A 144,179-nucleotide genomic window follows, 5' to 3' on the forward strand; every position below is an offset into this window, starting at 1 on the left:
GCACTGTTTGTGGGAATGTAAATTGATACAGCCCCTATGGAGAACAGTATGGAGGTTCATTAAAAAACTAAAAATAGAATTACCATATGATCCAGCAATCCCACTACTGGGCATATACTGAGAGAAAGCCATAATTCAAAAAGACACATGCACCCCAATGTTCATTGCAGAACTATTTACAATAGCCAGGTCATGGAAGCAACCTAAATGCCCGACAGACAAATGGATAAAGACGATGTGGTACATATATACAATGGTATATTACTCAACCATAAAACGGAACGAAATTGAGTCATTTGTTGAGATGTGGATGGATCTAGAGACTGTCATACAGAGTGAAGTAAGTCAGAAAGAGAAAAATAAATATCGTATATTAATGCATGTATTTGGAACCTAGAAAGATGGTACAGATTAACCCGTTTGCAGGGCAGAAGTTGAGATACAGATGTAGAGAACAAACATATGGACACCAAGGGGGAAAACCGTGGTGGGGTGGGGATGGTGGTATGCTGAATTGGGCGATTGGGATTGACATGTATACACTGATGTGTATAAAATTGATGACTAATAACCTACAGTATAAAAACAAACAAACAAACAAACAAAATCAACTAATACTAAACTTTCTTTTTGTATGGAAATGTGTTAACATAAATGTTTCAGACATTACATGAAATTTCTAAAAATCTTATATGTTCTGGTATAATGTTATAAGTCATAATACTAGTTATTACTTTAAAATGTATATCTCAGAAATAACTAAATTTTCTTGTCAATTGCGTTATTATGAACTTTCATCAAATCTTTAACCGTGGTCATTTTTAAGTCTTTTGTCGTTTACAGACAGTTCTGGGTGTACTCTGATGCTTTTGCAAAAATGTTCCTGTAAAAGGGTTTCATCTTCAAGGAATTCATGGAAAAGACTCTGACAAGTACAGGTTTCTGGTAACTGACTATACTGCTGAACTGAATGAATAAGCATTTTCAGAACTCTAATGGAAAACTGATGAATTCATGAAAGTGCTAACAAAAGATCAAGATGAAAAAAAATTAATTACATGGGACTGAGTGAACTGATAAGGATGATTATAATATTTTTGTGACTTTCTGTTTGAATAATAATAAAAAACGATGTCACACACATGCAATGGAATATTACTCAACCATAAAAATAATGAAATCTTGCCATTGAGACATGGGTGTACCCAGAGGATATTATGCTAAGTGAAATAAGTCAGACAGAGAAAGACAGATACTGTATGATTTCACTTATATGTGGAATATAAAAAAACAAAACAAATGAACAAACATAACAAAACAGAAACAGAGTCATAGATACAGGGAAGAAACAGGTGGTTGCCAGATGGGTGGTGGATGAGAGGATGAGTGAAATGGGTGAGGGAGATTAAGAGGTACAAACTTCCAGTTACAACATAAATGGGCCATAAGGTTGAAATGTATGGAGAATACAGTGAATAATAATGTAATATCTTTTTATGGCAACAGATGGTAACTAAATTATCATGGTGATCATTTTGTAATGTATAGAAATATCAAAACATTGTGTTGTACACCTGAAACTTAACATAGTGTTGTAAGTCAATTATACTTCAAAAAACAAACAAGCAAACTCAAAGTAAAAGAGATCAGATTTGTCCTTACCAGAGGTGGAGGGTGACTGGGTGGGAATTGAATGAAGGCAATCAAAAGGTACAAACTTCCAGTTATAAGATAAGTACTAGGGGTATAATGTACAACATGATTAATATAATTAACATTGCTGTATGTTATATATAAAAGTTGTTAAGAAAGTAAATCCTAAGCGTTCTTGACACAACGAGAAACGATTTTCTTTCTTTTTCTTTTACTTTGTATCTATATGAGATGATGGATATTCACCAAACTTATTGTGGTATTCATTTCATGGTGTATGTAAGTCAAGTCATTATGATGTACACCTTAAACTTATATAGTACTGTATGTGAATTATATCTCGATAAACCTGGAAGAAGGAAAAAAATATTTTGAAACTAATATGTTCAATCTAATACCAACTGAGTATAGCCTTTATCTTGGGATAGTGAGAATAGTAACTAGCAACTTAATATCAAGAAAAAGATTCATAAGATTCTTTACATGGTTACTTGTTGGGCTTTTTTTTTCCACATCAATAATTGTAGGACTAAATTACATTGATACCTAAAATGCCATCAGCTGACCAATGACTCGCGGAAGTGGCAGGTTGCAGGCAAGCATATACAGCTGATTTTGCATGGCACACTTCCAGCCACATGGCTAGTTTGGTGTTGGGCAGGGGGCAGGTGAAATAGTTTGACATGGATGGTTATATCTTTTTTTAACGTTTTGAAAGTTGGCTTTTCTCAATTCCTATTTATGACCATGGGTGGAGGCGATCAATATACTTGATGCTAAATAGAACTCAAGTAATATAATGGTGAATGGCTGAAAAGACAGGTGGGCAGGCAAGTAGGAGGGAAACAGGTAAAGTCTATTTGAGGCACGTATACCTCATCTACATAGAGAATACCCATGAGGAATCCTGCTTCCCACTACCATGCCAGGCTTAGCAGTTCACACTCCCCCTCCTGACTCAGGCACCGACTTAGTGGGGAAAGGGAAACAAGATTCAATTTGGGATAATGTAAATAGGAAATCAGAAGCCCCTATCATTTTTTTTAATTGAAAATGCTAAATCCATCTAATGCACAGCATTGTGATTAGAGTTAACAACACTGTATTGTACTTGAAAGTTGCTAGGAGACTTGATCTTAAATGTTCTCACTACAAACAAGAAATGATAATTTTGTGCCATGATGGAGGTGTTAGCTAACACTACAGTGGTCATCATATTGCAATCTATAAATGAATCAAATCAACACATTGGGAACCTTAAATATATACAATGTTATATGTCAATTATATCTCAGTTTTTTCCAGTTTTATTGACAAATAATTGACACACGTCACTGTGTAAGTTTAAGGTATACAGCATTTACATATTGATTTACATATATTGTGAAATGAAATGATTACCACACTAGGCTTAGTTAACATTTATCATCTCATATAGACACAATAAAAAGAAAAGAGCAATTTTTGAATGTATAATGTTGTAAGAGATGAAGATTTAATATATCCATCTCTCCTTCCTCATCCTCTCTCTAAAACTTTATTATCCTTTTACTTATATCAATAAGTCGTGTTTGCATCACTTATATCTCAATTTAAAAAAGAAAGAAAGAAAACGCCAAATCCTATCAGAGCAATTTGTCATGCAGGTTTCCCCTAAAAATTATGTCTCTAATTTTTGACATGCACACTTCTGATATATGTGACATATAAGTTATGTAAAGTTATATAAAACCTTCAAATTAACCCTGTAGTTTGGGCATTATCTCTCTTTTATAAAACAGGAAAATGAGGTATCATGTAACTTTCCTAAGTGACATACCTAGGAAAAAATGCATTTAGTTAAGTGGAAGTCTTTTGTGCCTTTATAGGGGCAGTAAAATGTCATACAGGAGAATGGGAGGTTGACTGGATAGGGAACTGCAGACCAGCTGAGTTATTAGTGGCCATGAATGCAGTGAGGCCAGTTAGAAGTGCTGCTTGCTCTTCTCCAGCCATATCCAGAGGTGTGGGTACAGACACAGACTTGGAGGCAAGGTGGACATAACCAGAGGGGTGTGATGAAGCAAGACAGTGTAGGGGCCTTGAGGGCACAAGGGATTCCAACAATTGACCATCTAATGAAAGCTTGATGAGGCAGGGAGTGAGAGCATGAGAGGAGGTGGGCTACAGTTAAAGAAGATGACTGAGGCATTAGTGGTTCTATTGCGAGGAGGGTACCAGAGGAAGTGAGCAGTGATGAGGGAGTGGGATGCGTGAAATTTCTGAGAGGTGTTAATACTGGACAGGACATGTCTGGGGTGTGACCACGGGAACAAACAACTGAGGAGACAAGATCATTGGTGGAGAGCTGGGAGGCCACTGTGCTGGAAATACTATCTACCAAGATATTGATCTTACCAAGGATAATGACTAGGGAGTGTTAGAGAAAGTGACAATGATCCAGGAAGTGAAACTTCAAAGAATAAACTCATCTACCCAGACTTTGGTAGATGACTGTGACCACAAGGCTGGTAGGAAAAACAATCTGTGGTTGGACGGAGGGAGCGTGTTCCAGGAAAGCAGCAAGCAGCTGTGGGACTGTGGCCCATGAGAAGCCAGCAGCCAGGACTGGGACATCCCAGTGGTGACTCATCTCAGGGCTGGGTCATTAGTGAGGCCTGAAGTAGGGACATGGGTGATGTCACCAGAACATCTAGGAAGTCACTGACCCCAGACTAAGTTCCTTCCTCTCTCCCTCCTACTGCTCACCCAACTTTGGAGGGAAGTCCAGAGCTTGTCGTGACACCATGGAAGAAGTTGCCTAGACTATGAGGTCAGAACAAAGCCAATGGGTGTTTACAACAAACACTCATTAAATTTCAGTGTTGGCTTTGAAGGTCATCTCATCTAAAAAGACAGCTGGTGAATCATCCCACCTCATGAAAGGGAAAGGGCCCTTTCTACCCCTAAGGCACCTCAACTTTACACTGTTCCAAGGGTCAAGGACCCTCAGACTATAGATGAAATGTGTTTACTCTGTGGCACCTAGCACATATTAAGAACTCAGTAAAGGTTTGTGGAATAAATGGATGAATGGATAAACAATGTCTTCTCAGGGCTTCCCTGGTAGCGCAATTGTTAAGAATCCACCTGCTAATGCAGGCGACACGGGTTTGAGCCCTGGTCCGGGAAGAACCCACATGCCGCGGAGCAATTAAGCCCCTGCGCCACAACTACTAAGCCTGTGCTCTAGAACCCATAAGCCACAACTACTGAGCCTGCGTGCTGCAACTACTGAAGCCTGCGCGCCTAGAGCCCATGCTCCGCAACAAGAGAAGCCACCGTAATGACAAGCCCGTGCACCACAACGAAGAGTAGTCCCCGTTCGCCGCAACTAGAGAAAGCCCGCATGCAGCAATGAAGACCCAATGCAGCCAAAAATAAATAAATAAATAAAATAAATTTATTTTTAAAAATGTCTTCTTGGTAGAATCAGGAGCTGGAGACAGCCATCCGGGTACAAGCAGCAGGAAAGTGTCCCTGGACCTTTAAGTTTATCCTAAGGATCTCACCTCCCCATCACCTCCTCCGTGTTTTAGGAGATTCCAAACAGAACTGCTTCCCCCACCCACGTGCCCTCTAACTGCCTGCAGCCTAGACACAGGCTCTCAGGGGTTTCAGACAAAGTAGATGAAGAGAAGCAGTCTGTCAGTCCTTCCCCCGAGGCCGCCTTCCCAGAGCTTGCTTGTTTCTCACAGAGCATCACATGCCCAGTGCTGGGAAGGGATGAAGAAAGAGCCGAGACCTTCATACACTGGGGCAACATCCCTGCTCTGAATGGAGATCTCTCACAGCTACAGAGCACCATCCTCCCTGCTCCCAAGAAGGGAGGTCCTTCATTCTGGGTTACAGAGTCATGGAGTGACTTAGTGGGTCCCAGGCTGACTTTGCAGCTCTCTTGGAGCAGAAGGCAGCTGGGGCAGCACATCACCCCTTCCTGCTCGTCATATCTCCCAGTGTGGTCTCCCAGGGCCATGGCCACATGGTCAGCTCCCCAAAGGCAGTGAAGCCCTTGCCCCTGATTTTAGCCCAGGTCCTCAGCAGGCCCTCGTGAGAAGCAGCAAAAAAGACAAAGTGCCAATTGACCTTTTTAAATGATGCTGAAAATACTACTAAAGCAGTTCAGTTATTATTATTCCCAAGATGTACAATTCAGTGGAAATAGGCAAATTACAAGCAATAATATACTGTGTGAGCATACACACTCTTCTGTTCAGAGAAAGGTCTGAAATAGCCTAACCAAATCAGTGCCATTTCTCAGGGATAATGTGAGAAAAGGCCTTTACTTTTATTTTGTAGATTTTTGCTTATCTATATTCTAAATTTCCTTAAAGTTGCAAATCAAAAAGACATTTTTAAGCGGAAAAAGAAAATGAGATTGTATCTCACAGTGTACCTTTCATCCAAAGCTCGGAGGTGTTTTTCTGAGAAGCCTGGAAAAGAGCCAACCCCGCCACTCAGACTTGCCAGGTTCTCTGGGGCCCACTCCAGGCATTCAGGAGCATGAGGGCCCTGGCCTGAGCCCACCTACAGGGGACAGACCTGATGTGTTATACTTTGGTCATTTTTATTTATTTGTCCATGCATCACCTGGGGCCTAGTGAGTGCCAGGCTCTGAACCAAGTGTTGGGGTTAAATTCTGTCCTGGTGAAGAGAAGGGTGCTAGGTATTGAATTGTGTCCCTCCAAATCACATTGAAGCCCTAGCCCTCAATGTGATGGTATTTGGAGATGGGATCTTTGGGAAGTACTTAAATTTAGATGAGGTCATGAGGGTGAGATGTCCGCTATGGGATCAGTGCCCTTATAAGAAGAGGAAGAGAAGCTCATTCTCTCTCCAAGAGCACACACCAAAGAAAGAAAGGCCATGTGAGGACCCAAAGAGAAGGTGGCCATCTGCAAGCCAGGAAGAGAGTCTTCACCAGGAACTGATCATGCTGGCACCCTGATCTTGGAATTCCAGCCTCCAGAACTGTGAGAAATAAATTTCTGTTATTTATGCCACCTCTGTCTGTGGTGTTTTGTCATGTCAGCCCAAGCAGACTAAGACAAAGGGCACATAAATCAGAAGTACAAAGCAATGTGCTAAGTGCTGTAGGGGGGGTGATGATGCCAGAAAGTTCTAGATAAACCCCTGCTCTTTTGCAAGCTGCTCAGTGCCCTGGAGCAGGGACATAGCTGGCCATATGGTGAAGGGAAGGCTGCCCAGAAACTGGGTGCAGATGCAGATGGAAGGGAAGGGAGCTTTTTGTGCAGGGTCCCAGGCTAGCCCAGCACACGTGCATGCTGCTGAACTGCGGGACACATACTATTAGTCTGAGTTTCTTGTCAAGGGGACGAGAGAGCAGAGGAAGCCAAAAGACTTGTCCTTTCCTGGTACGGGGCCAAGCTAGGAAAAGTGCTGTTTATTAGTTTCTCTTCTCTTTGGCATCCTCTCAACCCTCCTCTAAATCCTGTAACTGTTTCCCTGCACTCTTGTCCCCCATACTGTCTTGCTGTATAGAGGGCAGGATAAGACCTACTTGTGCTCCAAAATTATCTGCCTGTCCTCCTAGCCAATCAGAACATCCACTCCCTCAGCACCTGCATCAGAAATTAATCCACACTGAGATGCAAATGACTGATTGGATCAAAATCTTACTAGAGAGTTTCCCAGAAAGAGTATGTAGACAAGTGATTTTTTGAAGTTGGACATTCTTCTTTATTACTAATTCCCCAGAGCTTCTGATATGCTGTCGGTCAGAATTTCCAAAGGTGTGGAGTGGGACTGTCTCCCTAACCTTTTACCTAGAGAATGCTTTTATTGTATAACACCTCTTACATCTTACCTTTGTCTCCAGAATTCCATAGTAGGCACTATAAAAACTTTGTCCCGAAGTTTTTGCATTTTAAAAATAGGTCTATGACTCTAATAAACTGCTGTTGGAATTTCTGACTGTGTAACGAAGAGTAAAGGAACTTTCCTGGCTTGTGTGTGTGTGTAGCAGTCAGATCTATGTGATGATGACTCTGAATTGTCTATCTGACATCCTGCTCAGTTCCAGACCAATATATCCAGCCACTCTTAGGACTTTCCTCTTGGGTGTACCCAGACACTTCAGACCAGAGAGGTCCAAAGGGGAAATCACTATATGCCCTCACGTCAGCACACGGCAGGATTATTCACCCAACTGCTCAAGACAGAAACCTAGGAGTCATGATCGACACTGCCCTTCCCCTCACACCATGCAGCCACACCAAGGTCTGCAGGTTCTGTTGCTCAGTATCTTCCAGATCTGAACCTCCCCTCCTCCCCCATCACTCCTGCCAGCACTCATGCTGAAGACCTCATTACTTCTCTCCTGATTGACCAGCAGTCTCTTCTCTGGACAATTGGCGTAATAATGGTATCTGCCTCACTGGGTGGCTGTAAAGAATAAAACACTTAATAAACATAAAGCAACAATCTTCTCACTCCTCGGCTAAATACCCACCCATTCAGTAAATATTACATGTGTGCATTACTTCTGGATCAGTGCTTGGTGCTAATGTTACAGAGTAGATATTTTCTGTTCGCTCAAAGGTCTAAGAGAAGAAGCACACAAAAAGTAACTGAGGTAAAGTGTCCCAGGTGATGAAGACACAAAGGAGGAAGCAAGTGGCCAATTCAATCCCAGGGAATTGGGAAAGAGTCCACGGAGGACAGATGGGGACCTAATGGGTCAGAGCCGTTAAGCAATCAATGTCATGGTCTTGTCCATAAAATTCACTTGACGTGGCACACACCTCCTTCAACGAAGCAAGCAAGTCAGACACTGACCTGTCAGCCCCAAGTAGTTCCTGGCTTCTGCCATCTCTACCTCCTCATCTAGACCTTCTCCAGTTCCAACCAGGAGAGTCTGGGGTCCTTGGGGGTCCAAATATGCTATTTGACGTTTCTACTGACTCACTCATGATGGCTTGCTTGCATGTTTGGCAACTTTTTCATGTACCAATATTTGGCTTGCCTTAATTTGAAGGATGAGAGTGACTTATTCCAAGTGAAATTTGGATTTACTTCTGCAAGGTATCCCAGGGCACGACCAACAAGGAAGTATTTGAAAATCATTTCTCGGTCTGGGTTTTCTGATCATGTGGTAGTGTAAATTCAAACCTGGAAACAGTGTGAGGATAGACCTGTTCTAGGAAGGGGGACCCCTTCCAGGGCCTGAGGGTGGGCTCTTGTCTAACACTCTGAAATGAGTTGTCCGGGGATACACATATGCTGACAAAGCAAGAGACTTTATTGGGAAGGGGCACCCGGGAGGAGAGCAGCAGGGGAAGGGAACCCAGGAGGACTGCTCTGCCATGTGGCTCGCAGTCTCAGGTTTTATGGTGGTGGGGTTAGTTTCTGGGTTGTCTCTGGCCAATCACTCTGACTCAGGGTCCTTCTGGTGGTGTGCACATCGCTCAGCCAAGATGGATTACAACGAGGAGGATTCTGGGGGGTTGGTAGGACATATGGACTGATGTCCCGTCTCTCCTTTTGACCTTTCCATAATTTTTCAGGTTGGTGGTAGCTTGTTAGTTCTGCGTTCCTTACCAGGACCTCCTGTTCTAAGATAACTCATGCAAGTGGCTACTATCTTGCCTGGCCAGGGCAGGTGGTTTCAGTCAGTGTTTCCCCTAACAGACCTATGATTTGAAATTTTAGGGAAGACTTTTCTCCCACTTAACCCTGAGCAGAGGCCTGAGAAACACTGACAGTGATTTGCTGGGAGTCATTAATTTTCTAGATCACCCTTTCACCCAAACTGTAGCCTTTTGGCATCCCTGGCATTTGGAGAGTCTCAGTTCCATCCTCCATCTTGCATGGGCCAAAAACATTATGACCTGTCCCTCCCCGGGGTCTTTGAAATCCACTCTCTAGCTTTCTGGAACAGCAGACTCTTCAGGGTAGCCATAATTTCAATTTTGGTTTTGTCTTTTGTGGGGTTTTCTTGCTTTCTGGAGCATTTATTATTTTAAATAAGTTTATGTTTTGTGGTGAGAAGCTGTTTCAGTGTATCTAATCTGCTATATTTCTGGACATGGAAGTTTCCCTCTGATATAGATAGATAGATAGATAAATGATAGATAGATGATTGATAGATAATAGATAGATAAACCAAACCACACCTTGACTTGATCTTGGACTTCTAGCCTCCAGAACAGTGAGAAAATAAATTTCCGTTGTTTAGACTACTGAGTCTATGGTATTTCATTACGGCACCCCTAGCAGATGAATATAGTAGCCATCAGTCAACTTCAACAATTATTAACATTCTACCATTCTTGTTTCATATCATATCACCACCTCCCCAGCTTTCACTTAATTTTTGGCCGGATTATTACTTTAAAGCAAATCTATGCCATAGTATTATTTTACCTGTAATTGCATCAGTATTTCCAACAGGCAAGAACTTTTTAAACATAGCCACAGTATCCACATGGCTTTTGACTAAGAATTCTAGTTCCAGGAATTTATCCTAGGTACAGTTGCACACGTGCTCCACTTGGCCTTTGGGAGGGAATAGCGTTCGTGTTGCGGCTTGTTCACAAGATCCCCTCTGTCACTGACCACCTTCTAACAGGCCAGGCTTCTGCTGCTCCCAGGAGCTCGCTATGCCCTCAGCAGCCAGCAGCATAGCTCAGGCTGTCTACTGAAGCCCCTTCTTTCACCAAGTCTCCTGCACTGGAGCTGTGCAACCTGCCCCAATCCCATGTGTGTGCAGCGATGGAGCCACTAGTATTCCGCAAGCCTCCCTACTTATCTAGGGGCTGGTTCGGCAGCCCTCCGTACTCTGCCTCAAGGGGAGGAAGTGAGATGCAAGGACCCTGGAATCTCACCTGCTCAATCTCCCTCACTCTTTTTTCCCCACACATGGCTGGCTTGGAAGTGCTTTCTCTTACTTTCCTTTCTTGTTGGGAAGGGATGTCCCGTGCTTCTTCTTTACCAGTGTCCTTGACTCACACCTTCTGTAAGGCCACATGGCAGAACAGTTGCCAGGGAAGATCATTTGAGGCAAAGAAAAATATCTGGAAGTATAATTCCAAACTGTTATCCTATGACAAACTTTCGTATGTTTGAATTTTCTGTTGCATGTGAATATTTAAAAAAAGACCTCAGAAGAAAAAAGAAAATTCAGGTAAAACTCAAGCTTCTGAATTCATTGTGATGTTGTAGTCTTCTATAGGAAAATTCTGTATCTTAAGCCTACTTATTTGATACTAGCAAATTAATGCATGCTTACTTCTTTTTGATCCAGTTATTTATTGTTTTTATTATTATTTTGTGTATGTGAACCCAGTTTGCCTTAAATCAGTCAAACAAACAAGAACAATTACTTTTCATGGCATCGGGCATCTCTGATATCTGACCAGACTGCTTCATTCCAAAGCAGTGCACTGGGCTAGTAGCAGTCCTTACCACAGGTGACCCGAAATGTGCTGAGCAGAGGCTGGCTCATGTCCACCATTAGTCCTCAGCATGACATGGGATCTGATGTGGCACAGAGCTGGGAAGATGTTTGTGGAATGCTGGTGAAATGCAGCCAGCTCTTTTCTGCTCTACAAAAGACAATGGTACCTGCTAAGCTGCACAGAATCCCCCTTTCCTGGAACTGGCTTCCAGGAAGAGAGACAGCGGCCTCCAGCTAGTTCATGTGGAGCCACTGGGGACAGAGACAGCCCTGATGGGCAGTGCTGAGTGGCCACTCTCTCTAGCAGCAAAGGCAGCAGAGACCGCCTCGACTCAGCGATCTGGGTCCCTTTGAGAGAAGCAGGTTTGACTCAGTGACAGCTGGTCAGCTGCCATGATATCTGACATTAATTCGACGAATAAGGAGGAGGTAAAGTACTAAGAGACGAGAGAGAGACAAAGACAGGACTTCCCTGGTGGTGCAGTGGTTAAGAATCCACCTGCCAATGCAGGGGCCACGGGTTCAATTCCTGGTCCAGGAAGATCCCACATGCCATGGAGCAACTAAGCCCATGTTCTAGAACCTGTGAGCCACAACTACTGAGCCCGCATGCTGCAACTACTGAAGCCTGTGTGCTTAGAGCCAGTGCTCCACAACAAGAGAAGCAACTGCAACGAGAAGTCCGTGCACTGCAACAAAGAGTAGCCCCCACTCACCACAACTAGGAAAGCCTGCACACAGCAAAGAAGGCCCAAGACAGCCCTAAATAAATAAACTTATTACAGAGAGAGAGAGAGACAAAGACACGTTTTCCTCCATACTTCTAGAAATACTGGTGTTTTGGTAACTGACATCAACAAAGACTGAAAAAGAATGCATTACCAGGTAGAAGGAGGCAGTCCCAAATTTTTGTCCTTTCCCACTTAATCAACATTTTTGGAAAAGGGATCGCATGACCAGTGTGGCAGGAATAAAGCCTGGCCTGAGCCATTCAGAGGCCCCAAGTGCAGTACTGAGGAGACGGGGAGCCCCTCTCCTAGCTCTCAGAATTTAGGACTTGGGGGATAGACTTCTCCTTAGAGGCTCCCTCATAGCCCCCTTTCTCCAAGATGAATTGCTGGCTACTGCTACTGCCAATCCTCACTTTGTACTTGTGTGGATTCTCTGCTGTTTCATTGATGTGTGTTTCTATCCTTTCACAGTACCACACAGTCTTGATTCCTGAAACTACATTAAGTTTTGAACTCAGGTAGAGTGATTCCTCCCACTTCATTATTTTTCAAAATCGTTTTTAGCTACTCTAGGTCCTTTGCCTTTCCATATAAATTTTAGAATAATCTTGTGTATATCTATAAAATGCTTTGCTGGAAGTACCATAGGACTTGCATTAAAACTGTATATCAGTGTGGGGAAAATCAACACGTTTACTAGAATGAGTCTCCCAATCCATAAACCTGGAATACCCCTCCATTTATTTAGATCTTTGTTTCTTGTGTCAGTATTGAATAGCTTTCAGCATACATGCCCTACATTTTGTTATATTTGTACCTAAGTACTTTTCTTTTTTTAGCAATTGTAAATGGTACTGCATTTTAAATTTTGGTGTCCACATGTACATTGCTAGTATACAGAAGTAGTGTTTTTTTAATGTTGATTTAAAAAAAATTTTTGATTTTTGTATGTTAATCCTCTGGCCTTGCTGAACTCATTTACTAGTTCTATTAGTTTGTTTGTTTGTAGATTCCTTGGGATTTTTCTATGTAGACTATCATGTCATCTGCAAATAGGGACACTTTGATTTCTTCCTTTCCAATCTGTATGCCTTTTCTTTCTTTTTTCCTTTTTTAATCTGTTGCACTGGTTAGAACTTCCAGTACTATGTTGAATAGCACTGGATGGTGGGCATTGTTGTCCTGTTCCCAGTCTTGGGGGAAAGCATTCAATCTTTCACCATTAGTATGATTTCAGTTGTATGTTTTTGTAGATATTCTTTATCAGTTTGAAGAAGTTCTCTATTCCTTTTCTTTTGAGAGATTTTATCAAATGGTGTTGAATTGTGTCAAATGCTTTTTTCTGCATCCATTAATATGCTCATGTCATTTTTCTTTCTTTTTTCTTGCTGTGTTGGGTCTTTTTTGCTGCATGCGGGCTTTCTCTAGTTGTGGTGAGCAGGGGCTACTCTTCGTTGCGGTGCAGGGGCTCAGTAGTTGTGGCTCGCGGGCTCTAGAGCAAAGGTTCAGTAGTTGTGGCTCATGGGCTTAGTTGCTCTGTGGCATGTGGGATCTTCCTGGAGCAGGAATCAAACCCATATCCCCTGCATTGGCAGGAGGATTCTTAAGCACTGTGCCACCAGGGAAGTCCTGCTCATGTCATTTTTCTAATTTAGCCTGTTAATATGGTGAATTACATTGTTTGATTTTCAAATATTATATCAGTTTTGAATCCTTAAAACAAATTCCACTTGTTTGTGGTATATAATTCTATTTCTATATTGCTGAATTCCATTTGCTAACATTTCAAAAGGATTTTTGCATCTACATTCATAAGGAATGTTGGTCCGTAGTTTTTTTTCTTTTCTTGCTTTCTGTTTTAACAAAGTACTGTCTTTTTGGTACTCTCTTCATTTGGTTTTGGTATCAGGGTAATAACTAATAACTAGCTTCCAAGAATGAGATGGAAAAACTTCTATTTTCTAGAAGAGATTTTGTAAAGTTTGTCCTAATTCTTATTTAAACATTTGGTAGAACTCTCTGTTTAAGCCTGGAGATTTCTTTTTCAGGTTTTTAAAATTCAATTTCCTTAATAGTTATAGGGCTATTCAATATACATCTCATTTTGGGTGAGTTGTGGTAGTTTGTGTCTTTCAAGAAATTGGCCCTTTTCATCTAAGTTGTCAATTTTATGTGTAGAGTTTTTCGTAGTATTGCCTGATTATCCTTCTGATGTCTGTTAACAGGACCTGTTTTATTCCTGATATTAATAATTTGTCTTATCTCTTTTTTGTTTGTTTGTTTTGTTTTGTTTTTTGTGGTACGCGGGCCTCTCACTGTTGTGGCCTCTCCCGTTGCAGAGCACAGGCTCCAGACGCGCAGGGTCAGTGGCCATGGCTCACGGGCCCAGGTGCTCCGTGGCATGTGGGATCCTCCTGGACCGGGGCACGAACCCGTGTCCCCTGCATCGGCAGGCGGACTCTCAACCACTGCGCCACCAGGGAAGCCCTTATCTCTTTTTTTTTTTTTTTGCCAGTCTTGGTAGAGGTCTGTCAGTGTTATTGATCTTTTAAAATAACTAGCATTCTATATCATTGATTTTTCTCTATTCTTTTTCTGCTTCCAAATTTACTCATTTATACTCATTATTTCCTTTTTTCTGCTTGCTTTGGGCTTATTTTGATCTTTTCTTTCTAGTTTCTTGAGATGCAAGCTTAGGTTATTGATTTGTTTCCTCTTTTCTAACATACACATTTAGCTGCTATAAATTTCCTTCTCAGCCCTGCTTTTGTTGTATCCCACAAATTTTGGAACATCAGCTAGATCCTGTTGGTTGATATTGTTGAGTTCTTCATATGCCTGCTGTTTTCTGTTTAGTTGTTCTATCAGTTTTTGAGAGGAGATTGCAGTCTCCAACTATGATTGTGTATCTGTTTCAGTTCTAGCAGTTTTTGCTTCACATATTTTGCAACCCTGTTGTTTTTTTGTTTGCATATACACCATTAAGATTGCTGTTTTCTTGGTGTATTGACCCTTTTATCATTATGTGATGTCTCTTTTTTTTTTTTTTTTTTGCGGTACGTAGGTCTCTCACTGTTGTGGCCTCTCCCGTTGTGGAGCACAGGCTCCGGATGCGCAGGCTCAGCGGCCATGGCTCACAGGCCCAGCCGCTCCGTGGCATGTGGGATCTTCCCGGACCACGGCACGAACCCGTGTCCCCTGCATCGGCAGGTGGACTCTCAACCACTGCGCCACCAGGGAAGCCCGTGATGTCTCTTGTTGTCTATGGTAACTTTTGCTCTGATGCCTACCTTAGTTGATATTAATAGCTGTTGTACTTGTCTTTGATTTTTTGCATGGCATATCTTTTTCCGTCCTTTTACTTTCAACCTGCCTTTATCATTACACTTGAGTTTCTTGTCAACAACATATTCACTCTACAAATCTGTCTTTTAACTGGTATGTTTAGTTACATTTAATGTAATTACAGATGTTAAGGCTTAAATGTGCTATTGTGTTTTTTGTTTCTTACTTGTTCTGATATTTTTCTTTGCTTTCTTTTCCCCAACATCCTGTGGGTTACTTGATCATTTTTTTACAATTGCATTTTTATTTGCTTATAGTATTTTGAGTGTATTTCCTTGTATAGCTTTTTTAGTCGTTACTCAACTTATTACCTTTTATATATACAATTTATCAAAGTGTACTGGTGCCATGATTTTACCAATTTGAGTGTAGAAACATCTCCTTTACATGCTTTTCCCTCTCCCAAATACTTCCCCTATATACACTGAGAACCACATTAGGCAGTGTTATAATTTTTGCCTCAAGCATCAAACATAATTTAGAAGACTCAATAGGATAAAGAAATTCTATTGCATTGGCCTGTGTTTTTGCATTTCATCTTACCATTTTCTCTTTAGAGACCTCCCCCTCAGCTCTTCTTTCAGGGTAGGTCTGATGGCAAGAAATTCTCTTAGTTCTCCTTTACCTGATACCTTGATTTCCCCTTCATTTCTAGAGGATATTATTTCTGCTGGATATCGAATTCTGGTTTGGCAGTACTTTCAACACTTGAAAAATGTCATATCCTTCTAGTCTCCATAGTTTCTGAAGAGAAACGTGTTGTTTGGATTGTTTTTCCCCTATAGGTAATGGGTCATTTCTCTCTAGCTGCTTTCAAGACTTTGTCTTTAATTTTCGGAAGCTGACCTACCATGTGTCTTGGTGTGGATTTCATTGGGTTTATTTTGTTTGTGGTTTGCTCAGCTTCTTAAATCTCTAGGTTTACAAGTTAGTTTCCCCCCAAATTTGGGAAATTTACAGCCATTTTTTCTTCAATCTTTCAGCCCCACCCTATTTTTCCTCTTCTCTGGAACTCTGATGACATGTCAAGATTTTTGTTTTAGTCCCACATGTTCCTGAGGTCATGCTCATTTTTTCCCCCAGTCTACTTTCTCTGTTTAGATTAGGTAATTTTTTTTCTGTCTACAAGTTCTCTTATTCTTTCCTCTGTCCTCTTCATTCTGCTGTTGAGCCCATTCACTGACTTTTAAAATTTGTTCATTTTCATTCTAAAATTTTTGTGTGGTTCTTCCTTATATCTTCACTTGAGACCATTTTTCACTTGTTTCAAGTATGTTTCTAATTGCTTGTCAAAGCATTTTCTGACAGCTGCTTTAAAATCCTTGTCAGATAATTCTAACACCTATGTCATCTGTGTTGTCTTTTCTCACATGGTTTGAGATCTTCCTGGTTCTTGGTATGACAAGTGATTATTAATTGAAACCTGGACATTTTTGGTATTATAAGACTCTGAATCTTATTTAAGTCTTGTATTTTTAACAGGCTCCCTCTACCACAGCACTGCCTCATTACTGCCAGGTAGGAGAATGTTCCTGTTGACACCTGGGGACAGGAAGGGCTGGGAGTTCCGGATTCACCCTAGACCTCCTCTGACACCACCCAGTGGGCAGGGGGAGAGGCACCTTGTTACTGCAGGACGGGGATGAAGTCTAGCCTCCCTGTGCAGTCTCCACCAACACTGCAGTGCAGGCAGCTTTGCTACCTCTGTGCAGTGGTGAAAACCCTGATTCTCCATGGGGTCTCCTCTGCTTCCATCCCAGAAAGCAAGGAGGATGGAGTCCAGGCTCCTCACTAGACCTCCTCTGACATCATCCTCGTAGAGGGTTGAGGTGCTAAGTTTAAGTCTGCTTGAGTGGAATCTAGGCTCTCCCCTTAGCCTTAACTTGTGGGGGTGAGGATAGGGTTGCAGTCTTTCCTGAGGTATTTGATTGGAATAGAGCAGTTACTGTCTAATGGATTTCTGTCTTCTTAGGCTGCCTTTTTCCTGGTCCTTTACCTGGAGAGAGCAGGCTTTTGCTGTTTTTTTGTTTTGTTTTGGTTTGGTTTTTGCCTATATCTACTGGTGTTTCCTGGTTGCCAACTTCACCAGTATTGTCTGGGATAGATGAGGCAGATAAGAAAACCCAGGGAACTCACCATTGTTCCTTGAGTCCTGAGGTTCCTAGTTAGTCTGTCTTCTCTTCATCTTTGAGTCTTTTTATGCTTGTTTTGCATATAATTGTTCATATAATGTTCAGGGGTTTTAGCTGTACTGGCAGGAGGAATATGGGAAGTATGTATATTCCATCTTTCTGGAAGAAGTTCAATTTTTCATTATATACATTTTAGTCAAAAAATGAAAAAAACAGTAAGATCCACAATTTTGTTAAAAATAGAACATATCTGCCTAGAAAAAATACCAAATTATAATAATGGTAATATGTGGGTAGTAGACTTCTGGATAATATTTATGTTACTTTTGCTTACCTCTATTTTCCATGTTTAAAATAATGAACATGTGTCACTTTGGAAATAATAAAAAGTCATGTTCCTACAAGTTGATTTCTACTACTGTCTTCCCTTCATATGATGCACCCCAGGTTATGTTCACTTTTGCAACGGGAGTATGGGTTCCATTCAACTAAAAACGAATAGCATTTGAATCCTTATTTTAGTGTGCTTTTTAAAACTCCCTATAAGCTGATACTTTACAGATTTGTGTCCTGCCCCCTACTTTCCAAGTATGGATCCCCTGGGCTCTTTCTGCCCAAGGGAATCAATGGAACCATAGGGGAGAAAAGTTGGTATCTTGGACAAAGGTGTAGGCCCTCTGTGATTGCCACCACTGACAAATGACACTTGTAAGTGGGCTAGTCAGCCCGACAAACATGAGTAACCCCCATCTGCCTGTATGGATACGATGGATACTCTTGAGAGTCAGAGTATTGAGAGAGAGAGAGATATATATATCCATATACATATATTTCCCACCCTACAGCAACATGTTCCAGTCTGGGGATCAGTTCTAACAGCCTTTCTTGTGAGACCTGGCTTATCTTCCAAACACCACATCTGGTTTGTTTTATTCAGATGGAGCTGCAGTACAAATAAAATTTTTTTCAAATAAGCATTTTCAATCGAGATACTAAACATATCCATCACTCCCCCAAATTTCCTCATGCCTTTATAATTCATTCCTCTCTCCCCACTTCACCCCCATTCCTCGGCAAGCACTGATCTGCTATTACTCTAGATTAGTTTTCATTTTCTACAATTTTTTATAAATGAACTCATATGGCATTAAATCCTTTTTTTGTCTTGCCTTTTATACTAAGTAAAATTATTGTTGAGATTCTTCTGCTGTATTGTAGAAGACTGTTGTATTGATAGTTTGTTCCTTTTTTTGTAACCATTCAATTGTTAATGGACATATAGGTTGTTTCCAGTTTGGGACTCTTACAAATGTGCTACTATGAACATTCACATGCAAGTCTTTATATAGACATTGGCTTTCATTTCTTGTGGGTAAACAATTAGGAGTGGAATGGCTGGTTGTATGGTAGGTGTATATTTAACTTAAAAACTGAAAACGGCTCACACATAAGGTCAAAATAAAAATAAAGTCATTGTTCATTCTCTTACAGGTCATATGAGATTTTTTCCCATTTCAGCCCAGAGTAGCACACTAACTAAAAAAAAAAAAAAAAAAAAAAAAAAAAAAAACACACAAAACTGCTACCTGTTCAGATCCAATAACTTACAACAGGAAACCTTCCTAACTGCCAATATAAACCCTACCTCCAAATCTTTACATCTTTTCTTCTCAGTCTTTAGTAGACTAAAGCAGCCATTTACCGTTGTCACCTTCAGATTAGTAACTCTTCCCAGAGACCTCATACATTCAGCTCATTTCCTATGGATATTAACTAGGTGAGATTATTATGAAGCTATTTCGCCTGTTATAAAAAGTATTAAATATGGACATATTGGTGGGCTCCTGACCATTTGAGAAATCTATTTTCTATTTTCAGGAGACTATTACGGGGGAGGGGGGGAGGGATAAATGAAGAATTTTGGATTAAAATATAAACACTACTATATCTAAAATAGATAACCAACAAGTACCTACTGTATAGCACAGGGAACTATACTCAGTATCTTTTAATAACTTATAATGGAAAAGAATCTTAAAAAGTACCATATATATATATATATATATATATATATATATACACACATATATACATATATAAAACTGAATCACTTTGCTGTACACCTGAAACTAACACAACATTGTAAATCAACTATATTTCAATGCAAATTAAAAAAAATAATTTAGTTAATTTAAAAAAGAGAGACTGTTACCACCTCTAATTGATGTAGGCTGATTTTGGCTTTTATTAGTTCTCAGAAATTAAAGTATCTGAGTTTCCTCACTACCAAAGCAAGAAATTGGATTTAAAAAGTTCTCTATATACATGTAAACAGAGCATTTCTAGGAGCCACCCATAGGGTGTGGCTCTATGATCAGAGGTCCAGGTTCCAGGAGTTGAGGACATGCAGGACCTCAGTCTCTCCAATTGCAACTCTCAAGAAAGTTTCTGACAGCTCAAGAACTAGAATCAGCCATAGAAAAAATCAGCCATTGGTTGTTACTCATTGGCTAACCCAAGTTAGATGATGCTGTCCCCTCTCCAATCATCAGCTGCTAGAGGGGCAACAAAGATTCTCAGTACCAGGGAGAGGTGGGGAGACAGGAAAAGTTAGCATAGAAAGTGACGGGCCATAAGGGAGGAAGGGGTTAGAGATGCTGGGAAGGAAGTTACATACTATAAGTTTCAATAAGCAGGTTTCTGAGGTGAGAGTGGAGTCAAATCCTTTTGGGGGCAGCTGATTTCTATCTTTGGCACCAGGTAATAAATTTCCTGTGTGCGTGTGGGATCTGCTACCTTAATGGATAGAGTAACACAGATATAATTCCCTGATGGGCACTCAAAAGACAGAAGGCAAGTATATGTGTATAAAGCACTGGGACAAGCTTCTCTGACAAGCCATCAAAGCAACGTCTTGTTGTTTATATCCTGGACTCACAGACACATAAGTATACAAGGCAAGCAACTAGAAAAGAGAAAAAAAAAAATCTCCTTGGACCAGAAATCAAAACGATGCTGCTGGGTGAATCTAGGGTGGGGTACAATGTCCCTAGTGTTCTTCCAGGCATTAACTGTCAGGTGCCATGATATACTTGGATCTAGACTGAGGTCTTGGAGCCCCTAAGGGAGGCAGCCACAAGACCAGCAGAGAGACTGGAAGAAGGAAGGAAAGACACAGAAACATGATCTTGCATACCAAAACTCCAAAACGCATGAGGCACGAGGAAACTCAAAGCTAAGAAAAAGCCAATAAAATCAAAATGAGAGTTCATTCCAGAACAGCCAGAAAAGGACAAAATAATCAAATAGATTGAAAATGTTCAAAGAGCTAAATGGAAGTTACACTTCCATTTAAAAAAGAACTCTAGTTTTCCCAGCACCACTTATTGAAGAGGCTGTCCTTTCTCCACTGTACATTCCTGCCTCCTTTATCAAAGATAAGGTGACCATATGTGCATGGGTTTATCTCTGGGCTTTCTATCCTGTTCCATTGATCTATATGTCTGTTTTTGTGCCAGTACCATACTGTCTTGATTACTGTAGCTTTGTAGTATAGTTTGAAGTCAGGAAGCCTGATTCCTCCAGCTCCGTTTTTCGTTCTCAAGATTGCTTTGGCTATTCGGGGTCTTTTGTGTTTCCATACAAATTGTGAAATTTTTTGTTCTAGTTCTGTGAAAAATGCCAGTGGTAGTTTGATAGGGATTGCATTGAATCTGTAGATTGCTTTGGGTAGTAGAGTCATTTTCACAATGTTGATTCTTCCCATCCAAGAACATGGTATATCTCTCCATCTATTTGTATCACCTTTAATTTATTTCATCAGTGTCTTATAATTTTCTGCATACAGGGCTTTTGTCTCCTTAGGTAGGTTTATTCCTAGATATTTTATTCTTTTTGTTGCAATGGTAAATGGGAGTGTTTTCTTGATTTCACTTTCAGATTTTTCATCCTTAGTGTATAGGAATGCCAGAGATTTCTGTGCATTAATTTTGTATCCTGCTACTTTACCAAATTCACTGATTAGCTCTAGTAGTTTTCTGGTAGCATCTTTAGGATTCTCTATGTATAGTATCATGTCATCTGCAAACAGTGACAGCTTTACTTCTTCTTTTCCGATTTGGATTCCTTTTATTTCCTTTTCTTCTCTGATTGCTGTGGCTAAAACTTCCAAAACTATGTTGAATAAGAGTGGTGAGAGTGGGCAACCTTGTCTTGTTCCTGATCTTAGCGGAAATGCTTTCAGTTTTTCAGCTACGTGTAAAAGTATGAGATTAGATCACTCCCTAACACCATACACAAAAATAAACTCAAAATGGATTAAAGACCTAAATGTAAGGCCAGAAACTATCAAACTCTTAGAGGAAAACATAGGCAGGACACTATGACATAAATCACAGCAAGGTCCTTTTTGACCCACCTCCTAGAGAAATGGAAATAAAAACAAAAATAAACAAATGGGACCTAATGAAACTTAAAAGCTTTTGCGCAGCAAAGGAAACCATAAACAAGACCAAAAGACAACCCTCAGAATGGGAGAAAATATTTGCAAATGAAGCAACTGACAAAGGATTAATCTTCAAAATTTATAAGCAGCTCATGCAGCTTAAAAACAAAAAAACAAAGAACCCAATCCAAAAATGGGCAGAAGATCTAAATAGACATTTCTCCAAAGAAGATATACAGACTGCCAACAAACACAGGAAAGAATGCTCAACATCACTAATCATTAGAGAAATGCAAATCAAAACTACAATGAGATATCATTTCACACCAGTCAGAATGGCCATCATCAAAAAATCTAGAAACAATAAATGCTGGAGGGGGTGTGGAGAAAAGGGAACCCTCTTACACTGTTGGTGGGAATGTAAATTGATACAGCCACTGTGGAGAACAGTATGGAGGTTCCTTAAAAAACTACAAATAGAACTACCATATGACCCAGCAATCCCACTACTGGGCATATACCCTGAGAAAACCATAATTCAAAAAGAGTCATGTACCAAAATGTTCACTGCAGCTCTATTTACAATAGCCCGGAGATGGAAACAACCTAAGTGTCCATCATCGGATGAATGGATAAAGATGTGGCACATATATACAATGGAATATTACTCAGCCATAAAAAGAAACGAAATTGAGCTATTTGTAATGAGGTGGATAGACCTAGAGTCTGTCATACAGAGTGAAGTAAGTCAGAAAGAGAGAGACAAATACCGTATGCTAACACATATATATGGAATTTAAGAAAAAAAATGTCATGAAAAACCTAGGGGTGAAACAGGAATAAAGACACAGACTTACTAGAGAATGGACTTGAGGCTATGGGGAGGGGGAAGGGTAAACTGTGACAAAGCGAGAGAGAGGCATGGACATATATACACTACCAAACGTAAGGTAGATAGCTAGTGGGAAGCAGCCGCATAGCACAGGGAGATCAGCTCGGTGCTTTGTGACCGCCTGGAGGGGTGGGATAGGGAGGGTGGGAGGGAGGGAGACGCAAGCGGGAAGAGATATGGGAACATATGTATATATATAACTGTTTTATTTTGTTGTGAAGCTGAAACTAACATACCATTGTAAAGCAATAATACTCCAATAAAGATGTTAAAATGAAAAAAAAAAGAACTCTAAATTATTTAATAAAAATGGAAGGGAATGAAATAACATCAGATGGACATAATCAATTAGAAATCTTGCAAATGAAAAATATGTTTTAATATTTAAAATACAATTAACTGAGTAAGCTGGATATAGTGAAAGGGTGAATGAGTGAATTGGAAGACAACATTGAGGAAATCACCCAAAATGCAACATACACACCTCTCAAATTACATGTATAATAGGCGTCTTAAATATTTTTAGCCAAATCACATCTTCAAATCACATCTCTACTAGAAGAAATAAAAGTTGTCAAAGCAGAGCCATTCCAGTTAAAGTGGAGGTGGTAGGACTGATCTATGTCGCTAAATGAGCATTAGGATATAGCTTGGAGACTTTCCTTCTACTGTTCTCTTGGATAACTACTACAATTTTGCATTTTTTAAAATATATATTACCTCAACTAAATAATTAGCATACTGAAAACAGAAGCTAACTTTATTCTACTGCCCAAGCCCTCAACAAATATTTGATTTTGGTTATGTTTTAATGAATATAAGGAAATTCAATGCAAGCAAACTAGTTTGAAACTAAAAAGATTTACACTTTATATAGTGTATACAATATACAGTGCATAGTTCCATTATTATAGAAACAGCAGCTCTTAAGAGTACATATTTTTCTTTCTTTTTTTTTTTAAATTAAAGTTCTTGGGACTTCCCTGGTGGCACAGCGGTTAAGAATCCACCTGCCAATGCAGGGGACACGGGTTCAAGCCCTGGTCTGGGAATATCCCACATGCTGTGGAGCAACTAAGCCCGTGCACCACAACTACTGAGCCTGCACTCTAGAGCCTGTGAGCCACAACTACTGAAGCCTGCATGCCTAGAGCCCATGCTCTGCAACAAGAGAAGCCACCGCAATGAGAAGCCCATGCACAGCAACAAAGATGCAACGCAGCCATAAATAAATAAATAAATAGATAAATAAATAAAATTAAAAAATAAAGTTCTTGTTCCATTTCCATTAAAACAATATTTGTCTAAGATCAGTTCTATTATTCCATTGTATTTAATATTGAGGTAGATTCAACTCAAGAAGGTATAAATAAATCAAAATTAGGTAGAATTTTTAAAACTAAATTTAAGAGAAGTAATGAACAGGCAATAACTAAAGAAGAAACTGTAAGGGCAGTAAAAAACACTTGAAAATATGCACATAGGAGAGTTTACCTAACCTTTCAATGAATAGATGACTCTCACAACATATAAACTGTTTGACAAAATAGAAAAACCTGAAGAGCTTACTCATTTTATAAGGCTATCCCAAAGGTCTCTTAAACTAGACATAATAGCATAAGAAAACTAAGTCAATCTCATTTATGAGTGTAGATAATAAATCCTAAACAAACTAGCAAATCAGAAGTTCATAAATACATTTATACCACTTACTAAAAGGTAATCCAAATTCAGAAAATATATTAGCATCATTCACTACATTAAAATTCACAAATAACAACTAGAATTATATTCTAAATCTTCAAAAACTCACTGGATAAATTCAAAACGTATCCCTTGGGGGTCAAGGGTGGGGGGGGAAGAGATCCTTTAGCAAACTAAGGAGAAAAGGAACATTTCTTAACTTGATAAAGGTCACCTACTAGAAACTTCAGCAGCCATCATACTTACTTCCTATGATAGGCAAGAAAAAAAACAAGGATGCCTACAACTGTTATTAGCTAATGAAACAAGGCAAGATAAAGAGCTGTTACTTAAAATCAGAAAAACACATTTGCAGATCAAATTTATCTATTTAGAAAATCCCAGAGACTTAATACATAACTATTTTGACTAATTGAATTCAGCAAAGTAGCTAGATAAGATAAAAATTAACTGCTAATTATTAGTGAAGAACGTATTTAAGGAAAGTAGTGTTTAAAATAAACTTAAAAAAAGTATACAACACCTAAACAGTATACAACACCTACAGGAGGACATAAAAATTCTGAATGGAAACACACCTGTGCTCTAAATATTTAGATGTCATATTTTTAAATACTAAACCTTCCCTCACATTAATCTAGAAAATCAATCCAACACTGATCAAGATCTCAAGGGGACTTTGTTGGCTTGAAAAGGTGATTCTTGTGTTATTAAACAAAATATGTGAAGTTTTTAAAAATTGAAAAAGGATAAATGGACCACTGACCTATTACATATCATAGTTAAAAGTTGTACTAATCACAAGGAAATAGGAAAATAATGGCACTTACTGAGATACAGCACACTAGAGGAGGTGGGATGGGAGCAGGTTTGGTGAAAGGAGGGGAAAAGAGTTTTGTTGAGGTACATTAAATGTGAGATGCCCATTAGAACTCCAAGTAGAGAAGTGGTGACAGCTGGATATATGAATCTGGAGCTTAGGAGAGGTCTGGGCTGCAGAGAGACACATTTGAAATCATGGGAAGCCATGGAACTTTTACTAGGTTTTAGTTTTCTGTGAAATTATATAATTTGGCTTTGCAAGTAAGTTTCAGAAGTTCACCCATCCCACCTGCGTTTCTGTTTTCTATCTGAGGAAACAAGTAGACGTACGTTTGGATCAATTTAGTAGAGGACTAGACAAGTTAATCTCTGTACTTCTTTTATTATTATTCCTGTACTAATATTACTTTCTTCATTATTTGAAAACACATTTCATCTTAATGTCATTTTCCTTTAAAATCACCAATAAAATTTTATCTCCTGCAAGGATGCAAAGTCTCTGACATCCCAAAATCCTTTCCACTGTTGTGATGGCCCCTTGATCCTCTCTGAACACAATACTACTCTGGCCTGTGAATTTACAAAGGCTGTGCCCCAAACTGCTTCACAACTTCTGACCTCCACCCCATTCTGCAAGGGCTTGAGAGCCTCATGAAGTCTTTGCTCCAATCCATGAGCTCTCCTTCTTACCTCCAACACATACTCCTGTGATGTTAATCACATGCTCTCTTACTTTTTTAAACATTTCACATCCATTTCTCAAACTATATAAACCCACTGAGATATTTCAATAAATTTTCACTCATGAACACCAAATAATGCAGTATTTCTAATATGCATACTTTGCTTTCTACCCCAAAAGCACATGATCCAAACCTAAAACATAAAGGAGTAAATCACTTGTATCCAAATCTAAATTAACAGGACTCCACTGTCAACCTAGAGTACCAAACCAGGAATAATGTGAAAAACAAAATGCAGTCAAGATGTGGTGAGTCAAGGCACAAAGGACAATGATGGTCCCTCAAGACTCATGAAACAGCGCCCCCCCACAGGTCACGCAAGTTCTACCTGAGGCAGTACCTGCTTCACTTAAGGGGCACCGGCTGCAGGATTTAGGTGTACTGCCCTAGAAAGGGACAAGGCCTGGCGGAAAACTGTACCTTATCTGCCACTTATTCCTGTGACTGTCCCCATTCAGCATGGAGTAGAAAATTGGTTGTGGTAACCCCTTAACTATGTGACCCCAAGAAACGGGTAGAGTGAGAACTCCATGTGTAAACATGCCAACGTACATGCACATGCAAGCACACACACTCCAGACAACACGGCCACGCACACCATATGAAAACATATGTATATTGTGAAACAATCTGAGTTAAGAAACTAGGATTGTATTCACCACCATTTATTTATCTAGTTCATAACTAAGTATAGAACACTATGGTAGTGCTAGAAATGCAATGAAGTCCTTGCCCTTAAGGGGCTTACAATCTTATTAGGGAAATATAACAGGCACATAAAAAGTGGGACTACAAGAAAGCATATGCTAAAGAATGCCACAAAAATTCAGAAGGCAGCATTGTATAAGAACACGGGTTTAGGAGTCACAAAGCCCAGTTCTAGTCCCAACCCGGTAAGTCAGTTAACTTGTCTGGGTTTATAACCCAGGCTGAAAATAAAACTGGTAAGATTTAGAGGCTGTCTGTACTTGTTTGCATCATGAGCTGAGGAATGTTTTTTGGAAGAGGTGGCACCTGAGCTGAACGCAGAAGGAAGACAAGGAAAGCGGTGCTGAGGTAGGCCTAAGCATGGGCTTCAGAGGGGAGAAGAAAGACGAGTGTCACAAGGAGCAATGGGAGTGAGGTCACAGGTGGCTGTGGCTGCCCTCAGGCACCACTGACACAGCAATGAGCTGTATTCCTCACATTTACATCCAGGCGGTTACAGTACGTAATTCCGGACAGTGGAATTATCAGAGAACAATGGCAGCATTTTATCAAACATTTCACTCAGTTTCCAGAAAATATAAAATAATTTAACATTATACCTCTACATTTAAAACTGACATCAATGAACTGTTCCAACTGCCAAATGTAAACCAATTCAAACTTTACATTCTTAGTAAACATAACTAAATCTCTTAATTCAAAAAGACATTTGATACAAATTATCCCCACAATTCCAAAGTTTAGTTTCTACTATGTTTCATGCACTGTGGAAATAAAAATTTGTAAGACAAGGTCCCTGCCCCTGAAGTGCCTGCAGCCTGGTGAGACAAACCTCAACTATGTCTACCTAAAGTGTGCTATGATACATGGCATGATCAAGGAATGAACATTGGGCCATGGAGTAGAAAAGGTGGATTCATCCCTTCTTAAGTTTTGGCAAGGGTGCAGCGGAGAGAGGTCAATGAATGGCTTAAGGAGAAATGAGTTTGGCAGGGAGAAAGTATCAAGGAAAAAGAAGGCTTCCAGGCCGAGGTCACATGGCTACAGACAGGAAGTAGTGTAGGAATATGGCGTGGCTAGGGCCTAGCACAGGTACAGTGTAGCTGGAGCAGAGTATACAAGGCAATAGCTAGTGATATGGAAGCCAGGACCTAGTCCTATAAAAACGAGAGCCACTGCTTGCTATGAGTTAATCATCCACTAACCCTGGTGTTTATAAGGTCAGGAAGAGACAGGAAAGAAACTGAGCAGTGAGGTTCTGTCCTTGTCATAAGCAATGGCTGTAAGCTCTTCTCAGCAAATTACACAGTTCAGGAAACTGACCCCCACATCACTTCCTTTCCTGTTTTTTCATGATCTGCAGATCTTCAAAATGGAGCTGGAACTGGAAAGGCACAGGGGAGGAGCAAACAAACACGACTTGAAATACACATATGGCTAATCAAGTTACTGTAAGGTAATGGTAATTGTACTGTACCAGGTCTGCAGATCAAGAAAAGTAATTCTTTTTCAGGAGTTTTCTAAAAGTGCCTAATTCACATCAAGTGATGGAAAATCTCTTTCAACATGAGAAAAGTATATAAAACCCCTGCAGAAGACTCCATTTCCTAAACTATTTTCCATTAAATATCAGTGTTACAAACACAATACCATAGGCTTTTAAAGCCTATCTTCACACAATTTAGATCTGACCAAAGCTGCATTGCTTGGCTTAAAAAAATAAAAAGATACAAATATATAATCCAAGTTTCAGGTTCTCAGCTACTACCAAATCATGTCAATACATGAATAAACTGCCTAGTGAGGAACATGCAATAAAAGGTATATGCAAATAAGCCATCCTTGCAGAGTAGACACTAAATTCCAATTTCTCATAATAATAATATAGAACCAATGCTATAAAAGTAACACCTTCTTGAAATTTCATTTTATAATGAAGAAAATAAATCTGTGTATTTTATTCAACATTCATTCATAAGTTACAGTTATGCCAAAACAATCTGCTTCTAATGAAAGAAACCTTGGTATAATCCTAACGACATGCATATACATTTAATAGAATCTTCTGCATTTCTAAATAAATTACATGCATGATATTCATTAACCAATAAAGAATACCGATATAAGAATTCAGGACATTTATTTTTCTGCACAGAGATTTAACTACCGTACAACACACACACAAAACAAACCCATAAAGCAACGGTGTGTAATAGGTAGTGAGAGACACTTAAGCATATTTAAAATGCCTACAAATAGGCTTTTTTTTTCCTTTTTTTTTTTTTAGGCAAATTATTTTTCTGTCCTTGACACCTTCTCACACTCACCTAGCACCACAGATGCAAGGACTTACAGTAAACGTGTACTACCTCATGCTTAAAACAAAAAGCATGCATTCAACAGAATTCATACATTATCATCTACTGTACTAAGTCTTCAATCCATTCTTTTAATACTTTATACATTAAGTTACCCTGCAGCTTTTTGAAATTTTAATATTTATGCAAAACAACTTTTGAAAGATTTATGAAACAAGTTTTCAAGGATCACCTCTAGGCTATTTACACAGGCATTGGTTTGGTTAAGTGGGGAAATGGCAGCAGCCTCAAGGTTCATACTGAATGAAAATGGTGTGAATGTCAATTCATGTCAAAAATACACAGATGGCACAAAGGTTTGTGCAGTTGGAATCACCAGTGCAAATGCATGCATTTGAGGTACTTATTTTTCCCATGGTCAGGTATAATTATGCATAGTCATGTTCCTTGAGTGCTAAATATTTCAGACCTGATCAAATGAGAAGCTGTAATAAGTGTAAATATGAGATATTTGTATAGTTAATTTCAAAGTGTTATGTTTTTAATGAATATTTGTTTAATATTATAACTTACATATTTAGTTTAAAATATTTACCAACCAATAAATTTTTTCATTGTAAAGAGACTGACTGGTAATTATACCTGGCCAAGTGATTTAAATAGAATACTTGAAATTCTAGCAAGAACTGTAGTGAAATATTAAAATACTTCATTATTGCTTCACTGGACTGAAAACCTAAAAGGCATAGATAAACAATGCTCAGTGATGAAAAGTGAATACCCAGAACAGCGATGCATGCCCCGAATGGTCTCCGCCCAATAAACACTAAGCATTCTCCACATTATCTATGCCATTGGCATCCACATGGATGTCAGGCTCCCCACAAAAAGACGAGGGGACAAAGCGGCTAACAGTGGGACACAAACAGCTCTTAAGCTCTGGCAATTCTTGCTTCAGACGTTCCAACTGCTCCACTTGGAATATATTTGGCTGTTCAGGCATCCAATCATATATCCTGTGATGAAAAAAACACAAAACATAAAATATGGTAATTTTATGGTTTACTTAGGACCTGACTTAACTTTTTCAGGAGAATTTGCTTACCGAATGCCTAAAACACCTATACTAGAGAGTCCTCTTATTTTTTCTTTAAAAGATATAAGCATCAGTTCTATTCAAAAATATTTCTCTTCTCCCAGTCTTTCCAATAATCCAGAAGAGCATCACTGCCTTTTGTACCCCTGAAGCAAAAGAGCTGATTATAAATTGATAGAATGTGAAATCTGTAGATTAGTGATTCTTCAAGTATCTTTTCTCCAAGTTAATCAATCAACAATGCCTCATTTGACGGATGGAAAGTTACTACATGGTAGAGCTGGAATTCATATCCAGTTCTGACTTCAAAGCACTGAAGATCAAGATGAAAAGGACTGCTCGGGACTTCCGTGGAAGTCCCAGTGGTTAACACTCCAAGCTTCCGGATTGGTTCAAGATGGTGGAGGAGAAGGACGTGCACTCACTCTCTCTTGCGACAGCACCAGAAGTACAACTAACTGCTGAACAATTCTCAACAGGAAGACACTGGAACTCACCAAAAAAGACACCCCAAAGACAAAGGAGAAGCTGCAATGAGATGGTAGGAGGGGCTCAATCACAATGAAATCAAATCCCATAATCGCTGGGTGGGCGACTCACAAACTGAACAATTACACCACAGAAGTCCACCCACTGGAGTGAAGGTTCTGAGCCCCATGTCAGGCTTCCCAACCTGGGGGTCTGGCAACGAGAGAAGGAATCCCCTGAGAATCAGACTTTGAAGGCCAGGGGATTTGACTGCAGGACTTCGACAGGACTGGGGAAACAGAGACTCCACTCTTGGGGGGCACACACAAAGTAGTGTGTGCACAAGGACCCAGGGGAAACGAGCAGTAACCTCACAGGAGACTGAATCAGACCCACCTGCTAGAGTTGGGAGGGTGTCCTGCAGAGGCGGGGGGGTGGCTGTGGCTCACCACGGGGACAGGATACTGGGAGCAGAAGTTCTGGGAAGTACTCATTGGTGTGAGCCCTCACAGAGCCCACAATTAGCCGTACCAAAGAGCCTGTAGGCTCCAGTGCTGGGTGGACTCAGGCCGAACAACCAACAGAGAGGGAACTCAGCACCACCCATCAGCAAACAAGTGGATTAAAGTTTTACTGAGCTCTGCCCACCAGAGCAAAACCCAGCTCACTAGTCCCTCCCATCAGGAAGCTTGCACAAGCCTCTTAGATAGCCTCACCCACAAGAGGCAGACAGCAGAAGCAAGAAGAACTACAATCCTGCAGCCTGTGGAAGAAAAACCAATATCAAAGAAAGACAGACAAAATGAAAAGGCAGAGGACTATGTCCCAGTTGAAGGAACAAGATAAAACCCCCGAAAAACAATTTAATGAAGTGGAGACAGGTAACTGTCCAGAAAAAGAATTCAGAATAATGATAGTGAAGATGACCCAGGACCTTGGAAAAAGAATGCAGGCAAAGATTGAGAAGATGCAAGAAATGTTTAACAAAGACCTAGAAGAATTAAAGAACAAACAAACAGAGATGAATACAGTAACTGAAATGAAAAATACACTAGAAGGAATCAATACCAGAATAACTAAGGCAGAAGAACAGATAAGTGACCTAGAAGACAGAAGGGTGAAATTCACCGCCGCGGAACAGAATAAAAAATGAGAAGAAATGAAGACAGCCCAAGAAACCTCTGGTACAACATTAAACGCACCAACATTCTTATTATAGGGGTCCCAAAAGGAGAAGAGAGAAAGAAAGGACCCGAGAAAATATCTGAAGAGATTATAGTCGAAAACTTCCCTAACATGGGAAAGGAAACAGCCTCCCAAGTCCAGGAAGCACAGAGAGTCCCAGGCAGGATAAACCCAAGGAGAAACACACCAAGACACATAGTAATCAAATTGACAAAAACTGACAAGATTTAAAATTTTAAAAATTGACAAAAATTAAAGACAAAGACAAATTACTAAAAGCAACAAGGGAAAACTGACAAATAACATACAAGGGAACTCCCATAAGGTTAACAGCTGATTTCTCAGCAGAAACTCTGGAAGCCAGACGGGAGTGCCACGATATGTTTAAAGTGATAAAAGGGAAGAACCTACAAGCAAGATTACCCAGCAAGGATCTAATTCAGATTTGACAGAGAAATTAAAAGCTTTACAGACAAGCAAAAGCTAAGAGAATTCAGCACCACCAAACCAGCTCTACACAAAGGCTAAAGGAACTTCTCTAAGTGGGAAACACAAGAGAAGAAAAGGACCTACAAAAACAAACCCATAACAATTAAGAAAATGGTAATAGGAACATACATATCGATAATTACCTTAAATGTAAATGGATTAAATGCTGCAAGCAAAAGACACAGGCTTGCTGAATAGATAAAAAATACAAGACTATATATATGCTGCCTACAGGAGACCCACTTCAGACCTAGGCACACATACAGACTGAAAGTGAGGGGATGGAAAAAGATATTCCATGCAAATGGAAATCAAAAGAAAGCTGGAGGAGCAATACTCATATCAGATAAAATAGACTTTAAAATAAAGAATGTTACAAGAGACAAGGAAGGACACTACATAATGATCAAGGGATCAATCCAAGATCAATTACAAATATATACGCACCCAACATAGGAGCACCTCAATACATAAGGCAACTGCTAACAGCTATAAAAGAGGAAATCAACAGTAACACAGTAATAGTGGGGGACTTTAACACCTCACTTACACCAATGGATAGATCATCCAGACAGAAAATTAATAAAGAAACACAATAGGCCAGATAGATTTAATTGATATTTATAGGACATTCCATCTGAAAACAGCAGATTACACTTTCATTTCAAGTGCACATGGAACATTCTGAAGGATAGATCACATCTTCGGTCATAAATCACACCTTGGTAAATTTAAGAAAACTGTAATCATATCAAGCATCTTTTCTGACCATAACACTATGAGATTAGAAATCAATTAGAGGGAAAATATGTAAAAGCCATAAACACACAGAGGCTAAATACTAGTAAATAAACAAGAGATCACTGAAGAAATCAAAGAGGAAATCAAAAAATACATACAGACAAATGAAAACAAAAACACGATGATCCAAAACCTATGGGATGCAGCAAAAGCAGTTCTAAGAGGGAAGTTTATAGCAATATATCCTACCTCAAGAAACAAGAAAAATCTCAAATAAACATCTAACGTTTTACCTAGAGGAACTAGAGAAAGAAGAACAAACAAAACCCAGAGTTAGTAGAAGGAAAGAAATCATTAAGATCAGAGCAGAAATAAATAAAATAGTAACAAAACAATAGCAAAGGGCTTCCCTGGTGGTGCAGTGGTTGAGAGTCCACCTGCTGATGCAGGGGACATGGGTTCATGCTCCGGTCTGGGAAGATCCCACATGCCGTGGAGCGGCTGGGCCTGTGAGCCATGGCTGCTAAGCCTGTGCATCCAGAGCCTGTGCTCAACAGGAGAGGTCACAACAGTGAGAGGGCCGCGTACCACAAAAAAAAAAAAAAAAAAAAAAAAAAAGCAAAGATTAATAAAACTAAAATCTGGTTCTTTGGGAAGATAAAACAACCTTGATAAACCTTTAGCCAGACTCATCAAGAGAGAGAGGACTCAAATCAATAAAATTAGAAATGAAAAAGGAGAAGTTACAACGGACACCACAGAAATAAAAAGCATCATGAGACTACTACAAACAACTATATGCCAATAAAACTGACAACCTGGAGGAAATGGACAAATTCTTAGAAAGGTATAACCTTCCAAGAGTAAACCAGGAAGAAATAGAAAATATGAACAGACCAATCACAAGTAATGAAATTGAAAGTGTGATTAAAAATCTTCCAAGAAACACAAGTCCAGGACCAGATGGCTTCTATCAAACATTTAGAGAAGAGCTAACACCCACCTTTCTCAAACTCTTCCAAAAAACTGCAGAGGAAGGAACACTCCTAAGCTCATTCTAATGAAGCCACCATCACCCTGATACCAAAACCAGACAAGGGTATTACAAAAAAAGAAAATTACAGACCAGTATCACTGATACAGATGCAAAAATCCTCAACAAAATACTAGCAAACAGAATCCAACAAAACATTAAAAGGATCATACACCATGATCAAGTGGGATTTATCCCAGGGATGCAAGGATTCTTCAATATATGCAAATCAATCAATGTGATACACCATATTAACTAATTGAAGGAGAAAAGCCATATGATCATCTCAATAGATGCATGAAAGGCTTTTGCAAAATTCAACACCCATTTATGATAAAAACTCCAGAAAGTGGGCATAGAGAGAAACTACCTCAACATAATAAAGACCATATATGACAAACCCATAGCAAACATCATTCTCAATGGTCAAAAACTGAAAGCATCTCCTCTAAGATCAGGAACAAGACAAGGATGTCCACTCTTGCTACTTTTATTCAACATAGTTTTGGAATTCCTAGCCATGGCAATCAGAGAAGAAAACGAAATAAAAGGAATCCAAATCGGAAAAGAGAAGTAAAACTGTCAGTTTGCAGATGACATGATACTATACACAGAAAATCCTAAAGATGTCACCAGAAAACTATCAGGGCTAATCAATGAGTTTGTTAAAGTAGCAGGATACAAAATTAATGTACAGAAATCTCTTGCACTCCTATACACTAATGATGAAAAAATCAGAAAGAAATTAAGGGAACAATCCCATTCACCACTGCAACAAAAAGAATAAAATACCTAGGAATAAATCTACCTAAGGAGGCAAAAGACTTATACTCACAGAACTATATGACAGTGATGAAAGAAATCAAAGACAACACAAACAGATGGTAAGATATACCATGTTCTTGGATTGGAAGAATCAATATTGTCAAAATGACTATAGTACCCAAAGAAATCCACAGATTCAGTACAATCCCTATCAAATTACCAGTGACATTTTCTACAGAACTAGAACAAAGAATCTTAAAATCTGTATGGAGACACAAAAGACCCCGAATAGCCAAAGCAATCTTGAGGGAAAAAAATGGAGCTGGAGGAATCAGACTCCCTGACTTCAGACTATACTACAAAGCTACAGTAATCAAGACAATATGGTACTGGCACAAAAACAGAAATACAGATCAATGGAACAGGACAGAAAGCCCAGAGATAAACCCACACACCTATGGTCAACTAATCTATGACAAAGGAGGCAAGGATATACAATGGAGAAAAGACACAGTGTCTTCAATAAGTGGTGCTGGGAAAACTGGACAGCTGAATGTAAAAGAATGAAATTAGAACAGTCCCTAACACCATACACAAAAATAAACTCAAAAAGGAATAAAGACGTAAATGTAAGGTCAGACACTATCAAACTCTTAAAGGAAAACAGGCAGAACACTCTATGACATAAATCACAGCAAGACCCTTTTTGACCCAGCTCCTAGAGAAATGGAAATAAAAACAAAATAAATAAATGGGACTTAATGAAACTTCAAAGCTTTTGCACAGCAAAGGAAACCAGAAACAAGACAAAGAAACAACCCTCAGAATGGGAGAAAATATTTGCAAATGAAGCAACTGATAAAGGATTCATCTCCAAGATTTACAAGCAGCTCATGCAGCTCAATAACAAAAAAACAAACAACCCAATCCAAAAATGGGCAGAAGACCTAAATAGACATTTCTCCAAAGAAGATATACAGATTGCCAACAAACACATGAAAGGATGCGCAACGTGACTAATAATTAGAGAAATGCAAATCAAAACTACACTGCTGTATCACCTCACACCAGTCAGAACGGTCATCAAAAAATCTACGAACAATAAATGCTGGAGAGGGTGTGGAAGAAAGGGAACCCTCTTGGACTGTTGGTGGGAATGTAAATTGATACAGCCACTATGGAGAACAGTATGGTGGTTCCTTAAAAAAACTAAAAATAGAACTATCATATGACCCAGCAATCCCACTACTGGGCATATACCCAGAGAAAACCATAATTAAAAAAAAACATGCACCCCAATGTTCACTGCAGCTCTATTTACAATAGCCAGGACATAGAAACAACCTAAGTGTCCATCGACAGATGAATGGGTAAAGAAAATGTGGCACATATATACGATGGAATATTACTCAGAGATAAAAAGGAACGAAACTGGGTCATTTGTAGAGACGTGGATGGACCTTGAGACTGTCATACAGTGTGAAGTTAAGTCAGAAAGAGAAAAACAAATATCATATATTAATGCATATATGTGAAATCTAGAAAAATGGTACAGATGAACCTGTTTTCAGGGCAGAAATAGAGACACAGATGTAGAGAACAAACGTATGGACACCAAGGGGTAAAGCAGGGTGGAGGGGGGTGAATAGGTAGACTGGGATTTACATATATTACTAATATGTATAAAATAGATAATAAGGAACTAAATAAATAAAATACCCACCCTCGCAAAAAAAAGACTCCAAGCTTCCACTGCAGTGGGCACGGGTTTCATCCTTGGTTGGGCAACTAAGACCCTGCATGCCATGCGGTGCCGCCAAAAAAATAATAATAAAATAAAGTAAAATAAAATAAAGGACTTCTCACCAGTGTGAAAATTATGCTAAAGCTATGCAGTACTGGCAGATGTACCTAGAGTTGAGAGTCCAGAAAAAGCCCCAAGTGACAATGGCAGCGCTAGCATTGCCTATCAGCAGAGAAAGAAAGGTCTTTCATGCTTTAAATGTGAAAGCCAGACAATTTATGTGAGGAACTAACTCTTTATGACCTCACAGTAGGGAAGAATTTCTTAAACAAGATTTTTAAAGTATTGATTCTATTAAGTATTTGACTATTCTAATATAAAGACTTCCTGTTAAAGACATACATAAGAAAATGAAAAGTTACCTCTGGGTCAAGGTATCCGACGGAACAAAAGCATCTAAGTTCACCCCCTATATTGTGTTAAAAATAAAATAAAGGTATTAAAAGAAAATTCACTGAACATGAGAAGAACCAAAGAGACAGTACAACAGAATTTTGGAAGCTAGAAAACAGATGGATTAAGTAATAACAAAGTGTTTCAGTTAGCAGAATGGATAGGTCAAACCACAAGCCAGTAGTTGAAAAAATGAAAAGGGTGAGTTAAAAGCAGCCCCAAACTTCTGTAGATCTTGGGGGGGAAGGAAGGGGCTCAAAGAGGAACGATGAGATGAAGCCTTGAGCAGCAGCAAGTGGTTCCCTTCCTCTTACACCCTGCTGCGGAGGCTGCTCTTACCCCACTTGGTTGAGGTTTATTTCCAGAATTAAACAGGAAATCTGGAATGGAGGACAAGACCAGGTTAGAGAGTTTGGGGCATTTTATAAAATGGCCATCAGCATCAGGGATATTAGAGATGGTACAAATACAACACATGCTAAATACAGACATGCCCTCCTTCCCCCATCTCTCTTCCCACACTTGACTCCAAGAAACCAGACCTGTATCCTCTAAGAATATATTATAGCGTCTTCTACGAGGAATCTGACTAGTCAAAAATCAAAGTTTTTTAATCTACTGACAGATGTATGACCAAACAGGTCACCCAGATCACCCCATAGTAAAACCCCATAAGCCCTATTCACACGCTCAGAGCTTCCAACAAGCTTTTTAGATCTTAATTCCTTATCGTAAGAAGCAGCCAAGAATTTCTAAATATCTGAGGAAAGCTTCTAACAGGTAAGATAGTAAGCAAAAGAAAATTTTTTTTAAAAAGTTCCTTAATGCCTTCAAATAGTACTTTCATCAAATGAGAACAGGATTTTTAAACTATATATAGAAAAGAGAATCCAGAGAAAAAAGGACAGTTCTTGAAAATTAAAAACACAATAGCAGATATGAAAAACTCAATAGCATGAGTGGAAGATAAGGTTGAGGAAATCTTTGAAAGTGGAAAAGATAAAGATAGAAAATATGAGAAAAGATAAGAATTTTAAGTCTCGTCCAGGAGTGTATAATATACAACAAAAGGATTCTATAAAGAAAAAAAAAACAAACTCAGAAAAATGGAAGAAATAAAAATCAAAGGAATAATTCACTAACTATTCCACATCTTCAAGGACATGTATCAGTAGACTAAAAGGGCTACCAAGTGTCCAGCACGATGGGTAAAACCAGACCCACAAGACCATCTCTATGAAAGTTTAGAACACTGGTGACGAGAAAAATCTCCAAACTTCCAGAGAAGAAACAAAGAAATCACATGTGAGGGAGTAGGAATCAACATGGTTTCACATTCCTTAACAGCACAATGGAATTGTGAAGAGGATGGAGAAATGCTTTTAAAAGTCTAAAGGAAAATGATTTCTAACATGGAATTTTATGCCTGGCCACAATACTTCCAGACACACAAGACCTCAAAAACACTTACTTTCCATCCTTTCTCAAGAAGATACTGAAGGATGTGTTCCATAAAAATGACAGTAAAGTAAGAGAAAAAGATTTGGACTACAGGAAACAGAAGGTCTGACACAAGAACTGTAGCTCAGCATGGCAGCTGTGCCCAAAGAAGTCAAACAATATGTACTGGAGGAGCCTGCGTGGGTGGGCAGGTATGCTCAGGGCTACCACTCCAGGAGGGCCCCTGCCCACCCCACCAGCTTTGAAACCTACAGACAGAGTGCCCTGAGCCATTTAACATGTGTTGATTCAGTGTCCACTCTACCTGACAGGTTTATTATGGGTGGCCTACTCCTGAGAACTGGTAGGAGGCTCCAATGAGCACAGAACAGCCCACTCCATGTACCCATATTCCTGCTGTGCTTCCAATGCCTGACCCACGGATGGATGTCTTGTCATGCTGAGCTAGAGACCTAGTGGGTCACAAAATCAGTTCAGAAAGTTAAGAAAAGCATTGAAATAGGTGTGAGCCAGTGGCACAATCATTTAAAAAGCACACACATATAAATAAAATATTCAAGGGGCATTATCTTTTTAATTTAGTTTCAGATACACACTTGTAGATATACATATCTATGTGTGCACTGGGCTGCAACGTGAAATGCATTTCTAACTGGTTTTGCGGTCAAAAGGTTTAAGTCACTGCCCTAAAGAAACTTATACACGTACCATAGGACAGCTGGTCAACGATGTTTACAGCAAACACTGTAATAGCAAAAACCTGAAAAAAAAAAAAAAAAAAGGCTTCCCTGGTGGCGCAGTGGTTGAGAGTCCACCTGCCGATGCAGGGGACACGGGTTCGTGCCCCAGTCCAGGAAGATCCTACATGCCGCGAAGTGGCTGGGCCCATGAGCCATGGCTGCTGAGCCTGCGCATCGGGAGCCTGTGCTCCACAATGGGAGAGGCCACAACAGTCAGAGGGCCGCGTACCGCAAAACAAAAACAAACAAACAAACAAAAACCTGGCAACCACCTCAGTGTTCTCCAATAGTAGAATAAATTGTGGTAGAATCATACAGCCAGGAAGATGAATAAAGTACAGCTAAACGTAACAAATGGATTGATTTTAAGAATATAACAAGTAGGAAAAGAGTACAAATAAAGCTTAAAGCCATGAAAAACTAAATGTTATATTGTTTAGCGATAGATATAAGAATTTAAAAACTTTTAAAAGAGAGTAATTGCTTGCTTATCAGTTATATCTATGGGAGGAGGTAGGGGCATAGAATTAGAGAGGAGAACACAGGGGAGTTCAAATCTAATAATAATGTTCTTTAAATGTGGGTGTCTGTTACTGAATTTTTAAAAATAATTTGAGCAGACACAGTATAGAAAGAGGAAACATTGCTCAATTTACTCTACGAGGCAAGTATTATCCTCATGCCAAAATTAGACAACAACCATTTGATAAAGGTAAATTAAAGGCCACCTTACTCATTACTACAAATGCAGAAATTCCAAATATCAGCAAATCAAGCATAGCAGCTTATATCACAAAACCACGATTAAATGCAAAATCTGTGTTAATGCCTTTGTAAAAGAGAACAAATTGGTTTTTGATAAACTAAAACACATCACAATGCTCCCACATGTAAAATGAAACAAAGGTTCTGAATCACTATCATTCAAACCTTCTATAGGTCTAAATTTGATAATGAAAAAAATAATAGCATAAGCACCTTAAGTACCAAGAAATAGTTCCAAAAAATATTAGGGCACAGGAATTCAGCTAAAGACAATGGAAGGGATAGGTGTAAGGGACTGCTAGTTTGTTTTTTTAAATTTTTTTTTTGGCTGCACCTCGTGGCTTGTGGGATCTTAGCTTCCCAACCAGGGACTGAACCCGGGCCCTCAGCAGTGAAAGCACAGAGTCCTAACCACAGACCGCCAGGGAATTCCCAGGACTGTTGGTTTTTACTGTTAGTCTTGTAGAACTATTTGAAGTATATACACACACACACACACAACACACACATAAGTGTGGCTGATTATATATACATATGTAGTTCTTTGACTAAAATTGAAAAAAGAAGAAAAAACTTCCAAAGATAATAAAGACTGACTTGACTCTAACACAGTCCACCTCTCCTCTCATCAGGTCTGAACAGGAGGCCAGTGCTGGGCTGCCTCAACATCCTCCACACCCTCAACACAGTCCTGCCCTGGTGCCTGCTTGCACCTCGGCCTAAAATGCAAATCCTGTCAAAGCTGATTTAACCCCCCCACCCCACCCCACCCCTGCCCAAATCCATCTCAATCCTTCCTCTTTAAAATTATTCTTGTTGACCCTGAGCCAGGAAGAACTTACTTTCTTTAGGGCCTTTTGTATCACATAGTATCTTCCTGTTCTCCCTGCAAGGTCAGTGTTTGGCTACAACCAAGTAAGGCCCTTTAGTGAAGGATCTAACTAAAATTTGTATACCCTACAACTGCCATACCTGGTATAATCTCACAATATACTTTTCTTGCCTGAAAATATTTGCAATCATCCCCTCCTCCTCCTCCAAGAAAGAAATATTCTCCCAAAATTTGCTAAATAAAGCACTTCCATCAAATTGTAATTTAAAAATTTTAATTTTCCTTTAATAAGTTGGAAACGTCTATTAAAAAGAGCTATGAATCATGCCACTTAAAGCAGTATTAACCAAACACTTTAAAAGGCAGGCATTATCCGGGTGGCAGTTTTAAAACCAGACTAATTCAGACAAAAAAGCTGGGGTGGGGAAAAGCTTTATTAAGAAAGTGATATAACTTTATAGAACAAACAGTAATATAAACTAAATCCAACGACTGTATTTTTTAAAGCAGGCCTGGTAACAATTTCATCACTTACTCTTTGTATGATGCTGCTCAAGCATTAGCAAGCCCACTAATCCCCTCAGCAGAACAAATGACATTCCCTCTAACCCAAAATTTCTTTACGCTGAGCAACCTTTTCATCTCTCTGAGATCTCAGACTTACATCCTAAACACCCAGGGAGTTTATTTAAAAAGAAAAGATTAGTTCAACAAATATTTGAGCTTCTACATCTAACCTCTGGTGATACAGCAGTGCACAAAACAGGCAAAGTCTTGCCCTCATGGAGCTTCTGCTTGTGGGGGTGTGTTGGGGGTGCGATGGGAAAGGAGGTTGGGGAGAAAATAAGTAAAATATAGTATGTATATGGATATATCACGTGGTGGTAATGTATAGAGAAAAGTCAGGAAGTGCACTGTGAGTAGAGGTTTTGATTTGAATTAGGATATTCGGGGAAGGCCCTACTAAGAAGGTGACATTTTAGTCTTTCCTGACATCTTTATCAGAAGAGAAACAGCAGGAGGCCAATTAGGGGTGGGGGCGGGGATCATCTCACGTAGGGCCTTGTAAGGATGTGGGATTTTACAGTAGGAGATACAGAATAGGGGGGGAAGGTTAAGCAGTAACATGATCTGACTTCAGTTTTCAGTCCTGCCCGCCCCCATAATGGACAGCAGGGTGCATGAGTGGACGCAGTCCCAGTAAGCAGGTTACTTTCATAATCCACCTGAGAAACGATGTGGCTTAGTGGAGAGTGACAACAGTAAAGGATTCAGGATATATTTCGAAGACAGAATCAACATGATTCTGATTTTGTCTGACTGGATTTGGGTATGAGATAAAGAACAGAATCATGAAAGACTCCAGGGATCTGGCCTCAGAAACTGGAAAGAAAGTTGTCATTTATACTGAAATCAGGAAGTCTATAGGAAGAATAGGCGTTGATAGATAGATATAAAAGTTTAGAGGTCAGGGGAAAGGCTTGAGTTGGGATATACAAAGGTAGGAAAAGGCACAGAACTGGATGAGATCACCAAGAAAGTTGGTGTAGATAGAGAAGAGGTCTAGGGCGGCCACCTTCACCCACAAGATGACTCAATACATCTGGGTTAGGGCCCAGTCATCTGAATTTTTAAACAAGCTTCCCAAGTGACTGTGGTATAACTTCAAAATTTGAAAAATTCCACTAACAAATGTTAAGATAATTCTACTACTTTTTTTCTAACAATCCATGAAAATTTTTCATGAAAAACAAATACCTATCATAAATTAGACCATTAACTCCAAATTCCTTTAATTTCTTTCTGTTTTCAGGATCATTGGTATCATCACCCCAGCAGAATATGACCAGTCCCTTAGCTTTTGCCTCTTGAATATAGGATGGGTTTCTGAGAAGGTCTTCAGTATGTGCATTTATCCCCTAAAAGAAGAAAGATAAGTTACTCATGAAAGAGAAACTTATTATATGTATAAAATACATAACTAATAAGAACCTGCTGCAAAGCAGAATGGACAGGGAAAGAAAATGTTAGAATTTTTTCTTCCAATTTATGCGATCAAACAAGTTTACAGTCTAACCATTTTAGATGATTCATAAAACCCACTCAGAAAACTAAACTACAAAACGTACTTAACCTAGGCCTGCAAGAAAATCTTTGTTGGTGGTGATCATTTAACTGCTTTTCAGTCTGAGATTTAATATCCTCATTTTAAGTAGAGCTACCTGCTCATTATACATAGGTCAAAACTAAACAAGTAGATGTTAAATTAATATATAACTTTATTTACTAGTGCTCTAAAACATTTTTAAAAAACAAATATTAAAATATTCAACCACAGCTTACCAGTAGATTTTCAAACTGTGCAAAGCTCATTGCAATGGGGGTTGTCCGAGATCTGAGGTCCATGAGTTCAGGGTAAATATCAGATTTCCCCTGAGTCAAAAATAATATGGGATATTTGTTCTGCTTTTGCCGAACCCTAAAAAAGACAGTTTAAAAACTACTTTTCATTGGGGAGATAACCATAACATATTGTTTTGAAATTTTAGAAAATACTAAAAATATAAAGAAACAAAATTTTAAAAGCATACTCATTACTGAGATATAACCACCATTAATGTGTATTGCCTTTTAGTCAAAAAAAGAAAAATTTAAATTATTCTATACAAGAGTTAAAATATTCTCAGAAATGGGCAAAAAGAAATCCCTTGAGGGCTTACAATTTGGTAAGGAGGATATTATACATCTGTAAAATGAAACACAAGGCATGAGGTGCTATAACCCAGCGGGTGTGGAGGCCATCCCAGTAGAGAATATATACAATGGGACTGAGAAGACAAATCAAGGGTGGGAACTTGATTTGTCTGGGAACTTCCCCACCTCCAACTACAATCTCTGTGCCCTTAGTCCTAGCTACAGTCTAAGCATATAGGAGAAAAAAACTGAATTACTCACATTGTGCAAATATCTGCATCAAATGAAGAAAATACTATTCTCCTCTTCCCAGAATTTTCTAAGACAGTTTTTAAAATTATATCCAAAAACAGATTCATGTCAAAATATGTTGATAAGTTACCATCCCATATTCCATCCTATATGGAAGAATAGGAAAACAAAAGTCATTAAATACCTTAGAATCACAGTGCTAGGAAAAATTCTCGAGAACATTTAGTCCAACTCTTATTTTACAGATGAGAAAGCAAAGGCCTGTGTGAATTATTATCATAATTAGGTATAGAGACACTTATATACAAAGCAATTATAACATCAAAAGATTTTTGCTTTAATGAGGTTAACAAAATAAAAACTAAAACTCTGGAAATTTGAAATCTACCATGACTTTAAAATATTTTTATGCAATCTTCATAAACTATAAGTGGACAAAAAGACTCCACTTCGTTTGCTAACTCACTACCCCAAAAACCCTGGTAATTAAGAATTACCAGTTAAAAATCTCATTCTTTGAGTCTTAGGCATATCAAGTGCCCTCAATAAATAATAAAAATAATTTTCTAATTATAGCTAAGATACCAAGAGCCCTGTTGATATTCAAATATTAAAAATTTTAAGTATTAGTCATTACAGTAATTCTAAAAGTTCTGAAAACTAAAAATCACCTACTAGAAAAAGCATGGTTGTGCACTTGCATGTTATGTTAGCCAGGACCGGCTTATCATAAATAGCTACATAGAAGACATGCTTTAAGGGCAGTTATAGATTATTCTGACCAGAACAAATACCAGGATTGCCCAATCATGATGCCTGGATTAACTACTTCCAATGTCCCCCCACCCCAATCAGCCCTCTTACCATGCAGCCTTATCCATTTACACATATCCCCATCTGATACATCCAAGTTGTTTTCCTCGACTAGAAGACTGTTAAGTTTCAGGAAGGCAAGGCTTTATTCTGTTTTCTTCACTATGTAAGCACAGAGCTCAGAAAATGCCTGGCGCATAGCAGCTTTTCAATAATTATTGAACAAAAGAATGACTAAATTTCAGAGTGATTTAAAACATGTCTGCAGAAACTTCTTTTCCTGATTAATTATTACTAGCTACTGCCACTTAACAGAAAACTGCTTAGGCACTTATTTAAGGTATATATTGAGACAGGGGGTTAAAAAAAAAAAACCCCAAACTAATCAGAGTTATAAAGTTCTGACTGGCCACAGTTCTCACTGTTCACTTTATAAGTGTGCCCAGAAACCATCCATATTAATGTGCACATGAGACACATGTAAATTAGAATTTCTACTATAATACATTCATCACTACTTTTAAGAACTTAAATATTAGTGTAAGTGTAAGATATGGTTTACTTCAAAGTTCCAACAAGCACTGTGCTTGCTGGAAGAAGCCACAATTTCAGTTTCATTTATTCCATTAAAACAAAGACAGGAATGAATGCATTTAAAGAAACAGGGGAGGGAGGAACGAAGAGTGTGCCACATGGAAAATGACTTACCCTTTGTTGGCAGATCCATTTTATTTCTATGTTAAACCCTACATCTTCTGGCAAAGACTCTAAAACCTAGAGTTGTGTTTGTTGGTGGTAAATTTTGTTTCATTTTTGGTGAGATGAATGGTAGAATAAGAAGGAAAAAAGAAAAATGGATTAATTACAAAAAGCAAACTATAAGAAAACATATCACTAGTAAGGATAAAGTGTTTTGTGCCTTCAGCAAAAACCACTATCTTTTCTTATACTCAAACTGACAACCTGGTTGATGATTAAGTTGAATAAGAAAGTCAAAAGAAATTAAATAGCAAAGGCAGTAGTCTTTAGCAATATCTGTGATAATCGATCACTACTAACCGCAAAGATGATCCTGACCTAAAATCCTTTTCACCATCACTACTGAACAGCTAAAGTGAGCAGCAATAAGATAGGCAGCCTCATGAATTTAAAAAGACATTTGTCACGTTTTCTGAATTGCATTCAGGTATGTCAGTCTACTTTACTAAGATATGGTTATATGAAAAACCATGATTTCTAGCTTGCTGTGAAGGTGGTGATGCTTAACACCACAGTGATAACCTCCTGGAAAGATGTTAACTCCAAATTAAAGAGGCTCATAAATAAATAAGTCTATATCTATATAAATTAACAAATAATATAGTGTCAATATATCTAAATTATCTAGAAACTTTGGACTTCCCTGGTGGCACAGTGGTTAAGAATCCGCCTGCCAATGCTGGGGACACGGGTTCGAGTCCTGGTCTGGGAAGATCCCACATGCCACGGAGCAACTAAGCCTGTGCGCCACAACTACTGAGCCTGCGTTCTAGAGCCCGTGAGCCACAACTGAGGCCCACGCGCCTAGAGTCTGTGGTCTGCAACAAGAGAAGCCACTGCAATGAGAAGCCCGCGCATCGCCATGAAGAGTAGCCCCCGCTCGCTGGAACTAGAGAAAGCCCACGCACAGCAACGAAGACCCAATGCAGCCAAAAATAAATAAAATAAATTTATTAAAAAATAAAAACTAAATTATCTACATACTTTGCAATAACACCACTTGGGCAGCATAACTAGAAAATCCAATCTAAAATATGAAGCTTGGGGCTTCCCTGGTGGCGCAGTGGTTGAGAGTCCGCCTGCCGATGCAGGGGACAAGGGTTCGTGCCCCGGTCCAGGAAGATCCCACATGCCGCAGAGCGGCTGGGCCTGTAAGCCATGGCCGCTGAGCCTGTGCGTCCGGAGCCTGTGCTCCGCAACGGGAGAGGCCACAACAGTGAGAGGCCCGTGTACCGCAAAAAAAAAAAAATGAAGCTTGGTTATTAACTTACAATCAGCTGGTTTAGTCAGTATTTCAAAGTGTAGAAATCACTTAACATGTATAATATATATGGTATTTAATTTTATAATAGCAAATAAAAGAATGCTAACAGAGTAAGAACACAGCCTGGGACTCTGGTGACCTGGGATCTAGCCCCTGCTGCATGAAAAGTACAGTACCTAAAACAGGTTGTACTCAATTTCCTATGGGGCTTTTTGACTTTCTCCAAATTTCTCTGATATGTTTAGCCTTATTTAGTTAACATACCTTCCACAATTTTACTGGACTAATGTAAAGTCAGAAAAATAAGGACAATAGTGTATATTAGTGTTGAGATTGGTATACATCAAATTTGCAGGATTCCCCTTTATACTAAGATTGCGTTTGGCCTTTCTTTGGATTCAAACTTTCTGATTATAGTGATGGCAAAGTGAATGAATAAATGTGTGTTTATTTAGCTAAATGAAAGTTGTCAAACCTTTGATAAACAATTTTTTAAAAGCCTGTTTTTCTGTTCTATGAAATCACAAGTCTAGAAATCATGGAATTTCTAAGAACCAAACTATTTCAGAATTTTGGACTAGAAGGAATGACTTAGCTGGGCTTCATAAATATCTGAAAATTTATACAAATCATGCTCTAAATTCACTAAGACAATGTCTATTTTAGGGGCTCTCTTGTAGCATCCTTTTTGGAGGGTGAATAATCATGATAAACTGAAATTACCTATTTTTGCCTAAGAAGTCTATTGTACCTGACACATCACCAGAAAAAGACAGTGGAGAAGAGAAAAAATTAGGAAATGGAGCCAGCAAGAAAATGAGAGTCAGCATGGCCAAAGAAGGTATCTGGTATTCACGCAGGCTTGCCTGACGCTGTCAAAGGAATTCCTCTATGAATTGGGTCTAGTTTTTAAATGTTCATGCCAGTTTTTGTTACACATTTTCAGAGTGAATACTTGAAATCTGTATTTCATTTTAAGTAACCAGGGTACTTATTTTCTTTGGTTGGGAAATTTCTCTCTAAAAGCTAAGGACCAGCCTTACATATTGTAAAAATGCCTCTCCCATCGTCACACTCCCCAACCCCTTTTCTGTGCCCTTTCCTTCCTGTTTATATACAGAAATATGTGAATTTCCTATTCTTACCAAATTAACCCAATGAGGTAGGAATTTTATTCAGTTGAGCAAATAAGTTTCTCAAAAAAAAAAAAAAAAGGCACCATAGGCACACTTCACAAGAATGTATCTTCTCTAAAAAGCATCAAACATAAGTTTACATTAATGTTGTCTTTTACACAGCCTTTTTAGTGCCCATTTAAAAGACCAAAATAAATTATTCAGATATAACAGAATAATGATAGCCTGCCCTAGTTTTCCTAAGGAACTTACCATCTTAAGAGAAGGAAATGGCTGATTTTCAGAAAAGGAATTTTCCTCCTCAACCACAGATTCTGAAAATTTAAATTACAAAAACTCAGTAGATAAATGCCATTTTATCACTAAGACCTTTTCCTAAATTCTGAAGGCAAAAAAAAAAAAGATGTAGTTATGCGATCCTTTCATATATAGTATTTTTGAAGGCTCCTGTATTTATTAATTTTAACCATTAAAACCCCCATTTTCAAAATAAGCATCCTTTATGAAGACTGGTTTACAACATTTAGTAGGAACATCACAGTTTATGACCTCAACAGTGACTATTTTCTTATAAAAACTGTAATATAATTTTAAGAAAGGAGTCACAAGCAGTGATTTGTTATTTCTCAGTGAAATTAAGGGCTGTGTAATCTTGCTAATACTTCTACTTGAGATATCAAGTTAGAAATTAAGAGAATCTATAGGTACCATTACCATTTAATCCAAAATTGATTATGTCTCAAGGCGCACAAGAATTTTTTTCCAAAAGAGAAAAATTTTTATATCAAGATTAAAAAAAAAATCACCCAGGAACAAACAAAAAGCAAAACAAAAATTACAACAAAAATAACCAACCCCAGTGCATTACAAATTCAAAAATTAAATCATGTAAAATTTTCCAGTCAAAAAATTAAAGGTAAAATTGATTTTACTATTAATAGTTATGAACTATTTACAAGCTTGTAAAGTCATATTTATGCTCTGAGAATCATCTTTGGAGTCTTTGGCACCTCAGTAATTTCTTCATAAAGGCATTCCAACTATCCTGTTATCCTAAATGCAGATTAACATCTAATGAGTACCTACTATAACCAGAGTACTGTAAATGTTTCAGGGAATATAAAAACATTTCCCCCACCCTTGAGAGGTTTACATCCTGGAGACAGAGACAGGACATACAGAAAAATAAAGGGTTAAAAAAAGGACACACCAAGGCTAAAATGAATGTCACAGACTATTAAATTCTGTGGAAGTAGAAAGTAAAGTGGAATTACAAAGGGATTTTGTGGGTAGGACAAGCTTTGAGGAAACTGAGGCACAGAGTGGTTAAATAAAGTAACCGAGGTCACAGTTGGTAAATGCTAGAGCTGGTTTCAAATTCCTGGCTCTGGAGCCAGATTCTATACTTGATACATTCTGTACTTTGTAATGCTTAAGAATGTCTGGAAAGAGGGACCTCCCTGGTGGCACAGTGGCTAAGACTCCGTGCTCCCAATGCAGGGGGCCCGGGTTCAATCCCTGGTCAGGGAACTAGATCCCACATGCATGCTGCAACTAAGAGTTCGCATGCCACACTAAGGAGCCTGTGTGCCACAACTAAGGAGCCCACCTGCCACAACTTAGGAGCCCACATGCCACAACTAAGGAGCCGGCGAGCTGCAACTAAGGAGCCCACCAGCTGCAACTAAGACCCAAATTAGTTAATTAAAAAAAAGAGAATGGAAGGTACAAAATTATAAAGAATTTTTGATCATCAAGCTAAGAAAATTCATAAAAGTGAAAAATCATGCTTACTATACATGACATGTATGCATTTGGCAATTAATACATATAAAGCCTTCATGTCTATAAAATTACATTTATATAACCCAGTATTATATTAAAGTCACCAAGAGTAAGTTAAAATGGATAAGGAAATTCATGATGCTAATTATGAAATGAAAACAGTGTTTTCACATTGGTACATACCTTTCAGTTCTTTAGATTTTAGTGCAGTCACATGAGTGAGCTAGAAAACACACACACACACACACACAAAATGTAATCAGAAAAAAAAGACCTTAGTTTATGAAGATATGGTTAATAGAACTATAACTTGAAAAGCTAGCAAGTTAGGAGAAATTACAAAATGTAGAATCATCAGTTTAATAAGAATAAGCACTTACCACTGTACATATTTTACATTTACATACATATGCATAAGATCATGATCAAATACCCAAGCAGGGGAGAATATAAAAATTATTAGGTTAGGAAACTGTTTATGCTCAATCAACCAATAATTTAGGTATCTAATGAGAATAAGAAGAGGGATCATGTAAAATTACATAGTAAAATACAGGAGGATCTTAGATAGTAGCATAGCTATAAAAATCAACAATAGCACAGAAGGCTAAGTATAAAATAAAAAAGAGCTAAAGCAGACCAGAGACAACCTAAGATTATGGCTAGCCCCTATGGCCTATAAAGACTTGTAGCCCATCTCCTTCAAAAAAGCAAAAAAAAGATGGGGTCCATAGAAACTGTTAAAGAAGACAGATGGATGAGCACGAACCCATTCTTCCTAACAGAACAGAAAACCAAAGCACAGACTCAATACCTACTGTATATATCTAGTCATCCCCATGCACAAAGAGAACATTACTATATACAAACAAGTACAAATAGTCCTAAAACTAAAAGATAATTTACGTTTTACATTATTATTACTACCTTTAACAACTGGAGTTGGTCAAAGGTTAATTCTTTTACTGGAATTTCAAATAATTCAACTGGATCAGCATCAAATTTCTAAAAGAGAGAGAAAATTGGGCCCCACATTATTACTCTAAACTGGCCTAATATCTCAATTTACTGATGAGAATAACAGCTTGGTGGCCACAGTGAGCCCATGCAGGGGAGCCCTTGCTACCGAACACCACCTCCCAGCTCTTAAATTCTGGCTTTTGTTTTTAATGTAGGTGGGAGTGCCTGGAAGAAAACAGCTGGGAAGAAGCTGTAGCACTAAAGACACACTGAGAACCAAGCCACAAGTCAGTCATTTCCCCTATTTCCTGTCATGCTGTATACATTTTGTTTGACACATATCCATGCTACAGGACTAGGAAATCAACAGGCATGCAGGATCTAACTAAGGATTAGTTTCTATCAGTAAGTTTCTAAACCTTTTAAACTGAAGTTTGGTTAAAAATAGCCACAGAAATCAACTGTCATGAAAAAATCGTCTGGTTAGCTGTAAGTAGTAATATTTAATAGGAACCCTAATCTATTATAAATGCTTTCCCAAGGAGCAAATCTGTTTTATTAGATTTTAATATCATATCAAATGTCACACTGTTTAGGCACTTCTATCTTAAGAAAATGAGTTAATGTACCACCAATAAATCATCAATCCAACAAATATATTAAAATCCGTTACATTTATATTCATTCATGTATATATAGTATGAGGCTATATATGTATAAATTTCTTCTGGAAGGACACACAAGAAACTATTAAGAGAAGGGAGTACCACCAAGGAGAAAAAGTAAAGGAAGATTTACTTTTCATTTCATAATCTTCTGAACTACTTATAATTTTATAAATGAACATAAATTGGTTTTTTAAGGAAAATACCAACTTAAAAATTAATACTAAAAAATATATAATTTATTGCTTTCATTCCGCAATTAACTGAACCAGGTTCAACTTAAGAGCAGGACGAATTCTGGTGAAAACTGGGGATCAGTTATACTCTTCAATTAGCCCTCATGGATTTTTAGAAATTACAGCTAGAGTCATTAATCTCAATCTTGATTAGTGAGGTCCTTCACCACTCCATTCCTTCTCATTTCGCTTTGCATTAACATTTCCCCACAGCAAAAACAACCTGCCCCAATTCTATTAAGTAATTCTACTTCTGTCATCTAAATAGGTGCATCTCGGAAATTCCCGGGAGGTCCAGTGGTTAGGACTCAGTGCTCTCCACTGCCAAGAGCCCAGGCTGAATCCCTGGTCAGGGAACTAAGATCCCACAAGCCATGCAGCGTGGCCCCCCAAAAATAAATAAATTTAAACAAATAAATAAATAAATTTAAACAAACAAATAGGTGCATCACCTTCCTTCCTTCTCCTAATACCCTTTCACAGAAAGGGAAGGGTCCTTTTCTATAAATGATAATAATCCAAACTGATACGACTGTTTAGAATCCACTAGCAGGCAGAGCTAGGTGCCTTGTCATAGGTGCCTTGCATACTACACCATGCAGTGTCTGATACATGTTAGCGAATCAAACTTTATTTATCTTGAAGTATACTTAATTTACAATATTGTGTTACTTTCAGGTGTACAGAAAAGTGATTGTTATACTTTTATATATGTGTGTATACATATATAAGTAATTATATATCTATTCTTTTTCAGATTCTTTTCCGTTACAGGTTATAAGATATTGAATATTGTTTCCTATGCTGTACAATAGGACCTTGTTTATCTATTTTATATATAGTAGTTTGTATCTGCTAATTCCAAACTCTTGATTTATACCTCAACCACCCCTTTTCCCCTTTGGTAACCATAACTTTGTTTTCTAAGTGTTTCTGTTTTGTAAATAAGTTCATTTGTGTCATATTTTAGGTTATACATGTAAGTGATATCATATGGTATTTGTCTTTATTTTTCTAACTTACTTCAATTAGTATGATAATCTCTAGGTCCATTCATGTCACTATAAATGGCATTATTTTATTCTTTTTTATGGCTGAGTAGTATTCCATTGTATGTGTGCATATCTTTACACATTCATCTGTATCCATTCATCTGTCAATGGACATTTAGCCATGTCTTGGCTATTGTGAAGAGTGCTGCAATGAACACTGGGGTGCATGTATTTTTTTGAATTATAGTTTTCTCCAGAAATCCCAGGATTGGGATTGCAGGATCATATAGTAACTTAATTTTTTAGTTTTTTGAGGAACCTCCATACTGGCTGCACCAATTTACCTCCCACCAACAGTGTAGGAAGGTTCCCTTTTCTCCATACCCTCTCCAGCATTTATTATTTTTAGACTTTTTGATGATGGCCATTCTGATTGGTGTGAGGTGATAACCTCATTGCAGTTTTGATTTGTGTTTCTCTAACAATTAGAGATACTGAGCATCTTTTCATGTGCCTGCTGGCCATCTGTATGTCTTCTTTGGAGAAATGTCTATTTAGTTCTGCCCACTTTTTGATCGGGATGTTTGTTTTTTGATATTAAGCTGTATGAGCTCTTTGTATATTTTGGAAATTAATCCCTTGTCAGTAGCATCATTTGCAAATATTTTCTCCCAGTCAGTAGGCTGTCTTTTTGTTTTGTTTATGGTTTCCTTTGCTGTGCAAGAGCTTTAAAGTTTAATTAGGTCCCGTTTACTTTTGTTTTTATTTCCATTACTCTAGGATACAGATCCAAAAAAATATTGCTGCAATTTATGTCAAACATTCTGCCTATGTTTTCCTCTAAGAGTTTTATAGTATCTGGTCTTACATTTAGGTCTTTAATCCAATTTGAGTTTATTCTTATATATGGTGTTAGAGAATGTTCTAATTCATTCTTCCACACGCAGCTGTCAAGTTTTCCCAGCCTTAACTTTAGATCAACACAACGGAAAATGATACCCAACACAGTTTTAAAAAAAATGCCAAAGAAAAGGGTTTTAAAGGACCCTCCTAGTTTAAGTCCCTGAGAAATCACTTGGTTAACTTGTATACTGAAGTCCAGATGCTATATAATTATTACAATTATTTCCGTACAACAGTAATTATAATTTTAAAGAAATTATATGCTTTTTAAATCTCCTTATGGACTTTCTCCTCTATCATGCCCTCTTTTCCATTCTCACTGTCTCTACTCCAGTTCTGGCTTGTCTTAAGGTTTGGCCCACATTTCCACTCCCCTTGTCTCTAGTCTCTGTTCTCTTAAGTTGTCCTTACATCAGGTATCAAAATATTCATCTGAAAGTTTACTTCTAAAACATTTCCCTACTTGGTTCAAAAGTCTTTCAAAAGAAGTCCCTAGCTCCTAAGTCTAAACCCCTGAGGCTCTCCACTATCTGGCTCCAAAGCACTTCTCCAATTTTATTTTTCACTGTGGCTCTTCCCACTAGTCAAATCATATAAGCTTATTAACTTGAGAAAAAGCTTGAAGCAAAAAGAGAAAGGAGCCTGAAGACAAACACTCTGATAGCTTCCTTTCCTACCTCAACAGAGGGACAGTGGCAGAAGGATACAGAAACCACGTGTAATATCCTTTTTGTTAAATAACATTAAAAAAAGAAAATTCAGCCAGAGAAAATACTCTAGAAAATTAATTCCTGACTCCTCCCTCTCTCTTGATGTTGCAGGAAGGAGCTTGAGAGAGGAAAGAACTGGCAGTAATTCCCTAAGAAAATGAACTAACCAACTCTATTAAATAAATAATTAAATATATAGTCATCCATCAGTATCTGCAGGGGATTGGTTCCAGGACTCTTCACAGATACCAAAATCTACAGATGCTCATGTCCCTTATGTAAAATGGCATAGTATGTGTATACAAAACTTCCTAGTTTTAAAACCTATTGTCTAACTGTAAGAGTTTAAAATAAAGGAATTTCTACATACCTTTTTCATAGTCAAGCAACAGGTCAGATCATGATACACTACAGGCACAAAATCTTTTGAAAGATGTACATCAAATTCTACAAAGGCTGCACCCTGACAGAAATAAAAGAAACAAGTATTTGAAAAATGTTATCTGGCCCACGATACATCTAAAACTATAAGAACATGAGAAATTTATTGTTCACCATAAAATTACAGACTTGTACACACAAAACTTCTTCATGAATCATTTAATGCTATACTTCAAGCTTTTCCTAAAAGGTAATTTCTTCTTTTAAAACAACTATAATTTCTTTTTTGCAATAGCACACCAATTTTTTCCTGGCAAAAAAATGGGTTCTGATCCTACTCGAACACACCCTGGGGCCCTTCTGTGGCAGTGGACAGCCTCCACCAGTGTCACCTCTGTTATTGCTATTAGCAGAAATGGCGCCTGGAGCATGGCTACCTCGCACCTCATTGCCCCTACACACCTCAGAGATGGACAGGGGAACCTCAACGGTGAGGTGGGAACAAGAATAAGCTTCAGTCTCTTAGCTCTGCTCCTTGGTGCACTTGAGCAGTACACTTTACAACCTTTCTTAATAAAACCTCAATAATCAGATTAAAGAGGAAACTGTAACTTCTGCTGAAAAGAAAGAGAAAGCAGAAATGGGCAACAAGAATGATGCATATGCCAAATTTCCTAATAGAAGCCTAAACAGAAGAAAGGTGGACACAAATTAGACTTAAGTCAGATCCATCATGACATATGAATTAATCCAAATAAAGGCTGAGAACATAAACTGACATACAAATTTGTGCATTCACTAAAAGAAAGCCAGCTGGGATCAAGGAATACAAGGTTTGAGGATTCTGTAATGTGTCTATGGCCCAGACAAGTGCTGTATAAGAATGGATGGACACGTTTCCATCCCTTACCCTAGCTTTAGGTCAAGGACGATGCTCAACTTTTCAGTACATATGGATCAGAGACTAGAACAAAAGGAGCCTACTTCCTCAATGACTTCTGAAGCAGGAAATAAGCTTAGCTCCTTCTATTGTCAACAAGACAATGACAGAAATCATTTTTACCAAAGAGAACAAACCCTATGTCCCCTAAATAGTTACAATGATTAAAAGAAATTATAGCTTTCCAGTTTAAAAGTTTAATTTTACATGATCACCATCCTTTAGAAAGATAAATTTACTAAGAGGTAAAACTTGATCTCAAAATTCATGTGTAAGGGACTTCCCTGGCAATCCAGTAGTTAAGACTCCACGCTTCCATTGCAGGGGTGCAGGTTCGATCCCTGGTCAGGGAACTAATCCCGCATGCCGTGCAGTGCAGCCAAAAATTTAAAAAAAAAGAAAAAATTCATGTGTGAGCAAGCTTTAAGAAATAAGCCAACAATAACCAAAATCTCTTCAAAGATGTCTTTAACATTAAAATCAAACCAGATTTTCATAACTAACATAAGATCCATAAAAGTACAAAGGGTTTCAACAGAAGAAAAGAGCTTAATGAAATCCTCTCTCAAAAAGCAGAGACCCTAGGGCTCCCCTGGTGGTGCAGTGGTTGAAAGTCCGCCTGCCGATGCAGGGGACACGGGTTCATGCCCCGGTCTGGGAAGATCCCAAATGCCGTGGAGCGGCTAGGCCCGTGAGCCATGGCCGCTGGGCCTGCACGTCCGGAGCCTGTGCTCCGCAACGGGAGAGGCCACAACAGTGAGAGGTCCGCGTACCGCAAACAAAACAAAATAAAACAAAAAAGCAGAGACCCTAAAAATTCTTTATCAGGGATCTTCATATGTTGACAGCTAATAAAACCACGCTTAGATTACTTAGCTACAATGAACTAAAACTCGTTCCAAATAATGACCTACAGCACAACATACTCACAGATTTAATATCCTTTCAATACAAAGACAGAACTATCCACTATTAACATTTTTAAATATCAAAATAATTATGATAATCAATCTAATATGTCATGAAATATAAAATGCATCATTATTTTATATACCACTAAGAGGGAGAAAAACAATGCCAATCAAACCATGACAAGCTAAAACAGCTGTAAAACTATCCCAATTTTAGAGATATTAAAATATGAAAAAAGTATGTCTTAGAATAGATGTTTGCTCATATAAGTGATAAAGTTAAACATATGACAAATCAAATATATCTGGTGAACTATTTTAAAAAAGGCTAAGTTTAAGGCATGTGGAGGACACTGGAAAAACAAAATAAAATGAGATGTTCCTCCATTTTTCCCTTAGTTTAACTTGAGAACATGAGGCTTAACTTGAGGTACAGTGGAATGTGGGGGGAAATAATGCAGGTTCTTGATTAAAAATGTCAAGTTTCAGGTGCTGAAAAAACTAAAAGCTGAAAAAAGAAAAAAGGACTATCTCTGAATAATTACATAAAAGGAGTTAAGAAATTCAACATAATCAAGTTGGTATACAGGATGCAAACTGACAGACTTCAAAAAGTGTTACATAAAATCACTATCAGGGCTTCCCTGGTGGTGCAGTGGTTGAGGGTCCGCCTGCCAATGCAGGGGACACGCGTTTGTGCCCCGGTCCAGGAAGATCCCACATGCCACGGAGCGGCTGGGCCCATGAGCCATGGCCGCTGAGCCTGCGTGTCCGGAGCCTGTGCTCCGCAACGGGAAAGGCCGCAACAGTGAGAGGCCCGCATACCGCAAAAAAAAAAAAAAAAAAAAAATCACTATCAAATCCTTCTGTAAACATTATTTCCAAAGTGAGTATCTAAATAAGCATAGTAATTCAATTGATGAAATGCAGTGCTTAATGGGGAATGTTTTTCATGCCTCAAACACTTAAAATGTTATCTCAAAAAAAAAGGATGCTTAAAAAACAAACAAATGGGACAGAATTAAACTTAAAAGCTTTTGCACAGCAAAGCAAACAATCAATGAAACGAAAAGACAACCTACTGAATGGGAGAAAATATTTGCACGTGATTATGACTCATAAGGAGTTAATATCCAACATATATAAAAAGCTTATGCAACTCAACATCAAAAAAACAAACCACCCAAGTAAAAAACTGGCAGAAGAAATGAACTGACATTTTTCCAAAGAGGAAATGCAGATGGCCAACAAGCACATGAAAAGATGCTCAGGGACTTCCCTGGTGATGCAGTGGATAAGACTCCGTGCTCCCAATGAAGGGGGCCCAGGTTCGATCCCTGGTCAGAGAACTAGATCCCATATGCATGCCACAACTAAGAGTTCGCATGCCACAACTAAGGAGCCTGCCTACTGCAACTAAGACCTGGTGCAACCAAATAAATAAATATATATATTTTTTAAAAAAATATGCTTAGCATCGCTAATCATTAGGGAAATGCAAATCAAAACTACAATGAGTTATCACCTCACAACTGTCAGAATGGCTATCATCAAAAAGAACACAAATACAAATGTTGGAAAGGATGTAAAGAAAAGGGAGCCCTCCTACACTGTTGATGGGAATGTAAACTGGTGTAGCCACTGTGGCAAACAGTATGGAGGTTTTTCAAAAAATTAAAAAGAGAACTACTATATGATCCGGCAATTCCACTCCAGAGTATACAAAGAAAACAAAAACACTAATTTGAAAAGGCATATGCACTCCAATGTTCACAGCACATTAGTTACAACTGCCAAGATATGGGAGCAACCTAAGTGAATGGATAAAGAAGGGGTGTGTGTGTGTGTGTGTGCGCGCACACACACACACACACACACACAATGGAATACTGCTCAACCATAGAAAAAGGGTGACATTTTGCCATTTGTAATAACATGGATGGACTTGGAGGGTATTATGCTAAGTGAAATAAGTCAGAGAAAGACAAATACTGTATGACATCACTTAGGTGGAATCTAAAGAACATAACAACGAATGAATATAACAAAAAAGAAACAGACTCACAGATATAGAGAACAAATTAGTGGTTACCAGTGGGGAGAGGGAAGGTGGGAGGAGGGGCAATAAAGGGGTAGGGGGTTAAGTGGTACAAACAATTAGGTTTAAAATAAGCTACAAGGATATATTGTACAACATGCGGAATATAGCAAATATTTTATAATAACTATAAATGGAGATTAATCTTTAAAAATTGTGAATTACTATATTGTATAGCTATAATTTTTATAATATACATCAACTATACTTCAAATTAATTAATTAATTAATTTTTTTAAGAGGATGCTTAGGATTCCATTAACTTCAATCTTCACCATGAATCTAAATAAAAATGCCTAGAAATACTTTACCTTCACTTAGAAATATACTCAGAAAAAGCATAAATATTCTCCCTTTTAATCTATTAATGCAGACTGAAGGAGGCTCTCCAGGCCTACATTTCTCTACTTTTCTACCTTTGGACCATCAGTCCAAAGTTGTTTAAAGAAAGAGAGATTCACTTACATGACTAGCAGCATTTCTTAAAGAAGCAATAGTATTTTCCTGAACTTTAGCAAGTCTGCAAGAAAAGAAATATATAGAAATATAGTTATCATTACTATAGAAAAAAAAATTTAGTAAAGAAGTCAACTACATTTTAAACAATGGACATAGTACTTATTCTCTATTTTGAGGCTAACTTTGCCATCCCCAAAATAAGACTGTGACCATGACTTGGTTGGTGTGTGCATTCATTCCATCAATCAAGCTCTAACAATTTTAGGTATTTACAAGCTGAATACAGACATATCCTATACCACCCCATACCTCCCCAAGTGAGGTGACCAGTTAAGGAAAACAATCCTTTGCAATGGGCATGAAGTAGTGGAGAAACTTGCTCCCTGCATTGAAGCCTCAGGTGACTTGATACTGGCAGACCAGGGAAGGGTGGAAAAAGGCAGACACACCAACAGGTTGAAAGAATGGAAACTGTACTGAGAACCGGTGAGGAAACTAAGACCCTGAGAGAACAACATGCTGAAAGTCAGGACCACAACACAGACACACTGATGTCATCAGGCTGACTGCATCAAGCTCTCCCCTCCTGGCTTTCTAGTTTTAATGTCTCTCTCATCAATTCAGCAGAATACTAAAAAGACTGACCAGAATCTTACAAGAGAGTTAGTCTCTAATTAATTTGAACTGGAAACCCCAATTACCAAATTACATTTAAATCCCAGGGTAAAAATTAAAAGGATCGTTTGACCTTTTAGTTGGTCAAACCTATTTAACCTTATCAAGCATGAGCTACCAAATGCTAGTACTACTCAAATATTCAACCTACTGAGCAGTTGTTGTAGAATTTCCTGCACCTCGATGTCCAACATCCAATGGTATTCTTGGCTTCCAATACTTGGAAAATGAAGATTTCATGTCACAATTGTATCCTGGTAACGGCTTAATAATTATATAGTCAACTTTCATATGAAAAAAGGGGGAAGGGAAATAAAGACAATTAAAAAGGCTATGATGAGCTCAATTACACTTAAAAACCACTCAAAACAGCTTTATCAATCGATCAAATAGAAAGAAATCAAGTCAAAACACATTCAAATTAAAGCTTCCAGAAAATTAGATATATCTTTATTGTTATTGTATTTGTTAATATTCTAAAACTACTTATTAATTTAATTCTTTACCATTCTCAAAAGCTCAATTTGAAACTAATTAAAATCCTAACTTAATCTGCTTATTTGTAAAGGGTCACCCTGCTTCTCCAGGCTTACCTCTCACTTTGCCTATTGTTTTTCTGGAATTTCTGCTCATGATGGGAAGAGTAAGGATTCCAGCACTCTTCCCACTCTCTGCAATGGTGGATGATAAGAGGCATGCTGTACCCACATGTCCAGGAAGAGTGTCGCCCTGAACTATGTGTTCACTGAGATCTTCCTGAAAAATGAGGTTAAGAATAACCCAAATTCTTATACTTCAATATTTTCCATTTAAAGATCAAAAGACATCCTTTAAAATCAACTCAGAATCTATGGAGGAAGATCAGTAAGAAACACAACCAAATTTATATTCAGGTAATTTAGATAGCTTTGTTGTAATGAGTAACACATTTTCTTTTAGTATATAAAGATATTTAGTATATAGTATATTTAAGATTTTATGTGTTACTTTATTGATCAAAACTGTTGATTTGCACTTCTGATTCTCTAACATGTATTAGGCGAATATAAAGCTCAGACTGAAAGTTTCTAAGTACTTTTTACATTCCAAGACTAAGATATACCTGTAGTGACTTTTAATGTATATTTTATTCTTTAAAAATGCATCTACACAGATGACACAGAGGGATAGGACACCAAATACTCAACTTTGAGATTATACAGCATATTTCATCCTCCTAGTCTATGAATAAATTTGTATTTCCAAAACTGCTAACCAAATGAAAGGGAAGTTAGGCTGCTCGAGAGATTATTAAGAGGTAGGTACTAAAAGAACAAGGAAATGTTCAACCAAAACCTCATATTTTTAGAATAAAAGTCTCCCAGATCTTATTAATTAGGCAAGATCTAATCATAAGGTTATAACTTTATTATAAGTGTTACTTACTGGATTCTAATCCATCCTGAATTTTGCTATTTTAAGAAACAGTGGCTAGGTGCTACTGTTGGGCAAGGAATATTCCCTACTCTCAAAAAGCTAAACTCTAATCTACTGGAAATGAGAGTGGAAACACCAAAGAGCCAGGACCTTAGGGGAGGACCCAGTGTTATTCGTGAGGAGCAGCTGAACAGCCCATAAGCAGAGAGCTCTAGTGCAAAGTGGCACAAGCAGCTCTGGAAAGTTGGCAGCACAGATTCTGAATAACCTGGCACAATTTTCATAGCAACTATTTTTTCTTACATATTTATACTCTCAAGTAAAGTTGCAAAAATGGGTCCACTGTTACAATGAATTCTTATAAAATGCTTCAATAAACCACAGACTTCAGTCATAAAGGACTCAATCATGCTAGTTACATCAGTTTGCCACCAAAAGTTACACAGCCTGCACTTCCCTCTATCCTTGGAAGCTCCTCTGGATACAATTCATTTATATTTAGAATAGACACAGACATCAAGACATATGGTATTGATTTAAAACATCAATTCTGAATTCTGCAGCCTGTGGAATGAAACCCCATTCACAGAAAGATAAGACAAAATGAAAAGGCAGAGGACTATGTACCAGATGAAGGAACAAGATAAAACCCCAGAAAAACAACTAAATGAAGTGGAGACAGGCAACCTTCCAGAAAAACAATTCAAAATAATGATAGTGAAGATGATCCAGGACCTCAGAAAAAGAATGGAGGCAAAGATCGAGAGGATGCAAGAAATGTTTAATAAAGACCTAGAAGAATTAAAGAGCAAATGCCTAGAAGATTAAAGAACAAACAAACAGATGAACAATACAATAACTGAAATGAAAAATACACTAGAAGGAATCAATAGCAGAGTAACTGAGGCAGAAGAACGGATAAGTGACCTGGAAGACAGAATGGTGGAATTCACTGCCATGGAACAAAATAAAGAAAAAAGAATGAAAAGAAATGAAGACAGCCCAGGAGTCCTCTGAGACAACATTAAATGCACCACCATTCACATTATAGGGGTCCCAGAAAGGGAAGAGAAAGAAAGGACCCGAGAAAATATCTGAAGAAATTATAGTGGAAAACTTCCCTAATGTGGGAGAGTAAATAGCCATCCAAGTCCAGGAAGCACAGAGAGTCCCAGGCAGGATAAACCCAAGGAGAAACATGCCGAGACACAAAGTAATCAAATTGACAAAAATTAAAGACAAAGAAAAATTATTGAAAACATCAATTCTGAAGTTCTCAATTATAATTTTAATAGTACCTGAATCTGTCAACTCTTGCGTTTTTAAAATCTGCTAACATGTATAGAGGAGTAAACATCTAAAAAGTTGTATGAATCATGCATTTATACAAATTAACCTATGATAAAAATCAAAGCATATGTAAAAATAAGCACTTGTCTGCATTGTCTCTCACCCCCCTCAGTGAAATATACTCACCTCAAAAAAATCAAATATTAGTTCCAGGTTATCTGGTTCCATTGTCTGTATACTATACTCTGTCCAACGATCAGGCTGTAAGCCATACCCACACTCCGGCTGTGAATGCCTGCACTTGAACTCATTGTCGCTTATTAAGGATATCTCCAGACTATTGGACATTTTGTGAAGAACAGTGGGAGATACCCTATCATCGTCATCTTCCTCCAGACCCTCTAGTGTCAGCTTTACCCTACATAAAAGGAAAAAATAATGAAATGCAAAAAGTGAAAAAGAAGAAAAATCCATATAAATGTTACCAAAACATTAAATTTAAAAATGCTCCTTGTATATGCTAAACCCTCAAATAAAAATATTACGCAGACTACACATACTACAGGTTAAGGCATTAGTTATACTTTATAAAATAGTGATTTTTTTATCTCCACACATTTCTGCAAAGTATTAAAATGAGATAAATGCTCATTATGCCTAAGGCTGTTTTCATTAATTCTTTAGGTTTTTTAAAATGAATCTAAAAGGGCATTTACTATTATCCATTTATAATTGGCTATCTCAATTTCTTATGAGAAGTTTCACAAATATATATATAAAACAAGTACATATTTGAACCATATTCTGTTAGTATGCATTAAAAGACTGTTAGAGTTCGTAGTTGTAAATTTTTAAATTTCCTCTTTCTTCTCCTCACCACAGTGAGTCCACATACTTTGTGAACAGTACATCATTAAAGAAAACTATTGTATTAAATATATATATTTGCATGTATTCATGGTTTTTATGTATGTATGTTTATATGTATGTACCTTTTTAATGAAACAAATGAATAAAAAAATAAACCAAGAGTCTAAAACTCTTACAGACTCCACAGCAATGAAAACAAAATACAAGTTACCCAAGCTACTGGGTCACAAAGACTAGTTTACTCCCAATGAGAAGCGATTAGTTGCACAGAGCACTTGTAATGCCAAACAGTCAACTCAATTCTAGAATATTTCTTGCACCAACTGGAATGTACATAGATTAAACAACTTTAATACCAGCAACGTTATTGTACAGAATACAGCTGCGCTAGGAAAACTTTTCATTCTAGATTTAAATGAGATCCACTTAATAATACAAGTAACAGAACTGTATTAGTGAGGCCTGCTCTCTCCGAATGACGCTGCTGCCTTCAACCACCGTGCAGACTTGCCTCATAGGCACACACTCTGAAACCTTCCAGAGGGGATATGAACACAGGTTATTCAATGAGTAATAATGTTCCGTAATCATACTGTAAAACCAAAAGCAGCACCACTTTAATAATCCGAACAAAAATGATCATCTCTTCTCTCCAAACTCTTAGGAACAGTTCTGAACAACTGATTTTGTAGGTCAGCCTGAAGGAACAAACATTCTCTACCAGGACATATGAAAAGCGACCACAAGTGGATAGTAATGAACAAGCAAGGAAGGAATGGAAGATTAAAAATGGCTATTCTAGGGACTTCCCTGGTGGTCCAGTGGTTAAGATTCCATGCTCCCAACACAGTGGGCAGGGGTTTGATCCCTGGTCAGGCAACTAGAATCCCGCGTGCCATAGCCCAAAAAAAAAAAAAAAAGGCTAACCTACAAATAGCAATGTGCATCTATGCCCCCCCAAAAAAATCAAGTTTAAAGGGATCTATGAAAGAATTTAGTTCTAAATGAACTAAACATTAAAGGTTTTACTCAAACAGCTATATAAATGTTATAGTCTATCATAAGTAACATTACTTTCCAAGTTCTGGTGGAATCAAGCGAAAGAGAAACTTGTGTTGTTGAAAACGTGGTGGTAATGAGATAAAACATCATGTATAGTGTTTTATTTAAAATTTAAATGCTGTTGCTAAGTTTTTAAAAGTCCTGATAAACCTGCAGATAAATTTATTTTCTAGCCACTGAAGGCTTAACCTATCGATAATATGAATTCTGGGGGAAAAAGATGGTCAAAACAACATCGGTTTCTAGCTATGCACAATTATTTCAGTAGGAATCAGTCACTTAATTTGTAGAGCCCAACTAAGTATGGTTATAAAAATCTTCCAGTTTAAGCTTAAGCAATACAATAATATAATCAATCACTATATAAACAAGAACAGTACAGGACTCAGGTTGCATGTGCAATGCAATCAGAACCCCATTAATTATCTATTAATTTTTTTTGTTTTTTTGGCCACACCGCAGCATGCAGGATCTTAGTTTCCCAACCAAGGATCGAACCTGTTCTCCCTGCAGTGGAAGCACAGAGTCCTAACCACTGGACTGCCAGGGAATTCCCTCTATTAATTTCTTAATTATAGTCAAAGAAAAAAAAAATCCTAATAAGCCCAACCAACCAAGGCTTTATCTTCTACTGCTACCTTTATTTCAAGGTCTTATGCTAATAAAACACTTTACAGCGGTTAACACAATTTATTTGCTTCTTTTAACATGTAAATAAAATATTCAGTTATTTATGACTAACTGGTTAGAGAATCTCTGCGATCTAATGGATCTTGCAGATCAGCCACGTGGTCCAATTACCTAGGTTTTTCAGAAGCAAAGCAGAGGCCTAGAAAAGCTAATGAACAGAGGCAAGGTACACCCAACACTATTTACTCACAGAATAGCCAATGGAAAGGGCTGTGAAGTGTTACCCACCCTTTCCCTTATGTATTTTATTACTGGTATAGGTAAGTACTATAATATTTTCAGCAGTTATTGTAAAACATTTATGGATTTACAAACTGCAACATCATTATCAATTTTATTCTGAAGATAATAAGTATTACTATTAATTACTTCAGTTACTGAAAATGGCCCTTTCAACCCAGCCCTGACACTTTGTCAGAAAAAGCTGCATAACGTATCAAGACTTAGAACTCTCAGTCCCAAAGTTACAAAAATTCAAATGATAGGGCTGCCTCCGTCGTTGAGAAATCAGTTCACTCAAAGATATAACATGGTAGGGCTTCCCTGGTGGCACAGTGGTTGAGAGTCCACCTGCCAATGCAGGGGACACGGGTTCGTGCCCCGGTCCAGGAAGATCCCACATGCCGCGGAGCGGCTGGCCCGTGAGCCATGGATGCTGAGCCTGCGCGTCCTGAGCCTGTGCTCCACAACAGGAGAGGTCACAACAGTGAGAGGCCCGTGTACCACAAAAAAACAAACAAAAAAAAAAAACCACATATACATGGTGACATTACAGAAAAATTAAGTTACTTACTATTTTGTTATTTATACAAAGCTTGACACCTAAATCTTCTTAAATTAAGATTAAAATTAAACTAACCTGGAACTGCTATGGTAACTGTGACCTCCTTAACGGAAAAGTTTCTCGTTTTCAAGCCACCAGAAAATTTAGGACACTGAAGTATATTTCCAACAATCATTTTTCTCTGTTCATGCCATTCTCCCTTCATTTAGCTCAAAATCATTTCGTTATGTCAATTTTAAAACAAAATATTTATTGCTACACTAAGAAATTTTAAATGGTAGAAACTACAAAGATAATAAGCCTAGAAATCACTTATCTAAGTAAAAAAAAATTTTCTTGTTTCCAATTTGGAGATTAAGACTAACATAAGTACATTTAACTGTAGCAATCTTCAGGCAGGGAAGCAGTTCACTCTCACAAGACACCGCATTTATTAGAAAATGTGACATTATCTGTGTGTTATTTTCTTAGTTTATACATATAAAGGCTATAACCAGATGGATCAGAAATCTACACCATTAGTGAAAATAAATAGGCTAAGTAACAAATACACATGGTCATACCTAAATCTAGATTTTTTTAATTTTTTCTTGGTTATTGAGACAGGAGGTTTCTCAGAATAATGCAAACGTAATCTGATTTCAGTCTGACACGTCAGCCATCCAGAATCCAGAGTCTCAACACCATCTGGCAAAGTAAATATGAAGAACAGTAAGTAATATACATATTTTTAAAGCCAATCCAATAAGTACAATATATATTGACAATTCTAGTTCACATTCCGTTTAATATACTCAGGTTATCTATCACTGGTATTTCTCTCCAAAGCAAATATATAAGTAGTCTTACTTGTCATTGAAAAATAACTTTTATATCAAGTAGGAGGGAAAAGTTAAATGAACATTAACAACTAGCCAAACTTTAGCACTAAAGTAAATTAAAATACTCTTTTTGAATATATTATTGAAGTAATACAAATCTATCTCAGAAAGAATACATATTGCAAGATGGCTTCTAACCTAGCATTTGTTCCACTGGCAGTGGATCACTACTACACTTCCAAAGTTTCACATGAAATATTCAGCTGAAACTAGTTATTCCACTAGTGCTGGCAGCGTAGATATGAGGTGGTAATAACAAAACAAATGTATTCTCCATTTACATATTCTGCCATAGATAAACTGCATGACTGTGATAACACTGTTAGCACTGTTTAACTTGAAGTTTCTTACTAACAAAGGTAATAACATTTTCATAAATACCAGGGAGCTGATAACTGTTTTGGACCTAAGTTCTTCATCAAGAGAACTTCAAAAAAAAAAAAACAATTCTTCTTCGGTATGATTTCATAACTATCAAATTTCATACATGAAGAGAAACCACTACCATCTCTTAATTTTAAACTGTTTCCAGAAATGGACAGAGTTGGAGAAATGGCTTTCTATCCTGAAGGCCAACTAACGCTGAATTTAGGAAGATGATGACAACAGCAACAGATGACGAAAGAAATGCCATGCGTTTATAACCAGGCATAGTAACTAACATATAATAGAAGGATATAATGTCATCATTACAGTTGAAGAAATGAGAAAACAACTTCTCCATTAAAAAAGCTCTCCAAAACATGTAGCATAAATTTTGTGTAGTCTCCAAAACACTAAATAAAACTATTCGAGTATGTTAGACTACCTTATGATGTGATATAAATAATCCCAAACAAAATCAAGAAAAATAAGTTAAATTCCTGCCCAAATACTGCAAAAGCATGTACATTTCTAAAGTGGATAAACATATGTACTTAGTAAAACCACAACCAAAACATTCAGGCCCTATTCCTTCCTGTACTCAACAGGAATGCAAACTGGTTATGAGCAATTATCTCTGGTTCACAGTCAATGCAAGCACACATTCTGTCCACCCCCTTTACACCTTTTGACTCCTACAGTATAGTATCTAAAATGAAAATGCAGTTTAGCATGATAATGCTGATACACTGTGAGAATTCCAGTCATTGAAGAAAAAACTTGAATCCTTAGGATAAAGTATTTACTGATGCAGAAAGTATATGAATGCATATTCCACTGTAAATTAATTGTTTAAATACTCAGCCATAATTACTAGAACATTCTGCTACTTAATCTTGATTTTACTATAAATGCACATACAAACACAAAATGCACAAACGTAGCTTATGAGTAACATTTCACACTTTAAATGTTGAGAACAATTAACATCATTTTCAAACATAGTAGTGTTAAGTGATGATATAGTAACAGTTAAGTATAATACTTTTAAATTGATTATATTAATTCATATACCTAAAGTCAACAGCCAAATAAAAACTAAAAAATAAATAAAATTTTAAAGCATAAGAAGTATACTGGAGGGAATCCCTGGCGGTCCAGAGGTTAGGACTCTGTGCTTCCACTGCAGGGGGTGTGGGTTCAATCCTCCTGGTTCGGGAACTAAGGTCCCACAAGCCACGTGGCATGGCCCAAAATAATAATAATAATAATACTGGAAACTATTATTTAACAGAATGCATTTGTTTTTTGGATCTAGTCTTCTAGTCTCTATTTTCAATATCATACTGTCATATTTCCCTGTGCTGTTTCTAATGAAATGTAAGGTAACATCTCAACCATGTGAATAAAAATTTTCAAAACTCAGTCTCACTTACTGTGGATTCCAAATTGTCCATCGTCAATAATAATTTCACTTTCTAAAATTGAAGGAAAATAGAAAATCTAGTTAAAATTCATGATGTATATACAGAATGAACAATTGAGAAATTACCTACCTTAAGGATTTTTTAAAAAATTAATTTAGAATTTAAAAGCAGCCCAAAGTGAATAAGCATATTTATTGTAGCCCTCAATAAAGAAATCCCTTTTAAGGAGGCTATCAAACAATAATGGTTCTTATATTCATGGTGATTATTCACAATGTTGTAAGGAAGAGAAAGAAAACTCCTCAGAGAGGTGCTCTAGAGGCACTGGGACAAATGTTTATACCAACCAATGCATGAGACTGACAAGTTGCTGGAAAACAATATCTCCTGGTTGATTTTTCAAACCAAAGGTCTTGGCACAATTAAAATGCTTATTCTTACGTAGTGCGTATTCTGAACTTACCTAAAATATAATGCTCCTCAAACCCCAACTATTCTCTATAGCCAGCTAAAAACTTTTTAAAACAGCATAAACTTACCTGTATATATAGAGCTATGAGGAATTACCAAAAAGTAAGTGTTTGCACATTGCCTCCTAACAGAAATTTCAACTAAATGAGAAAAGCTGTTAAGCCCCACCCTCTGAGTAAAAGACTAATTATCTTCCCTGCTATTTCCTTTCCCAGTTTACTTTAAACATAAACCTGAATTTGTTAAAATAAGTGTGACAGTTCCCAATAAAGATTCTCTGGTATATTTCACACAGCTCTTAAGTTCAGAAGTTTTATTTTCCAAAAGTATAAAATACATTTATTAAAAAGACCAGAAACAAAATCATCCTACTTTCTCAAAATAAGAAAATATATTTAACTGCAAGATGCTTCAAAATGCAATTTTTTAAATATTCAATTCCTAATAATTTCCAACCTCAGTATGGCACTCTTTTAATTCTAAAGTACACTACATAAAAATTCTAAATATACTATCAAAAATGTATTACAAAAATGTATATACAAAAAGAAAATCCAATAAAGAGGATGGAATGAGATAGCTGTTTAAACGAGATGTGTCCTTGCTATATATAGGGTAAAGCAGAATCTCTCACTACTTTCTAATCTAAGCTAGTAAATAACAAGCCATTTATTCTTTAAATTCTAATTTTCTCTGGAAATTAAAATAGAGTTTTCAGCACTAAGTCAATTTATAGATGAAACCAAGTAGGTAATTTAATATATGTGAAAAGAACTTCAAATTTTAATCTCAGTATGGAAAAGGAAATTCAAAAATACTTGTATGAAGAGAAATGCCATTTTTAGGCACAAGAAAACTAAATAACGTTTAAACAAACAAACAAACAAAAATTATCTAAATAGCAACTTTAACATAGCCAGCAGGGTATTGGGGGAAAATGTCTGCTACAACCAAGAAATCTGAATTCATTCATACAAGTTTATTCAAGTATTTACTAGTTTAAAAAACACACACAAATAGAATAACTTATTCTATTACTATTCAAAGTTAAAAATGTAAGAATCATTGTTTTGGATTAATTCTTTCCTCAAATGTTCTAAGTTCTCTGAGCAAGTAATATCAAAGCCACGGATGGATGCTCAGTTAAAAAAAATGTTATTTTATAAACTTTTGTAACTACTCCAAATATAAATATATATTCCACCATAAACCCATCTAATTCAAGAAATTAAAAATAACTAGGCAAGCGTTTCTAATAAAGTTTATGAAGAAAGGCAATTAAGAACTGTTTAGTTTTGAAAGTAAGACCCATGATATGCTCAGTGAAACTTGTAGTACTGACAATGCACTGACCTTAAACTTTAAAATAAATATTTATTAAATCCCACTAAGCCATTGTGCAGCATATTAGTAACTTTATGCATATGCCTCAAACAGATGCAGTTAATGCCCATACCTAAAGGGGTTATTGATCGTGGTTGTAGATGAGTCTCCCACTTGTGAACTATGACTTGACATGGACCACCGATAGTCTGCAATTTAAAAGTTAAACGTCTGCAATAATTTCTTGTATCTTATTTTCTACCCATGACGCCATTAGATGTTTGTGGCCTAAGTCTTATACTAATTATGAAACCAAGAGATTCATCTTGTTAATATCAATATTATATGCGAAAAAATCAGGAATGTACCAGGTCAAAAAACATGATGAATGCTGGAAGAAAATGAGGGTGAGGCAGTAAACAAAAATAAGATGAACTGGCAAATAAAACCATTTTAAACTCATTCTTAAATCTGCCTACAATACTCAGTTTTAATCTTTAACTGATACTCTGTCGTAAGTTAAAGTTAACAGCAAATATACTTTATGTTTGGTATGTCGGAAGTCAATGAAGTATTACTGGAAGATTGGAGTAACTCCTCAAGTGTTCGGAAAAAGCCTAAACTCTCTGATAGTAGAAATACTGAGAACGAATACTTCAAGATCAATTATCACAAGTTACTCAAGGAACTAGGGGGCATAATAAAGTTCTTCATTACATATATTTAACTAGTAAGTAGGTAACAGGAAGAACATCAGATTCTCGTATTTTAGTAACCAGTGTTTCTAAGGAGCACAGGAAGCCCTTTCCTTTAGGAAAGGACACATGCATGGGTAAATTTGAAGAACAAGTTTGATTAAAGGGGAATGAACATCCAGTTTTACTCTTACTGCCTTAAAGTTTATAAATTCATACAGTGTGAAAAATTTTAATACTGTCTTCTGTTATCAAATTCTCTTACTAAAAAAGAAAATAAAGCTTTATGTATTGTTGATAATGTCTACAGCAATTTAAACACAAGAATGAACTACCACAAGGATTCTCTTGTGTGTTCCTAAAGTACTGAAGTATATGAAGTGTTTCCTAATTTTCCTTGAAGTATCTGAAACAAAACAAAAAACCCTACACTTGTCTAATTAAACTTATGTGCCAAAATACAATCCTTAAATACATATTTTAAAAGAAAATTTTCAAACTATATCCTTACAAGGTATTTTTTTTCTTCTTCTGAAGAAATTTAGTAAAATACAGAGAAGCAAAAAGAAACAAAAATCACCCATTATCACACTACTTAGGGATAATCACTATCAATATTTTCACGTATCTTTAAACCCTTGTCTAGGCACATATATACTCTTAAGTCTGGAACATATAAGCTTCTCTCTTTATTACATCTGTAGATGACATTAAATACTCTTCTATAACATTTTATAGGATTTCAATATTGATTTTATTTAATAATAAATGATCCAAATGATAACAAATAAGTATGTAACAAATTAGGCAAGAGATAATTCTGTCATTTAAAATAACCAGAGGTTAAAATCTTTTTTTAAAACTTGCAAACTTTTGAAGTTTGAAAACTAAAATTGCATTAGATATACATTCAATTCCTTAATCCAGGGATAATACAGGAACTCATTTTCTCTAGCTGAATACATCCTTGTTATAAGGGTTCACTTGTGAATTGATAATAAACTGTGTAGACATTTTTAAAATGTAAATGTGAAAGTACTAATCTTAAAATATGGTGAATTACACTAAAAAAACAAGAAACATCTGATCCTGCATCTGCTAGATGTTTTTTACTACAACTTTTTGCTGTCACTTTTTTGAATTTGTTTTCACACATCAAACTTTCTAACCCTCAAAAGATACAAATGTATATAATAAAAATAGGAATGTTTCTTAGCAATAATGGGCAACCAGAAATAACTAATCTATTCCCTTCTTCCACCCCTCCCATGTCCCCTGCACTCCCCTCAAAAAAAAAAAAATCCTCTTTGCTACAAAAGTGGTGTAGATCCATATTCTTATAAAAGTTACTAATCAAATGTGACTTGAAAGGGTGCCATGAACATAATAGTGGTATTAAAAGTGGGTAGAAGAAAGGAGAGACTTTGTTTAAATTTTTGTTTTAATTCAGGTATCAGGGGAATTTCACAAAAAGTGTTGATTTCAGTATCTATACTTAATCATGTAAGAATAGTCCTGTGGATTAAACACTTGAGAGGGAACATATTTTAGCAGTAATTTTTAGAACTCCACTCCTGTTTACAAACCCACTAACCATAGCATAAAGCAAACTAGGCTTGAACAGAATGGAGTCTTGAGGAGCAGTCCAAAGGGTCAATTCAACAGATGGCTTATAATTGTGTCTACTGGAGTTCACACTACAAATTCATGGTTGGTACATAAAATGTGATAATATTGACAAATGAACCAAGTTTTAAAACACACTGAATTTCCAAAATTGTTGTGACTACTTTATTAAACTTTAGTAGGTAATCTTAAATTTTAGCTTACCAATGTTCTTTAAAACAAAAAAAAACCTTAACACCTGAGCATTGGGAAATTAAAGATCTTAGCAACGATTCCAAAACATGCAATCCTTTTTAATATGCTAAATGCAGTAAGTCATTCTTCAAGATCTTAGGAAAAAAACAAGAGCTCCATTCTGTAAAAGACTGCCACAATTTTAAGCACTTCGGAGTCAAGCAGAAAATGGCTCTTTGGAGACAAAAGTAACAATATCAGTCCAAGACAGTACTCCACTAACGGGACTGGTAGAGTTATTTCACATTTTAGCATGTATTAAAATCAGAAGATTGCTGGAATGTTTCTCATACAAAAAACCTGTTTCTACAAAAAAGTCATAATGACTGCTTTCTTAAACAGTTATTGATTGACATCACTCAGCTATATCAAGCACTGAGAAAAAGAAACAAGATTATATAAGAGGTAGACTGGGGTTTTTGTTTTTAACAGACCACCAAGCAAAATTATCACTATCATGGAATATCACTGCTTTCAAATATCATAAAAACTGTTAAGCGTAAACTGTAAAAATTTCACTGTTTCCTTTCTACGATTTTGAAAAAAATGGAAAAAAAAATGCCCATGTGAAAGGGGCTCTGAATTTTTAATCTATGTCAGAGGCCAGAACCAGTTAGTTAAAAATAACTATTTTTAACAAGACCAGGAAGAAAAACGGTCACTTAGGAGTGAGTAAAGCAAAGAAGGCTAGGCCGACATACATCTCTCAGATGGTTCAAATTCATAGTTAACAGCTGAGGGTATTTAGCATGCAGAAGAATTTTATTAAGAAACCACTGTACAAAATGACAACCTGGGCTATTATGAAAATAAACAATTGTCTGCCTACCAGATGACTGATTCTTTTGTTAAAGGATTTAAATAAAAATCAAGGGACATTAAGAACAAGGTAAAAGAATTTGTAATGAATCTAATTATGAGTGAATGTTAACACCTGTAAAAATTAAAAGCAGATGTTACTGAAAAATAAGCTATTTCACTGAAATGAATGAAAAATTTCAAAGACAATATAATTAAAAAGTGGCTAACATCTCAGTATGAGACAACAATCCCTAATTCCAGCCACAAATAAAAAGGGGTGAACATGGATTAAAAAATGTTTAAATTACACATTAATTCAAAAATTATCTTTGGTGAAGATGTGAAATTAATGGGTTATCTGCAGACTCACAGCAATGTTTCCATTCCAGGAATATCTACTACTTTTGTTTGCTATGTTTAAATAAGATAATATTTGTCACCTGTAAAAAATTATTTCAGAATTTAATATATTAACACCTTATTCTAATTCTACAAAGCATAAGAACATACAGCTGTGAGAAATTAAAGAGAAAAAGGACTTCAAGAGTCTTTAACTTCTAAACTAAAAGGAATATGCCAGAAAGAGCAAATTACGGAAGAGAAATTATGAATGGTAAAATTTTATTCATAGAAAAATTTTAGCAATGGAAGGGATGTAAGAAATCTATAGTTCAAACCCTTCATTTTATAGATGAGTAAGCTGAATTCTGAAGGTCAAGTGACAAGATCACAAGATTTTTAGCTTAGGTTCTACAACTGCTTGGATAACCTAAAACTTTTGACCCAGTAAAATTAATCTTATTACCCATTTCAGTTTTTCAATGCTTTCATAATCATTTTGCTTTCCAATCATTCTTTATATTCATAAAATATATACTCCAATAATTTACATCATTTCACGATTTAAGATTCCTTGCACATTAGTTCTATCATTTGACAATGCACAATTGAGACAAAGTTTCTAATTACTTCTATTAAAAATTATGATTCATTTAAAAAGCGCCACCAACTTTAAAAAGAAGTGTCACTTTAAGCTGGCGTGTGGGAAAAAAAAACCTCTAGCCATATGCATGGGATTTTATGTGGCTATTTACTCTATTCCATGAAAAACATACTTACCATGGCAGCCCCTGCATCACACGGTACATGTGTACACGATACAGAGCACCTACTTAAAGAAACACACTCACCAACACATACTGTAAACTTTTGCAAGTATTACAAGGGGAAAAACTTGTTTCTTACTGTAAGCAGACTTCGTGCCAATTTTTTGGAAAAGGCATTTTGGAAGGATTTGCTGCTTTTGGTTACATTTTCAATGAAAAGAGAAAATACTGTAGGTTGGCTTAATTTGACCTGTGTTGACAACAGTCTTACTTTAGGAAACTACGCCCAAAGGACTATGATTTTTCTTGTCCAAATGCCCCCGTAAGTAAAATTTAGTTAATTTCACATACCAGGATCCTCAAATATGCTTTCAAACTCACAAGTGCTATGATCTACATAACTCTGTACAAATGTTCACTTTATACTAAAGAACTTTGCCACAAGGTACAACCCCTATGCCAAATAAACGATCTTTTCCTTAGTCATTAAAGTGAGACTATTGTCAAGATAAGCCAACATAATGATCAACTATAATGTAATTTAATTTTAATTACTGAGTATATTCACAATATATTCTGGGAATAAGAAACGTAATAGGTGCAAAAGACAGCTGAAGTGGGTTTGTCAGTTTTTCTCTTTTATATAATGGTGGCTAAGAGACTGAGGTAACAGTGGCTGCTTGCATTTTTTTTAACATGTAACAAGTATTCAAGGACCCCAAAGGGAAATAAATTTTTAAAAAGATCTAATCCATGTTTGCTTCCTAGACTCCTGCCTAAGCCCTTGTTCACATGCAGCCCAAAGTGTGCTCAAAGGTAAAAATCTGAAGGAAAATAATCCTTTCAGCAAATAAGTATCTTTAAAATAAAGAATCAACTTTTCTAAATATGAAAATGTTCCCAAAATAATAAATAAATCATTGTGAGCAAGCAGATTTAGATCTAACTGATATTCCAAAGGCCTTCAGAAAAGATCCTGGTCTATCAACACTATCACTGAAAAAAAATCTAAAAGGAATGACTTCAGTTTTGATAGGAGTTAATGCAGCCACTAAGAGATAGCTGCGTTGAAATAATTTTTTCAAAGTTACTCACTTAAAGCTGGCTATATACACCTCTAAATATATCTTTACCACAGATGAATTAAAAAAATGAAACAAAAAGAAAAACCTTTACTACTGGTTACTAACTAGTTTACAAAAGTTATAGAAAATGCACACCTATCAAGAACACTTATCATTAAAACCAATTTCATGATAAGAATATTGCAGAACATACTTACTATTAGTCTTTTAAAAATTCCATTGCACACACTATTTGCCTCTGAAGAGGCTACTTCCTTTCTTTTTGGTGCTAAAATATTATTAATCCAGAGTTCTTTTTTCCTTATTTGATCTAAACAAACTCATTTTACTTTTAATGTTTCCAAACTTAAGTTAGTTGGTTTTGAAAGAAGTCTTCTAAAGAAACTGGAAACTAGATAAAGAAAACATACCTTTGGTTCTAAAAAGCACCCTTTGAAGTAGCGGTACTGAACTGATACTCCTCTACTAAGTACAATGGTTGCTTTCCATAACATGCTGTGAGAAAAAAGAATTAAAGCAGCAGCATCAGTATCAAACTAAAATGCATAAAGTCTTCATTAATTCATAAAACCCCTCAAGTAAGGTCTGTGATCAATACCATTTATTTATTCCTACACAAAATTTTACTCCAGGCCTAATCTGAACCAGGTACTGGGAACACAGTGATGAATAAGGCAGAAAGAGCTCCATCTTCAAGGAGATTGCTTGCTTATGTGGACAGACAAATATATAAGCAAACAGCATACATAGGAAGGGCTAGCTGACCTTTCTGAGGTGACAAGAAGTTTTGGAGGGAGATCTCAACAAGAAAGAACTGTCTGAGCTGAGACCTAAATGATGAGCCATACAAAGAAGCATTGGAGAAGTAGTATTCCAACCAGAAAAGGCAAGAAGTGCAGACCTCTGAATCTCCTCTCACTTTCCACTTAGCTAGGGATGTTACATGGCTGCTAAGAGGCTTTGAGGCCAAGGTCACAAACTTAAATGCCTGTTCCCAACTGTCCCTTATTCTGTCCTGCCCAGCCTCTGGCTATTTCCCTAGCCAAGCAATCAGTGTCTGTATCTTACTTGTACTTGTATCTTACTCAACGTCTTCCTCTGAACTATGTCATTCTACATATTCTAATGCTAATTCTAAAGCTTAGACTCAACAGTGAAAGAATTCACTACAATTCATGATTATAACTGATTTTTAGCTTCAAATCATAGGCCAATGTTATTCAAAGTGTGGTCCCAGGACCATCAGTATCAACTGGGAGCTTGTTAGAAATGCAAAATCTCAGGCCAGGGCTTCCCTGGTTGCGTAGGGGTTAAGAATCCACCTACCAATGCAGGGGACACGGGTTCGAGCCCTGGTCCGGGAAGATCCCACATGCCGCAAAACAACTAAGCCCATGTGCCACAACTACTGAGCCTGCATGCCACAACTACTGAAGCTCACGCACCTAGAGCCCGTGCTCCACAACAAGAGAAGCCACTGCAATAAGAAGCCTATGCACCGCCATGAAGAGTAGCTCCTGCGCAACGCAACTAAAGAAAGCCTGCATGCAGCAACGAAAACCTAATACAGCCAAACAAACAAACAAAATCTCACGCCGCATCTAGACCTATTGAATTTGAAACTCTGGGGGAGGGCCCAAGCACTCTGTAATTTAACAAGTGTCCAGGTGACTCTGATGATGAACACAAGTTTGAGAGCCCATGTCATAGACCATTACCCAAACATTAATTCAGCATGAATAGTTCAGTGACTAAACGGCAGCTCCAAATATTCTTCCATGATACCAGATGGCTAGCACTGCTCCCCACCTGGCTCTGCCAAGACAGACTTAGGGCATTATCCTCACTCTGACTCAATTCTGGTTTCTAACAAAATATCCACAACCAGCTGTCACCCCTGGTCCTAGCTTCAACAATCAGATTAACCTGGTAATAATAAAATACATATGCCCTGGCTCCACCCTGGGAAACTCTGGTTTCATAGGTCTGGGGTGGAGCTTTGTCTCGTGGAGTTTGATAAACTGGACATATGTGACTGGTTGAGAAACACTGCTGCACAACAAGGACAGCCTAAATGCTCGGAACATGTGCCCTGACTACTTCTCCCTGATAAGCCTCAGAATCCTTTTCAACACAGGGCTCCAGGCAGATTCTACCAACTCTGAGATGAAATTTATTTCCCATCTCTGCTACCCAAAAAGAAAAAGGCAAATTTCCAGTATTATTTCACCCATAAAACCAGCCAGAGTATGTGAAACTAGCCCCAGATGTGCACAGCAGAATTAGTGGGAAGCTTTAAAAATGTGCTGGGGCCCCTCTCTCGTGCACTATTTATCAATCTTACAGGCGCAGGGTCTTGGCATTTTTTTAAAAGCCCCCTTTTAAAGTGCTTTAAACCAGTTAAAGTGCTTTTTAAATCATTTTTTAAAGTGATTCCAATGTGCTCCCCTGGTTAAGAACCACCAAATGAAAAGATCAGATGGTGAGAGCAATAAAATGAGTCTTTTTACTTTACTTCCCTAAGCAAATATAGCAAAGTTATAAATGAACCAGAGGGACTTCCCTGGTGGAACAGTGGTTAAGAATCCGCCTGCCAATGCAGGGAACACGGGTTCGATCCCTGGTCCGGGAAGATCCCACGTGCCACGGAGCAACTAAGCCTGTGCGCCACAATTACTGAGCCTGCGCTCTAGAGCCCGTGAGCCACAACTGCTGAGCCCATGGGCCTACAGCCCACGCTCCACAACAAGAGAAGCCACCGCACCACAACAAAGAGTAGCCCCGGCTCAGCGCAACTAGAGAGAAAGCCCGAGTGTAGCAACAAAGACCCAACACAGTCATGAATGAATGAATAAATAAATAAATAAATAAAATTACTTAAAAAAAAAATGTACCAGAACTGTTCAGTGACGTCAAGAATGAATGTAACCTGATGAAACTCAAGAAAAACCAGGAAAGAGGAGCAGTGAGAAGGTTTAGTGCACCTGTCTGATTTTGAATTGCCCTAATATCCTCCCCACAAAAATAGCATGAAATCTCCAAGAAGGGCAAATAAAATCATAAGTGACCCACATTTTCTGCATTGTTAGGAAATAACACCACAACCTTCAAATTGTTTGTAAGAAAAAAATTCCAACAGAGCTCTTGTCACCACAAACCTGTAGGTACAGAGAGACTTAAGAGACTGAAAAGGAGGAACAGAGGACTTAAATGCAGAGTACACTAAAACCCCAAAGAAACACAGTTCTAAAACACAAGACTGGGGAATTTCCTGGTGGTCCAGTGGTTAGGACTCTGAGTTTTCACTGCAGCGGGAAGGGTTCAATCCCTGGTCCGGGAACTAAGATCCAGCACGCTGTCAAAAACAAACCAACCAACCAAAAACCCCCACGAGACTGTTGTTTACAGGCAAACAGATTTGTTTACCTTTTGTATCATCTTGTATCAACTACTTATATCAACTGTGTCATCTACTTCCTTTCTCTTTGTGAAGCACTGTTTATCTGCCATATATGAATCAATTATACTTCACTGTACAGCGATGTCAAAATGGCTGCTTCCTTAAAATTAAGAAGTTAACTGTTCTCATTCTGTTCACATCACTTTGACCAGGTTCGCTAGAATGGACTTAAGACAGGTAACAGGGCAGCTCAAGAGTTCAGAGCAGAGGTAAACAAGTTTAGAAAGACATGAGGTTTCACTTCAGACAGGAGTGACTAATCCACAAATCAAGGAAAAAATAGGCACTAGAAGAGAATAAACATCTTGTTTTTCTGTGATCCCAATATCATTTGTCAACAGAACTTAACTTATAAAAACAGAAGAGAATTGGCTGAGAAAATGTGTCACACTAATGACAAATAGAGAAACGGGTGTTCTATGTATGTTTTTTGTTTTCTTTTCCTGAGCTTACATTATGGTATTGTTTTACTTTCCTTGTTATTTCCCTCTGCTTTGCCATCAGTGCTCCTCAAACTGTCTGCTGTGAAGGACCAGTTTCTGTTTACTTGTGTTACTCTACTTGTCCCATGACCAATACTTCTGGTCTATGATGTACCCAGTTCAATGAGATAAGTCCATGACATGCATGGGTATCCCAGCAATGTCAAACTGTCATAAACATTTCTAAATGCTTGCTCTCAATCTCTGTATTTCTCACATCGTGCACTGATAAAAAAATGTTTTTTGTCTAGCACTGAGTCCACAGGCCACATTTTTAGTAGCACTGCTTAACAATCATCTAATCTGATGTTTCTCCCTGGGGGCACTGCATGTATTTGTATACTATTTAGAATCTCCTCATCTTTCCTTTACCCCCACGCATACATCTTGACAATCCATAACACTTCAAAATATCCATACAGAGAAGGACCACCTTTGTTGACAACACTGATTCTATCCTAACCCCTTTACCATGCAGATAAAGGAACCAAGGCTTAGAGATATGAGATCTGCCCAAGATCACAGCTAACTGCGGAACTGAAACTGGCACCCAGATCCTCCTTTGCCCACTCCAATGCACCAACACACCCATGCTAAGTTTAGTGCTGTATTTAATGTCAGTAGTAAACTTATTTCATTACATTAGCTAAAATTTCTAAGGATGTGTTCCACCCTCTGCTACTTTTAAAAGAATGTATGTCTCAAAAAAATTATTTCATAAGCTAAAGCAAAAATTAGATCTTTTATCAAGAATAGTACTGAGAAAAAAATGCCTTAATTTTTCTTTAAATAAGAAATAACAATATAAGCCTGTTTAGAAATATGGTATTAAGCATCAAAAGAACCAGCCAACAGCCAAGAGTTGAAAATGACTTTTTGCGAGGTGGAAATTGAGAAACAGAGGAACTTGTTTTTTCACGGCAAACTCTGTAAAATGACTTCACTTTTTATACATATGTGATAAGTTTGATAAAAATTAAAAGAAAAATATACCAAGGTATCTTAGAAACCCCCAAGTTTATAATCTGAATGTCACAATTATTCAGTATTATGACATGCCCATGCTTACCTTTCACCTGTCTCGTTCTCTGGAAGAAGAGCCACAGCATTTTGAGGATTCCAGTTTCCCAAAGCATCAGAGCTTCCACATATTGCAAAAACCTCTCCTAAAGAAACATAACGAGTTATAGTGGGTTAAGTAGGAACATCTCATTTTAGTTTTAGGAAACTGCACTAATTTAATGGGATGCAGAGTCCCTTTCAGTGGAGATGGAAGAGCTTCAGTGGAGAAATGGGTTTGGACCCACGTGCCACTCACACTAGCACCTACGTTATTAACCTGACCCACCTCTATAGAACCAAAAGCAGAGAAAAGGAAGGATGTACAGGAACAGACTTTTCTTCATTTTTCAACTACTTACTGAGCCAATAATGAGCACCAAGACAAGGTGATCAAATGGCAATCCTTGCCTTCAAGGCAGCTTCCAATTTAAAGGAGCATATTAAGTATCCTACAGAACCAGTACCTGATATTTTCCAGGAACTCAAACAGCAGCTACCAAGAAGCTAAAGATCAAGAAAATTATCAATGGGATATGAGAAATGTAACAACAACAAACAAAGAAAAAAAAGTCCCCAGAACAAAGACTAGTGAAAAACTAGACAAAAATCTCGTATTCCTTACTAGAATAAAAACTATCACACTTCATCTGAACACTTGTCATCAACACACAAACCAACATATAGTCATCACCTATATTTGCTAAATTCCATATATTTAGCAAAAGTCTACAACTTCTTGAATATAAGTATGCAGATATCTTTAACTTATATATCAACACATTCTGAATTACTATAATTAAAATCCATAAAGAAAAAAAACAAGGAACTGAGCCCAAGTGAACAAACTTCAGGACAAACTCCTCCACACTCTGAGAGTAGCTTGGTTTCCAAGCTCTGGGCACTACTATAGTAAGACTAGAGTTCTAATTGGCTTTAGCCACCTGCATGGCATTTTATATGCTTGGACTGTCTAAAACTTAACTAAAATCCCAAATGTGGTAGTCATTCAGGAGTTTTCAGGGTTCTAAACACATGTCTGTAAAAGCATAAGGTGGTTATGTATAAAGATTTCATGTTAAAATACTCACCAATCCTTTAAAGTAACCAGATTTTTTTTTGCAATTAACTTACGTTATCACTACCTCTTCGCATTAAAAAAAAAAAAAGATAAACACTTGCTAAATACAAGGCACAAATATTTATTCTCAAGATCATATATGTTGCTCTGCATATGTACAGCATATGCAGTGGCTCCTAGCTCAAAGTACAGATTACCATCAAATCACTGATTCAGGCCGGTTACACTTCCTTTGTAAAGGAGAGTCTCATTAACCTTCCTCATGGAGTCAGTTATTTCTTATCCCCATACAAAACAGCAGCTACTCTCTGCTCTGGAAAGAACATGTAACCCACATGGAAAAAGTGAAACTTGGACAATCTGTGGTTACGTTCCTTCTATATAAGTGCTCCTGCATTTTACCAATTCCCTCCTGCAATGTTACTCTGTCTTTCTGCTGATTTTCTTTGAATATGGTTTCTATGAGGAAAAACCAGAAACTTTTTACCAGAACAGACCTATTTCTTTAATTGGATTTCATTTATAGAAGATTATAAAGACCTGAATGCTAACTAAAGGAATCTGCAAACAGCACCCCCACATATTCTTTTTACTTGTTCCCTCTTACTTCACTTCTCTCTGCAGTCTTTCCACTTTCAGCAGAGAACACTTCCTCCTTGCTTTGGGGAGGAAATCAAGGTGACGTGAGATCTGGGGGGGAGGTGAGAATCCACCCCAACATCCCCTCCCTGTCCCTCTACCTCCCTTCCTTCCCACCTACATTCACATCTGCCACTAGTCCTTGAGAAGGAGTTCCACCTTGTCAAGCTGACCCTTCTGTGGCTAATTCTGTGGTCACCACATTTGCCTGATGTGGCCAGCTCCTTCTAGCTTAAACTGCCTATGCACAAAAGTATGATATAGGTCTGCAGTCTTCTCTCCACAGAAGAGGTTACACACAGGACAAGAGGTGAGTACTAGACATAAGGGAGCAACCCCATCAACTGACTAGCAATCTTCAATCTGCAGAATCTTGCCTAGAGGTGGAGCTGTACAAAATCATCTTGGCTAAGAATCTGAACTTGGACAAACACACACCGTCAGGTGCTGTGATGGATGCTGTATCAAAGATGCCTGACATACAGAATGAATCATTTATTCATTGTTCGAACACATACTTAGCCCTGCTCTGAGCCAGGTACTGTGCTAGGTACAGGAATTCAGCATGAATAAAATAAAGTCACATTATTTTTCAAAGAGCTTACAATCTGTCCACAAGAAAAATTACTCATATGACTCCATAAAACTCATAAGAGGTACTACAAAAAAGAACCTTGAATTTCACAGGGACCTTAACCTAGTTGAATACGGGAAGCTGGGATAAGGAGAGTTAGGCGGGTGGCGGGTGGGGGCACAGATCTAAACAAAGGAAACAATTTGAGAAAGCCCCAAAGGAGGAAAGGAATGCAAAAGATTTGAGGAACTGGCCAGCATAGCCAGAGTGTATTAAACAAGGAATTTTTAACCCAGGTGTGATACTGTTTTGTTTTTTTTTTGTTTTGTTTTTTGGGCCGCACTGTGCGGCATGTGGGATCTTCGTTCCCCAACCAGGGATCGAACCCGTGTCCCCTGCAGCAGAAGGGAGGAGTCTTAACCAGCTAAGTAGCAAGGTGTGATACTGTTTTGACATGTTACCTTACACTAAAATTATTTCACACTGCTTCAGTAGACAGTTAAAAAATACAATAAAGCTTAAAAAAATAGATGTACAAGTAAGGAACAAATTTACCTTCACCAAATATTTCACCAACTCCTCAACACTAGAAAAATTTCCTTCATTTTCATGACTTAAAAATCATAGCTCAGAGAATTCCCTGGCGGTCCAATGGTTAGGACTCCACGCTCTCACTGCCGAGGGCCCAGGTTCAATCCCTAGTCGGGGAACTAAGATACCACAAGCTGCGGAGTACAGCCAAAAAACAAACAAACAAACAAATTACAGTTCAATTATCTGTCCTGTTCAAAATTCACAGCTTTCCTGGAAAACATGAGACTAAGACACTTATTATTTGGGAAGTTTTTTTTTCTTGAATTTGTTATACTCCGAGCACATTTCTGTTATCAGGCATGTCCTAAAGATACTTTCATCTAATAATTAGGCTTACTCTAGTAACAACTCTGTATTTAAGATAATCCAGATAAGAAAAACACTCATTTATTTTTTTTTAAATGTTTAAAAGTAAAGTTTTACAATACCTGGTAAAAGAGCTCCTCTTATTTCAAAGGTAACCTGAGAAGGTGTCATTCTGATGGATTTATTTTAGGACGTTGTGCTAGAAAGAAAAAGATGTCATTTATAGTACATGAATATCAGCTCTAGATAGCTACCACCAAGAAACGAGCTAAAACACACAAAAACAAAAATGAATCTCAACTGTGAGCAAAAGATTTCAGATACCTTATATATAGAATTATTTAGGAAGTACCTAGCAAGTTTTAGGACCTAGTGTTACAAACCTATTCTGTAAGAATGTATGGACCAGAAAAATCTGCAAACAAGTGTGTCCAAATTTTTTTTTAAGAATTCAAGATTATCTTGTCATATACCTTCTCCTCTAATAAGCAGCTGTTCTGAACTCAACCTATCTTTCCTGACCAGGCTCATGTTTATAGTGGAGGGAAACACACACAACCAACAACTAGAGACAGAAAAAAACGTGGCTCAAGAGAGCATTTCTACTTTAATTAAGAAGGTTCCAATTTTAATAACAAGAAAACAACCAAAGAACTTAAGTACCACCCACTGAAACAAACTAGTTAAGTTCTGAAACAAGTTTGAGAACCTGCTTCTAAGTGACCTAACCAATGGCTTAAAAAATACAATAACAAAAACCCCTTCCCCCTCACAAATCACTCTTTTCAAGTTTCTCTTTATTAACCACAGGCCCATCATTACTGTAGTTCTGCAGACTTGAATTTAGAGTCTCAACTCTGCAATCTATTGGGTTGGCCAAAAAGTTCGTTCGTTTTAAGTAGACATTTTTAAAATATATTTATTTTTGGCTGCATTGGGTCTTCATTGCTGCGGGCGAGCTTTCTCTGGGAGTTGCTGGGAGCGGGGGCTACTCTTCGCTGCAGTGTGCAGGCTTCTCACTGCGGTGGCTTCTCTTGTTGCGAAGCACGGCCTCTAAGTGTGCGGGCTTCAGTAGTTGTGGCTCAGAGGCTCTAGAGCGCAGGCTCTAGTAGTTGTAGCACACAGGCTTAGTTGCTCTGCGGCATGTGGGATCTTCCCGGACCAGGGCTCGAACCCATGTCCCCCGCACTGGCAGGCGGATTCTTAACCACTGCACCAGCAGGAAGTCTGCCGTTTTTCATTTTCACCAAGAACTTTATTGAACAACATATTCATTAACCGAACGAATTTTTGGCCAAGTCAACATTACCAAATCCTGTAGATTTTAATTGATCTTATATACATGCCTTTCTTTCTAAGTTTAAACTTCATTAAAAACCCTAAGTCTCCTACTTATATTTTGGCTTCTCAATCACTTCCCAACAATACATTTTATGTCAATTAGAATATCCCTCACATCCCTGGCTTGGAATCACTTCCATTACTTATAGAAATCTAAATCCCGAAGTCTTTGATGTCCTTTATTCCTTACCCACATTTTCTCTCCAGCTTACTTTTCATTTCTTCACTGTTTTTCCCAGCCTAACCAACCTATTCACCTTATTATCCCTTAATTTAAGTACTTAAGAAAAGACTGGAAATTTAAAATTGTTTTTTATTTATTTATTTATTTATTTATTTATTTATTTTTGGCCACGGCACACGGGAACTTAGTTCTCCGACCAGGGATGGAACCCCATGCCCCCTGCAGTGAAAGCACGGAGTCCTAACCACTAGCCCACCAGGGAAGTCCCAAGATAGGAAATTTTTTTTAAAAATTAATGTACATCAATTCTCATGCAGTTTATAGAATTTAAATATAGAAAGAATACATACTCCACACAAGGTCACATCATATTGTACATAACTTCTCCAACACCTCCAAAAAAACTTTCATACCCCCAATCCATCAATATTCCTAAAATAATTCCAATGATGTCTTTACATCATTTCCTTTAATTTACCAACTGAAATTGCTTATCTTCATTTACACATTATTTTATTCAAAAAAAAAATCCTCAAGTACCTTTCCTAGCTATTCTTTCTTCCATTTTCGCTATGTTCCCCTCCCTGTGAACACATGCACAACTCTGCAATGGTCATTTAATGAACACTAATACCCACAGTTAACCACGCTTCCAAGTCAAGGCAGATAGATCGATAGCAGCAGTTGCCACTGGAGGCAATTTTGTCCTCTAAAGGACATTTGGCAATGTCAGGAGACATTTTTGGTTGCCACAACTGTGGGTGATGCTCCTGGCATCTAGTGGGTAGAAGCCAGGAGTGATGCTCAACACCGTACAATGCACAGAACAGCTCTCCACAAATAATTGTCCAGCTCCAAATATCAAGAGGGCTGAGGATGAGGAATCTCTAATATCTAACCACAGGGGGGCTGCAACGAGGATCATAGTTTATAGCCAATGTTAGCTATAAACTATGCATCATCCCACCTATATCAATTACAAAATGTAAATACAGTATATATACTAAGCAAGAACACCAGTCAATGTGGTTTCATGTCACTTGGCTAAAGAATTCCGTATCTGGCGACTCTACCATTTCAGTTAGAAAACCCAAGATTCCACACTGGAGGAAAAAACACCTGTCCTTGATACCTTAATCTACTTTCTGTGTCTAAGAGTAAACATGATCTATTTAAAGCATATACATCCAGTTGTAGCATGGCCAAAGAATGTTCCAAATCTAAAATTAGCTCTAGATTGTTACCTCACCTTTTACCTATTTAACCCAAATATCTTAATAGTTGTCTTTTAATATGACATCTGATATGAATCTGAGTATAACCCTAAGATAATAAGACTATTTCCTAATAAATAAAATGATTCATTGAAGCACTGCAATCTTACATTTATCTATATCTTACATTTAATTTATCTGTATCAATCATATCAAGAAGAAACCTTAAGGCTAGCAAAAAAGCTTGGTTTTTTAAGTTACTGAATTAATTTTGAGACATAGCAAAAAGCCCTATCATCCAGCAAATTGCTTAATAACCAACCACCATCTCAACATATAACCTGTACTTTCACCCAGTGTTTACTGCCACAGTTACTAAGAACAATCTCATCTACATAATTAAAAGCTGGTGTTCAGTTATTTGTTGATCAATTTTAAGTAACTATTTTAACCAATTTTAGGGAAATCAGATGTAATTATTCCTATGTATTAAAATCAACACCTAGTACAAAATTATCTCTAAATTTCTACTGCGTTAAATGTGAAACATGTAAATTTAATGAAAAGGAAATCAACTGATTAAAATTGAGCTTCTCATTCTTAAGGTTGCTTGTAAAAGTGGCTATAGTAACTTGACTGGAACCAGCTGCAGTATCCAGTATTTACTACACCAAAGCTACATACACAAGCACAAAATTACCGCCCCCCCCCCAACCTCCCCAGTCGTCAACAAAGCATCATCTCCAACTTGGATTGCCTTAAGTCATATAATCTGGTTAATTTCCATTCCCCCCATTGCCCAAATTTAATACCGTACCAAATAAGAGCCTGCAGAGCTGCTCCTACAGCAGTTTACTTGATCGTGGACAGAGGCCAAAATTCTGGTGCAGAATTGAAGCGTATAATTTTGGCACCCTGCTACCACCAAAGTAAAATACTGTTCTGTTGTGGAACGAAAAATTTATACAACCAACACTTCCTCTTCTTCCAAACAAGCAAAGAAAATCTCAACTTGGACAGGGGAGGTCTTCTAGATATACATACAAGAATAAGATGAAAAATGCTAGTCATTTTTACATACATGAGCTGACTGCCTATGTAATTTAACCAATTCACCTATAACCTCACGTACAGGCTTTCTGAGATAGGTTTTTGGTTTGGTCTGGTTCTTAAACATAACCTCCACTTTGTGCTTTTTGAAGATAAGCATTAAACAGCATTCTCATCTGGGACTTTGAATAGCATTTTACACTACTTTAACTTTTTTAAGGACTCACATAATTTGCAAAATGACATTGTAATTTATATTTAAAAAATATTTCAGAGTTTACACTACCTGAAATAAGTTTTACTCTATTCTTTTTGTCAAGTAAACGATCCCAACACATTCCTTTACTGGTTTGCCAGCTTGGGGAACAAAAGGGAGATTTAAGCAAACAAAGGTACAGGAACATTTACTTTAGAGCTAAACTGAAGTCACAGATATTTTCAGCTAAAATGTGTTTTTTTCTAGCCAAAAAAATTTCACTGTTTTCCTTCAAATACTTTTTCAAAGAAAAAAGCTGTTTCCAATTCTCCTTGCTCTTTCCTAGGCTCCAACAGCCTAACTGACTATAGGAAAACAATATGTGAAATGCCTGTATTTTCCTGAGTTAATTCCTGTTGGAGGATCATTATGACCCCACTATTCAGACCCCAGTATATTTTGAGCCAGTATTTTAATCAAAGGTACACAGACATGAACGAATTTTTATTAAGAAAGCAGTTCTGGAGATTTCACTAAGCCGGTTAATTCTTTAATCACCTTTCTAAACAATGCCATAAAACTATTCCAAATTTCTTCCATTTCATCTTGATATTATTTTCATATGCATTTCGTTTATTTTTCCTGGTTAAGTTATACACAAAGATTTGATTCATCAACTTACTTTTTGTACATATCAAATTTTACTCACTCTGACACTGAGATTTCCTTTGTGGTCATTATTGGAGTCCAACTTTCCTAATCTTATTTTGTCTAGAATATTGGTTCTCCCTAACGAAGTTGAGAACCACTGAACCACCGTGTAGTTTTACCTGTTTGTTTTATCTTGTGTTATTTGTATCCAGAATGTTAGGAGCTGGAAAAAGGACTGATAATTTGTATTTATTTCTTAGCTAAGTCACAACTGTCAGAAACGTAGCAAGACACACAAGGGGGTAGGGGGGGAGTAGTGGATAGGAACTGGGCAGAAATAGGAGGGGCTAAAGAAGAGTATGAAGAAAACATCAAGTCCAAACATCCTGCTTCGTTCTATCAGTTCCTCTATGTGTTACAGACTAGGCAGCTGCCTCAATGGTGAAAGATTTCTCTACAATTCGTGGTTGAATTCACGCCTAATTTCCTTCTAACCGGGCAGTGGGATAAGAGGGGGCCAATGAAGCACCTAACTGATGAAGGCTTTCTCCCAGAAGTCATCAAGGCAATTTGAAGAGCTTTGGAAAAAGAAGAGCTTTATAAGAAGGGGAAACTGTCTTAAAATTGTATCAAGGGCACTGATGACTGTTCCTGGAACCTTTTCCTAAGAGACTAAGGCACTTCGGTTTCTTGGAATAACTGAATTATACAAGCACACCCTAGACTACTTGGTTAGGCAATTTCAGAAAATAAGCAGTTGTCAAAACACTATGAATTACTTATGGATAAAGCCAGAGAGTGGTGGTGAGCGAGACTTGTTTCTTTGAATACTCATGGTGGTCCTACGGTTTATGCATTCTCGTATATCGAAAACGCTGCAAAATTTTCGGAGGGGAACGAAGCACCAGCAGCCCAGCGGAATCGCGGCAGCAAAGGATAAATGCAATAAACATGTGTCACCCACCGACTTACCGGGGCGAACGTCCAGGCCGCTGTTTCCCCGACGGGCAGAGCCCGCCCGGGCTGGGGAACCCTGCCCATGCCTCGCTCCCCGCTCCGCCCGCGTACCCCAGCCGGGTTGCCCTGACAACTCAGCCGCCACGTGAGCGGCCACCACGGCCCTCGCACCGCGCGCCCGGCCCCCCGACCTCCCGCCTCACCTGCCGGGTCCGCGGGTCCGCGCCGCCACCGACGCCGCGCCCGAGAGGCAGTGCCGCGGGCCAAGGTGCCGGGCGCCCGCTGTCCGCGCCTCGCCAGCGCTCCCCCAGGCGGCCAACCGCGGCGCTCAGCGGCAGGAAGCGGCTCCGCTCAAACCGGTTTCAGCTGCTCCAGACCAAACCGCCAGGCCACTCCGCGGGGCGGGGCCGGAGAAGTGGTGGGGCGGGGACTGACGTCACGCCCGGCGCCGTTGGGCCAATGGGCGGCCGCGTGCGGGGGGCGGTCCCGCGCGTTCCTGGAAAGGGCCTGCGTCCGAGGCCGAGGGCGGCCGGGCCTCCCCGCGATACCCGGCGCTGGGTTTTTCTCTTGGCCGGGAGCCGCCGCAGAGACCTGGCCTGGGTTCATAGATGCCTACCTTGGTCCCCTAAGCCGTCTTAGGACAACCTAGTTTGGAAGGTGGAGCTGCGATCCTGAACTGCGTTTTTTTCCCATTGGAAAACGAGGGAAATTAACAGGCCTGACGTTCTGTGGAAACTTTCTTTCGTTACAAAATAACAAGCACACTTGGATCAAATCTTTAGCGTTAAGAAGGAGAATTAGGTGACCTAAGATGGTTGAGAGTTTATACCTCTGCTAAGCAAAGTATGGTGTTCGGACCGGCAGTATCATCTGAAGGCTATCAGAATTTGCTCTCTCAGGACCCTCTCAGACCTGTCTATTGGAATTGCGTTTAACAAGATCCCCAGGTTATTTGTACGTAAAGTTTGAAGGAAGCTTTCTGGAAGCTAGAAAGAACCTCTCTGCAAAAGTTGTAGTCATTTATTTTCTGGAAAAAAAATTGGCCCTACCAAGTAAAAAAAAAAAAAAAGGCAAGAGTTGTTCTCTCCTTTGACGGTTCCAAAAAAATTAATCAGCATTTGCTACTCACCCAAATTAAACTGTTACTTTCCAGCATCAAGGTTAACCGCTGGTTCACCCGTAATAGAAGATTGTTATCAGATTTCATTTAAATCGAGTGAGATACTAAAAATTTAAAAAGAGATGTTGAAGGACTCTAAGAGCTCGAGCAGCAAGTTGTGGTCCTATTGAAAAGGCATTTGAGTTAGATAAGCTCTAGCTTTTAGACAGCTTCCAGTTTTATAAATCGGATCGTTCATGACGGAATTTGATATTTGAGCTTGGATTAGATCCCAGAGCATGTCTGTTATCCATTCAGTTAATAAATAATTACTAAGTGCCTGCTTTGTGCGAGGCACAGAATGCAATGGTTTCTTGATGGCACTCGTTTTAATCCCAAATTTCTTAAGGAATTAAAAATCCCTCCCAGGGCTTCCCTGGTGGCGCAGTGGTTGAGAGTCCGCCTGCCGATGCAGGGGACACGGGTTCGTGCCCCGGTCCGGGAAGATCCCACATGCCACGGAGCGGCTGGGCCCGTGAGCCATGGCCACTGAGCTTGCGCGTCTGGAACCTGTGCTCCGCAGCGGGAGAGGCCACAACAGTGAGAGACCCGCGTACCACAAAAAAAAAAAAAAAAAAATTCCTCCCAATTATGTACTATAAAGTATGCTGTTGTACATTTCATAAGAGCTTGGAGTTGATTTCATTCCTCTGCTGTTAGTCACACTTCAGTGATGAATTTCTTTCACATGAGTTTGCTTCTTTTAAATGTTTATAGTAGATCTTTATTTTCCTATAATCACCATTTAATCAAGCTATTATTTGCCTAATGTTTATAGTCCAAGTTGATGATCTAATCCATGCTCCTTCCCCAAATCCTATTGAAATAGCAGAAGAATTACACATATTTGAAAGTTGCTATCAGAACGCCAGAAACTGAGGAATTTCTAGAAGATATAAAACAAGCCAGCAGCATTGGATAATTGAAAAAATGAGAACAGAGAAACCTGGACCCATGCAGGGGAAGAAGGGACTCCTGGAGCTGCCACTTTACACAGCCTTGCTTAAAAACTCTTTAATAATGCAATATATTTTAGATTATATCATGTATACCCTGTTTGGTTGAGATATTGGAGTAAAATATAAACAATAAATTCCTTCTTCCTACCTCTGTGGAATGTTATAACTATTCCGAGAAATGTTTAATGAGATTAAATTGGATCTTACCTCATTTAAAAATATTTTACATTATCTTATTTGATTAAATAATGAAACATGTTATCTCGTTTGTCTAAAATCAGCTGCATGATCTCACTTTATACCTTCATGTTTTAAAGGTGGCAGTGGCATTGGTGGAAAAACCTCTAAACTTAGGTTCCAGACTTGAATGTAAATCCTACCCCTCACTATCTGTGATTAAATATAAGTCTTTGGAAAAATTTTTACCACTATTGATGAATTTTGAGGCTTTATTCTGGAGAAAACTCTATTAAGCCCATTTACTTTCTTACTTAAATTTTCTAGAAGGTAGAGTTAAGTTGTTGCTAGTTCCATTTTTATTTTATTGAAATTATTTTAATTGGGTTCAGTTTTTGTTTTGGGGGGGTTTTTTGCGGTACACGGGCCTCTCACTGTTGTGGCCTCTCCCGTTGCGGAGCACAGGCTCCGTACGCACTGGCTCAGCGGCCATGGCTCACGGGCCCAGCCGCTCCGCGGCACGTGGGATCTTCCCGGACCGGGGCACGAACCCGTGTCCCATGCATCGGCAGGCAGACTCTGAACCACTGCGCCACCAGGGAAGCCCTGGGTTCAGTTTTTTTCATATAAATTTTACTGCAAAAAAAATGCTTTATGTTGGTATCATTTTCTTTTTTGTTTTTAACCAGCTATAGCTTCTACCATTGTGAGTTTACTTTTGTGGCCCTTATTTTACCAAGTCTAGTTTTGCAAGCCTATATTTTTGTCACAAAGTATTGGTTCTTCCAACAATATTTACACTAAAGCACATTTTACTTTGGTGATTTTAAACAGCTTTGTTTTGTGCTGAGTCTTCTCCCAGAAATACTCATTATGACTTGGATAAAAGACTGATCAGTTCATTTGTACTTATCTCTTGATCAACCCATGAAAATATCATGAGTATTCTCCTGAGATACTTCACAATTGCTGTACTGTCAGAATCTTTTTACAGACTCAAAAGGCTATCAATTTTGTGTTTCATTCACCTCACCGGTGGCCCTGTTCCTCAAAGGTAAGGTCCATGCCTTTCATTCCCTCTACATGAGTCCATGAGCAATTCCCAAGTTATAGGAGGTGCCACTTATTCATCATATAAGTGACACAATTGTTATAGTTCATTTTTGCTGTTAATTTTTCTTTCATATGAGATCAACCCTACATGGAGGAAACCAAGGAAATTGCTGATTTCCAAAGAAATTTAAGTGCTGCAAATGTGAACCTTTAAACCACTTTCAAATTGGCTTCAGCTTTTGTGGTGTATATACATTCCAAGCTCTCAACTGTACCATTAGATCAAAATGTCTGTAGTGGGAAAGATTCAAATGGGAAGCTCAAAATGCCTTCTTTGACCTGTTTTTTCATCAATGAAGTGGAAATTTAAGTACCATAGGTTATTTCAAATGAAGTTTGAGAAGGCACCCAGCACACAGTACACAGTACCTGCTGCTACCTAATGCCTGTGTCCCTCCTAGACTTTCCCTGTGCCTCTATTCTATGAAAGAACTACCAATTTCATCAAACCTAAAAAGTTGATTTGTAAGACAATACTAAGAATCAAAAAGTGCTGCCCTTTAAACTATGCCAAAATACTTATATTTTATAATGTTTCATTTTACTTACTGAAAGTGTTCTTTTGTACCTTTTTTTTTTTTTTTTTTTTGCCTTTGGCTGCTTTCACATTGCAACAAGATAGTTGGGTACTGTCCTGTCAACAAAGACCTTGGCCCACAGCCACTACCTGGCTCTTTTATACCTGTTTAGACATAAATTTTATTACATATTATTCTTGTGCATATATACGAGAAGGAAAATATAAGTGAAATAAATGGTTTAGGTATTTTTCAAACTTCTTCACATTTATAGTTCAACCATAAATAATATTGTAATGTCCTTGTTTTCTAAACAATATTATCCAATAACATTAGTGACACAACATTTTTCTAAGTGCTCAGGTATTATCTCTAGGACATAAACCACTGATAGCCATTGGGCAAGTTTTGATGCCATTGTTATTTTTGATCCTAAGAGAAGTTATCAACAAAGGTCTACAGATAACAGCCTGGACACCTACTCCATCTACAAATGGTATTCAGGGAAAACAACCGCATTCAAGTGTGTCTAAGGCATGACAACAATGTCAGGGCTGCTGCCTGGCCATCAGTGATTTGAGAGGTTATATTTTAAAAAGGGGATGGTAGAATGGATGAAATAAGGTAATGTCCACCCTAACTCACAGAATTGTGGCAATTAAGCTAATTGTTTAGATAGATACTATTATTTACCCATTAAGCTCTCCTTATCCATATTTTATTGTTCTTTTTTGTTTGTTTGTTTGTTTGTTTTGCGGTATGTGGGCCTCTCACTGTTGTGGCCTCTCCTGTTGCGGAGCACAGGCTCCGGACGTGCAGGCTCAGCAGCCATGGCTCACGGGCCCAGCCGCTCCGCAGCATGTGAGATCTTCCCGACCGGGACACGAACCCGTGTCCCCTGCATCGGCAGGCGGACTCTCAACCACTGCACCACCAGGGGAGCCCTCCTTATCCATATTTTAAATGTATGTAATCAAAAAGGGAGAGCTTCAAAAAATCTTTTTTAATTTAATGGAAGAATCATCTAGAAAGATTTGTCAATTACTACATAGAGTCTCCTCCACAAAAAGGGACAGTAGAATAACCATTTTTTCATGAATGACTGGGAAAGTCTTTCATTCGATTTTGACTAAATTAACTTTTCATCCATAAATAAGTCATCTGTGGACCAGCAACCCCATTCAAGGATTAGTTCAAATTTTCATGTTTAACTACTGTAGCATGCTACAGAAACATCCTGAGGAGTGAAGTACTGTTTGTAAATGACTAGCATATTGGTAAAACTGGATATAATGAAGCAATCTCTAAAGAAAAATTACCATGTGTAACATAATTGTAATTCTGGAAGTCCTCTGTCCTATGGAATCTTCAGGAGGTAATACCTTGTAAAGCTCAGTAGCAAAAGTTATATCATATTGAAACCACAAAACTCCTAGAAGAAAATAGGCAGTACCTCTGACATATGTCTTAGCAATATTTTTTTGATCTATCTCCTCAGTCAAGGGAAACAAAAGCAAGAATAAGCAAACAGGACTACATCAAACTAAAGAGTTTTTGCACAGTGAAGGAAACTATCAACAGAACAAAAAGGCCACCTACTGACTGGAAGAAGATATTTGTAAATGATATATCTGATAAGGGGTTAATATCTGAAATACTTAAAGAACTCATACTACTCAACATCAAAACAAAACAAATAAACAAACAACCCGATTAAATAGCGGGAAGAGGACGTGACTAGACATTTTTCCAAAGAAGACATACAGATGGCCAACAGACACATGAAAAGATGTTCAACATCACTAATCATCAGGGAAATGCAAAACCACAGTGAAATAGTGCATCACACCTGTCAGAATGGCTATTATCAAAAAGACAAGAGATAAGTCTTGGCTAGGATATGGAAAAAGGGAAACCATTGTGCACTATTGGTGGGAATGTAAATTAGTGGAAAACAGTATGGAGGAGTCTCAAAAATTAAAAATAGAACTACCATATGATCCAGCAATTCCACTTCTAGGTATTTACCTGAAGAAAACAAAAAATACTAATTCAAAAAGATACATGCACTCCTATGTTCATAGCAGCATTATTTACAATAGCCAAGATATGGAAGCAACCTAAGCATTCTTCAAGAGAGGGACAGATAGGGGCTTCCCTGGTGGCACAGTGGTTAAGAATCTGCTTGCCAATGCAGGAGACACACATTCAAGCCCTGGCCCGGGAAGATCCCACATGCCGTGAAGCAACTAAGCCCATGTGCCACAACTAGTGAGCCTGCTCTCTAGAACCTGTGAGCCACAACTATGGAGCCTGCGTGCCACATCTACTGAAGCCCGCACACCTAGAGCCCATGCTTCACAACAAGAGAAGCCACTGCAATGAGAAGCTTGTGCACCGCAGTGAAGAGTAGCCCCCACTCACCGCAACTAGAGAAAGCCCATGCACAGCAAAGAAGACCCAACACGGCCAAAAATAAAAGCAAATAAATAACATTTTTAAAAAAGAGGAACAGATAAAGATAATGTGGTATATATACATACAACAGAATATTACTCAGCCATTTAAAAACAGAAAAAAGAAATCTTGACATTTGCGGCAACATGGATGGAACCGGAGGGTATTATGCTAAGTGAAATAAGTCAGACAGAGAAAGACAAATACTGTATGATCTCACTTATATGTGGAATCTAAAAAACTAAGGAAACAAAAACAGACTCATAGATTCAGAAGGGGAGAGGGTGGGGATGAAATAGGTGAAGGGAATTAAGAAGTACAAACTTCAAGTTATAAAATAAATATGCCATGGGGATATTAATGTATAGTATAAGGAATATGGTCAATAATATTGTAATAACTTTGTATGGGGATGATGGTTACTAGATTTATCATGGTGATCATTTCATATCGTATGCAAATGTCAAATCACTATGTATTACATCTGAACTAACACTGTATTTCAATTTTTTAAAAAAATTATTTATTTCTTTATTTTCTGGCTGCGCTGGGTCTTTGTTGCGGTGTACGGGCTTCTCATTGCAGTGGCCTCTCCCATTGCGGAGCATGGGCTCTAGGCATGTGGGCCTCAGTAGTCGTGGCATGCGGGCCTAATTCCTCCACGGCATGTGGGATCTTCGCAGACCAGGGCTTGAACCCGCGTCCCCTGCGTTGGCAGGCAGACTCCTAACCACTGTGCCACCAGAGAAGTCCCTCAATTTTTTTAATACACACAAAAAATGTTATATCAGAAAACACTGAACATTTTGTCCTCAGCCTGTTCCACTTATTACTATTTTTTGTCTTTCCAAGTGACTCTCAGTCTTGTGCATTTGACACTAAAATGAATCCCCCAAAGGGGTTCCCTTTACTGCTCAAATTGTTCCACATTTGACTGGCTATCATCATTTTACCATTTTAGTGAAAATATTGATGACTCTCCACAGAATGAGCTGCTGTTTTCAGGGCATATTCTTACTCTGAACAAAATAACACTAACAGCACTACTACCACACACCAGGCTCACAAGCCCAGCTGCTCACTTCAGGCTGGCAACAGGCCAAAGAATGCTGGAACTGGAGTCAGGAAGGCAGAGGTTCTTGGCATTGGAGGTGCGTTTATTATGTGAGTGATTTAGAGGTGATGATTCTACTCTCTGTTATGCTATCTCGCACCATACCTTTGTTATTTTACCTATAAAATGAAAACAAGCCTGAGAACTAACACTTCATTGCTTTTATCTGTTGCATTTCTGTTTTGCCCTCCTGTAATCAGGCCTTCAAGAGCAAGAATTATTGATCCCAGCATAATGCCTGGCACATAGCAGGTATAAACATGCCTGTAGGAATAACTGAAAAGTTCAGGAAAAAATATTAAGTAGTTTGTCAAGGCAGATGTCAATATTTAATAATAAACAATGTCATGTGTACCCATTGGAGAAGTAGGGACTCACTGCTACATGTTCCATACCATGACCTCCCCTTGCACCCATATCACCGTGTCCAGTTACCAGTAATGACATTTAGTCATATGATATATTTGACCCACAACTGTAGATATATAGTGATTTTTTTAATTTAATTTTGAATGCACACCCTAACCCAGCACGGAGCCAACTCCCTGTTGCTCACCCCCTGTACTAATGAGGCATGTCATGCGTCCTGCCTGTGGCCCAGAGAGGCCTGGGGTCTGGGTTCCAGGGCAACAAAGCAAACTGCTGATTATCCTAGTCCTTACTTTCCTTTTATGAAAAGAGGCGGATGCCATAGCCATGCTCCTTACTGCATTTTCCTGCTAAAAGAACAAATGTAAATCCCAACCCACGGGGCATGGAGAGAGGGTGGAGATCATCCACTTGGAATTCATCAACATGGCCATGCAATCAATTAATGTGATTATACATAAAAATGCTAAGACATCAAGAATAAAAAATAGATCAAAAAATAAGAAGAAAAATAAAAGGAATCAAAATATTTTCCTTAAGGAAAAGAAGAAAACCCCAAGGACCTATGAAAATGATGGTAGAATCCTGAGGCCATCTTTTTTTCACCAGATTTAGTTAACTACCAGGCATTTTTAAAAAAATCTGAATAAATGACCTTTAACACAAATATTATATCTATGATTCATGGTTAGAGGACTCAGTTATAGTGTGTGGAGTCAACCAAAGTCCATCAGAAATGGAAATAATCTCCCAAGTTATTTTATTACCCAGCCAACTAAAGAAATGAGCATTAGTAAATACAACTAATTAGTTGGTTTCAGAGATGTTTATTTTACTGGATTTGGGGAGAGAAGTTCCCAGTTGGGAGATTATTACAGAAAGGTTCTTTAAGAAAATGGCACCATGGTCTCATAAAACTTATTAAAATCAGTGATTATTTTTTTAGATCCCAGATTCCTGTCCAGAGAATCCACTGTCAAGTCACCAATGCATGTTTCAAATCATAGAATTGAGCAGGACCCTGTGGGGCACTCCCAGGTACAAATCCTTTCCATGTCCCTTTTATTTATTTATTTATTTATTTATTTAAGGCTGCATTGGGTCTTCACTGCTGTACGCGGGCTTTCTCTAGTTGCGGCGAGTGGGGACTACTCTTCGTTGTGGTGCGTGGGCTTGTCATTGCGGTGGCTTCTCTTGTTGCAGAGCATGGGCTCTAGGCACATGGGCTTCAGTAGTTGTGGCACGTGGGCTCAGTAGTTGTGGTGCACGGGCTTAGTTGCTCAGTGGCATGTGGGATCTTCCTGGACCAGGGCTTGAACCTGAATTGGCAGGCAGATTCTTAACCACTGCGCCACCAGGGAAGTCCCATATCCATTTAAGGGAGGGAGTGCAGGAACAAAGGAAGGGCAATCAAGAAACAACAGTGCAGGGATGGGGCAGGGTCCTGGTTCCTCCTTAAGGAATATCCATAACAATATATCTTTGAGTTCTTCTGTAGGAACTAAGGGTCCCACCCAGGTAGAGGATGGTAACTTCCTCTTTCAGTAACATTAATGCCAAAGCAGGCACCCACTGTATAAGGCAAACAGCCAAAATTCCTTTTGTAAGAGATCAAAACTCATCTTGGAAATGTTAAGGAATTCAGAGACCTAAGAATTCTGTAATAGCCAGAAATTCTGTTTGTCTTCGAGACAGAGGAGCCTTCCTCTTTGCTTGCTTCATGTAATTCTCCACTTTTATGACTTAAATGAAAGATGAGGAGGAAGAGGGGGAGGAGAAGACAAAGAAAGGGAAAGGGTAGGAGATGTATTCTCATACTCTGCCTCTCTGGATTAGATTTCAACACCACCCCCAATTAAGCACTCCTCTTTTTAGTATCCCGATGGCTCTCCACAATTAGCTGGATTCTACCTAACACTAAAGCTTTATCTCTGATACAAGCCACCCCCTTCCCTCCCACTTATACCAAAGGATTTAGGGCCACCTCAGCCTAGAAATTTGCCATTCTAAGTGTGGTCCTTGAACCAGCAGCACTGATGTTTCCTGGGAGCATGTTAGAACTGCTGAGTCTCGAGGCCCCACCCCAGACCTGTTGAACCAGAATCTGCATTTTAACAAGATTACTAGGGGTTCACTGAACACAAAGTTTGAGAAGATCTGCTCCAGAGAAGCCTTCTCCTCTGCCCATCCCCACCCACTTGAACCACTATAAAATTAGCTTCAAGAAGCCATCAAGTTATCTGCCTTATCTTGGAAGCCTTTCCTTACAAGCCTTTTCTTTCCTCCTGCTTTCATCTTAGTTATTGTTTTTGTGGGTGTGACAAAAATTTATGTGGGTAAATTTGCATAGGCAAATGTCAACCACAACTTGATTGGTATAGCTTTTGGTTTTCAGTCTCCCCCACCCTCCCCAACTAATTTGTAAACTCCTTGAATTTACCGAATCTTACCTTATTCTATTTGGAAGCCCAGTGTCTAGAATGATGCCTATCAAATGGACTTGATAACTTCTGTTGCCTGAGTAAATAAATAATTGACTTCTAAAGCCCACTCTTTCTTGTAATTAGACTCAGCCACCTGAAGGGCCATCTAATCCTTAGTAGAGTTTGAAGGGATTTCAGGATCACATATCTTTAATCTCACATGACTTTTTAAATTTGGCACTAAATTATTCTTAGAGATGCAACCCCTCCTCATCCTGTTTCTAGTAGAAAGGATGCTGCCCTGAGCCAAAATGAAGGGGTCTGCCATCTTACTATGCCACCACAGGCTTACACTCTGTATAATCCTTTGGTCTAAGGGCAAGCATGAGTCTCTTTCTGCCCAGACCCCAGTATGGCCCTCTTTGACTCTGAAGCCAAAACTCTCCTAGCAGCCAACAGAGCAATCCATTCCACCACATCTAGTTCTGTGACCTTCAGCCTCCTGGGTTTCCAAGAATCCTTAATAAGGAGAAATCACAGGAACTTATCAATAATAGAAGTAAGAATTTATAAAACCCAGTTCTGGAAGGATGTGAGAAAATGAATAATCTGGCACATTAATGCTAAGGGTGTTCATTGGTAACACTCTTGGAGAGTATTTGAATCATAGCTGTGAAAAATTTGTGTGCATAGCTACCAACCCAGAATTTATATTTCTAGAAATATATATTTACAGGCATATAAAGATATACCAAGAGTATTCATGTAACGTAGCTTGAAATTGCCACACACACACACACACACACACACACACACACACAAATCCACGAAAACAAACAAACAAAAATTTAAAAAGTAGAAACAAAGTAGACATCCCTCAATGGGATGTTTGACAATGGTTACATAAACAATGCTCATTTATTTACATGAGAAATAAACAGCCATGAAAAGAATTTGATTATTCCTTATGTACCCACTTAAAAAGATGTCCGCAGTCTATTGTGGTTTTTTTGTTTATTTATTTATTTATTTGGCTGCGTTTGGGTCTTTGTTGCTGCGTGAGGGCTTTCTCTAGTTGCGGCGAGCAGGGGCTACTCTTCGTTGCGGTGTGTGGGCTTCTCATTGCGGTGGCTTCTCTCGTTGTGGAGCACAGGCTTTAGGTGTGCGGGCTTCAGTAGTTGTGGCTTGCAGGCTCTAAAGCACAGGCTCAGTAGTTGTGGCACACGGGCTTAGTTGCTCCATGGCATGTGGGATCTTCCTGGACCAGGGATCGAAACAGTGCCCCCTGCTTTGGCAGGCGGATTCTTAACCACTGCACCACCAGGGAAGTCCCTCATAGTCTATTGTTAAGTAAAAAAAGCAAGTGCTAGGTTATATAGTATGAGCCCACTTTTTAATAAAAGTATTTGTTGATGTATGTATATATGTGCTTATAGAAATATATTTTTGGTATACTACTTTTAAAAGGCTGAGTGAATGCACAAAAAAGTAGTGGAAATATGTGAGGTTGTTGCTTTTTTGTGTGTTTCTCAGTTTTTCAAATATTCTATGTGAATATGTGTTAATTTTTTAATCATGCCTGAGAACAATAGAAAAGGCATAAACAAGCAAACTAAACTACAAGCTCATCTTCTACTGAATTACAGAAACAAATTGTGGTAACAAAGATAAAATAAGAAATTTGTTTGTTTTGTTTTGTTTTTTGGCCGCACCACATGGCTTGCAGGATCTTAGTTCCCGAAACAGGGATTGAATCCATGCCCTCAGCAGTGACAGCACAGCCTCCTAACCACTGGGCTGCCAGGGAAGTCCCAAGAAATTTGTTTTGAACACAAAAAAAATTGTGAAATTTTCAGAAGAAAAAAAGTATCACTTCCTGGACTTCCCTGACAGTCCAGTGGTTAAGACTCCACACTTCCACTGCAGTGGGCACAGGTTAGATCTCTGGTTGGGAAGTTCCTCATGCTGCTGCGGTGCAGCCAAAAAAGTCACATCTTGTTTCCCCTGAAATCCACTGAAAATCCTCAGTCAAATCAGGAAGATAACTGTGATTTGAAAATAGCCCACAGCTCCCCTGCACCCCCTCCCCACCACCCCCAGAGGAGAGGCTCCACTATCCTTTCCAACACAGTGCTCCAGGAGCTCTTACAAATGACTCGGCTTGGAAGAAACACATTAGCTCTCCCTAACTGTGAATCTGTCTGACTCAGTTCTCTCCCCATCTTTCTTGCAGCATTCACCAGATATATTATTTACAGCCACCATGTGCACCCATGGATGTCCCATCCATGGTTATTACATGGCCTGGACCTTGGCTTCATGTTCTTTCTTAGGACTTCCACTCCAGAGAGAACATCATATCATACTCAGAGTGACAATGACATTATTGTTCTTACTCTAATTTATTTTTAGAAGTAATTTGCATACATTCATATGCAACTTAAGCTTCCATCATGATCCAAACAGAATTGCACTTAATAATTGCTCAAATGTTTCATCATTGAAAAAGTATTTTCTATGCTTGGATTGCCCTTCATAAATCATATTAAGCCAGAACCAAAATTCTGCACCAAGATTGCTAACAGTGAGAAGTATTTTAAATTTTCTTCTTTTTTGCATATTGGTACTTTTTAATGTTCCACACTGAATATTTATTGCATTTGAAATAGAGAATGACTGCACAGCAGGCAATGTGCTAAGAATTTTACATGCATCATCTTAGAAAATCCTCCCAACCGTGTTTGAGGTACTATTATTAACCCACGTTGCAGAAAAGGAAACAAAGACCACTGAGGTTAAATAACTTGCCTAACATCCTTACCTGACTTTATACTCATTCTCTTAGGCTTTCAATTTTATAGCCTATAAAACTAAGATAGTATCTACCTCATCAAGTATAAGAATTTAAAAAGAATGACAACTGTGAAGGAGTTCTTATGTGAGACACCTGGTATAAAGAAAACAAATTCTGGGAGTTTCCTGGTGGTCCAGTGGGTAAGACTCCACACTCCCAATGCAGGGATCCTGGGTTCGATCCCTGGAAAGGGAACTAGATCCTGCATGTATGCCACAACTAAGAGTCCACATGCCACAACTAAAAGATCCCATGTGCTGCAACTAAGACCTGGCGCAGCCAAAATAAATAAATAAATACTTTAAAAAAAAAAGAAAGAAAACAAATTATTTTAAGTTCTCTAAAGATGTCAGGTACAACTATTAAACAACCCCCTAAGGAATCCTGTGCAGGAGCTAGCTGTGTGTAGGTGGCACACATCTCCCAGCTTCAAGTTCACTGTCTTCAGGTTGGTGACTTGAAATCAGCCATGGTGGGAGTCTGAAACCAGCAAATGCTGCAAATCAGGGCCTTTCTCCCAGGAGAACTGGTTTTGGGTTATTTACCAGCACACCACAGCTCCCAGATTGAAAGAAAATGGAGTTACTGGTCTGGCTCAAATTCAGGTTTTATTTATTTATGTAGGGGGAATGATTCATAACTTGGATCTGCAAGTCATGAGGCCTATTTTCCCAGCTGCAGTGTGAGGGAATTCCAAGAACAGCAAAAAGTCCCCAGAAAGTGATTTTTCCCATTTCAGCTGTTTCAATCTGATTAGGAAAACACAATATGCCAGACACATCTTTGGGTGTTGGTGTGGGTTTTTTTGGGTTTTTTAAATCTCTATTCTGTTTATTACTACCATAAAGTTCCCAGATTAATAATTTTATGAATAGTCCATTTTGTTTGGCATACTTGTGTCTTGGAGTAGTTAGTAGTAGTCATTAACTAACTAAGTAGTAGTTAGTAGTCATTAACCAGTGTTTCTTCCTCTGTAGAACCATATCTTGCAAGAATGGCTGGCATGGAGAAACTGAGATATTTTGTCAAAATAAGGCACTATTGGTCAACATTATTTCAGTGGTTGTTGTTCGACCCCAGAAAGTTTCCCTTTCCTCCAGGATAAAATGAGACTACTTTATTATGGCTGAAGAAATGAGAAACTTTCTGTTGGAGTTCACTGTGCCCTCCTGAAACTCAAGCTTCAACCCAAGGGGTTACTGAAGGTAAGTCCTGCTTCCCCCTCTACGTCGTCCAGGAATGGGCACCTTCACTGGCCTTTCTCCCATGAGTCCTGCCAGCTCTCCTGTATTAGACATGTAGGTCAGAGTGTCCCACTCATAGTTACCTAGGCTGGGAGGCAAAGCTAGGCTGGCCTCTGACTGGACTAGGGTTAGGCACCCAATCAGAGGCAAGCTTCTCTCAGCAACTTCAGTTAGGATGCCACATGTTTCCTAGGTTTACTGTAACAAAGTACCACAAGCTTAGTGACTTAAAACAACAGAAATTTATTCTGTCACAGTTCTGGAGGTCAGAAGTGCAAAATCAAGGTGCCAGCAGAGCCATACTCCCTCAAAAGGCACTAGGAGAGAATCTGTTCCATGACTTTCTCTTAGCTTCTGGTGTTGCCAGCAATCCTTGCTATTCTTTTCTTTCCGTTTTTCTTTTTTTGGCTGTGTCGGGTCTTAGTTGTGGCACGGGAGATCTTCATTGCTGCGTGCTGGATCTTCATTGAGGCATGCAGGATCTTTAGAGGCAGCATGCGGGATCTTTGTTTTTTTCAGTTGCAGCATATGGGATCTTTAGTTGCGGCACGTGGGATTTACTTCCCTGACCAGGGATTGAACCCAGGCCCCCTGCATGGGGACACCAGGGAAGTCCCAATCCTTGGCATTCTTTAACTTGTAGATGCATTACTCCAATCTCTGCTGCCATCATCCTGACCCTGTGTGTCTGTCTTTACATTGTCTTCCCTCTGTGTGCATCTATCTCTGTTTCTTCTTCTCTTCTAAGGACATCAGTCATATTGGATTTCCCACCCTAATGACCTCAGCTTAGCTTGGTTGTATCTGCAAAGCCCCTATTTCCAAATAAGATCATGTTCAGAGATACAGGAATTGGACTTGAACATATCTTTCTGTGGGACACAGTTTATCCAATAACAGATACTAAGAAGGAAGTCCTCAGTGAGTGATCTGTAGGCCAGGAGTTTGTAAATAACCAGGCAAGTCGAGATGAGTCAACAGGGGAAGGCAATGGGAAGAGGAAGACACAAGCAGAACAGATATAAAGAGGGAAACAAAGGGAACAATCTCTGAAAGATGGACAGTATGGCCTGCACTGCATCCCTTCCATTAACTCATTCATTCCCTCCTTTGGTTTTTGTTTGTTTTTTTTAATTTACTTATTTATTTTTGGCTGTGTTGGGTCTTTGTTGCTGCACACTGGCTTTCTCTAGTTGTGGGGAGCAGGGGCTACTCTTCATTGCAGTGCACATGCTTCCCATTGCAGTGGCTTCTCTTGTTGTGGAGCATGGACTCTAGGCATGCGGGCTTCAGTAGCTGTGGAATGCAGGGTCAGTAGTTGTGGCTCACGGGCTTAGTTGCTCCTTGGCATGTGGGATCTTCCCAGACCAGGGCCTGAACACGTTTCTCCTGCATTGGCAGGCGGATTCTTAACCACTGTGCCACCAGGGAAGTCCCCCCTCCTTTGCTTTTGTTCACTTGAGAGACTTTCTTTTTCTATACTGTAAATCATCAGAACCTTGATGAGAAGAGAGATTTCCCCAAAGTCCATGTGGATTCCTGAAGACATGTTTACCAGCCACAAGAAAAGTGAGAAATGCAAAGGAAATGTCATTAGTTCTTCATGAAGCCAAGTTTATCTCATAAAAACATATCCTATGATGAATGACATTTATTTCTACTTTTTAAAGGTTAAAACATCCTTTGAAAAAACAAGAGTTTGTTTCATTTTATAAAGTTCTCTTTGGGGCAAAATGATAAAATGGCAATCCTCTGTCTAAATCCAGAATTTTTAAAAATTTACTTTGTTAGATCAAAATTTCTAAAAGCCTGATAAGCACTGACCTAAAGCACACTGAAGCCCGTGAAGTTCAAACACACAACATCCACAAGCTTTGCTGAGTAGGAGATTCAATTCCTTTCTCTGATGAATTCCACATCAGCTTCTTTTCCCCCAAATGTCTCACTTCATATAAATTTTCACCAGGCTGAGAGTTACTTCAGGTTCCCTTGCAGTGACTATGGGGCTCACGACAGTTCTTTGTTGCTTAGAAACTGCACTCATCTATAAGGGTGGATATTCAATGGCCAGCTCTGTGCTAAGAGGCCAGCCTCCCTGACTATAGCTCATTGTTCCAACAGCAGTGTCAGCTTGGAATCACCTGATTTTTCTTTCCTATTGTTTTAGTTTGCATTTCTCTGAGACAAAGAATTGTGTGCGAATGGCTTATTTGCAAGGTGATCTCAGAAAGTATTGTGAGGGAGGGGGAAGGGGACAGGGGAGGGAGAAAAGCCAATAAAGAATATATAAGTCAGTGCTTTAACAGTTGGCTCTCCAAAAAAAATTCCGATTTGTAGCATTTGCCAGTTTCCATGGTACAAATACTTTCACCCACCATGGCCATTTTCCATCTACCTGCGCAACATGACTGAATGTTGAGTTGGGATGAGATGCATAACTGAGGACATTATACAGTATTTCCACCATGCAAATATAATAGTATATGCACCCCAAAATATGCCGCTTTATTTTGAATTAAAGGTACTTGAGAAACGGTGGTGCAAGGAGGACACTCTTCTTTGTCCCCCTGAAAGCAAGAGATGAATCTCCCCTGTGAAAGACACCTTCCCTCTATCAGGAGGGTAGATGTCATCCTTATCAGCAGAGATAGAGAATTTAGGGATGAAAGCCTATATTAAAAAAATTGTTACTTCTTCACCGATTTACTACCCAAGGCCAAACCCCTTTGTCTTGTCAATTCTTCACAAATTTGTTGTTTCTTTGTCTAAAAGGTAGTCCTGCTCTGGTCACTTCTTTGAGTCTTATATCTTTGTGGGGCTCCCATATGTAGTGTTGACAAAAAAATTAATCAGTCCATGTAGGAAAGAAATGAAAAATTTTATTTAAGCCAAATTGAAGAGAATCTCCTTGTTCTTAGGAAATATACACTGAAGTATGGAAGGGTAAGAGGCATGATGGATTCAGCCTGCTAACAAATGGTTCAGATAATAATAATTTGCATATATGTGTATGTGTGTGGAAAGAGAGAGAGTGTGCAAATATAGCAAAATGTTAAAAATAGTGAATCTGAATAAAGGATGTATAGGAGTCCTTTGCATCATTTTTGCAATTTTCCTTACGTTCGAAATTATTTCAAAAGAAAATGGTAACAAAAGAAAGCAAGGGGGGCAGAGTCACAATGTCTAGCCTCCTCTTCAAAAGCTTGAGTAAGTGATGAGACCTCAGTGACCGACCTCAGGCTGATTTTGGACATATGCAGCAGTAAGCGGCAGCTTGCAGAAAGCAGCAGTGAGCAGTAGCTGGAAGCAAGATCTTAGTTCCTGGACAGGGAGTCCTAACTGCTAGACCACGGAGGCCACCGGCCAGGGCCTAAACCCCCAGTTCTTGCCTGGCTTGTCGGGAAAGAATTCAGGCGAGGAGGCAGAAAGTAATGAGAAAAGTAAAAAGTTTATTGGAAAAGCAGTGTACGTGCGGAAAGACGCACAGGCTAACCCTGAGAGAGAGTTGTGCCTTTAGGAAGTTTAAATCCTTTATAAGGAGGCAATTTTCCGGGTCTTTGTCTTCCTTCTGGCCAATCATTTTGTTTCCTCCCCCACACCTCCCCCACACCTCCACCACCCCCTGCTAATCTGTCTCAGGACCCTCCCCTTAGGTGCGCACCTCTCAGTCAAGATGGATCTTGACATGAAGGCGTCTGGGGGAAGCAAGGCTCACTACGGCCTGGCATTGTCCCCTGACTTTTGATCCCCAAGGAGCCTTTCTGTGCATGTGTAGTGTCTCCCTTGCCTCAAGGAGGGGGGAAGTAGAGATCCCTTGATCCTTTATTCAAACAAGGTTTTGTCCCTCTTTGCTCTTGCCATGACGGCTATCTTAAGGTGTCCATAGGAGACAAAGGCTGGCTATTTACCCTGTTTCTGTTGTTACTTCCATTTCGGAGAGCAAACAGGAGGCTGATTGTAAATGCCTAACCTGGAGCCCACCTATCTTCTGTCTCAGGAAATACAAACAGGAGGCTAGTTGTAAGAGTCCAGCCTGAAGCCCACATTTTTTCTACCTCAGGGCTGGGAAAGAAGGGAGGCAAACCCCACACCTTCTGGCTTCCACCTGTCATTCCCCTTCCTCACTCTGTTGCACTGAAGAGAGAGCATCTCAAACTCAGTGGTAAGAAATATAACCCCACATTCTTCACCACTGTTCCAAGACCCAGTCTCAGCTCCTTTACAGATTCATGTTCCATATAAGCTGAGTTATTTGATTTTGTGAATATGCATATGTATGCGTGAGTTAAAAGTCTCTATTTTCCTAGCATATATTCTATAGATGAGAGAAAGAGGAGAAAGAGGATGGGGGTGGCAGGGGGAAGAGAGAGAAAGAGAGGGAGGAGGAGAAGAGGGAGGAGGAAGAGAAGAAGGAAGAGGAGGAAAAGAAGATGGAGGAGAAAGAGGTAGAAGAGGAAGAGATGGAGAGAACAAAAGAGAAGTGGGTAGAAGGGAGAGAGAGAGGGTTGTCATGGGTCACTTGGATAATTTGCAGAAATCAAATATAATTATGAAATGCCCTAGAATCTAGGACCTAGAGCAGTGCCTCTCAAACTTTAACTTACCCTTGAATCACTGGGGATCTTGTTAAAGTGCAGGTTCTAATTCAGCAGGTCTGGGGTCTGAGATTCTGAATTTCTAACAAGCTCCCATGGGATGCTGATGTTACCAGTCTCTTTGAGTAGCAAGTACTCTTTGATCAGCAAGGCTCACCACAGTCTAGACACAGTGGATCAATGCTCAAAGAATACATCATTCTGTAGGCCTTTGGCATCTGTGATCCATCTCTCATCTGATGTTCTTGGGTTAGTTCATATATTTTCAGGAGTTCTATCAATAGATGGTAGAACACTAACCGAACTTGAAGGTGAAACCAAGACAAGTCATCAAAAATTACATGCACCTAAAATCGTAGGGTCATTTCTTAAACAAAACAATTTGTCACTGCACATGACCTGGTTCTGCAATACTGAGTTTAAATTGCCTCCCTGCAGGCAGAGACTAACTGATAATTCACACCCCACTCTTATGCAGTCACCTTAGCATAATGACTCATGAAAGCAAACAAAATGTGGGAAAATATTTACACAGAAGGTAAATAACAAATATCAGGACTGTATTCAATATCTTTGCTTCCAATTTCATTTACTTTTTCCCACATTACATTTGTGGAGAACTTAGATTAATCACCTAACTTCTTATGTTATTTCTATAGCTAGTAAGCAGAGAAAATGATATTTACAACCCATCAAAGATGTTGGAAGCAAGTGGGTTGTGTGCTCTCCGTCCCCCACCAAAAAAAAAGAAAATTGTAAGAGCTGGGTGCAGAAGTCACAAATTCAGAGATAAATTCTAAAAATTTCCCAAGTCAAGTAGAAATTAGGGTGAACTAAATTATACCATGTCATTTTTACCTACACAAATCTTTGATATGAGCTTGCAGATCCCATACATCTTGCTTATTTGGGGAAAATGTCCTCCTATTTACAATCTCAGTTGCTAAAAAGGATAGCTATTTGCATTAAATATATATAATCAAAACACTAATTTGGAAAGATATACGCTACGCAATGTTCATAGCAGCATTATTTACAACAGCCAAGATATGGATGCAATCTAAGTGCCCATTAACAGATGAATGGATAAAAAAGATGTGGTATACATATATACACACAAAATGGAATACTACTCAGCCATAAAAAGGAATGAAAATTTACTATTTGCAACAACACAGATGGACCAGGAAGGCATTATGCTTAGTGAAATAAGTTGGACAGAGAAAGACAAATATTGTATGTGATCACTTACATGCAGAATCTAAAATATAAAACAAATGAGTGAATATAACAAAACAGCAACAGACTCACAGATATAGGGAACAAACTAGTAGTTACCAGTAAAGTGAGGGATGATGGGGGGCAAGATAGGGGTAGAGGATTAAAAGGTACAAACTACTATTATAAAACAAATAAGCTATAAGGAGATATTGTACAGCATAGGGAATATAGCCAATATTTAAAGATAACTTTAAATAGAGTATAATCTATTAAAAATTTCTATGTTATACACTTGAAACTAAGATAATATTGTAAATCAACTATACTTTAATAAAAAATAAAATATAAGATTTTTTATACAGTAAAAAAATGTATAATCATAGCTTAGAATCTAAACAATTGCAATGTAATGTATTAAAAATATTATTGATCAAGCAAATGGAAAGCTAATTAGGTGAAGTTTTATTTGAACATTTAGTTCATAACTATTAAGATTCATTTTAATTAATGAGGATATCTAGCTTCCAGAGGTATTTATCTGATTTGTGCTTATTGCCATTGATGTGGTTCTGGGCAGGCCACTCCAGAATATGCCACTTTGACATATGGATTGTTTCGATCTGAAGGCAATCAAGGCCCAGCAGACTCAAGAACAGCTTTATACCTTTCCTTAACTGCATAAAAGAATTTAGATAGAGAGCCTGTACCAGGAAGAGTGTTATTACCAAACATAACTTTTAAATTTTTTCATCATAAAGACTTAACTGTAGAGAGCAGCCAAGATGGCAAAGTGGGAAGACCCTGAGCTTCCTTCCTTCCATGAGCACACCAAAATTATAACTATTTATAGAGCAGCTATTGATAAGAAAGACCAGAAGACTAACAGAAAAGATCTTCTAACACTAAAGATTTAAAGAAGGAACCACAATGAGACAGGTAGGAGAGCAGAGGCATTGTATAGTCAAGAACCATAACCCTGGGTGGGTGACCCACAAATGGAGGGATAATTATAATTGCAGAGGTTCTCCCCAAGGAGTGAGGGGTCTAAGTCCCACATTGGGCCTGCTAGTCCTGAACAGGGAAGACAAGTCCCCAGAATATTTGGCTTTGAAGACCAGCAGGGCTTACTTTTCAAAGAGCCAGAGGGCTATGGAAATAGAGACTCTATCTTAAAGGCACACACAAAACTCACACACTCTGAAACCCAGGTCAGAAGCAATAATTTGAAAGGACCTAGGTCAGACCCACCTGCTGATCTTGGAGCACATGCCTTCTGGAGTTCACACTGGAACTCACACTGGGGACATGAACACAGGTGGAAGTCATTGTTGGGAACTCTTTCTACCTAAAGGACACTGGTCCTGAGAAGCACCGTTTTGGAATCCTCCCTCTAGCTTATTAGTATCTGGACCCAGCCCCACCCACCAGCTTGTCAGCACCAGTACTGGGATGCCTTAGGTCAAGCAGATAGCTGGACAGGGACACAGCACTACCCACCAGTAGGTAGTTGCTTTAAGACCCCCTGAAACCACAGGCACCCCAAGACCTGGCCCTGTGTACCAGAGGGCCCAGGACCTAGCTCCACACACCAGTCCTCTGGCACTATCCTTGGGACTCCCCCAGAATCCTGCAGCCAGCCATTGGGACCCTGTCCCATGAACCACTTGGCCAATACCAACTCCTGGACACCCAGGGCCCTAGAGTTTGAGATCTCAGGACCCAACTCCACTCACCAGTGGACCAGAACTAGCCCTGGAACCAGTATCACCCACCAGTGGGCACGCACCAGCCCCATGCCCCATGCACCAGTGAATAAATACATCAATTTCAGGATACCTAGCACCCAGCATCCAGAGATCCTGGGACCCAGCTCTGCCCACCAGTGGGTTGGAACTAGCCCTGAGACCAGACTTATACACCAATGAGCTGGCAGTAGCCCCAGGAGTCCCTGGGACTTGGCCCTGACCACCAGCAGGCTGGCACCAGCTCCAGAACCCCTGGGCCCTCTAGGCAGAGAACCCAGAACCTAGCTCTGCTCACAGTGGGCTGGCACTAGGCCAAGGACCTGTCCACACTCACCATGACAACAGCAGCCCCACGGCCTGCCCTATCAGGACCAAGCCTACCCACTAGCAGGCCAATAACAGCTCTGAGAAAACTTGGACCTCTCAGTCAGTGCCCCCAGGAACCAGCCCTGCCCACCAGCAGGCTGATACTGGATCCAGAAACTCAGCCCCACAACCACCCACCCCAGAACTTGGCTCTGCCCACCAGTGGGCCAGCACTAGCCCCAGGACACGCCCCCACCCCCGGGCTCTGCAACCAGCTGCGTCATAACCCAGCCCTGCCCACCAGTGCTTGGCAGCCCCTGCAGAAGGTGGGACCTGGCAACCAATCAGACCAAGCGCCAGTCACAATTACCAGGTCACCCACAATAGTAAACCCACCCCAACAAAAGGACCTATGCTGTCCACATAAGGGGCACCCCTAGAGCATACAGCTCTACTGACTTGAGGGGAGTGTGCTACAGAGATGCATAAGATGTCTCCAAGGATGGGAAATGTAACCAACCTCCCAAATACATAGAAATAAAAACAGCAAATTAGGCAAAATGAGGCAACAGAGGAATATGTTCTAAATGAAGGAACAAGATAAAACGCAAGAAGAAGAACAAAGGGAAGTGGCAATAAGCAATCTACCCAATAAAGAGTTCAATGTAATGATTCTAAAGATGCTGAAAGAATTCAGAAGAAGATTGGATGAACAGAGTGAGAAGTTAGAAGTTTTTAACAAAGAGTTACAAAATATAAAGAAGGTCCAGACAGAGATGAAAAATATAGTAACTGAAATAAAAAATACATTGGAAGGAATCAGCAGTAGATTGGATGATACAGAGGAACAGATCAGTGAGCTGGAAGACAGAGTAGTGGAAACCACTCAAGCTGAACAGAAAACAGAAAAGAGAATAAAAAGAAATAAGGACTGTTTAAAAGACCCCTGGGACAAGATCAAGCATACTAACATTCACATTATAGGGGTCCCAGAAGGAGATGAGAGGGAAAAAATGGCAGAGAACATATCTGAAGACATAATAGCTGAAAACTTTCCTAACCTGAGAAAGGAAACACACATCCCAGTCCAGGGATCACAGAGAGTTCCATGCAGGATTAACCCAAATAGGAACACAGCAAGGCACATAGTAATTAAAATGGCAAATTTAAAAATGAAGAGGGAATATTAAAAGCCAGCAAGGGAGGGACTTCCCTGGTGGTGCAGTGGATAAGACTCCATGCTCCCAATGCAGGGGGCCCAGGTTCCCTGGTCAGGGAACTTGCAACAACTAAGAGTTCACATGCCACAACTAAGGAGCCTGTGAGCCACATCTAAGGAGTCCACCTGCTGCAACTAAGGAGCTCACGTGCTGCAGCTAAGAAGCCAGCAAGCTGCAACTAAGGAGCCTGCCTGCTGCAACTAAGATCCGGCTCAACCAAATAAATAAATAAATAGTTTTTTAAAAATCTAAAAAAAACCCCAAAAGCACTTGACTTTTCAGCAGAAACTCTCCTGGCCAGAAGGGAGTAGCATGGTATATTTAAATTGATGAAAGGGAAAAACCTACAAGCAAGGCTACTATACTTGGCAAAGATTTCATTCAGATTTGATGGAGAGATCAAAATTTTTACAGACAAGCAAAAGCTAAAAGAGTTCAGCACCACCAAACCAGCTTTAAAAGAAAAGTTAAAAGGCCTCTCTAAGCAAAAAAGAAAGGGCTACAGCTAGAAATATGAGCGTTATGAAAGGGAAAACATCTCACTGGTAAAGGCAAATATACAGTAAATGTAGTAAATCATACACATATAAAGTTAGTAGGAAGGTTAAAAGACAAAAGGAATAAATCATCTGTATTCTCAATAAGTAGTTAAAGCATACACAAAACAAAAAAATAGAAAATATTAGGTCAAAAACAGTAAGTGTGGAAGGGGAAAGTAAAAATGCAGTCCTGTTAAAATGCATTTAAACTCAGAGATCAGCAACTTAAAATAATCATGTATACATATGTATAAACCTCATGGTAACCACAAACCAAAAATCTATAATAGATACACACACAAAAAGAGAAAGGAATCCAAACATAACACTAAATATAGTTATCAAGGACTTCCCTGGTAGTCCAGTGGTTAAGACTCCACAATTCCACTACAGGGGGCAAAGGTCTGATCCCTGGTCAAGGAAGTTCCACATGCTGTGCAGTGCAGAAAAAAAAAAAAAAAGGATAGTCATCAAATCACAAGGGAAGAGAACAAAAGAAGAAGGAAAAAAAAAAAGAATCCCAAAATAGTTAACAGAACAACAATAAGTACATACTTATCAATAATTACTTTAAATGTAATGATGAATTAATGTTCCAATAAGAAGACATATAGAGTATCTGAATGGATAAAAAACAAGACCTGCCTACAAGACTCACTTCAGATCTAAAGACACACAAGAACTGAAAGTGAGAGGATGGAAGACAGTATTCTATGCAAATGGAAATGAAAAGAAAGCTGGGGTAGCAATACTTGTACCAGACAAAATAGACTTTTAAAACAAAAACTGTGACAACAGACAAAGAAGGACATTACACAATGATCAAAGGATCAATCCAAGAAGATTTAACAATTGTAAATATATATGCGCCCAACATAGGGGCATCTAAATACATAAAGCAAATATTAACAGACAAAAAGGGAGAAATTGACAGTAACACAATAATAGTAGCTGACTTTAACACCCCACTTACATCAATGAACAGATCATTCAGACAGAAAATCAATAAGGAAACAGTAAAACACTGGCCTAGATGGAGATTTTATATATATGTATATATAATTCTTTTCAAGTGCCCATAGAACATTCTCCAGGATAGATTACATCTTAGGCCACAAAACAAGTCTCGGTAAATTTAAGAAAACTGAAATCATATCAAGGATCATTTCTGACCACAATGCTATGAGACTAGAAATCGACTACAGGGAAAAAACTGCAAAGAACACAAACATGTGGAGGCTAAACAATATGCTACTAAACTACAAAATGGCTCACTGACTAAATCAAAGAAGAAAATTTAAAATATCTGGAGACAAATGAAAATAAAAATACAATTATTCAAAATCAATTGGATGCAACATAAGAGGTTCTAAGAGGAAAGTTTATTGTGATACAAGCCTACCTCAGGAAACAAGAAACATCTCAAATAAACAACCTATCCTTATACCTAAAGGAACTAGAAAAAGAAGAACAAAGAAAACCCAAATTTAGTAAAAGGAAAGAAATCATAAAGATCAGAGCAGAAATAAATGAAATAGAGACTTAAAAAGCAATAGAAAAGAGCAATGAAACAAAGATCTGCTTCTTTGAAAATATAAACAAAATTGATAAACTTTTATCCAGACTCATCAAGAAAAAAAGATAGGGGGCCCAAATCAATAAAATCAACAATGAAAAAGAAGTTACAACTGATACCACAGAAATACAAAGGATCATAAGAGAATACTACAAACAATTGTATGCCAATAAAGTAGACAACCTAGAAGAAATAGACAAATTCCTAGAAATGTACAATCTCCCAAGACTGAACCATGAAGAAATAAAAAATATGACCAGTAAAGAAACTGAATTAGAAAAAAAAAGAAAAACCCAGCAAACAAAATTCCAGGACCAGATGACTCTACAGGTGAATTCTACCAAACATTTAGAAAGAGTTAACACCTATCCTTCTCAAACTTCCAAAAAACTGCAGAGGAAGGAATGCTTCTGAACTTGTTCTATAATGCCAGCATTGCCCTGATATCAAAATCAGACAAAGATATCACAGAAAAAGATAGGCCAATATCACTGATGAATATAGATGCAACAATTTTCAACAAAATATTCCAGATTGAATCCAACAATACATTAAAAGGAGAATAAACCATTATCAAGTGGGATTTATCCTAGGGATGCAAGGATAGTTTAATAACTGCCAATCAATGTGATATGCCACATTAACAAATTGAAGAATAAAAATCATATGATCTTCTCAATAGATGCACAAAAACTTTTGACAAAATTCAACATCCATTTATGATAAAAACCCTCAAGAAAGTGGGTATAGAGGAAACATGCCTCAACACAATAAAGGCCATATATGATAAGCCCAGAGCCAACATCATACTCAATGGTGAAAAGCTAAAAGCATTTCCTCTAAGATCAGGAAAAACACAAGGATGCCCATTCTCACCACTTTTATTCCAACATAGTATTGGAAGTTCTAGCCACTGCAGAAAAGAAAAATAAACAAAAGGAATCAAAATTGGAAAGGAAGAAGTAAAACTGTGATTATTTGCAGATGACGTTATACTACACATAAAAAACCCTAAAAATACCATGAAATAACTACTAGAACTCATCATTAAATTTTGTAAACTTGCAAGACACAAAATTAATACACAGAAATCTCTTGCATTTTTTCTTTTATTAGATCCTGACTGTTTCACTTCTGTACACTAACAGTGAACTATCAGAAAGAGAAATAAAGAAAATAATTCCATTTACTATCACATCAAAAAGAATAAAATACCTAGGAATAAATCTAACTAAGGAGGTAAAAGATCTCTACTCAGAAAACTCTAAGACACTGATGAAAGAAATTGAAGATGACACAAACAGTTGGAAAGATATACTGTGCTCATGGAATGAAAGAATTAATATTGTCAAAATGAACACACCCAAGACAATCTACAGATTCAATGCAATTCCTATCAAAATACCAATGGCATTTTTCACAGAACTAGAGCAAATAATTTAAAATTTGTATGGAAACACAAAAGATCCAGAATAGCCAAACACTCTTGAGAAAGAAGAAGAAAGCTGAAGATATCATGCTCCCCAACTTGGAACTATACTACAAAGCTACAGCAACTAAAACAGTATGGTACTGGCACAAAAACAGATACATAGATGAATGGAACAGAATAGAGAGCCCAGAAATGAACTCACGCTTATTTGGGCAATTAATCTATGACAAAGGAGGCAAGAATATACAATGGGGAAAAGACATCTTATTCAATAAATGTTGTTGGGAAAACTGGACAGCTACATGAAAAAGAATCAAACTGGACTAATCTCTCACACCATGCACAAAAATAAATTTGAAATGGATTAAATACTTAAATATAAGACCTGAAACAATAAAACTTCTAGAAGAAGACATAGGAAGATCACTCTTTGACATTGGTCTTAGTAATAGTTTTTGGATATGTCTCCTCAGGCAAGAGAAACAAAGCAAAAATAAACAAATGGGACTACCTCAAACTGGAAAGCCTTTGTACAGCTAAGGAAACTAAACAAAATGAAGAGGCTGCCTACTGAATGAGAGAAGATATTTGCAAACTTTATGTTTGATTAGTGGTTAATATTCAAAATATATAAGAACTCATACAAATTAAAAAACAAAAAAAATAATTGAGAAAACAACCAACCTGATTAAAAAATGAGCAAAGGATCTGAATAGACATTTTTTCCAAAGAAAACATACAGGCATATGGAAAGATGCTCAGCATCACTTCCTTTCCTTGCATTCAAGGAAATGAAAATTAAAGTCACTATGGGATATCATCTCACACCTGTCAGAATGGCTATTAGCAAAAAGACAAGAGATAACAAGTATTTGCAAGGATATGAAGAAAAGGGTACCCTCATGCACTGTTGGTGGGAATATAAATTAGTGCAGCCACTATGGGAAACAGTATGGAGATTCTTCAAAAAGTTAAAACTAGAATTACCATCATGATCCATCAATTCCACTCCTGCGTATTTATCTGAAGAAAATGAAAATTAGAAAAGATAGCTCATTGCAGCATTATTCATAATAGGCAAGATATGGAAGCAACTTAAATGCCCATCAACAGATGAATGGATAAAGAAGATGTGATACACACACACACACACACACACACACACACACACACACACACAGGAATATTACTCAGAGATGAAAAAGAACGAAGTCTTGGCATTTGTGACAATATGGATGGACCTAGAAGGTATTAGGCTAAGTGAAATAAGTCAGACAAAGACAAATAATGTGTGAGTGTCACTTACATGTGGAATCTAAAAAATAAAACAAAATAGAAACAGAGTTATAGATACAGAATTCAAACAGGTGGTTGCCAGACAAAAGGGGTGAGAGGAGAAGAAAGAAATAGGTGAGGGAGATTAAGGGTACAAAATTCAAGTTGCAAAATAAGTAAGTCACAAGTATGAAATGTACAGTATGGGGAATATCGTCAATAATTGTGTAAGATCTTTGTATAGTAACAGACATAACTAGACTTACAGTGGTCATCAGTTTGAAATGTATAGAAATACCAAATCACTATGTTGTGTAATATAATGTTTTAAGTCAATTATACTTAAAAAACAAACTCATAGAAAAAGAGATCAGCTTTGTGGTTACCAGAGGTGGGGTTGAGGGAAGAGGGAATTGGATGAAGGCAGTCAAAGGTACAAACTACCAGTTAGAAGATGAATAAGTACTAGGGATATAATTTACATCATGAAAATATAATTAACACTGCTGTATGTTATATATGAAAGTTAAGAGAGTGAATTCTAAGAGTTCTCATCACAGGAAAATTTTATTTCATTAATTTTTTATCTATATGAGATAATGGGTGTTCACTAAACTTATTGTGATAATCAATTCATGATGTAGGTGTGACAAATCATTATGCTGTCCACCTTAAACTTATACAGTGCTGTATGTCAAATATATCTCAATAAAACTGGAAGAAAAAATTTTAAAATAGACTTAAATGCATGGCATGGTGGTTTACCAAACATTAGCTCTTCCCATATTTCTGTGAATTGTTTTCTTCCCATTTGAAGTCCCAGACCCCTACTTCCTTCTCCTTAGCTCAGGATGGCATGTAAACCTCAATAGCCTGACTGTCGGAAGGTCTCTTATCTTTGGGCTCCCCCTATGTACAAAGTTAAATTAAATCTGTTTTTCTCCTCTTAATCTCTCTTTTATTACAGGGGATGTCTCAGCCAAGAATGTAGAAGGGTAGAGGGAAAATTATTTTTCCTTCCCCACATGATAAAAATCTACCTGTTTTAATTTCACAATGCCACTTTTTTCAATAACAAAAGGATTAAAAGCTACTAAAAACTACATATGGAAGAGACATATTGGTACATCTTTAAAGTGTTCTTTAAATGACAAAACACAAAGTTTTCCGAGTTGAATGAGAGATTCACAAAATATCCTACACATTTATTTTATCTGAGATTGTAGAATTATGGTTGATTTGGTTTTCAAGATAAGTTATCTATAAAAACTTTTTTCAAGGTATGTAGAAAATAACGTTTGTCTTTTACCTTTTTAATGAAATGAAAGCCAGTTTTTCCTACCCCTAAGCTCTTGGTGGGTGTGGTAGGGTATTTACATTTGATTGTTTCTGCTCCAAATCTTTTCTGAGCTTCTGGGTATTTAGTGAGATTAAAAACCCAGCTCTGTAGGCACATGTAATACTTATTTTATGCCCAGTCAACACAGTCATAGGATGAAATCTTGGGCTTGGTCTGCATTTACTTTTCTCACTTTTGTTTTGTGAAATTATAGCTACTTGCAAGATAGGATGGGTTTAGGCCTGTTTTAATCATTTGGGAGTGGTTGTTGTGGAGTTTGTAACTTATTTGCCAACACAGACTGCTTCTACAGAAACACCAGACAATAAGTCTCACACTTTGTTCTCCAAGTAGAACACCCTCAAAATAGTGGGTGGTACAAGTCAAGAAAATAAACTTCGGTCCTATGGACTCTCTCAATAGCATGTCCGTGCATGTTCTGATAATAACCCCCCTTATTCTTGACTATCCAGTAGAAACCATCCACTTGATAAGCCTAGGGACACTTAGCTCCAAAACTCCTTCACTAACCTCTCAGGTGCCATCCTGTTGCCAGCCAGAGGCCCTGCCAAAGGCTCATATTGATAAAAACCATCCTGCCTTTCACTACCTCCCTGAAGAATAAGCATTTTCATTATTAAATGGTATACTTAACATCCAAGTCTGAAGTATTTTCCATTAAAAGCCTGCACCAAAGTCAAGAGCTACCTCAAGACTGAGGAGGTTAACCTGACCAAGAAAAGTCATCATAGTGACCAATGACAGTGATGGAAAGCATATCTTTAGTTGTTTTGAAAGCTTCCAGCACTCCACTTCATGATCAAGAAAAATATTAATAAGAGCATGTTGATGTTTCTTCTTAAAGACCAAATACCTAGCAGCACTACAAACTTTTGTTGAAGACCTGTTTAAAGCATAGGACATGAAGCTACTATGATGTTCAAAAGAATAAGACAGCCCTTGTCCTATTGGATGTCACCATTTCATAGCTGGGATAACTCAAGTGCCCAAGTAACTATAATAGAAGACACAGAAGTGTGGATGAAACAAGAGTTCAGAAGAGAAATGCCAATGGTCTGTGACTAGCTTTTTTTTTTTTTCTGTAAATCTTGTAAGATTTTATTTTATTAAAAAAATCATTTTACTTTCAGCACAGTTTTATTTATTTTTAAAATATAGCAGTGTGTACTTTTTTTTTTTTAATAACTTAATTCTTTGGGCAACACTGGCTTTAGACAACAAGTCTTTGGGCACCACAGCTCCATTTTCTGGATTCCTTTTCTCCTTTTAAAATCAAACCGAGTCTTGTTATGTGCCCATTTATCACTCCTTCGGTGTTTAATGTCTCTTCATGCCATTGGCAAAATAATAATCTTGCAAAGCCTTGCAGCTTCTGCCTGTGTCTCATAGAATGTTTGCTCTGAGGGATGCTAGCTGCTATGTAAGAAATCTGAGTACCCTGAAACACTATGCTGTGAGGAAGCCCAAGCTAGCCATGTGGAGAGATTGGGTAGAAAAAGAAGCCCTCTGACTGCCACCATCTGAGACACTCCAAGTAAGAACTGCCCTGTTGAGCACATCAGGCCCAAAATTCTAGAAGATAATAATAAATTGTTGTTTTAGCTACTAAATCATCATCATCTTTACCATCATTATCATCATCATCTTGCATAAGTGCTACTATCAATTCCCTCTTCCTGAAACTAAGAAGCTGAGCTAGAGAAAGTAAGACACAGCCAGACAAATGGCATCATTATAAACTAATGATCACCAGAATAAACAGGCATTCCTAGTGTCTTCTGATCAATTCCCTCTTTCAGTGTTCTAATTATTTGTGCTGCAGAACAAACCATCCCAAAATTTGGTGGCTTAAAACAACCATTTTATTATCTCTCTAGTTCTGTCGGCTGACTGGGAGTTTCTTGCTCAGTTTCTCATGCAGTTGCAGTCAGTTGGCAGCTGGGGCTGGAGTTGGCTGAAAGGCTGACTGGACCAGATATCCAAGATGGCTTCTCTACTCGCGTGTCTGGCACCTTAGCTGGGATGACTGAAAAGCTCAGGCACCTCTCTCTTTTCAAGTACTTCTCCAGATAGATAGTTTGAGCTTCCTCCCAGCATGGTGGTCTAAGGGTAGTCAGACACCTTACATGGTGGCTGACTTCCCTAGAAAAGACTATGTTTAATCTGCCATGATAATCTACTTCAATGAAATATTTTTTTAAAGGGAAGGAAGGAAAGAAGCTCTGACAAGAAGTACAGGTTTTATTACAGGTTTGATCTAAAAGCAGGTTATCAGGACCTACTTAACTATATATTAGTATCTTCTGCCCTCTCCTATTTCCCAAAACATACATAGCCCAGAAAATTTATCTTCTCTCCTTTTTCCTTGCCTTAAATCTTTCATTGTACTTTTTCTGTTGTCTGAAAGTGGATTCAGTAATTCAGTTTCAGTGATGCATTAGTTATCTATTCCTATGTAAACTCAAAACTTAGTGTTGTAAAACAATTTTATACCAGTTTTGTGGGTGGGTAACTTAGAAGCAGCTTAGCTAAGTGGTTCTGACTCCAGGTCTCATAGGAGGCTGCAGCAAGATGTCTGGGGCTGTAGTCTTCTGAAGGCTTGGCTGGGGCTGAAAGATCCATTTCCAAGATGTCACATTCGAATAGCTCTGCTTATAGGCAGGAACTTTTAGATCCTCCCAATGGGGACATCTCCATGAATTGCTTTACTGTTCTCATTATGTGGTGGCTGCCTTCTCCCCGAGTAAGCAGTCCAAGAGAGAGGAAGGGTGGAGGCCACAATATTTGTTGTGACCTAGCCTTGGAAGTCATCCTCTGTTGTTCCCATAATATTCTATTTGTCACAGAGGTCAGCCTTATTAGTGAGAGAGGAGACTACACACAAGTATGAATACTAGGAGGTGGGGTATCATTTGGGGTCATCTTAGAAACTGAGCTCAGTTAAGCAAAGGAAAAGATAAGGTTCAAAGGAGAAAAGAAGAGACAAAGGAGATATGTAATATTGGAACCAAGAGCATTTTAAGGAAATGTCAAGTAATAATTGGGTCCTGGAGCTGGAAATGGGGAAGGGAGTCTTGAGAGCTTATAGTCCCTGACACATCTTGCTGAACAGAAGCTAGAAGAATGGCCAATTTCTTCTCTTCCAAAGTTATTCCTGCACAAACAACAGGAGACAAACTGCTCCATGACCTTAAAAGGTCATTTTCAATTTCTTGGCTGAACTATAAGGGGAATATTTCTTCTGAATAATTAATTGGTTTTCTGAGACAGAAAGATATTTTAAGCTTCTAACAAGAAATCAGGGTTGCCTAAATGACATCTTTATTCAGCAAGGACACAGTCTTTCAGGAAGTTTACTTTTGCCAGTGTAATTAGTAGTTACTTTACAGGACAATAATGTCCAGGTTTCATGCTGTGATGAAAGGAGGTGATTTTCCAGTTAGTGCTAATTGAAAATTGAAGCAAAGAGAACTTTGCAATCAAAACAGGAAGGGAAAAGCAGATTGTAATGTGGCAAGAACCTTAGAGCTTTGTTCTTTCATAATATGTAGGGAAGCAAAGAGTTTTTAAACTACTTCCAACAGAGTCAAATTTCTTGGAAAAATGCCCTCTACATGCTGTTTCTACTTCTTCACCTCCCCCATTCCCTCTGACCTGGCTTTTGCCCCCACCATTCATCAAACCTACCTCCTTGTTGCCCAATTTGATGGACATTTTTCTGTTTTTGTACTTACTGATCTCTAAGCAACATAACCCAGTTGACCACCCTACTGTTTCTGGAAATACTCTCCTCCTGGTTTCTAAGATATCATTTTCTCCTTGTTTCCCATCTCATTGCCATCTATGTAAGTTCTTTTTCCAATATCCAACCTCTAAATTTTGGAGTTCCTGATTATTTCTCTTGTTTTTCTGAACTCTTTGTGCATAATCTTATCCAGTACCATGGCTCCAATACCATCTAGATGCCAACATTAATATCTCCAGCAATGATCTCTTCCTGGAACTCAAGATTCCTATATCCAACTGCCTTCTTGGTATTTCCACTAGAGAATTTCAGAGATATCACAATGTATCTCCTGGTGCTTTTGGTTCCTCACCTACCAACTTGTTGCCCCAACCTAAGCCCTACCTGTCCTGTAAATTGCATCTTCTCTCATTTAGACACCCTGGTGAGAAACTTCAGTGTATCTTGATGCATCCTTCTCCTCGCTCTCTATATTCGGTTCACCGGAAGTGCTGTTGATTTTATCAACCTGTCCTTCATTACCACCCAATCTCCTTGCCCTAGCCAACCCATTCTCTACATAGACAATAGGTGCATCTTGAAATAAAAATTTGTTCATGTCATGGTCTATTTAACCTCCCTCAATGGATTCCTACTACACCCGGAATTAAATATAAACTTGCAGTGCCCTCCAATCTGCTACAGGACCTGGCTCCCACCCACCTTCCCAAGCTTATTTCAAACCACTCTCTCTTTGGCTCATCACACCAGCCTGTTCAGCCTCAGGATCTTTGCATATGCTGTCTTTTCTTCCTAGAAGCTCTTCCCATACTTTTCTTATTCTGGCTTTCTCTTCCTTTAGGTATTAACTGAATATTGTCCACTCAGAGAGGCTTCCCCTGACTATCCTACCTGAAGTATGCCTCTTTGTTCCCTTTATTCTCTTTTTAGCGGCTTTTTCCCTTCCACCATCACAGTTATTCCCATAGTTATAATGCCAGCCCAATTTTTCCAAAAGGAGGACATTGGAAGACTTTTATGCAACTTGTTAGATTTGAAACAAATCAGAGGCCACATAAACAATGAACTACTTCTCTCCTAACTGGGGATCCTGCTGGATGTGACCAAGCCCACACAATAGCACCCATATCTGAAAATGGATAAAGTGACTCCACATCTGAAACCAAAAGTAAGGACATTTTTGGGACCTCTTCAGTGGAAAGTGTTTAGCAAAACAATTCCTGTTTTGCTGTGGTCATGGTCCTCTATGACACAGCTGCAGTCAACCTAACATGCAGGGACTGGAAGGATTTTCTCACGACATCTCATTTCCTGTGTTTCTCATTGGAGTTTATTATTGTTCTCTTTTTTCCTCCTCTAAGACCAAAATCCCATGAGATGGACATTGTCTTGAAGGAGTAGGAAAAGAAAGTTTGAACTCAAATTCTTCTGTATGAGCACATGAACAAAACTCCAGATTAGATCTTGGCACTTTAAAATTCTTACTTTCATAGAAAATATCAACATTAAGAAACTATAGTCTTTAGAGTAAAACTTCTCACTTTTATGTCTACGGCAAAACTTTGTGTCATCATATACACTGAGCTGAAAATAGATCTTCTAATAATTGTGCAATTGAAGTTATCATTTACTTGGCTAAAACTTATCCAGGAATTTGAATTCTGTTCTAATACCTTAAACATCTTCCCTTTTATTTTGTTAATAAATCACAAATCACCAGCAAGTTTTCAGTAGAATTTAATCCACTGAAGCTCCTACTTTCCAACATTCATAAAAGCCATAAATCACTTTTACTGAGTTACAGATCCTGACATTCTAGCTCACAAAGGGGCCTGTATTCTGTTAAGTGAATTCAAATCATCCCCCAAGGAACCAAAACCGTTTCAAGTCCTTCAAAATAAATCATAAAACAGTGAGTGGATAGATAAAATTCTCTGGGAAGAAATCTATTTTGCAGGGAATAGACCTGTATTGGAAAATCTTCTTCAGACAACTAAAATGTTTTTTGAATATAAAGAGTGAGTCACAAGATACCACAAGGGTCAAAGATCCCAGGTTCATCTGTTCCTGAGGAAACTATGAGGAGGAAATGTTCTCAGTTGTTCACATTTGTTTCTATGAGGAATAAAGCTTGTTTTAGAGCTAAAATACCTTTTATATTTTCTCCTGACAGTTTACTAGTCTCTATTCAAGACTCAATTAAAAAATTTATATGATATCAAGAGAAGCAGTTTTGTTTGGTTTTTTAACTATAAGGATCTAAGAGATTGTCCTAAACGATCCAAGCATGCTGTATCTGTTAAGACCATATTCTTGGCTGCTTCTAAAGGGAGCTGTTTATATTGAGCCCTGCATTGAGTTGCCCAGCTTAACTTCTATGTAGAAAATTACATCAGTTCCATCTCTAATTCACAGTGTCTGCTGAACTTCTGGAAGAAATTATGAGATGCTACTAATTATAAGACATAGCTCTCCTTTTATTGCTCAAAAAATTCAGAGAGGGTGCATTTCTGCTCTTGATGAGTCAGCCAAATTGGCCAGCCCTGAGCTTGGTGCCTTTTCCTTTAACTGGGTCCTGTGGGCATGACCTCCTTCAAACAACTCCACTTTCATGAAGTAAGGCATGACACACAACCAAAATATTTCAGAACTGGAAGAGACCTAAGGGATTACACCCTCAATGCTCTTTTTTATTGGGGGGGGGGGCTGCACTGGGTCTTCATTGCTGCGCATGGGCTTTTCTCTAGTTGCAGCGAGCAGGGGCTACTCTTCGTTGCAGTGCGCAGGCTTCTCATTGCGGTGGCTTCTCTCGTTGCAGAGCACGGGGTCTAGGGGCACAGGCTTCAGTAGTTGCAGTATGCAGGCTCAGTAGTTGTGGCACATGGGCTCTAAAGTGCATGGGCTTCAGTAGTTGTGGTGTACAGGCTCAGTAGTTGTTGCTCAAAGGCTCTAGAATGCAGGCTCAGTAGCTGTGGCACATGGGCTTAGTTGCTCCGTGGCATATGGGATCTTCCTGGACCAGGGATTGACCCCATGTCCCCTGCATTGGCAGGCGAATTCTTAACCACTGCACCACCAGGGAAGTCCTCTCATTTAAAAAAAAAAAATCATTGACCAATCTTTTACTTTGGAGTTGATAAAACACTGTAGAACTTTCTTACATTCTCAATAAATGACTTAATTAGAAAATGATCATCAGATATACATTTTAAAGGGGAAATCTGAAAGAAAGGAATTAATTTTCCTACTCTGAAGCATAACTGGCAATCACACCACAACCCAGGAAGAAACCCAAGGATGATAATTTTGTATTCCGGGATTTTAATCAGCACAGCTAGCAATTGCTTTTCAGTGGGACAAATATTTAGTAAAACTCAACTCTTACTGTGGTGACATGTATTCCCTCTTACCTTGACAAGGCAACACTGTCAAAACTCTTCATTTTTTTTCCCTCTTAGCTGATTAGTTCTAATGAAATATGTATGTTGGCTTGACCGTCCTCCCCTTTCTGTGCTCTTTCTCCACATCAGTAACCCTTTCCAAAGCCTGTTCTTGAATAAATTCACTTTACCATAAATACCTGATAGTGGTTTCTGACAACACTCATAGGAGTATGTGTATTTTAGCAGGAAGAAACACTTTAGGCCAAAATAATGAATCTCTAATGGTAGAATTTTCAAAGCTCATTTTAAAGAGAAATCTGAGGCTCCAAGAGGCCAAGGAGATATGCCCGAGAGTACCCTGCTGGCTGGTGGTGGGTTGAAGTTGTAGCTCTTGGCTTCCTATCCCACATCACTTCTCTTTCTTGCTACCTAAACGCCCAGCCACGCAACAACATCTACCAAAAAATATACTTGGATTTCATTGAACTGGTACATAAAGAACGCTTCCAGATAGTGATGTTGGACCCGTGTGTAGTAAATTTCTCTCTTTAAGAAATACACAGTTCCCACAACTTCTATGATCAACTGCTAAAATCATTTCGCATTTTCACCACAGGAAATATTGAACAAATATTTTCAGTTCTGTATAGCAATATTTAGAATGGACCCTTAATTACTCTCTGCTAAAAAAAAAAAGTTTAACCAAACCTACTTATAACTCAAGGTCAGTGTTTTGGACCCTTAAGGGCAACCACTTTTGTTTTAGGACCCTCAAGAAGTTCCTGGCATCCAGATCACTGGAGCCCAGCAGCCCGCTAAGTCTGAGAGGCCTGCTCTTCTTTTCTCTGCCTTTGACCACCACATGCTTTTTCTGTCTCTCTCCCACATCTTGTGCCCCCATATCACTACAACTCTCAAGGTTTGTAGGTATATCAGATTTTATTACACTGTTGAGGAAAATTTAGACCACATAAGAAGGAAGCCATTTATAATGAGGCTAAGAATTTTCCTCTAGCTCATGGAAAATCTTTCTGAAAAGTTTAATTCTTCAATGGGATTTCTTGTTGGCACACCCCAGTTCCTAAATCCATCCCACCAACTCATATGCTACTCTTTGTAAAAGATTCTCTTTTGCTGCCATGCATAGCTCTTCTGCTTGTTCAAAACCCCAGGCCCTGCCCCTAGGACTTATTTTTGGGTCATCATCAGCGTTCTTCCCTGAGTGGTACATGGTCCAGAGGATGATTTATTTGGCCTGGGTCAACATCTTTGGGGCATGAGTGTCAGCTCAGTTCTTGGAGGTTTTGGTATTCTAGGTCTCTTTGAAGAGTCCAGAATGGCCATGGATCCCTAAGTCCTAACCCTGAACTCCAATCTCCCTACCAGTGTAGCTGCAGATAAAATCTCTTAATTTCCTAGCTGCCCATTAGGGAACTGAAAGCTCACACACACAAACAGAAATACACAGTCTCCCAATGACAGACATTAATTGTCCCTACAGTCTAAACCCAAAAGGAGGAAGTAAACCATTTTCCTAACATACCCTGTAATTCTCTCTCCGATGAACACAAAATTTTGTTTTTGTGTAAAGTAGTATGCATTCCTTTCCTTAATCTTCCTTCCCCTTCCCCTTTCAAATTGCTTTCTCAGGACTATTTGGAATATGAAAGAACGGTTGCATTTCTCAACAACTGTTCTCAGCTACACAGCTAAAGCTTCGAATGAATATGTTTGTGTGTGTGTGTGTGGTTATTTCTTTAGATTATTTGTGCTACATATATTCTATTTACTGCTTTTTAAAAAAAATCTTGTGACCCAAAGCTGCATTCAAAGTATCCATTATTCAGAGAAAATAGTCATAGTCATCAAATTCCACCATCTTTTGTACTATTGTGAATGCACTGGCGAGGTTTTTTGCAAGAAGTACAAGAGATGATAGTAGTGTATGCATCACAGGGTTGTTGGGAAGTTTCAGTGAATTCATTATTGCACAAGCATGCACATATATCCTAAAAGTAAAGTGCTAATCATGGTACCTGGCACATAGCAAGTACCTTATACTTTTTATTTATTATTATTATTATGTGTATACATAGCTATGGTTTCCACATGAGATTTCAGTTTTTAAAAATGCCACTGCTGGGCTTCCCTGGTGGCGCAGTGGTTGGGGGTCCACCTGCCAGTGCGGGGGACGCGGGTTCGTGCCCCGGTGCAAGAGGATCCCACATGTCGCGGAGCGGCTGGACCCGTGAGCCGTGGCCGCTGGGCCTGCGCATCCAGAGCCTGTACTCCATGACGGGAGAGGCCGCAGCGGTGAGAGGCCAGTGTACCGCAAAAAAAAAAAAAAAAAAATTCCACTGCTTACAAATTGAAAATCTCAGCTCTGGATCAAACTTCAAACTACAGGTTGAAGGACAGTTCCAGATATTGTCCAGTAAAGACCTTTGTACCTCTGAGGAACCCATGCTTAAGGGAAATGCAATGCCTTCCATCATGTAAATCAGCCAAGGATTTTGAAAGCCATGTGAATCACTAATATCCATGGTGTACTTCTGATGTGCTGGATACGCTGATAATATATTCTCCAAAACATCTTTATGAGAAAGGTTCTAGTATTATCAGTGCTAGATGGGTGAACCTTCAGAGGGGTCTGGAGTTGGAGCAAGGTGGGTGGGAGTGAGGGACCCAGGCTTTCATAGCACCCCTTCTCCCCATTGCCCTCCCGTGAACCAGATGTTTGTGAGATACCCAGGAAGGAAGCATGGCCCTGAGGGGTTCGCTCTTTTTAGGAGAAGGCAATTTCTGGAGAGGGTCCCGGCTGTTAGCTGTAAACACTTCCAGCAGCTGGGAGTCCTTTTGGTCTGAAGAGGAATCTGGGCAGTGCCTCCCAGTAATTCTGAAGCAGTTGTGGCAAAGGAAGCAAGTCACCCAGCTTCTAAGCAGCAAAGCCCAGGTCTGCACGCAGCCTTTTAGAAAGCACTGCCCCAGCTCCCAGCTATTTGCTACTGTTCAGTGTGTGCTGATTTCCGCACACTGACTGCTGTAGAGTGTTTCTGGAAAGAATCCTGGATACACAGTATCTGTCAGCTTCCTATCCATGTGTGTCATGTGAGTAACTAAGGGAGCTGAATATGAGGAGAAAAGCAATGTTGCTACACCTCATTAGGTGGTTGGGGAGATGAGATGTCTGGCCAGACTCTCACCAGAAAACTGCCGGTTTAAACAAATGAGAGATGTGGAGATCTTGGAAAGGTAACTACAATGTCACTACACTGATGAATGTTTTTCTGAACCAGCCCAGTCCGGAAAGAAAACACTGCAAATCAGTGATGGCCTTAGTGATCTTACAAAGTGAGATGATCCCTTTTACATTGTGATGCAAAATTCAGCATGCACACATGTAAAATTTACAATTACAGCCTCCTTCTGGCAAATACACTAAATTATTTTATTCCTGACAAAATAACCAACATCCTACAAATATTAGGTTCATGAATTTTAGCCATTTTATCTCAGATGTTTTGGGTGTACATTGATAGTGAAATAAACACACCTGTTGGAAGAAAATACCTTGGTACCTTCAGAACACCTAAAGTGAGGGTGAAACCCTGACCCAGATTTAGAACATCAGTCCATGGAAGCTGCATCCAATAAACTACTTAATCATGTCTGGTTCCCATGGCAACAGCCACTGAAGCAGCTTCACTGAATAAGACTGAATGTGATCAACTGCCAACATGGAAATATAAATCCTCCCCTATTCTCTCTGTTTTTCAGCATTTCTCTCTCCAGCACGTTCTGTGTACCAAGCTGGACTTGGTACACTGCCTGTACCTCCCTCCTCCTACACTCACCAAATTTCATTGGCAAAGCCCCCTCTCCACTGTGTTTCAATGTAGAACACAGAAATGGGGGGAAGGGAGCATTCTGTACATTCTAAAACACAAGGACAATAAATAGTAAATAGTTCAGATAGTTCCTTACCCATCCATGTCCCTCAATAAGATCTCTGTTTTTCTTTTGGTCAGTAATGCCTTTTTATGTTGGAATCAAATCAAAGCATATTTGTGTTCAGGAGCAAGACAGATTTCCTAAGTAATAGAGAAGCTATTTTTAGAGGATTTTGGGAGGGGAAAGAATTTGGAATCCACCTAAACTTAGATTCAGCTTTTGGAACAGTAAGTATCACGGGGTGCATTGCACAAACATTTCATCTGGCTTATTATAAACTTTCTGATAGTAAATGTCCTCAAAGCCCGTGCTGGTAGAACCTAGAGCTGCCAACTGGAGCATCACACATCCTTTCCTTTCTTTTCCTTTAGAGCATATTGTCAATTTTCTAGTTCTTGAAGAACCCTACAGTGAAGTCAGGTTGTGCTGAAAATGACATATTGGAGATATATCTGGGCTGTCTCTTAATTTGAGTGAGTTAGATTTGTGAGGATAATGTCAGTAGTAGTTTGTGGTTAGGGGTTAGCTCTGTAGATATGAATGTGAACTGGAATTTTTCATCCCAGGTAGGTGGCCTGGGGGTGTGTGTTCAGAGGCAGATAATAACTTGTGGTTCAACCAATGTGGTAAGGGATGGGCAAAGGATAAATATTATATATGTAATAATTCAGTGGAATAACTTTATTATTTGCAAAGTGTGAACTTTGTATCTTGATTCATACAAATAAACTATTAAAATTATTTATGAGGTGATTAGGGGAATTTGAACACTGGCAGAATATTTGATGATATGCCATTACCAAATGCAGATGATGACAGGTGTTTGAGGTTCATGATGCTGTCCTCTCTAGGGTTTTCTGAGGAAGCGTCCTCTAAACTGAGACCTCAAGGATGAGGGGAGCTGGCAGGTACAAAATGATGTGAGAGGATGAGATGTGAGATGTTGGGTGGATGTCTTCTGGGTAGAGAGAACTGCATGGGCACAGTCCTAAAGGTGAAGGAGAGTTACTTGGGACTGAAAGCAGCTCAGGGGTATTGCATCAGAGGGTGGCAAGAGAAGAGGCTAGGAGGTAGAACTGGGGGGTTGGAAGGCAGTGCTAAAAGAGTCTGGACATTTTCTTTAGAGCAATGGAAGCCATTGAGCAAGGGAATCCTGACTGAATTCAGGGTTTAGAAAATCTGCAAGTAAGCTTGAAGGTCCCAAGGGAGTCTCAGGTTTAGAAAGTCTTCTTTGAGTACTCCAGCCCTCCTCTTTCTGAGCTTTGGATTCTACCTTCCTTACTCACTGTTATTGCTTCATGCATTACCGGTTCTCTGGTGACTAAATTGAAAGTTCCATGCAGAGAAGAGAGAGGGGCTGCTTACGTTTTGCTTTGGACTAAACTGTGTCCTCTGCAAGTTCTTATGTTGAAACCCCAACTCCTAATGTGACTGTGTTTGGAGATGGGGCTTTTAGGAGGCAACTAAGGTTAAATGAGGTCATAAGGATGGAAGTCCTTGCCTAATAAAATTGGTGGCCTCATAAGAAGTAGAAGAGAGAGAGGGCAGACACAGAAGCAAGAAGAACTACAACCCTGCAGCCTGTGGAACAAAAATCACATTCACAGAAAGATAGACAAGATGAAAAGGCAGAAGGCTATGTACCAGATGAAGGAACAAGATAAAACCCCCCAGAAAAACAACTAAATGAAATGGAGATAGGCAATCTTCAAGAAAAGGAATTCAGAAAAATGATAGTGAACATGATCTAGGACCTCGGAAAAAGAATGGAGGCAAAGATCAAGAAGATGCAAGACATGTTTAACAAAGACCTAGAAGAATTAAAGAACAAACAAACAGCAATGAACAATACAATAACTGAAATGAAAAAATACACTAGAAGGAATCAATAGCAGAATACCTGAGGCAGAAGAATGGTTAAGTGACCTGGAAGACAGAATGGTGGAATTCACTGCTGTGGAACAAAATAAAGAAAAAAGAATGAAAAGAAATGAAGACAGACTAAGAGACCTCTGGGACAACATTAAACCCAACAACATTCACATTATAGGGGTCCCAGAAGGAGAAGAGAGAGAGAAAGTACCCGAGAAAATATTTGAAAAGATTATAGTTGAAAACTTCCCTAACATGAGAAAGGAAATAGCCACCCAAGTCCAGGAAGTGCAGAGAGTCCCATAAAGGATAAAACCAAGGAGAAACACGTCAAGACACGTAGTAATCAAACTGGCAAAAATTAAAGACAAAGAAAAATTATTGAAAGCAGCAAGGGAAAAATGACAAATAATATACAAGGGAACTCCCATAAGGTTAACAGCTGATTTCTCAGCAGAAACTCAACAATCCAGAAGGGAGTGGTGTGATATACTTAAAGTGATGAAAGGGAAGAACCTACAACCAAGATTATTCTACCAGGCAAGGATCTCATTCAGATTCGATGGAGATATCAAAAGCTTTACAGACAAGCAAAAGCTAAGAGAATTCAGCACCACCAAACCAGCTCTACAACAAATGCTAAAGGAACTTCTCTAAGTGGGAAACACAAGAGAAGAAAAGGACCTACAGAAACAAACCCGCAAAATTAAGAAACTGGTAATATGAACATACATATTGATAATTACCTTAAATATGAATGGATTAAATGCTCCAACCAAAAGACACAGGCTTGCTGAATGTATACAAAAACAAGCCCCATGTATATGCTGTCTACAAGAGATGCACTTCAGACCTAGGGAAACATACAGACTGAAAGTGAGGGGATGGAAAAAGATATTCCATGCAAATGGAAATCAAAAGAAAGCTGGAGTAGCAATACTCATATCATATAAAATAGACTTTAAAATAAAGAATTTTACAAGAGACAATGAAGGACACTATGTAATGATAAGGGATCAACCCAAGAAGAAGATATAACAATTATAAAAATATATGCACCCAATATAGGAACACTTCAATACATAAGGCAACTGCTAACAGCTCTAAAAGAGGAAATCAAGAGTAACACAATAATAGTGGGGGACTATAACACCTCACTTATATCAATGGACAGATCATCCAAACAGAAAATTAATAAGGAAACACAAGCTTTAAATGACACAATAAACAAGATAGAATTAATGGATATTTATACGACATTCCATCTAAAAACAGCAGATAAAACTTTCTTCTCAAGTGCGCATGGAACATTTTCCAGGATAGATCACATCTTGGGCCACAAATCAAGCCTTAGTAAATTTTAAAAATTTGAAATCATATCAAGCATCTTTTCTGACAACAACGCCATGAGATTAGAAATCAATTACAGGGAAAAAACACAAACACAGGAGGCTAAACAATATGTTACTAAATAACCAAGAGAATACTAAAGAAATCGAAGAGGAAATAAAAAATACCTAGAGAAAAATGACAATGAAAACACGACAATCCAAAACCTATGGGATGCAGCAAAAGCAGTTCTAAGAGGGAAGTTTATAGCTATACAAGCCTACCTCAAGAAACAAGAAAAATCTCAAATAAACAATCTAACCTTACACCTAAAGGAACTAGAGAAAGAAGAACAAACAAAACGCAAAGTTAGCAGAAGGAAAGAAATCACAAATATCAGAGCAGAAATAAATAAAATAGAAACAAAGAAAAAAATAGCAAAGATCAATAAAACTAAAAGCTGGTTCTTTGAGAAGATAAACAAAATTAATAAACCCTTAGCCAGACGCATCAAGAAAAAGAGCGAGAGGACTCAAATTAATAAAATTAGAAATGAAAAAGGAGAAGTTACAACAGATACCACAGAAATACAAAGCATCCTAAGAGACGACTACAAGCAACTCTATGCCAATAAAATGGACAGCCTGGAAAAAATGAACAAAGTCTTAGAAAGGTATAAACTTCCAAGACTGAACCAGGAAGAAATAGAAAATATGAACAGACCAATCACAAGTAATGAAATTGAAACTGTGATTAAAAATCTTCCAACAAACAAAAGTCCAGGACCACATGGCTTCACAGGTGAATTCTATCAAACATTTGGAGAAGAGCTAACACCCATCCTTCTCAAACTCTTCCAAAAAATGGCAGACAAAGGAACACTCCCAAATTCATTCTATGAGACCACCATCACCCTGATACCAAAACCACACAAAGATACTACAAAAAAAAGAAAATTACAGACCAATATCACTGATGAATATAGATGCAAAAATCCTCAAGAAAATACTAGCAAGCAGAATCCAACAACACATTACAAGGATCATACACCATGATCAAGTGGGATTTATCCCAGAGATGCAAGGATTCTTCAATATAGGCAAATCGATCAATGTGATATACCATATTAACAAATTGAAGAACAAAAACCATATGATCATCTCAATAGATGCAAAAAAAGCTTTTGACAAATTCAACAACTTTATGTTAAAAACTCTCCAGAAAGTGGGCATAGAGGGAACCTACCTCAACCTAATAAAGGCCATATATGAAAAACCCACAGCAAACATCATTCTCAATGGTGAAAAACTGAAAGCATTTCCTCTAAGATCAGGAACAAGACAAGGGTGTCCACTCTCAGCACTATTATTCAACATATCTTTGGAAGTCCTTGCCACAGCAATCAGAGAAGGAAAAGAAATAAAAGGAATACAAATTGGAAAAGAAGAAGTAAATCTGTCACTGTTTGAAGATGGCATGATACTATACATAGAGAATCCTAAAGATGCCACCAGAAAACTACTAGAGCTAACCAATGAATCTGGTAAAGTTGCAGGATTCAAAATTAATGTACAGAAATCTCTTGCATTCCTATACACTAACAATGAATGATCAAAAAGAGAAATTAAGGGAAAAATCCATTCACCATTGCAACAAAAAGAAAAAATACATAGGAATAAACCTACCTAAGGATATAAAAGACCTATGCTCAGAAAACTATAAGACACTGATGAAAGAAATCAAAGATGATACAAACAGATGGAGAGATATTCCATGTTCTTGGATTGGAAGAATCAATATTGTGGAAATGACTATACTACCCAAAGCAATATATAGATTCAATGCAATTTCTATCAAATTACCAATGGCATTTTTTACAGAACTAGAACAAAAAATCTTAACATTTGTATGGAGGCACAAAAGACCCCAAATAGCCAAAGCAGTCTTGAGGGCAAAAAATGGAGCTGGAGGAATCAGACTCCCTGACTTCAGAGTATACTACAAAGCTACAGTAATCAGGACAATATGGTACTGGCACAAGAAGAGAAATATAGATCAATGGAACAGGATAGAAAGCCCAGAGATAAACCCACACACCTATGGTCAACTAATCTATGACAAGGGAAGCAAGGATATACAATGGAGAAAAGGCAGTCTCTTCAATAAGTGGTGCTGGGAAAACTGGACAGCTATATGTAAAAGAATGAAATTAGAACACTCCCTAACACCATACACAAAAATAAACTCAAAATGGATTAGAGACCTAAATGTAATACTGGGCTCTATAAAGCTCTTAGAGGAAAACATAGGAAGAACACTCTGACATAAATCACAGCAAGATAGTTTTTGATCCACCTCCTAGAATAATGGAAATAAAAACAAAAATAAACAAATGGGACCTAATGAAACTTAAAAGCTTTTGTACAGCACCGGAAACCATAAACAAGACGAAAAGGCAACCCTCAGAATGGGAGAAAATATTTGCAAGTGAATCATCGGACAAAGGATTGATCTCCAAAATATATCAACAGGTCATGCAGCTCAATGTTAAAAAAACAAACAACCCAGTCAAAAAATGGGCAGAAGACCTAAATAGATATTTCTCTATAGAAGACATACAGATGGCCAAGAAGCACATTAAAAGCTGCTCAACATCACTACTTATTAGAGAAATGCAAATCAAAAGTACAGTGAGGTACCACCTCACACCAGTTAGAATGGGCATCATCAGAAAATCTACAAACAACAAATGCTGGAGAGGGTGTGGAGAAAAGGGAACCCTCTTGCATTGTTGCTGGGAATGTAAATTGATACAGCCACTATAGAGAACAGTATAGAGGTTCCTTAACTAACTAAAAATAGAATTACCATATGACCCAGCAATCCCACTACTGGGGGCATATACCCAGAGAAAACCATAATTCAAAAAGACACATGCACCCCAATGTTCATTGCTGCACTATTTTTAATAGCCAGGTCATGGAAGCAACCTAAATGTCCATCGACAGACAAATCATAAAGAAGATGTGGTACATATATACAATGGAATATTACTCAGCCATAAAAAGGAACGATATTTGGTCATTTGTAGAGACGTGGATGCATCTAGAGACTGTCATACAGAGTGAAGTATGTCAGAAAGAGAAAAACAAATATTGTATATTAATGCATATATGTTGAACCTAAAAAATGGTACAGATGAACCAGTTTGCAGAGCAGAAATTGAGACACAGAAGTAGAGAACAAACATATGAACACCAAGCAGGGAAAGCGTCGGGGGTTTGGGGTTGTGGTGTGATGAATTGGGAGATTGGGATTGACATGTATACACTGACGTGTATAAAATGGATGACTAATAAGAAAATAAATAAATAAATAAACAAAAAAATAAAAGGAAAGGAGATCCAGGCAGTGCCTCACAGTATACACCTATTCCACACACCCATATGCATACCTAGTGCTGTCAGTGTTTTTCATTTTAGTCATTCTGGTGGGTGTGTAGTGATATGCCACTGTGGATTTTACTTTGCATTTCTCTAAGGTCAATAACATTCATATGCTTATTGGCTGTTGGTTATCCTCTTTTGTGATGTACCTGTTCATGTCTTTTGCCCATTGTTTAAATGGGTTGTTTGTCTTTTTCTTGTATATAAATATTAGTGCTTTATATTTTCTGGATGTATATTTGTAAATATACTATCCCAGTACAAAAAAAAAAGAAAAAAAGAAGTAGAAGAGAGAGAGGTCACTCTTTCTCCACATGTAAGCACTGAGGAAAGGCCATGTGAGGACACAGCAAGAAGGCAACCACGTGTAAGCCAGAAGAAACCCCTCACTAAAACTGGACTATTCTGGTACCCTGATCTCAAGCTTCCAGCCTCTACAACGATAACAAAATAAATTCCTGTGGTTTAAGACACACAGTCTATGGTGTTTTGTTATGGCAGCCCAAGCAGATGAAGACATTCTTCCAGGCCCCACTCCATCCAGTAATTCTGGGCTGGGACAAACCTTAGACATTACAAAATCTCTTAAGTCACTGATCTTGATCAATCATTAAAGACTGTCAATATTATACTCCCATCATAATCACAGTTTCATATTTATATACACAAGTGCTTTTCTCAACCATTATGAAGCCAAGATAATGTGTGAGGAAATGGTTCTCCTGCAGCAATAAATATGTATAATAATCTGATGTTAACATAATCACCCATCTCTCCAGTTTACTGTGAAAAGACATGTCTTAGGTCTGTTGGGTTTTTCCTACTTGAAAACTCTCGATCATTACATCAACATGTAATTGCTAACTCCCAAGGTTGGGTGAACTGCATGTGGTATTTTGGGCACGTGTTTATAAGAAGATAGCCTTTGTTTATGTTGATAGTACAATGTTATCTTCTGCTGGCTGCCTTTCATAGATAAGGCAACAGTTCAAAACAAATTGCTTGGCAAATGCAAATTGTTTTGAACAAATTTTGCAAATTTGGATATGATGCTTAAGTTGACTTTCAATTTCCTACATAACAGACTATTAAAGTGTGTTTCTTTGCAAGGTCTCTAAGCCCAAGTAAGTGAGTCTTTCAAGAAAGCAGGGTGAGAAGTACCAGCTTCTCTGGCAAGATCCCAGGGGAACGAGGAGCCCTGTTGCTGCCAAAGGATTGTCTCACCACTTCTGTCAGTGCCAAAACCACCTTTAGTGTCCTTTTCTCTGGCTATTACATGTTCTCTAACATCCCTCTATTAATATGATTTTATGCTCACACACATGAATCTCTATGAATTTGTTCCATGAGAATCAAACACAAGAAGTGTCAACTTACTTTATATTATTTTTAAAATTTTTTTAAAATTTATTTATTTTCGGCAGCATTGGGTCTCCGTTGCTGTGTGCGGGCTTTCTCTAGTTGCATCGAGTGGGGGCTACTCTCTGTTGTGGTGTGCAGGCTTCTCATTGCAGTGGCTTCTCATGTTGCAGAGCACGGGCTCTAGGCGTATGGGCTTCAGTAGTTGTGGCACACAGGCTCAGTAATTGTGGCATGTGGGCTCTAGAGCACAGGCTCAGTAGTTGTGGTGCACAGGCTTAGCTGATCTACAGCATGTGGGATCTTCCCAGACCAGGGATCGAACCTGTGTCCCCTGCATTGGCAGGTGGGTTCTTAACCACTGTGCCACCAGGGAAGTCTCTTACTTTATATTCTTAAATGAAACTAAATCTGGCTCAACCTCTGTTGGCTTTAGTAGTAAAGAAATCCAATCCCAGATTTTTGGTGAAAAGTTTCCTCCCAGTCCATTTGGATCATACCATCACCCAGGGTTTACTCAATCCAGGTATTTTGCCATTTGATTTGGAAGAAGTGGAGTTGCACTTTCCTCCTCCATCATATCCTCCCCTCATTTGGGTGAGGGCTCTTTGCCAAAGCCCCTGAGTAGCAGCCAGGATCCCAAACTCTTTGCATACTTATAGTCAGCCCATTCCAGAGTCCCTGTCTCTGCAGATCTGTAAAGAGTTCCTAACATCCTCCATTCCAAGTCTACCCCTCATCCTTGTGCAATATACCTCTACTTTTTAACACAGAGTTCCCTTCCCTGACCCCAAGCCTCAATCAACTACTGATTGATTTTCTGTCTAGGATATACTATGCTATCCATTCACCAGTTGGTCAACAGTTAGATTGCTTCCAATTTTTAGCTGTTATGAATAATGTTTATAACATTTCCATATAGCTTTTGTATGAACACATCTTTATTCTCTTGATGAGATGTTTAGGAGTGAAATTAGAGATTATGGATAATTGTATAGGTATATGTTTCACTATAGTAAATTTTTGTTTAACTATAAAAAAGCTGCCCAACTATTCTCTAAAGTGGCTGTACCATTTTGCAATCCTACCAGCAATGTATGAAATTTTCCTTTGGTTCACACCCTTGCCAACAACTGATATTGTCAGCCTTTGTATTCTTAGCCATTCTAGGGAATGTGTATTATATAAAATTTTAATACATTTCTGGGCTTCCCTGGTGGCGCAGTGGTTGGGAGTGCGCCTGCCGATGCGGGGGACGCGGGTTCGTGCCCTGGTCCGGGAGGATCCCACATGCCGCGGAACGGCTGGGCCCGTGAGCCATGGCCGCTGGGCCCGCACGTCTGGAGCCTGTGCTCCGCGGCGGGAGAGGCCACAGCAGTGAGAGGCCCGCGTACAGCAAAAAAAAAAAAAAAAATTTAATACATTTCTGTTCTAAATATACATAGAAATAACTCCATATAATAATACTAATGCCTTTGAGAGGGATATCAGTTAGTTATCACAGGTTATCACTCAGTGTTCTGTGATAACCTATCAATTAGTTTAAGATGATATAAGCTAACATCTTAGCTAGTACTCGTTCATACAATCATTTCAACTTGGGGTCTTTGAAACTCAGTGACTTCCGAGAGGCCAAAGCAATGGTTCTTAAATTTTCATTCAAAAAATTTAATGTTATTTCATTGGAATGGGAAGGCGGGAAATGGGAAATGAATTATTACCATTACTAGAGAAGACGGACTCTTTTCAAACACAGGAAACCAGTTAAAGGGATTCTTTGTTGGGAATGTTAGGAAAACCATTAGAGATAATTAAGGTGAGAACTAGTAGAGAGCAAAATCTGGAGGAAAATGTTGTTTATTCTTATCGCTACTTTGGAATTACTGTAGTTAGGTCTGCCTAGGTCTTGTCGAATGAGTTCATGTAGAAGTAACAAATATTTTATCACAAACTTGTTTTAATATTTTGATTTCTCTCTTCCACTATAAGTGAATTCCATTGTAAATGTAGGTTTTTTTTCTTATTTTATGCCTTTTAAAAATGTTATTCTGAGGAGGAGTCTATAGGCTTCATCAAATGGCAACAATGTCCATGGCATATAAAAAATTCCAGTGCATGGGCCCATCCCTAGAGATTCTAATTGACCTTGAGTGATACCAGGAAATCTGTATATTTGTTTAAACCTACTGTCATGCCAGGGTGAAACTCTTTGGGGTTAACACATGTTATACATGGGGTAGGGACCAGTCCTACAATGTCATACAGAATGGGTTAATGTGATATTGTGATTTATAATAAATATATATTTGTGGTACAACTACTATGGAGAACAGTATGGCGGTTCCTTAAAAAACTAAAGATAGAACTACCGTATGATCCAGCAATCCCACTCCTGGGCATATGTCTGGAGAAAACCATAGGTTATCCCGTGTACCGCAACTAAGACCTGGCACAGCCAAAATAAATAAAAATAAATAAATAAATATTTTTTAAAAAGAGTGAATATATGTATATGTATAACCGAATCACTTTGCTGTACACCTGAATCTAACACAACATTGTAAATCAATTATACTCCAATAAAAATTTTTAAATGTATATATTAATATATATATATGTGTAAATATATATATTTAGTCTTCATCTCCACTTCTGGCACAGAGCTCCTGAAACTCCTGGATTTTCTGAAATAATAAGAGTGACAAATGTATCTTTTGTTATTCTGATAAGGTAACTTTTAGACTACACCTAAGGCTGGGGGCTGGTTGCCAGTTAAACCAACCATGTGACTGGAAGGTTGGAATTTTGAGTCCCTCCTCCCTCACCTCCAGAGAGGGGGGAGGGGCTAGAGGTTGAATCAATCACCAGTCATCTGTGTAATGAAGCCTCCATAAAAACCCAAAAGAACAGGGTTTGGAGAGCTTCCATGTTGGTGAACACGTGGTGATTGGGGAATGTGGCTCTCTTGGAGAGGGCATGGAACTTCAGGCCCTTTTCCCATACTTTGCCCTACACATCTCTTCTGCCTGGCTGTTCCTGAGTTCTATCCTTTTATAATAAACCAGTGATCTAGTAAGTAAAATGTTTCTCTGACTTATGTCAGCTACTCTAGCAAATCAAACCTGAAGAGGGGGTCCTGGGGACCTCTGATTTATATCCAGTCAGCCAGCAGTACAGGTGATAACCTGGGCTTGCGATTGGTGTCTGAAGTTGGTGAGGAAAGGTAGTCTTGTAGGACTTCACTCTTAACCTGTCAGAATTGAGTTGAATTGTAGGATACCCAGCTGGTGCCTGGAGCATTGCTTGTTCGTGGTATGCCCCCCACCATGACCACCTCCCTTACCATGAATCAGAATTGGTGGCAGAACCCAATTAGTTAAGGAAGCATCTTGATTAGGGAAAGGAAAAACTAGTAAACAGAGAAGTAGGCAGTCCCACCTTCTTTCATACCTCAAAGAAGGTATGCCAAGACCAGGGCTTTGGTGGACATGCTGTGAGTTTTATTCTAGTGGAAAAACTTCCCACCGTCTCATGGCATAGACTAGTGCCGAAAGGTCTGGATTTGAGATGTCAGCTGTTGAATGAAGTTGGCTGGGAATGCCAAATGCTTTGCAGCTAGGGCAGGTGGGGACCTTGTAGTATGAGAGCTATTGTGCTCTCCTCATGGCCAAATATCCTGGCCCAAATAGCACTAGAGCTTGGGTGCCTTCCTTTTGCTGAAGTGGGTCCACGATGTGTCCAGCTGCTGTCCTGCCTCTGGCAGATTGCTCCTTGATTTAATGGGAAACTGAAGACAATGCACCTGTCTTCCTCACCCTGGTCTTGTGGATTTTGCCTTTTCACAATACTTTTTCTCAACTGATGCTGTGTGGTGTAGTAAAATGTGTCCAGCCCTTTGCAGGACAAGTGGCAACACTAAAAGGACCCGTCTGGCACCACAGCTGATTTTCAACAAGCAGCCAGGAGTGAGATAACCAGGAAAGCATGGAAAGCAGGCATACATTTAATGATCACTTGGGTCCAACTTTACATTTTACTGATAATATACTTTGAGAATCCATTGGATTCCCAAGACTTATCACTCATTTCTCATTTGGGGTGGCAGTTTAGCAGCAAGAAGATTGTGTCAAGGCTCTGAGCCCAGAGAACTTTGTCTCTGAGAGTTTTCAAGGTTTGAGGGACCACTTTGGAATTTTGAGAACATATTCCAAAGGCTTTTTCTTTTGGCTGTTTGTGATCTGATATTCTTGTGTACAGGATGTATCAGTTCATTATTGCCCCATTAGCAAACTACCCATTTTACTTGCTGATGATTCTGTGGGTCAGCCTTTGAGATGGGCTTAGGTGTGTGGTTCTTCTGATGCTCTCATCTGGGGACACTGTGGTAAGTAGAATAATGTCCCTCCTCCAAAGATGTCTATGCCCTAATCCCTGGTGTTAGGCCTGTGTATTTTACATGGTCAAAGGGACTTTGTAAATGTAATTAAGTTTATGGACCTTTGGATAAGAAGATTATCTTGGATTGTCTGGGTGGGTCCAATGTAGTCACACGGGCCTTTAAAAGTGTAAGAAGAAGGCAGAAGAGTTAGTCAGAGAGATGCTATGGAAGAAGAGTCAGGAGAGATTTGAAGTATGAAAGGGACCTGGCCCATCACTGATGACTTGAATATTGAGGAAGGGGTCCATGAGCCAAGGAATATAGGAACAGCTCTCACTAATGGGCAGCAAACAGGGGACCTCAGTCCCACAGCTTCAAGGGACTGAATTCTGCCAACAATCTGAATGAGCAAAAAAAAAAAAAAAAAAGTTTCTCCCCCTAAAACCTCCAAAAAGGAATGCAGCCCTACTGACAGCTTGATTTTAGCCTGGTGAGACCTGTTTTGGACTTCCAGAACTGTGAGGTGATAAATGTGTGTTGTTTTAAGTGACAAGGTTGTGTTAACTTGTTCTACAGCAATAGAAAACCAATACAGTCTCTCACATTGCTACAACAGGCATGATGGGCTGGGTGACCCAACCGTCCCATTTGCATGTCTGGTGGTTGGTGCCAACTGTTGACTGGACCACTCTCTCCATGGTCTCTCATGTTCAAGGAGATGAGGCTGGCCTACTTCACCTGGCAAGAAGGTGAGAGCAGCAGCTGCAAGTGTTCTTGAGGCTTTGCTCAGAACTCCCCACAATGTCACTCCTGCCACATTTTATTGATCACAGCAAGTCATTAAGGTCTGTCCAGATTCAACAGGGTAGAGAAATTGTTTCCACTCTTTGAAAGGAGGAAATGCAAAGGCACAGTGGGAAGGGGCAGGTAATAGGAGGAATATGTGGCCATTTTTCACAATCTGCCAGACAGGAAACTCTTGTGTGACAACATCTTTTTTGTTTCTGTTTTTTGTTTTTTGTTTTGTGGGACGCGGGCCTCTCACTGCTGTGGCCTCTCCCGTTGCGGAGCACAGGCTCCGGACGCGCAGGCCCAGCGGCCATGGCTCACGGGCCCAGCCGCTCCGCGGCATGTGGGATCCTCCTGGACCAGGGCACGAACCCGCGTCCCCCGCATTGGCAGGCAGACTCTCAACCACTGCACCACCAGGGAAACCCGCGACAACATCTTATAAGAGAGATTTCTTATGTTGCCACCCTGTTGGCATTAGGGGGCACAGCTGAAAACAACAAACGCAAGCACCTCATGTTCTAAGGAGAGCTGTCAACCTCTGGGGCTGGATGCTTCCCTCTGGTGAGTGGTGTTGGTAGGAACTGGCTTAGTGGGGAGTGGAGAGGAGAAGGGATGCTTGCCCCCTGTCCCTAAATCAAATGATTGGGGAGGCGCCTAAGAAATCACTTAAACAAAATGATGGATTTGCAGGAAGTAGAGACCAGCATCTTAATCCTGGCCACCTAGATTAGGAATCTGTAGAGGAGACTGATGATGGGAGCTCATCCATTTGTTAAGCAAATGTTTCTTGGGCACTGTAATGATTAATTTTATGTCAACTTGGGGGGGTCATGGGTTGCCAAGATATATACTTAAACATTATTCTGTGTGTGTCTGTCAGGCTGTTTCTGGATGAAATTAAACTTGAATTTGTAGACTGAGTGAAGACCGCCCAACCTAATCTGGATGGGCCTCATCTAATCCACTGAAGGTCTGAATAGAACAAACAGCCTGAGTAGGAAG

At 38.6% G+C, this 144,179-nt stretch overlaps 1 protein-coding gene across 3 annotated transcripts; it reads right to left on the reverse strand.

Moving 5' to 3' along the window:
• Positions 1–28,754: 28,754 nt before the first annotated feature.
• Positions 28,755–89,648, reverse strand: GPCPD1 (glycerophosphocholine phosphodiesterase 1). 3 transcript variants are annotated; one of them, XM_029220015.1, is made up of 20 exons: positions 89,470–89,648; positions 83,796–83,872; positions 80,490–80,586; positions 75,889–75,973; positions 70,065–70,140; positions 68,147–68,188; positions 66,030–66,153; positions 62,247–62,478; positions 59,948–60,110; positions 59,506–59,638; positions 58,686–58,740; positions 54,261–54,353; positions 50,352–50,429; positions 49,608–49,647; positions 47,892–47,953; positions 45,189–45,254; positions 43,677–43,813; positions 43,065–43,200; positions 42,480–42,640; positions 28,755–29,965 (listed from the first exon to the last, which is right to left on the reverse strand). In XM_029220015.1, the coding sequence occupies exons 2-20, from the start codon at positions 83,842–83,844 to the stop codon at positions 29,776–29,778; spliced, it is 2,019 nt and encodes a 672-aa protein (XP_029075848.1). In that variant the 5' UTR covers positions 83,845–83,872; positions 89,470–89,648; the 3' UTR covers positions 28,755–29,775. The 3 variants fall into 3 exon arrangements, with proteins under 3 accessions (XP_029075848.1, XP_029075849.1, XP_029075850.1); XM_029220016.1 differs by lacking the exon at positions 50,352–50,429; XM_029220017.1 differs by lacking the exons at positions 70,065–70,140; positions 75,889–75,973; positions 83,796–83,872; positions 89,470–89,648.
• Between the last annotated feature and the right edge of the window lie 54,531 nt (positions 89,649–144,179).

This window comes from Monodon monoceros, unplaced genomic scaffold (genome assembly GCF_005190385.1).
Source record: "Monodon monoceros isolate NGI ecotype Baffin Bay Population unplaced genomic scaffold, NGI_Narwhal_1 Super_Scaffold_13, whole genome shotgun sequence".
Lineage (NCBI taxonomy): Eukaryota > Metazoa > Chordata > Mammalia > Artiodactyla > Monodontidae > Monodon > Monodon monoceros.

Excerpts from the sequence above, each read along its gene's own strand:
- GPCPD1 (XM_029220015.1), bottom strand. The coding sequence starts at position 83,844 with ATGACACCTTCTCAGGTTACCTTTGAAATAAGAGGAGCTCTTTTACCA. Across the intron at positions 70,141-75,888 it reads GGTGCTTTTTAGAACCAAAG|ACTATCGGTGGTCCATGTCA; the intron begins GTATGTTTTCTT and ends TTTAAATTGCAG. Across the intron at positions 43,201-43,676 it reads GATGCAGATATTTGCACAAT|GGTTCGGCAAAAGCAGAACA; the intron begins GTGAGTAATTCA and ends TGTCTTTTTTAG.